The sequence below is a fragment of the Amborella trichopoda genome, chromosome 6 (genome assembly GCF_054954075.1).
Source record: "Amborella trichopoda isolate Santa Cruz 75 chromosome 6, AtrichopodaSantaCruz75HAP2 v2.0, whole genome shotgun sequence".
NCBI lineage: Eukaryota > Viridiplantae > Streptophyta > Magnoliopsida > Amborellales > Amborellaceae > Amborella > Amborella trichopoda.
The window spans coordinates 40,870,853-41,015,031 of NC_142341.1; the positions used below are offsets into that span (position 1 = coordinate 40,870,853).

Genomic DNA, 144,179 nt, shown 5'->3' on the forward strand with positions numbered 1-144,179 from the left:
AGTGCATCTTGCAACACATTATCTAGACCGTCCATTTTCAAGATTTTCATATGTTTATAGATCTACTTGATTTTAACCATTTTTGGAGTTTAAACTTTTCTAATTAGATATAAAAATAGCTTTTAAGATAATTCTAGAAAACTTTCACAACAAAATTACATGTTATGATAAAATTTGGAGGTACGCCTTAATTGGATTGTTTAAGGTTACAACCTTATAAAAACCGCACCCTTTCTTAAATATTGATAACCTCAAACCACAATAGGATAAATCTATCAAATAGAGATACAAAGACCCAAACGGGCCCTTAGATCCCAAACAAAAGTTATTTCATGGAACTCAAATGGGAAACCCAACACTTCCTATCATAGATTTCCCAAACTATGCCATTGCGGTATTCTTAAACACCAAATCACACCTCATTCCTGGGCTTTTAAATCCAAACCTAGGCGAGACTATGATAGACAACCACAACCTTTATTATTCGAAAAGCATGTGTAATATAGATCATTCGGTGTAATAGAAACGTGTCTCCAAAGTGATATACTTCATTGCATAGACCAATTTTACTATAATATTATAGTCCACACTCCACAGGAAATGAAAAAATTAAAAGAACATACAAATGAAAGTTACCCTATATTCAATACATTAATCCCCATGGGCAATATCTATCATATGGTAATGAGGGCCGCTTGACCTTGATGTTCTAGTTAGTATCCATCCAGAAGCTGGCCTGGAGTTTATCAACCAATTTTTTATCAATTTGGAAGGCCTTTGCAAGAACAACATCAGAGATTGGTGGGTCGGCTCCAAACACAGCGGTAGCTATGGTTATCACCCCTAGATTCTGGCTGCTCAAACCTGCAATCGCAACAGAATTGCCATAGCCCACATTTTGCTGGAAATGAATGAGGCCCTGAGGAAACACAAACACATCTCCCTTGTTCAGTGTCTTGCTAATCAAACGGTTTTCGGGATTGCTAGTCACAAAGTCGACATAGAGGGTCCCTTTCTACTAATGGGCCTTTGATTGTAACTTGTAACTCTTTTTAATGCAATGAAAGAAACGAACTTCTTTTGAACTGGCTCGATGTTCTTCTTTTCTTTTTCCTTATTTTCTTGCTATACATACCGCCTTTTAGGGATACATCAAGGATAATACTTCTTTAGGTATTGACCATTGATAGGGGGCATTGCCTCTCCTCCATCCGAGTTTGCCAGTACATAGGCCCCGTTTGGTGTGACCTTTTTGACTATGAACGGACCTTCCCATTTGGGCTTGAATGTTCCTTTGTTAGTGAGATGAAAAAGAATATCTGACTCCTTGCTTTGCCTTGGGACAACTTGCTGTGGCTTCAAACCGTGAGGATCTCGGTGCCAAGTGGGTGTGTGTGGGGAGGGTTTTTGCCACCAGGAACGAAGTCTATACCTAGAGTGTTGAGCCTATGCATTTGCATTACATTATCTAGGGTGACCACTGAACCTAAAGGATTGCTTGTGTTGTAGTATTTGATGAGAAGAGTACCTTTGCTGTAGTCGTCGGCGACACGGAAATCCTGCAGGGGACTAGGATCGGATGCTAACCCGAGTGAGGTTATCATAGAAAGAGCAACGAAAACAATTATGAGCTTCATTTTTCTATAAATCAGATTAAGCTAATTAAATAGAATAAGACCACCTCCTCACTCTTGCTGTATGGAGCTGCAAGGACAGCAGGCATTATAGAGAACCATTGGAGATGGCTGCCTAAGTCAGGTGGAAACTTGTTGAATAAGTCATTGCATTGGGTAGTTAAAAATTTCTCATGGACTTTATATCACAAACCAATTCAATTCTAACCTAATCCTTGTACAAAGATGTATATGATGCACGCTTGGCCGGGAAATAGTCCGGGCGCCCCAGCCCTCTTTTTTTTTTCTTTTTTTCTTTTTTTTTTCTTTTTTTTTTACTTTTTTATTTGTTTTAGGCCCATCCAGGCCCGGCCTTGCCCAACCCTAATAGAGCATGGGTCAGGATTGGATCGGCCTTTTGGGGACAACGGCCAGACTAGAACTGGCGGGGCCCATTGCCACCCTTATCGAAGACAAGTTCAAAATCTTGAAAAGCTTCCATCATATATTAAAGGAGGGCATGTGCTTCATGGGTCATGTGCATGGTGCTGGAGAAACTTGGCAAGAGGAAGGGACGGTTGATTTGTTGGGCATAGGCCATTTTTCAATGCACGTGGTGTGGCCTACCATGCAATTCTTCTTCAATATGTGATTTTGTAATGGTGAGTTCAGAATTCAAAGCCTAGCCAAGACTTAGAGCCCCACAACCCTCATGGCAAATGGAAATTATGTTTCTTAGGCTGGTGGTTGCGCTTGTTACGTCCAGAACTTTATGCTTACCCACCACCAATTGAAATTTGAGTTTTTTTTGCACTTTGGTCTCACCTTTTACAAATTGGACGGTCTCTATTTGATCTCATGATATTAACTTTCTCAAGGGCATAAAGGGTACAATTAGCAAACACAAAAAAAAAAACAAAAAAAATTAAGTGAACCCATGCTTGAAGATGTTACATCCCCAAAAATTTGGGTCCTAAAATCAATTTTAAGTAGAATTTTATTCAAGGGAGTAATTGAACATCTGGGAGTAGAATAGCTTTTGCCATTATGAGATGTCTTAAAAGAACCTTGAGTTTTCCATGAAATTGAAATAGTACTGTTGTAGAGTTACGTTTGGAAAAAAAAAAAGTCAGTTTTTTATTATTTGGCTATTTATTTACTTTTTATTATCTTTCTTTCACCCTAAACGACAATTCCATGGTTGTTTTTGTCAAATGTAACCAATCAGACATCTTCTAGCAACACGATATTAGCTGAACATATATATTGTAAATTGGAATTCTACTGAAATTCCACTGTTTATTTGACTTGATGCCTTTTGTGCTCTAATATTTCCATTTTTTTCTTTTTTTTTACTAAATAGTGAATTAATAATGACTTTTTGATTTGTCCAATGTACCCGTGCTTATTAAATTATTAAGCACGAGTTAAGGGGTTGACATGTATCACAAGAATAAGAAGCAGCCCCATTTTTTGAGAGAATGTAGGGCATATAATTTTTAAATAAATTAAGGCAATGTTAAGAGGTGGACGCGTATGACAAGAATAAGAAGAGATCCTATTATTAGATATAGAGAGAGCCCCTATTGTTGGTAAGAATTGAGTTTAGGACATAGCAATGTAAATCATTAGACGCTAACTAATTAAACACGAGCTCTTTTCCTATATCTTCTATCCTGACTTCCCAATTTTAAGAAAGCTTAGGATTTTATTTTGTAGGCTCTGCAGTAATGAAGGGTCCACGTAGCAATTTATCAACATTTATGGTATAGAATTATTTATTAAGTAATATTATATATCATGTAATATACAACATTCATATATTCCGTATGCACTATTTGTGTTACTATTATGTACGAGAGATTGTATACAATGAGACCATTTATCTTTGATAGATGAAGATCACAATTACTTATAACCATCTGATGTGAAATCTGATAGCATAGATGTGCCACAAAGTTCAAAAAAAAAAATTTTGAAATATGAACTTAGTCAATGAAAAGGTTTGTGTAAAGTAGCCTACTTCAAAAATTTACTTGAAAAGGTGATTTGATGTTAAAAAAAAATTGAACTTAGTCAATGAAAAGGTTTGTGTAAAGTAGCCTACTTCAAAAATTTACTTGAAAAGGTGATTTGATGTTAAAAAAAATTTGAACGTAGTCAATGAAAAGGTTTGAGTAAATTAGCCTACTTCAAAAATTTACTTGAAAAGGTTATTTCATGTTAAAAAATCTTTGAATTGACCATTTCAATCTCAAGATAAGAGAAAAAAATATTTGAAGTCCTAAAATAATGTATTATCAAGAGCTCTCTTTTTAAAACTTTTTTTTTTTGGTGTTTATGGAGGTCCTCTTTAACCATTTTAAAATTTGAAATTTCATAGACGTGAAAATAGATTCTTAGGCCTACATACGCCTTTTGGCACCACTATGATTTGAGGACCCTTCTGATCCTTGTGTTTGCCCGTTTTTCAGTCTTGCATTGAACGTTTGCTCTATGCGTCTTCCATGTACGTTATTGTCTTTCCCACGTGACATCTGGACTTATTTATGAAGTGACATGCGTAGGACTTTTAGGTTGGATAGCGCAACGACACTAAAAATAAAAATAAAAATTTGAAATTTTAAGGCAAATTTTTTTGTTATTTAAATTTGGAAATTATTAGCTGTGCAATTTTGAAAATTAGAGTTCAAATAATGAGTTATAAAATGCATTCTTTTTATATTTTTTCGTAATCATAAATCAAGGTTCAGATGATCTTCCAGAATCAAAACAATATTTGTCTATAATTTTTAAGGTGTGCAACTTCCATAATATAAGGTTGACCCCTATCATAAACATTTTTCTTTATATTTATGCAAATGTCTTTGAGAGCTGGATTGCATTTTAATGTTAGTTTTTTTATATAATGGATTAAGCTCAAACTTTAAGCATTTATACTTTCCGCTACCATATACTTGCAAAAAGCCAAAATGAAAAACAAAAAAATAAATCACAAACACAAAACAACCACAATATCCCAATAAGTTGCAGTTATCTTTTAGTTATTTTATTTCTCTCAAATTACTTTATTTACATTTTTCATAATTGGATGATGGGTTAGAGGTATGGATAACCCAATTTGATCTTAAAATGAACCATATATGCATTTTAAAAAGTGGGATCCGAGTGGAAAACAAAAATTTAGGGAATTTCTATCACTTTTTGATAATAACGGGAGATTTTCTCCATAAATTTTCGAAAAGACACAAGTTGGGTTCTCCAACCGGATAGAGATTTGAGGCTTATGAATTAACAAATGGAAAAAAAAAAATTATAAGGGTGAAGCCCTAAACAATCAAATTAAGGCATACCTCAAATATTGATAGAAAAGGTTGTTTCAAACTAAAAAATCCTCAAATCGATCATCTCGACCATACCATGTATGGACATGAGAAAAACTGGATTTCAAGTTTTGGAAATAGTGCATCTTGTAATGCAATTTTCAGACCATCAATATTCAAAATTTTCAAGTGTTCATAGATTTGCTCGACCTACTCTATTTTTGAAGGCTTAAATTTTATAATTAGAGACGAAAATGAATTTTCTGACCATCTCAAAAGTTTTTAGTATTGAAACATTATCTTTCAATACTATTTGAAGGTGCGCCTTACTTTGACTGTTTAGAGCCTCAACCTTATACAAACCACACCCTTAACAAATTACATGCCATAAAAATCCAGTTTGGTATATCAGAAAATTGGAAAAAATAAATATGTTTCCAAGTTACAACATTTACCTTAGTTAGGGAATGAGGAAAAACATGGAAATACAAAGTCCTGAACTTCTTTGGGTGTCCACACTTTTTCTTAATTTTTGGGAAAATTGCAGCCGACCCCAAGGGAGGGCTGCCGAGTTCTCTGGAAAAAGAGGGGAATGCAATACGCCCCTCGTCCCCCTTTTCTTTGTCTAATCTTAAGATATCTCTCCTTTCATAATTTCTCTTTTCCCAAACTCTAGCCTAAGCTTTTTTCTCTTGTTTTCAATATGGGTTGTAAACTAGGGTTCTCAGCTTTCCGCTATGAATCTACCTATTTCTTAACTTCCAGTTTTTCGGAGATTCTTTAGGAAAACAATTTTCTCAGTTATCAAATAGGGCCTAAACAATTTAATTTGTCTTTGTTTTGTCATGATAAATTCTACTGCCAATAATAAATCCGATAATATCGTTGTAAAAATAACTTTTCAATTGGTCCTTCCTTTTTGTTATGATGATAAGTACATTCCCGGTAACAAAGTGTATGTTATCAGAAAGAGAAATTAACCATATGAATTTGAAAAGAAAATGCCAAAAACTTAAAAAATGGTGAGCAATTTGCAAGAAATTGACGACGGAAATGTAAGTTCAACCTAGAAGATGGTTAGGGAGTTTTGATATTTTGATTTTGGTTCACATTAGTAATAATTTGCAACTTAATCATTCATAAAAAATTTATTTATTTATTTTTCGAGTGGTGTATAATTTGAAATCATATTTACCAGTCCAAATAAATTTTTAGTAATTAAAACAGACAATCGCAGTAATATCTTGATAAAACTCCGATAATGATTGTGACTAACCTCATGAGCTTTTCCTTACTTATAGTGTGAGGTTTGTATAAGGTTCTCACGTTATACAAGTAAGTCACACTTCTACATTTTGACAAAAGATGTAGTTCAGGTATCAAAAACCTTATTATAGCTTGTCCATGTTCAACCGTAATTATAAATTTAAAATTCCCGTAACCCTTGCAGATTGAGCATATCTTTAAGCATTTCAAATGTAGAAAATAAGCAGTCCAGATAACTTATTACAAGATGAACTATTTTAAAGACTTGAAATTCTTAATTTTCTTTACACTATACATCTCGAGGTTGAGATGATTAGTTAGAAGGTATTCCAACTTTGGGAAACATTTATTCATATAAGTTCATATGGAGTCATTGAAATTCAAGTTACTGATATGGGAGAAGATCAGGAATTTCAAGGCTCTACTTTAAAATTAATTTCCTTGTGGGTAATTAATATATAAAAACAAGAGAAATGCTTGTATAAGGTTGTAACTTTAAGGATTGTATATTATGAGACAATTTATTTTTAGTACAAAGAGGTCACAACCATTTTTAGCAATTGGATGTGAAATCTGGTAGATTGAAGTGTGTTACAACATTCGAGAAAATTTATTTTCTACTATGTGTCCAGTCAATGACACATCATCAACCACTTAATTGAACATCCACAATCAATAACAATTGTGATATCCTTGTATCAAAAGTAAATGGTCTCACTGTATATATTTTTGCAACTCTATAAGTAAGATACAACTCAAAAGTCTATTAGAAATAAATGTTTTCCGGCGTTGGAAAACCTTCCAAGTAATAATCCCAACCACATTATGTATGGTATAAAGAAAAATACGAATTTCAAATTCCAAAGACCCAAAAGAATTTTGTTCCTACATATGGAGTATTTCTTCAAAGTACTCACATTTATTGGAAACTCAGTAACCTTGTTATGTAATACAAAACCATTTCAATATTTTTGACCTTTGTAACTGTAGCATGAGACATTGGATATCATACTGGTTGGATTGTCGATGTATGTTTAAGAGCTTATGGGTTTGATTCCCCCACGAGCGCCCACCCCCCCCCCCCCCCCCCCCCCCCGAGGGGAATCAAACCCATGTCTCTGTAAGGAGAACATGCATATGCTATCCAATAGGCCATTCAATACACCATTCACACATTCATAACATACAAGTGATAGATATATATATATATACCTCAATTTTTTAAGATTTTGCCATCTTGAATAGCCGGACCGCCAACCCATTGGGCCTGACCGACTAAATAATCGGGCAATCGACCTATTAAAATACCGATGATTAACGATAAAATCTGTTGGACCTTTAGAGGGAGTGCATTGACGGAAATCAATGTAGAAGATGAAGGATTTGTTTAGTTTGAGTATCATCTTCCAAACTTTTCTTTCTTCCACACGTTGAACATCGGACAACGTCTTGCAACCTTATCCCCTTAAACCCATTGACTAGCACTCCACATTAATGCTATGCTCCCTCGGGAGTATATTATATATTAACTCCTTCAAGCAAAACATTTTGGGAATTTTTTTTTTATTTGAAATTTTGGGATCCATCTAATTATATAACTCAATGATTATCTAATTACAATTGGATGATTGTTTTTAGCAAAACAATTGGATATTGGGTTTTTGAACATTTAGATCATTCCCTCTAATAATTGGATTTTTATGGTGCATTCTTGGATACCATTTTTTTAGAGAGTGGGGGAGTATCCAAGTGATACCATTAAAATGAGAGAGAGATATAGAGAGAGAGAGCCCATGTACTATCCATGTCTGAAAACATGAGAGACAAACAATGTGCAACACAAGTTTTCAAATAAGATAGAGCGTTATGACATAGGTAGGACTAACAATGGGCCAGGCAGCCTGGCCCTGTCCTCATCGACCCGTCCCTTGAAAACTAGGGTTTGTACTTCGTAATGTGGTTGAGATCCAGGCTCCCCAGCTATTTTTCTTTTCTTTTGCTTTTTTTTTTTTTTTTTTTCATTTGAATAAATTATTCTTGGCCGGTCCAGATAAAACCGTGCTCATGGTGGCCCCATAGCCACCCGGGGGAGGTCCGGTCCGGGTATCAACAGCACCAGGCCGGGGCAGCCTTGGCCCCGGTTCGACCCTTGTCCCCATAAAGCCGGCTTAGGTCAGGCCTTAGCTCTAGCTTTATTAGGTCTAGTCTTCAGTTTGAGGATGTCAGATACATCTTTATACAAGGATTAGGTTAGAATTTAATTGGTTTGTTAGGTAAAGTCCATGAGCAATTTTTAACTACCCAATGCAAGGACTTGTTCAACAAGTTTCCACCTGACTTCGGCAACCATCTCTAATGCCTCTATATAATGCCTGCTATCCTTGCAGCTCCATAGACCAAGAGTGAGGAGGTGGTCTGATTCTATTTAATTAGCTTGATCAGATTTATAGAAAAAATGAAGCTCATAATTGTTTTCGTTGCCCTTTCTATGATAGCCTCACTCGGGTTAGCATCCGATCCTAGTCCCTTGCAGGATTTCTGTGTCGCAGACAACTACAGCAAAGGTACTCCTCTCATCAAATACTACAACAGCCATAATCTCTTATATTTTACTTTATTTTTACATTGAAGAAGAATCGAAACCTTAAGAGTACAGCTACGGATTGAAGCCTACACTTTTTTTATTACAACATGTTAATCACATTTCTCTCTGTGGTCTCCCATGCAGTGTTTGTGAATGGAAAAGTTTGCAAAGACCCGATGTTGGTGACAGCAAAGGACTTCTTCTATGACGGACTCCTTTGGGTTCATAGGTCACCCAAGTAAATGTAATGCAAATTCTTGGGCTCAACACTTTGGGTATCTCCTTGGTGCGTATAGACTTTGCTCCTGGTGGCCAAAACCCTCCCCACACACACCCACGTGCCACGGAGATCCTCACCGTCTTAGAAGGCACCCTCTATGTTGGCTTCGTAACGAGCAATCCCGAAAACCGTTTGATTAGCAAGACACTTAACAAGGGCGATGTGTTTGTGTTTCCTCAAGGCCTCATTCACTTCCAGCAAAATGTGGGGTATGGCAATTCTGTGGCCATTGCAGGTTTGAGCAGCCAAAATCCAGGGGTCATAACCATAGCTAAAGCTGTGTTTGGAGCCAACCCACCTATCTCTGATGTTGTTCTTGCAAAGGCTTTCCAAATTGATAAACAACTGGTTGATAAACTCCAGGCCAGCTTCTGGATGGATAATAACTAAAACATCAAGGTCAAGGAGCCCTCATTACACGTATAGATATTGCCCATGGGGACGATTGTAACGATCATTGGGTAGCTTTCATCTGTATCTTTTTCTTAATATTTTGATTTGTTGTGGAGCGTAGACTATAATATTATAATAAAATTGGTCTATGGAATAAAGTATATCACTGTGAGACATGTTTTGTTTCACCAAATAATCTGTACCACATATGCGTTTGGAATAATAAAAGTCATAGTAGTCTTATCATTGTCTTGCCCAGGTAGGGAGTTTTCGATTGGGTTTCCCATTTAAGTTCCATGGAAACGACTTTTGTTTGGGATCAAAGAGCCCATTTGGGTCCATGTATATCTATTTGATAGATTTATGCTATCGCCTTTTTAAGTTATCAATATTTAAGAAATTCCTTAGATTGTTAGATTTTACATTCATACCAATTTTTCAAAAGGAAAATATAGAGTAAGACCATTTACATTTTATACATAGTGGTCACATTAATATTGACCATTGGATGTAAAATTGGGTGGCTGCAATCATTCTATTAACTAAGCTCAAACTTCAAAAGAAATTTGTTTGAACTTTGTGATACATTCAAGCTTTCAAATTTCACATCAAATGGTTGTAAGAAATTGTGACCATCCTGTATAAAAGGTATATGGTCTCATTGTATATAATCCCTTTCTCAATGTGTTTTACTTTCCTCAAATTGCCCCTGCTTTAGACCTTGAAGGTTTAAAGTTTTATTTTTTTCATCTCTCATAAACTTACTTTGGAGATTGAAAATATGACTCTCAAATCAATATCAAACCTTCAATCATATAGGATATCATTTGAGTTCTATTAGAGATCTGAACAATATAAACCCCTTTGAATGTGGCACATATGAATTGATTCCAGAAATTCCAATATTAGGTAGTTTCTTAATATTCATTTCTCATAAATTCATGGAGTTGGTTGAGACGCAATAATTTGAAACCTCTATATTTTGAAAATCACCATCTTATCTGAGATTTCAATGGATCTTCATCTTGGTTTTCATAAAAACTCTGAGGGTCGGAGGCTATAAGTGTGGGGTCATCAGTCATGGAGTTTACTGGAGGATTAAATATCTCAACCAGCACTTGCAGGCACATTTCAAATAGGGTTGTTTTCTTACACACCAGACGATGATTCTCCCGATTCCATAGGAGAACAAGGGGATGTACATTTATGAAGTACGGGGGAATCGAGCATGGGATAGCTTCACAGTGACATGCTGTTGCAATAAAATATTGAGCAGAGAATAAAGGAGGAGAATAAGATACATGTTTGAATTGCGGAGAGGAATGCAGAAAGTTGGTACCGGAAGACCAAGCTTCAATGAAAGGGACAAGATTAATTGCTTATCTCCCTAATTCTTCTTCTTTCCACGTGTAAGTAGGGCTGCGAACCGGTCGTATCCGGCCCCGGCATGAGTCCCGATACTGTTCAGGCCCGACCTGTTAAGACTTTTGCTTTAAGAAGCCTCTTTTTATTTTTACCTCACTTTTCGAACTTTTCATGGTCGTAATCAAAGAAAAAACGTATGCTAAAATATTTTTTCGATGGAAGGAGATAACGGTTTTTTAGAGAGAGATTTGGTTTTTATAGAAAGAAAGAGAGATTAGGTTTTTAGGGAGAGAAAATTTAGTTACTCATATTGAAATAACAAGGCAGAAATTTAATTACTCTATACGTAAGGTAGAAATTTAATAATAAAGGATCTCAAATTCAAATAACAAGGTCTTAGGTTTCTGAATTTGATTGCATAACGTGTTTTAAGTACTCATATTGAAATAACAAGTCCTTGATAATCCATCGCAAAAAAGGTCACCCCTTGGTTTGAATATTTTTTTTTTTTGTCAAATTTTGGGGGATACTCGAGAAAATAATATATGAACCAATTCAAAAATAAAAACCACTTTGTAGAGGTTTTTTCTTTTTCTTTTTTTTTTGATGTTTTTATAGGGGACATTCACTAGGGGCCAAGTGGACGTGTGTGCAAAAATGTCCCAAGCAAAAAACATCTAAAATCAAAAGTTGCGGAGACGAAACTTGTACAGCATTAGCCTAAAGGCGAACCCAACCAACCCAAACCCCACAACCAGAAAAAAAAATAAATAAATAAAAAACAAAAACAAAAATAAAAAACCAAAATAAAAAAAATACCACCAATGAAAAAAAAAAAAAAAGACACCACACACACACAAGGGACATTTATATATTGAATAATGATCCTATGAGACCCTCCCACACCTATGTGTGTAGGACCCCAAAGGATCACCATTAAATTTGGCACAGATCTCTATAAAAATTATCATTTAAGTGTGGGACTTGACTTTTCTAGAGATCTGTGCTAAATTTAATGGTGATCCTTTGGAGTCATACACACATAGGTGTAGGAGGGTCTCACAAGGTCATTTCCCTTATATATTATCCTATTATGTTTTCTATATAGAAAACTTTTATATAGGGCATCAACCATGTACTATAGAAGTATAATGGACCTCAAAAACCCCTAGAACAAGTTGTTCCAATGTTAGAAAACTCTCCAATTAGTCATTTTGACTTCAAGATTTATGGATATGAAAATAAAGGATTTATTTGAAATCTTTAAAATATTACATCTTGTTATATATTATGGACTATCTATTTTCAAGTATTTATAAATATGCTTAGTTTCTATCTTTTTTGGAGATTTAAATTTCATAATCGGGGTCAATAGTTTTCATACTATTATAAGAATTTTACACATCGAGGTTACATATTTTGACAAGGTTTGGAAGTGTGCTTTATTTCGATTTTTTAAAGTATATAAAACGCAACCGTTTATATATTTGTTATTATATAATTTACTTTTGATTTGGATCAATTCTAACCAGGTGGGTCGAGTCTGGGTCAACCTTGAACTCCTTGCGCTCGTTGCCAACCAATGGTGTCTCGCAAATCTGATTAGATAATTTGTCTTCGGCATTCCTCAGTTTATATTACATGAAAGACTTGGTTAATGGGGCAGGTAAAGTAAGGAAAGAGTTGTTCCACTGACCTTGTCGTTAATTTAAGGACATTTTTATATTATTTCTAAAGAAGATTAGGTAGAATTATTGTGGCTTGGTCAAATTAGTAGATGCTAATTCAACAAGTATACTCCTTCAATTTCAAAATATTGGCCCATGACTGATTCAGATCACTTCCTCTTTAGCCTTATAAATCCACACAAGTTTTACCTCTCCAGGCATAAGCAGAGAGTTTAGATAGTGCTCGTCTCCATCAACATTTGGCAAAAATGAAGCTCTTATTTCTCGCTGTCTTTCTATACTTGACGGCATCTCATGTCTCTGCATCCGATCCGAGTCCCTTGCAAGACTTCTGCGTAGCAGACAATTACAGCAAAGGTACTCCTCTCATTGAAAACAAGAACAACAACTACAATTTCTTATTGGCAATGCATCCATTTTTACATAAAAAAAAAAAAAGACAAAGAAGAATTAAAAGCTTAGTGTATAGCGGAATATTCAATTCTGCAGTATTTGGATGCCCAACATGCTAACCACATTTTTCTCTTTGGTTTCCCATGCAGTGTTTGTGAATGGAAAAGTTTGCAAAGACCCGAAGTTGGCGACAGCAAATGACTTCTTCTTTGCTGGGCTTGACAAGCCGGGCAACACCAGCAATCCTGTGGGTTCGAAGGTCACCCCGGTGAATGTAATGCAAATTGCTGGGCTCAACACTCTGGGCATCTCCTTAGCACGCATAGACTTTGCTCCTGGTGGCCAAAACCCTCCCCACACACACCCACGTGCCACCGAGATCCTCACAGTCTTAGAAGGGACCCTTTATGTCGGCTTCGTGACCAGCAATCCCGAAAACCGTTTGATTAGCAAGATACTGAACAAAGGAGATGTGTTTGTATTTCCTGTGGGCCTCATTCACTTCCAGCAAAATGTGGGTTATAGCAATGCAGTGGCCATTGCAGCTTTGAGCAGCCAGAATCCAGGGGTCATAACCATCGCTAATGCTGTGTTTGGAGCCAACCCACCTATCTCTGATGTTGTTCTTGCAAAGGCCTTCCAAATTGATAAACAACTGGTTGATAAACTTCAGGCAAGCTTCTGGATGGATAATAACTAAAATAAAGGTCATGGGGGCCTCATTACTACTTGATAGAGATTGCCCATGTAGATTTCATTTGTTTCATCTTTTTAATATTTTGATTTCTTGTGGTGTGTCGACCGCTATATAATAAAATTGGTCATTGGAATAAATTATATCACTTTGGAGATACATTTTTAATACATCAACAGATCTACTGCATTTGCTTTTCGAATAATAGGTGGTGTTCATATAAATTTGCCCACCGTATACTCTACAAGCACGGCATGCTTTGAAATTTTTTCCCAAAGATGTAGTTCTGGTATCGGAAACTTTACAATGGCTTGAAAATCTATATTCAACCTTAATTGTGAAATTTACATTTTCAGAAAATATGTAAATTGAGCAGATCTATAAACCCTCAAAAATCTTGAAAATAGACTATCCAAATAACTTGTTGCATGATGCACTTTTTCTAGGCATCAAAATTTTTTTTTTCTTAATTTCCATCTTCGCGAGGTCGAGATAGTCAATTGAAAAAAGGATTTTCAACTTCCAACACTCTTGTCTACTGGATTTTTAAAAGTACTTCTTACTTCTGTGGAATAAGGTTGCAACTTTACTTCTATGGATATCAATTTTTTTCATAGTAAATATTAGGAAAAATTTCGCATAGAACCCTAATTCCTCATATTATTTCATGGTAGACCCTCCATCTATTTTTCTTTCAACCGCATCTCTTATCTCCCTCTTTTAACCCTCTTTTTCGCTTTCCACCCATTAAAAAAGTTTTTAGGTTGAAATAGTATAAAAAGATTTGTTGGGGCTTATTTTTATGATTAAAAGTCAATAAAATAGGGAGATAAGAGATGAGGGGATACGGTGAAATCTTTAGGAGTTTTTTTATGTCGCTTGAAAGAAAAACAGAAGGAGGGTCTACCCTAAAATAATATGAGGACTTATGGTTCTATATGAAATTTTTCATAAAAATTATGACTATCTATCATAGTATTGTGAAGGCCTAGATTTAAGAGCCTAGGGATGAGGTGTGATTTGGGGGTTAAGAGTATGGAAATTGCGTAGTTTGGGAAATCTATGGAAGGGAGGTTTGGCCTGGGTTTTATATTTAAGTTCCCTAGGAATGACATTTGTTTGGGAACTAAGGGGCCGTTTGCGTCCTTGTACATCTATTTCACGAAGTTATCTTAATGTCTTTTTAAATATTTAAGAAATTCTCCAAAAAATTAGATTTTAAATTCATATCAATTTTCTCAAACTGTTTTACTTTTCTCAAATTGCATCTACTTTAGACCATGAAGGTCTAAAGTGTATCCCCCTCTTTTTTTATTAGTTGCTCTTAAACTTATTTTGAAGCTTCATGATCTGAAGTTGTTTCAAAGACCAAAATGCCTGAAGTTGGTTTCAATTCTCACAAATGTCTATCAAAGCAACATCAAACCTTCAAGGTCTAATGTTGATTTATTTGAACAAAACCCAATTTTGGGCCTTGAAGGTCAAAATTTGATCTTTGGAACAACTTCATAACTTTAATGTTCAAAGTAATTTATAAGAAAAAGAGTGTTTAAACTTCGGACTTTTGAGGTCCAATATGAAGGTCCGAAGCAGAAGCGATTGGAGTAAAAATAAAGGAATTTGAAAATATATGGGTTTGAAAGTAAAAATCAAACTTTTTGAAGAGATTTCTTGAATAATAGAAAATTAGATGGACATTAACTTTAATTTCTCCATTTATTTCTAGAACCTTTTGTAATATTATTTTGTGAAAATATAGCCTGCTGTTTGGCTCATGATTTAGAAGAAAAGCACCAACTCACTTCTCACTTGAAACCCCACCTCTATAGAAAAACTCGCTTCTCTCCCTCCATTATTTGCAACCCCACTCACTCCTTTGAGACTCTTCTCTATGCTAGATCCTCTCGCTCAACTCTCTCTATATCTTTCTCTCTCTCTCTCTCCATTTGCTCATTCTTCTCTCGTAGCTCTCATTAAATCCCAATATGCCCACTCCTCTTTCTCTCCCTCCTTCACCTGGGCACCCAATAATCCTTGAAGACTCTCAATCTCTACAACTCCCAAAAATCCTGCTCTTTTTGCCTTCAGCCCTCAAAGATCCTCAATCTCTACGACTCCCTAAAAATCTGTTCTTTTTGCCCTAAATCATTGATGGCCTTCAATCTTTCGAATTCTAAATAAACCCAAACTTTGATGAAACTACTGGTTTTTTCCACATGACTTGTTTACTTTATGGTTTAAGTCTAGATTTGTTTTCATTGCGAAGTAGGCTCCCTAGATGTTTGTTTTCATTAATTTGAAATTTTTCCTCCACTTTTCTTTGTAAATAGCATTGTTCATTAGGACTGCTTGCTTCCTGCTTGGGCATCGAACTCAGCCCATGCCCAAACCAAGTTACTCGGCCATGTCCCAGTGGATTTAACAAAGGACAAGTCCTAACGGATTCAACAAAGTAGTGTAACCTTTGGGAAAACAAAAATAATAATAAAGATGTTGATTCCCACCTTTTGAAAAAGAGAGAATAAACAAAAAAACGTATGAGGGAAGCAAAAGTATCGTGCTCGAAGCCCGAAACTTGTATCTCTCCTCCACCAAAAGAGAAGCCCCATCTTTTCTTGCTCCCTTGATCTTCTACTTTCATGCCTTCTTCCTCTTTTTTCCTCTTTTTTTCTTTTTATGATCAAGCTCTAGAGAAAGGGGCACAATGCAAATCTTCCCCTATTTAGAGTGAGATAAAGAGAAAGAGGCACAATGCAGATCGTCCCCCATTTACAATGAGATAAACAGGGGGCAGGAACTGCTTTCCAATAGAGAAAGAGAGTCAGATGTTGATTTGTCTTGTATTCCAAGATAAGTCTTAGTTAGGTTTTCATAATTTGTTGGGATGTGAAACATAAATTTCAAGAAAGAAATAATTTTTTGGATATCTCTAAATTGACAAGAGAGGCATGACGTGACCTCTATTTGGGTTTCCTAATTTTTGAATAGTTCCTATTATTTAGGATAATTATCTTTTTGGATTAGTTCTAGTTATGTTGGGATAAACATGAGAAATCATACTAGATAAAGATAAACTTATGTACCCAAAATTTATGATAAAAAGATAGAGCCCCACGTACCTCTTTTCGGGTGGTTGCTTTTTTTATATATTAGGTTATTTAGAAAGAGAAAAAAAATCTAAAAAAATAGAAGGAAATTTTTTGGAGTTTTGTAGAGAGAGATAATTTTAGAAAAGAAGGCTTTATGGGAGATTGAGTCTCCGGTTCTCAAGTAAGTTGCCTTGTAATTTTTTTTCTTTGATTTAGTGAAAAACATCGATCGTCTTCGCCCATGGATGTAATCACATCTGTGACGAACCACATAAATCCTGGTGTTCTTTTTTTCTTTTTTTTTTTTCTACTTTATTTTTGTTGCTTGTTGTTTGTTTTTTGTAGATTCCTTTTCTCATACTTTATTTGTCAAAAATTAACCCATCGAGTTTAGAGCTTATGCGCACAACAAGTGGTATTAGAGCACGGTTTGGGGTTGTCGGTATGGTAGAAAAAGTTTTGAATGCAAAATTCAAGGTAGAGAAATTTGATGGCAAAAATAATTTTGGAATTTGAAAATTTAATATTCGGGATTTGCTAGTGCAACAAGGTTTACATAGAGCTCTGAAATGAAAGTCGAAGAAACCATAATCCATGTCTGATGAGGACTGGGAAGACTTAGATATGAAGGCCATGTGCACTATTTGATTGTGCTTATCGAGTGAAGTGTTATTTAATATCGTCAATGAGGATTTGGCATCAAATCTTTAATCGAAGCTTGAGAGTATGTATATGATGAAGTCCCTCACAAATCTAACGTTATTTAAGCAAAAATTGTACACCTTATGGATGAATGAAGGTACAGATATTCATGAACACTTGAATTATTTTAATAAAATTATTTGTAAATTATTGAATATTGGTGTTAAAATGGATGATAAGGATAAGGCTATAATTTTGTTATCCTCACTCCCTCATTCATATGAGCATCTAGTCACAACATTGCTTTATGGAAAAGATATCATAAAGATGGAGGATGTGACTTCGACTCTTCTCTCTAACAATTTGAGAAAGAGACAGGATAATGCTCAGCCATGCAGATGGTTTAGTGGCTACAGGGAGATTTGTTGGTACCTTAGACTCCAATGGCTACAAATTTGTTGGAGAAGGTGGAGTTCTGAAGATTCTTAAAGGTGCTCTGATTGTGATGAAAGGCAAGAAGATTAGACCGAATTTATATGTGCTGCATGGGAATACTATCATAGATAGAGCAGCAATTTATGTATCTGATGATAATGATACTAACTTGACTCAGTTGTGGCGTATGTGATTGGGCCACATGGGTAAGAAAGGTTTGGCGGGACTTAGCAAACTCAAATTGATCAATGGCATGAAGAAGTGTAAGTTGGACTTATGTGAGCACTGTGTTTATGGTAAATAGTGTAGGGTACAGTTTCAAACGTCAGAACATACCACAAAAAGATATTCTTGGCTATATTCATTCAAATGTTTGGGGCCCTGTATCGGTTGTCTTAAAAGGTGGATCTCTATACTTGGTTTCCTTCTTTTCTTTAAGAAGGCGTGGATTTACACATTGAAGAAAAAGCAAATGTATTTAACACATTCAAGCAATGGAAAGCAATGGTCGAAAGACAGACTGGAAAGACGGTCAAGTGCTTAAGGAATGATAATAGTGAAGAGTACACTTCAGTGGAGTTTGTGAATTTTTGCAAGAGCAACGAAATTGTTCGTCACTTCACCACTCCAAAGACACTGCAACATAATGGAGTTGTTGAGCGCATGATCAGGACAGTTCTAAAGAAGTCCCGTAGTATGTTGAGTAATGCTGGTTTGTCAAAAGACTTCTAGGCTGAGGCGGCCAATACAGCGTGTTACCTCGTCAACGGGTCACCATCTACAACAATAGATTACAAAACACCAGAAGATGTATGGTCCGGTAAACTTGCCACTTATTCTCATTTAAGAATTTTTTGTTGTCATGCTTATGTTCATGTGAAGGATGATAAGTTGAGTCAAAGGTCAAAGAAGTATATTTTCCTTAGTTATGCGTATGGAGTTGAGGGCCATAGAATGTGGTACCCAGCTCCTAAGTTGTCTAAGTTTATTGCCAGTTGTGATATTAAATTTGATGAGTCTGCCATGTTTAAACACATTCAAAAGGGTGCAGAAAAAAAAAATTGCAAGAGTAGTGATGCAGTTGAAGTTGAATTGACAACTCCAAAAAATACTTCAAATTATGTGCTAGAAATTCCCTGTGAAAGAGTGGAGGAAGATGTTGACCATGAAGAGGTCATTGAATCTACTCCACTTGAGGAAGTTCCTCAGTTTGGAAAGGGAAAGAGAATAAAAAAGCCAGTTGTGAGGTACGGTTTTGAGGATATGCTGGCTTATGCATTGGCTGCCACAAGCCAAGAGCCCTCCACTTTTAAGGAAGCTACACAGGATAGTGACAGTAGCAGCTGGAGTGAAGCCATGGATGAAGTAATGGAATCTCTTCAAAAGAATCATAATTGGGATCTCGTGAAGTTGCCTAAAGGAAAGAGAGTCATTGGTTGTAGATGGGCTTATAAGAAGAAAGATGGATCATCTAAGACTGATGGTGATCGGTTTAAAGCACGTTTGGTTGCAAAAAGCTATGCGCAGAAAGAAGTTGTTGACTATAACGAGATTTCTCTCTTGTTGTGAAGCACACATCTATTCGGGTTTTACTAGGCATGGTTGCATTATTTGATTTGGAGGTAGAGCAACTTGATGTTAAGACTGCACTCCTTCATGGAGAGTTAAAAGAACATATTTATATGACTCCACCATAAATGTTTGTTATTAAAAGAAATTAGGATCATGTCTGCAAGTTGAAGAAGTCGGTGTACGGCCTAAAGTAATCTCGTAAGCAGTAGTACAAACGTTTTGATAAATTCTTGATTGGACACAGGAATGTCAAAAGTAAGAATCATAACTGTGTGTATTTTAAGAGATTTATTGATGGTTCGTTCATCTATTTGTTGCTTTATGTGGATGATATGTTTATTGCTGCAAATAATTCTTTAGAAATTAGTAAATTGATAATTCAGCTTGCTAGAGAATTTGAAATAAAAGATTTAGGTTCAGCAAACAAAATTTTGGGTATGGAGATTTGTAGAGATTGAAAGTTGGGTAAGTTGTGGCTATCTTAGGAGTACATTGAGAAGGTCCTCACTAGATTCGGGATGAAAAATTTAAAGCCCGTGGGTACTCTACGACTGAAGCAGAATACATGGTTGTTACTGAGCCAGTAAAAGAAGTCATTTGGTTTAGAGGGCTTGTAAGTGATTTGGGCTTACGACTGGATAGGACTGTTGTTTATTGTAACAGTCAGAGTACAATACACTTGGCGAAGAACCAGATATATCATGCAAGGACGAAGCATATTGATGTCAGATACTATTTTATTCGTGAGATCATAGCTGAAAGTGATATCTTCTTACTGAAGATTGATGCTAAGAATAATGATGTAGACATGTTGACAAAGCCGGTTCCATTACAGAAGTCCAAGCTATGCATGGACTTGACTAATATGTTACCTAAGTGAGTGCCTATGGAGGCACGTGTGGAGAAGATGGTCGATGGGAACATCTTTTGGAATTCAAGCCAAGGCATAGATTTGTTGATTTGTCTTGTTTTACAAGATAAATCTCAGTTAGGTTTCCATATTTTGTTGGGATGTGAATCCTAAATTTTAGGAAAGAAATAATTTTTTGGAGATAAAGGCATTACGTGACCTCTATTTGAGTTTCTAATTTTTTTTTTGTAGTTCTTATTATTTAGGATAATTATCGTTTTGGGTTAGTTCTAGTTATGTTAGGATAGACATGAGAGACCATACTAGATAATGATAAACTTATGTACCCAAAAGTTATGGGAAAAAGATAGAGCCCCATGTACCTCTTTTTTAGTGGTTCTATCTATTAGGTCATTTAGAGAGAGAAAAAAAGATCTAGAAAGATAGAAAAAAAACTTTTGGGGGTTTTACATAGAGAGAAAATTATAGAGAATAAGGCTTTGTGGGAGATTGAGTCTTCGGTTCTCAAGTAAGTTACCTTGTAATTTTCTTTCTTTGATTTAGTAAAAGACATCGATCGTCTTCACCTGTGAATGTAGTCACATCTGTGACAAACCACGTAAATCCTTGTGTTTTTTTTCTGTTATTTATTTCTTGCTTTATTTTTGTTGCTTGTTTTTTGTCGATTCTTTTTTGCCTACTTTATTTACCGGCGGGTTTAAAGTTTTCGTGCACAACATCTGATGCAAATCAAGATCTGGTTGCTACAAATTTTAATTTAAATTTTCATCAAGTTCTCCTATATCATAATCCTTCAGAGAAACAGGGAGCGATGAAAAAGGGGGCTTGCCCCTATACCCATATGTATATGCAAGTACTTGCCTCGTCCATTGGCCAAGGCCGAGTAACTTTGCCAAGTTCAAGTGGACTCAATCTAGTTGTTAAATATTGGTAAATAGTAAAAGGGTGCGGTTTGTATACAACTGAGGCTCTAAACAATTAAAGTAAAGTGCACCTCGATAGGCACTTTTTCTCTGGAATAGTCTAGGCGAGGACAAAGAGAGCGAGACGAAGAGAGCAATGTGTGAGGACGAAAATAGCAGTGTGCAAAATCGGCCTTGCGTGCACACGAAGAGAATGTAGCATTAGGATGCTTTCAACTTTGATGGCTGACCCCCCAAGCTTCAGATATGATAAATACCAACCCTAGTGACCTATCCCTGATATCTAAAGAAGCCCAGTTTCCATCCAAATTACAGAATTTTCTAGCCCAGAAAGAGAGCATGTGGAGGCAAAAATCACGTGAGACTTGGTTAAAAAAGGGGGAGTCCAATATGAAATTCTTCCATATGTCCACCATAATTAGAAGGCGAAATGACAGAATCCTTCATCTAAAGGATTCGACAGGTAATCCAGTTTTAGACCCCAAGGCTATTGAAAGTCATATGTTTCGTTTTTTGAGGATCTCTTAACGTCAGAGCCAAAAGCCAAGTCCTTAGTCGGGCCAACAGTTGAGGAATTCCTACCGGAAGAGTGGCTTACACCGAACCAGCAAGCCGAAATGGCAAAAAACATCTTTTTAGAAGAAATTAAGAAATGTATGTGGGATATGATGTTAGAGATTGCTACAGGTCATAATGGTTTTGGGGAGCAATTCTATAAGTTTAATTGGGATGTCGTCGAAGGGGATCTCTTCAATGCTATCCAGGACTTCTTTGGGAAATGCAAGTTCTTGAAGGCAGTAAACTTAACTTTCATATGCCTGATTCCTAAAGTGCACTACCATACCACCAGGATTTTAGACCCATCAGCCTATGCAATGTCTTTTACAAGATTATTAGCAAGATAGTAGCCGATAAACTAAAGATGGTTCTTGATGGGCTAATTCATCCATGCCAAGCAGCACTTCTGAGGGGAACGCTAATTATCGATAATAATCTCATGGCCAATGAGCTAATTTCTTTATGCCATAAGAACTCAGCTAGGCCAAAAATGTGCCTTCAATTGGACCTTAGTAGTACATATGATAAGATCTCGTGAAAATTCATATTAAACAGACTATATGCTATGGGCTTTCCATATATGTTTATAACATGGGTCTAGCATTGCATCTCTACCCCCTCATTCTCTATCCTGCACAACGGATCTCCGGTGGGCTTTTTTAAAGGAAAAAGGGGCCTTAGACAAGGTGACCCTCTAACCTCATACATCTTCCTCTTTGTCATGGACTACCTCAGTAGGATGCTTGATGCAGTTATTGCAAATAAGCACCTCCTTCTTGCTTTCCCGTCGAGAAGTAACTACGGGGTCAATCATCTTTTCTATGCAGACGATGCCCTTATTTTCTATGAGGTTTTTATTAAGGTGGCCTCGACTATCAGATGCATGATTGATATCTTTTGTATGGTGATGGGGTAACAATTTGTTTACAGTGCAAATCGGAGAGATCTTCAGAGGAAGATCCTTCAAATCCATACCACAAACTGACTTTAAATAAGTGATAGAGAGAGGGAAAAATCAAATTATGATATGAGGCCAAATCTATTGAAAAATGAATAGATCCGCTCTCATATTAATGGCAGAGCCAACATCGTTCCAAAAAGCATGAAATATTGAATCAAATAAAAATAAAATCTTAGATCTAACAAAATAACTAAAAAATGAAGAAAAAAATGATGAGAAAAATACCTAGCCAGGCCAGTTGGCCTAGCAAACTTGAGGTTTCGAGGCCTTGCCCGTATCAAGATCACAACGGCTATGTTCATACCGGGGATCCTATTTGTCTCCCTTCAATGTTGACCAAACCTTGGCTTGGTTGAATGGTTATCTTGGACATGTTCTAAGCTTAGAGTTGCAGGTCTAATGGCTGGGCTTTGGCTTGAACTTGTCTAGATCTAGTATATCCCACGGTTTTCTCTCTGGTCTCTCCAAGGCTCAGGTTTCTTGGTGTATGGGTTAACAAAGTCCTACCCTACATGGGTCACAAAATGTGTTTATATAAAGGCTCAAATCATACTATAATGGATATATACCAATTTCAAGCATATTTGTCAGCCAAATTTCCATTTTTGGGGTCAAAGAGAGCCCAAATCTGACCAAAAGTAGCAGTTATGTTTTTGTGATATTGCCTACCAAATAATCAAATAAAAATAAGTTGCTTTGCTATTTTTATTTGATTCATTACTAAAACAAATGGTCTTGCAGGATTCTGGATCGCAGGATAGGGATCACGGACTATGATAGTCTATAGTTTGGGGGTTTACTAGAATAGTGTGGTCTTAAGGATTCACGAGTATCACAAATTTTTCAGTTTTAAAAATGGGGTGTCTACACAACCAAATTGCAACAAGTGCAAAGCTATGTTTTTGGGGTCGGCACAACCTTTCTTCTAAATATCTTGAGCTCCCTCTTTTTCATGAACCCCTGAGGCACTCACACTGTCATAGCTTAATTGGAAAGACCATACCTCAGATTAGTTATTGGCAAGCTCTTTCTTTATCTTTTGCAGGGCGGCTACAACTTTTAAAATCGATCATCAATGGTTCTGCAATATATTGGATGCTTTCATTCTCTCTCCCAAGCCGCACATGCAATATTCTCGGACGACTCCAATGGAATTTTCTTTGGCTAGGGAGTTCAGATAACAAGGGACTACACCTAGTAAATTGGGGTATTGTAGGCTGGAAGGCTGAAAGAGGTATTGGAATTCTTGATATTCAAGACTTCAACATGGGTGGAATGATGAAGCTAGCATGGAGAATTACCTCAAAACCCTCCTCCCTGTTGTTCAAGTTTTTCAAGCATTCTTCAGTTTCGACATTCTTCAGTTTGGTTCGCCCATCAAAAATTTGCTCTCGTGCATTGAGAGGGGTAACCTTGGGGTTAAATAGATTGCAAAATAATGTGACATGGATAGTTAGTGAGGGAAAATTGATCGACTTTTGGGCTGATCCGTGATTCTCATAACATTCTTATGGGAGAAATATGGTGTAGAAGTACATAGCACCCTGGGAAATTTTGCAAACCCCAATGTCTCTTATTACATCGAGGTTTCAACGTAGAAATGAGCTCTTTCGTCTCTCCCTTCTGGTCCATTAAGCCTTGCCTGGGAGTAGGTACAGTCGCATGTGTTACCTATACACCCCCTACATGATCACTTGGTCTGGATCCATTCTGTTGATGGTGTCTTCTCAATGGGCAGTGCTTGGGATCACATCAGGCATAATGCTCCTGTTCAGCCAGTTTTCAAGGCCCTCTGGAAAACCCCTTCTCAACCTAGAGGAAAATGGTTCACATGGTTTGCCCTACATTCACGATTGCCTACCATAGGTCAGCTCCAATCTAGGGGCTTACCTTTGGTGTCTAGAGGAGGAGACAACGAACCATATTATTATGCAGTGTGTTTTCTCATAGGTCCTCTAGAGATCTCTACTTTGGAGATTTGGCAAACTCATACCGCTCAAGCAATCAATTATGATGATGATGCCTAGGTGGATCAAATTTTGTTTCAAATCCATGAGTATAAAAAATTTCTGGCTCTCTTCCTTTTCCATCACCATCTGGTGTCTGTGGTTTTAACGCTGACCCTAGTTTTAACGCGTAGTTGCAATGTTGTATTTGTTAAATAATCGGACAAACAAACTGATTGATTCAAGTTTTTTAAAAAGGAAAAGTATTTGATAAGTTGGCCACTCACCTTTATTCTTGTGTGGTCTCCCTCAAGTGTAACTCAAAATTTTTAGGGTTTGATAATCTCAACCATGAGGCCTCACGTGATTTAGCCTGCAATTGTGGGCTTGGAGGAATCTCATTATCCATAATTAACTCCAACGTTCATATGGATGCGTTGGATCAATATCCCTGAGATCAAGGAAGACCTTTTCTCAGAGACCCGTTGGAGAAATATATAACCGTTCGTCTTTCTCTCCATATAAAAATAGGAAGTCAGTGACATGAAGACACAGCAAGAAAAAGGTGTACAGTTCTCCTCTCTCTCTTTAAAAGTGAAGGGATCTAAAATCTGAGCTTTGCGATTACCAGCCTTACAACACCCCTTCTCTGATCTCGGGTTTGGTCTCATCCACGCTCTCCATCAATTTTCAATAACACCGGTATCAGAGCGCGGTTGCAATAATGATTTTGGTGCTGTTGTAATTTTCTCAATCTCAATTTTGTGCCTTCTTGTTGCCCCTTGTGCTTTAGCCGTGAGTTCTTTCTTTAATTTTTTTATTTATTTATCTGTTATCATCCTTTTGGAAGGTTAACGACGTAAGGGCCATCATTGAATTTTGCTTTCTCATTGTGTCTATATGCGATCTTCTATTTTAGGAAAGTGCAAACGTTTTCAAAACTGTAAACCTTTATTGGCATTATTGCAGTGAATTTCAGTGCATACCACTAAATGTCATTGTTGTTTTTTTTGTTGATTTTATACTCATCATAGAATATCATGCATTCTGATAAGCACATAAAGTCACTCACTAATCTCATTATTACATAGCTAGAAACAAATGCACTAAGGTAGGGGTCGAACCTACAACTTTTTGCTTAGGAAACAGACGCTCTATCCACTGAGATGAATATCAAGAACATCCAATTAGATATTACATCCATATGTAATAGACAACCAAAACTTCCATCCATATCTAGTTGGTAACAAAATATTGGATCCATATATATTTTTGTTGTCACTCAATAATAGCATATATATATATATATATATATATATATATATATATATATATATATATAAGAGATTGTTTATAATTACATAAAGATATAAAACGAAGGGCAGCAGCCATATTTTTTTTAATCTAAGAAAGTAGCTAATTTTTGGTGGGCCAAGCTTTGCGTATTAGTTGTGTGCAAGTCATTGCAACCCCACCATAAAATCACTCATATATTGCATCTCTGTTACATATTTTATAGTGGACTTTCTGTTATAGAGATACAATCTCTCTGAACATCTCTGAATACATGTTTTGCTATTTTATTGCCTTATATAATTCTAATGTTTCTATTTAAAAAAAAATGGGGGAGAACAAAAAGAGAAAGGAGGGGTTTGAATACATATTTTGCTACCTTATATATTACTGCTATTTCTATTAAAAAAAAAGAAAAAAAGGAGGAGGAAGACAAAATTATTACAGACTTAATTTGCTCATTTTTTTTATTGTTGATATTTGAATGCAATTAATTCACTTACTGCCTTGGTGTGATATAGAAATTAATTTGTCTTCTAATGAATCACATCTTGCTCTTTGCTCTTTTATTATAAGGGCTATTGCTTATGCACCCCAAATAAATAATATAAAGGGGAAATTTTCTATTATCTTTGATAATTGTAGTGTTTACTTGTAGATAGGAGATTGCCTATTTCATATGTTTTTAAGGCACCACTTTATAATTGATATTGTTTATGAAATAATAGCAGGTCTCTCTATACATGTATTGACCACATAATAAATATTTTTTGGTAGTTTGTTTAGCTTCTTTAGAATTTAGAAAATATTAGGTTGTTTACATAAAACTTAACAAATGGCTAGTAGAATTGTAATGGCTGAACATTCTAAAGTTGAAAAATTGAATGGAAACAATTTTGGGATATGGAAGAGGAAGATAAAATATCTCCTCATCCAAAATATAATATTATACGTACTAAGAGATGATCCACTAGTAGTTGGTGATAAACCAACTAAAGAAGAAAGGAAAAAGTTTGAAAAAAATTTAGAAAATGATCTCATAGCAAAAACATCTATGCTAACCTTTAAACAAGATGACCTTATTAAGCTTTTCGAGCATCATGAAACATCTAAGAAAATGCTAAGGGCAATAAAAACAAACTACGACTCAATCTCTGAAATACACCTCCAATTGCTATTAGTGCAATATAACTCATTTAAGATGGATGAAGGTAATAATATAGTGGAACATGTAAACACAATGCTTGTTATGGCTAAGGATTTAGCCATTGCTGAGAATGAAGTCCCCGAGCTCATTCAAGTTTCCACAATCTTAAATACCCTTCCACCTTCATGGAAGATGGTAACAATTGCACTTAGGTTGAATCTCATACATTAAGGGAGCTACCTATGCAACTAACCTTAGAACAAGAATATATGAACAAAGATAAAAGGAGTGAGCTCATGCTTGCTCAATGACATTCCAAAACTAGCTAACCCAAGCCTAAATTTCAAGGGAAGTTTAATAAGATGAACAATATGTTCAAAAAAAGAGGAAATAAGTCCTACAATCAAGAATCTAAACTAAGACGGCCAAAATGCTTTTTATCTGGTCAGCCTAGTCACTTCAAGAACCGTTGCCCATATAATGGAAACCCGTAAAATCCAAAGAATAGCGAAAATTGAAGCAAGAGGTATGAAGTTATTTGTGTGGCTTTTGAGTGCCTGATGGCAGACCATGACATCAATGGATGGTGAGTAGGCTTAGGTGCTAATCGGCATATTGCAACATCAAAATGCCTCTTCGAGGACTTCAAAGAAATAAAAGCTGGGGAAAAACACATCTAAATGGAAAACATACATATTCTAATGTATTGGGTGTAAGAACTTGTAGGTTATATGTAGGGACAATCGACCTTATATTAACTGATGTATATTTTGTTCTTTGTATGAGACAAAATATTGTATCAGTCCCCTTGCTCATTAAAATGAACTTTGAAGTCCGCTTCCAATCATTGAAAGTATCAATTGGGAAGCGTGGACAAATTTATGATTGGGGACACTTGGTTGATGATCACAACTTGTTCATTCTTCATGTAAATGAGAAAGTTGATAATAAAATTTTAACTTATTCTGGTTATATTGATTATGTAATGGTTATTGATATATATACTTGGCATCTTTGGCTTGGCCACATAGGAAAAGGAAAAATAAATATGTTAATAAAGAAATGTCTTATTCCAAATCTAAATAATGTGGAATTTCCAACCTGTCAGTACTGCTTGTCATGAAAAATGACTAGGAAATCATTCAATAAATGGGAGAGAGCTAATGAGTTATTGACTGTGGTCCACTCAGACATTCGTGGGCCCTTCAATGTTAAAACTCATAGAGGGATGTCATACTTCATCACTTTTATTGATGATTTCTTTAGATTTGGATATGTTTATCTAATCCACTATAAGTAAGAAGCTTTAAAAAATTTTAAAATATATAAAAAAGAAGTAGAAAACCAATTGGGTAGGAACATCAAAGTTCTTAGAATTGAAAGGGGAGATGAATACAAATCTGAAGCTTTCAATATTTATTGTCAAGAATACGGTATTAAAGACATACCACTATGACTTATACACCACAACAAAATAGAATTGCTTTAAGGCATAATAGAACACTCTTAGAAATGACTAGATCTATGATGGCTCATTCTAATCTACCCAAGAACTTTTGGGGAGAAACAATAAGCATATCCATGTATATTCTTAATATGGTTCAAACTAAGACAATAGATTCTACCCCTTATGAACTGTTGACAGGTAAAAAACCTAATCTATCCACCTTAAAGAAGTAAGGATCAACTACTCATGTCAGAATTCCATATCAGCATAGAAATAAGTTAAAAAACAAAACTCCAATTTGTAATTTTATAGGATACCTCGAAAGATCAAAGGGATATCGATTTTATCATAAAGATAAGTGAATTATTGAAAGCAGAGATGCTGAGTTCCTAGAAGATTTTATTGAAAAAAACTTATATATAGTGGATAATGATAATCCACTTAATATCATATATGATTTAGAACCACTACCTACAATAGACATGGATAGCCCTGATCAACATGATGATGTTGAAGTACTTACACACCCAATGTTAAGTGATCAAAAGAGGTCTAAAGCTCTTCCATCAAAACTTGATGATTTTTATGTCTATATGAATGAGGAGATAGATAACTTTATTGACTTAGATGAAATCCATGACCCTTTTGACTTCAATGATGCTATGAAGTTACAAGAATCTCAATAATGACATAATATCATGAGAGAATAATTGGATTCTATTGAAAAAAATAAGGTTTGGGATCTATATGATTTGCCATCAGATAAGGAACCTATAGGTTCTAAATGGGTACTTAAAAAGAAGTTAAAATATGATGGATCAATTGATAAATTTAAAGCAAGGTTAGTAGGAAAAGGTTTTACCAAAAGAGAGGGAGTCGACTATGTTGACACTTATTCTCCAGTTTCAACATTTATTGTCATTAGAATAATTTTAGCAATCGTTGCATATTATGATCTAAAACTTTACCAAATGGATGTAAAGACTACATTCTTGAATGAGGAACTAAAGGAAACCATCTACATGAAATAACTTGAGGGCTTCATAATTAAAGGCCAAGAAAGTAAAGTATATAAATTAAATAAGGCTTTGTATGGTTTCAAACAATCCTCAAGATAATGGTACATAACATTTCATGACACCATCCAACAGATGGGATATGAAGTAACTAGATTTGACCAATGTGTATATGTCTTGAAGAGTGTGGGTAATATCACAATACTCTCATTATATGTAGATGATATCCTAATAGCTGAAAATGACTTAGAAATGAGTGATAAGACTAAGTCATGGTTTTCTTCTCGGTTTGAGATGAAAGATATGGGAGAAGCATATTGTATCCTAGGTATAAAAATAACTAGAAACAGAAAATACAAAATGTTGTGCTTGAGCCAAGAGAGATATCTTGACTCTGTTTTCAAAAGATTTCAAACAGAAAATTGTAAACCATTGTCTACACCTGTTGAAAAGGATTAAAGTTGTCTAAAAAAGATTTTCCAGTAGAAGGACAAGAAAAGTTTAACATTCCCTATGTATAAGTTATTGGTAGCATGGTACATGGAGTAAGATGTACAAGACTAGATTTGAGTTATGCCATAGGACTTGTCAATAGATATAAAAGTAATCCAAGTATAACTCATTGGAAAGCAGTAAAAATGATTCTAAGGTACATTAAATATAAGCTTGAAGTTATAGGATATTCAGATGTAGATTTTGCTGGGGATATGGATGATAGTAAGTCCACCTCAGAGCATGTTTTCCTCTTTGGAGAGGCATCTATTTCTTGGTCTAGCAAGAAACAAACATATGTAGCTAGGTACACACAGGAAATAGAATACATTGCATGTAGCACTACTTGTACTTTCGTTGTCTGGATAAACCATTTCATAGACGACTTAAAGCTGTAAATAATTGACGGACCAATCCAAATGTTTTGTAATAATCAAACGACAATTAAATTAATTCAAAGTGGAGCTAATAGCTCAAAAGGAAGATATATAGATGTCCAATATACATTTCAAGGTGTAGTTGAGAAAGGCGAAGTAACTGTTAATTACTTGCCCTCATCAGATATGATCGTTGATCCATTAACAAAGGGTCTAAGTGTTGAACTACTGTCTAAACACACTAGCTTAATGGGACTTAAAAATGTTTAAGTCAATCAGTTTTTATGAGTGTCAAGTCCGCATTAGCGTGAAAATCCTCATGGCGGACATTTGTTATGAGATACATATTCGCGAAAGTGTGAGAAAAACCTCACGACAAGTTATTTTTTAAAAGGTCATACTCAAAAATGAGTGTATGCATGTGACTTACTTTGTTCGGCCGTCATAGCCAAGTGGGAGATGTTGACATGTATGGTTATGAGGCCTCACGTGATTTAGCCTATAATTGTGGGCTTGAAGGAATCTCATTATCCATAATTATCTCCAACGTTCATATGGCCCAACATTCATGTGGATAAATTGGATCAATATCCCTGAGATCAGGGAAGACCTTTTCTCAGATACCTATTGGAGAATATATAATTATTAGCCCTTCTTCTTCCTATAAAAATGGGAAGCCAGAGAAAGGAAGACATAGCAAGAAAACGGTATATAGCTCTCCTCTCTCTCTCTCTCTAAAAGTGAAGGGATCTAAAATCTGGGCTTTACGATCACCAGCCTCACAGCACCCCTTCTCTGATCTCAGGTTCGGTCACATCCATGCTCTCCATCAATTTTTAATAACAGTCCAGCTGTACAAAATGGATTAAAAAAAAGAAAAGAAAAATTAACCATATGGAAAAATCTAAAAAAATTGAGGTATGGAATTCCCAGCAAAGTGACCATTATGTTGACTTATTTTAAGACATTATCGAAAATATGTGAATATTAAGAGGGTGATTGCTGTCTACGTGATCTCTGAGTGAAATTCACATGGGCCTTTGAACACTGGTCCAACATGCAAGACTTGTTAGGCATGTGTTATTGTTAGGCCAACGCCGCTTTTAAAGCGTAGTTACAATGTTGTATGTGTTAGATAATCGGACAAACAAACCGGCTGATTCAGGTTTTTAGAAAAGAAAAGTATTTGGTAAGTTGGCCCACTCACTTTTATTCTTGTGTGGTCTCCCTCTAGTGTAACTCAAAATTTTTAGGGTTTCATAATCTCAACCATAACAATGATCTAAGTTCGAAATTTTCTTTTTTGAAAATAAAAATATTATTTTTTGATTTCCTTTTTCTGCCGTTCATTTTAATTTTCAATGGATGTAATATTTTTTGACGTCCATCTTAGATTTCAATATTTGATAGACAAGGGACCGCATAGTGTAATGTAAGTTCGCAGACTCCCTAAAACTGTATTGTTTTAATAATGGGTGTGGTTTGTATAAGGTCAAGGCCCCAAACAATAAAAGTAAGGTGCACCTTCAAACATTGACGAAAGATGTTATTTTAGTACTATAAATCTTTGTGATGTCATTAAAATTAATTTTCATCTTTAATTATAAAATTTAAAATCTTTGAAAATGGTGCAAATCATGCATATCTATGAATGCTTGAAAATGTTGAAATTGACGGTCCAAAAAATACATTATTAGATGCACTATTTCCAATATTTGAAATCCATTTTTTCTCATATCCATATATCTTAAGGTCCAGATGATCGATTAGGGCATTGAAACAACCTCTTCTAATGAAACTTTAAAGTGCGCCTTAATTTAATTGTTTAGGGTCTCAACCTTATATAAGCTTTTTCCTATAAGAATTGGTTTAAAATGAAATAAATTTACTCATTTTCTCTTACTAAAAAGAGGTCATTAAAATATAGGGTAATTATTGCAAATATATCTATATTTTAGCTTAATTGGAAAAAAAACTTCCAACTTTCAAAAACCTCGTCTACATCCTTTTTCTTCATTTTCGGGTTTTTTTTAATGAAAATGACCTTCACGGTAGTCATTTTATCGTATTTAGTATTAAGTTTTACGGTAATTAAAATACCCTATTAACTTAAAGTAGTATTACGGTACTTAATATACCGTAATAGAAACTAATTTTCTTTACGGCACTCTTTCTACCGTAATGTTTAACTCATTTTATACGGCACTTTTAATCCACATACCCCTCTTTCTCTCAACTTTCTCTCTATCTCTCTCAATCCCCTAACAAACCATCTCTATCTTTTTCAACTCTCCCGCCTATCCTTTTCTCTATTTCATCTCCATTCACCCCTAAAATTTCTATATTTCATCTCCATCCACCCCTAAACTTTCTCTCTCTCTCTCCACACCACTTTTCTCTCCTCATTCCACTTTTCTCTCCTTCTTTCACTCTCAAATCTCTCTCACTCACACACATAAAACCCCTCTCTCTCCCAAGTTTTATCTCTCTGTCCTCTCCCTCATTGGTCGAGAACGAAGTCATACAGGGTGACTAATTACGGTAGAAAGAGTGCTGTAAAAAAATGTTATTTATTACGGTACTTAAAGTACCGTAATACTACTTCAAGTTATTACGATAGTTTAATTATCGTAATAGTACTTCAAGTTATTACATGACTTTAATTACTGCAAAACTTGATATAAATTATGGTAAAACGACTACCGTGAGTGTCATTTCCGTCAAGAAAAACCCGCAAATGAAGAAAAATGGTGTAGACGAGTTTTTGAAAGTTGGGGTTTTTTTTTCCAATTAAGCTAAAATATAGGTATATCTGCGGTAATTACCCTAAAATATAATTCATATTTCCACCAAAAAAAAAAAGGCCAACACCCTTCTTTGTACCAAAATCCTAAATAGATCTAGCAAGAAATATACAAGATATATCATCATTTTAAATAATTCAAGGGTTTTTTGAAACAAAAAAGCAAAGAAATTTGAATTATCAAAAAAAAGTGTTTCAAATAGTCCAACAAAAAAAATGTCTCACACTCTCAATGCAAAAATCCCAAATAGGTGTAGCGTAATATATACGAGATATATTATTATTTTAGAAAAACAAAAGATAAAAATTGAACCAAATTTTTGGATAATATGCCATAAAAAACAAAAAGAGAAAAAAACTGGTTGAAATAGATCTACTTAAAAATTCTCTACCACGCTCTATGCCAAAAATCCCCAAAAATCTACTATATTATATAGAAAATAAAGAATTCTTTTTAAAAATAAATCCCAAGGTCTTTCCAAAAAAAACAAAAACCAGAGCAAAAAAATTAAAAATGTGCCAAAAAAAAAAAAAATTTGTTTGAAATTCATCCACTAAAAAATTCCTAGCCCTTTTTATACAAGAAATTACAAATCAATCAATCTATAAAGGTTATTGAAGGTGAAGCCTCAAAAATCCAATAGCAAATAGTGTTTCGAAGTTGGTTAACCTTTTAATTGATCATCTCAACCTCGAGATCTATGGATATAAGGGAAAATAAAAAAATGAATTTCAAGTCCTAAAAATATTTCATCTTGAAACAAATTATTTGGACCTTCTATTATCATGATTTTCATATGTTTATAGAACCACTGCATGCGCACCATTTTAGAATTTTAGATTTCATAATTAGGGTTGAACATAAATTTTCAACTGGTCGTAAGATTTTTTACACATAAAGTACTTCTTTAGGCAAAATTTAGAGGTGTGCCTAACTTGTACAGTATAAGGTGGGCATCTTATACAAACCTCACCCTATATAATCTAGAATTGTTTAAAAACTTCAAAGGGTTTTTATTTTATAATTTTCTAAAAAAAAAAGAGAAAAAAGACCATAGATATTTGAAATATGCAAAAATCAAAAAAACAAAAGTATTTGAAATAGAGAAATTTTTTTCATGGATTGAAGCTAAGATCTTCTTGAGACATCCTCAAACAAATTATGGATTAAAATAGAGAAATATATAAAGGGTGTGGTTTCTTTAAGTTTGCAATCTTCAACAATCCAATTAAGGCGCACCTCCAAGCTGTATTATAACATGTAATTTTGGTATAAAAAATTCTTAAGATATCTAGAAATATATTTTCATTTCCAATTATAAAATTTTAAACTCCAACAATGCTTAAAATCAAGTAAGATCTATAAGCATATGAAAATCTTGAAAATAGACGGTCTAGATAATGTTACAAGATACAATACTTTTAGGAAAAAAAAATCTTTTTGTCTGTTTATATTCATACATCTCAATGTTGAGATGAAAACAACATTTTCCGACATAAACTCCTACATTACAAGCGTCTTTTAATAGTTATTCTATACTAAAGCCTCTCTAGATAAGGTTCTAAGCCCATTGAATTCTCCCTACATAGGGTCCTAGTCTAGTAGATCGCATCATTTGTCTGACCTTATCTTTAATTCAATTTCGTGCTTGTACAATTCTCATGCTTTTCACAAATTTCAATCTATAATTTCATGTATTTCAAATGACTTTGTTTGTTAAATTTGTATATAAACTTTTATCCTATTTTTTAATTTGGTCATGAAATGTGCTCAAAACCAAAACATATTTCTTGTTGTATAGGTTACATGCTCTCAATGGGTGATGTCACTCCTCACGTGGATCATGTTATAGCCCTCCTAATGACAAAAAATATTCTTATTAAAAAATTGTTCTATGTACAAAACAAAAGTATATAAGTATTCAAAATTTGTTAAGTATAATAATAGAATGCTCGATAGTATATATAAATGAGATCCCCTTTTATTATATTGGCACATGTCTTTTATCGTTCCATTTTTACCCCTGTTATTTCTCTCATCTTTATCCCTTTCCAACTTTCTCTCACTCACAAGTTTCCATATTTATCTTATTTGCATTCTCTCTCTCTGCCCTACATGCATGCCCCCCTCCACTATAATTTACACATTCTACACGAGGTCTCCTCCACCGATGGTACACGGGATCCAGGTCTTTCTTGAATCTCAAAAAATGAGAAGTTAATCCAAACCCTTGGGAGCATGCACACACTAGATGGGACGTGCCCCATTTTTTCTCTTTATAAAACTATGCGAGGAAGAGAAGAGTAGAGAGAGAGGGTGGTGTGTGACCTAGAGAGAGAAAGCGCAAGCCTTAGGTGATATGAGATGAGCCCAGTATAACCCTATCTTCAGTTTCCTCAACCCAATATCAAATAGTGTTTCGAAGTAGGTTAACCTTTTAATTGATCATCTCGATCTCGAGATCTATGGATATAAAGCAAAAAAAAAAAAATTTCAAGTTCTAAAAATATTGCATTTTGAAACAAATTATTTGGACCTTCTATTATCATGATTTTCATATATTTATAAAACTACCTGATGCGCGCTATTTTAGATTTCATAATTATGGTTGAACAGAAATTTTCAATTGATCGTAAGATTTTTTACCCAGAAAGTACTTCTTAAGGAAAAATTTAGAGGTGTGCCTAACTTGTACAGTATAAGGTAGGCTTCTTATACAAACTTCACCCTATATGACATAGAATTGTTTAAAAACTTCATAGGGTTTTTATTTTATAATTTCTATTAAAAAAAAAAAGAGAAAAAAGACCATAGAAATTTGAAATATGCAAAACCCAAAAAACAAAAAACTTCATAGGGTTTTTATTTTATAATTTTTTTAAAAAAAAAAAAGAGAAAAAAGACCATAGAAATTTGAAATATGCAAAACCCAAAAAACAAAAGTATTTGAAATAGAGAAATTTTTTTCATGGATTGAAGCTAAGATCTTCTTGAGACAAAACCTCAAACAAATTATGGATTAAAATAGAGAAAGCTATAAAGGGTGTGGTTTCTATAAGTTTGCACTCTTAAACAATCCATAGAAGTTTGCACTCTTAAACAATCCAATTAACGTGCACCTCCAAATTGTATTATAACATGTAATTTTGGTATAAAATATGCTTAGGATATCTTGAAATATATTTTCATATCTAATTATAAAATTTTAAACTCCAAAAATGCTTAAAATCAACTAGATCCATAGCATATGAAAATCGTGAAAATAGACGGTCTAGATAATGAGTTACAAGTTGCACTACTTTTAGGACTCAAAATCTTTTTGTCTGTTCATATTCATACATCTCAATGTTGACATGATCAATTAGAGTGTTTTTCAACATTAAAAAACCATTTTCCGAAAACATTTTGAGGCCCATCTTTAATTCTATGTCTATAAATCCTAGCACCCCGTGCCCCGCCCACAACATAAACTCTTGCATTGCAGGCATCTCTTGGTAGTTATTCTATACTAAAGCCTCTCTAGACAAGGTTCTAAGCCCGTTGAATTCTCTCTACATAAGGTCCTAGTCTAGTCGACCTCATCATTTGTCTGTCCTAATCTTTAATTAAATTTCGTGCTTGTACAATTCTCATGCTTTTCACAAATTGCGATCTATAATTTCATGTATTTCAGATGACTTTGTTTGTTAAATTTATATAAAAACTTTTATCCTATTTTTGAATTTGGTCTTGAAATGAGTTCAAAACAAATATATATTTCTTGTTGTATAGGTTACATGCTCTCAATAGGAGATGTCATACCTCATGTGGATCATGTCATACCCCTCTTAATGAAAAAAAATACCCTTATTAAAAAAATGTTCTATGTATAAAATAAAGGTATATAAGTATCCAAAAGTTGTTAAATATAATAATAGAATGCTCGATAGTGTAAGCACCCTAACATAGGCCTTATATATAGACGAGATTCCCTTTTATTATATTGGCACATGTCCTTTATAGTTCCATTTTTTCCCCTATTATTTCTCTCATCTTTATGTCTTCTAAATTTCTCTCTCTCACAAGTTTCCATATTTATCTTATCTGCATTCTCTCTCTCTTCCCTACATGCATGCTCCCCTCTACTATACTTTGCACACCCCACACAGGGTCTCCTCCACCAATAGTACACGAGATCCAGGTCTTTCTTGAATCTCAACAAATGAGAAGTTAATTCAAGCCCTTGAGACCATGCATACACTAAATGGGACGTGCCCCTTTTTTTCTCTTTATAAAACTGTGAGGAGAGAGAGGGTGGTGTGTGACCTATGAGAGAGAGTGCTCAAGCCTTAGGTGATGTGAGATGAGCCTAGTAAATCTTTATCTTCAGTTTCCTCAACCCAATTCCCTTTTCAAAAATCATTAAAATAAATTTAATTATTTCAAATTAATTTGATAGGAACCTGATCCAAGTTTGTTAAGGAAAATGAGAAAACATTGACGCACTATATCTCTACTAGTGATTATGTCCCACATTTAGTTTCTCAAACTGACCTAGTTCTCATGACCCACAATCTATCACAGGTGTTCATGAATGGACTTCCAAAGTCAGCAATAGGTGATGAGTATGTAATTCTAGTATGTAGACTTCCAGTTCCATCTAGGGGTAAGCTTAGGTTATACAACAGACATGTGCACATTCATCACAAATTATGCATGAGGGCTATCTCTCACACATGTATATGCAACACCCTCAATGGTTTCTACTGCATCACTCTCTCTCTTGATGATGAGCAAATCCCGCCCACTCTTCATTTGTCTCTAAAAAGGGGGAATATCCACACCCTTCTTTGTAGGGGGTAGAGATTTAGAGATTGGGGGATCTTCGAAGGCTCTTAGAAGTAACAATAGGTTTCAAAAAGAAATTCTCTAGAAATAAATGGAGAAATTTGACTTAAAGTCCATTTGAATTTTTATTATTTAAGAAATTTCCTCAAAAAGTTTGATTTTATTTTCATACCCATTTGTTTCAATTTCCTTTTTATTTATTTTTCAAATTACCCCTACTTTGGACCGTCATACCTCAAACTTTGAAGGTTCGAAGTTTAAACTTTTTTTGCTCATAAATGTAGTTTGGAAATTAAAATTTTGAAGTTGTTCCAAAGAAAAAATTTGGACCTTCATGCTCTAAAGTTGGTTTTTGCTCACATAAATCAATATCAAACCTTGAAGATCCAATGTTGATTAGAGAGGGATTTACGTGAACAAAAACCAACTTTGGACTTTTGATCTTTGAAACAATTTTACACTTTAAAACTCCGAAGAAAGTTTACAAGCAAAAAAAAAAAAAGAACGATGAAATAAACTTTAGACGTTCAAGATAGAAATTAAGAGTAATAGTAAAATGATTTGAGCAAATCGGTATAAATGTAAAATCTAACTTTTCAAACAATTTCTTAAATATAGATTATTTAAAAAGAAATTAACATAAAATTCTCAAATACATATACAAGGACCCAATAGATCCCAATTCCAAAGCAAACGTCATTCCTGGGGAACTAGGGAAACCCAGGCGAAAACTCCCTCCCAAAGATTTCCCAAACTACGACACTATTAAACCCTAAATCGAACGTCATCCCTGCCCTCTTTAATACAATCCTTGCCACGACCATGATAGACAACTACATATATATAGTATAGATTAATTGGTGTGATATACTTTATTCCATAGTCCAATATTATTGTACTGTAGTCCACACCCCACAGGAAATCATAACAAAAATATTACCAAGATACAAATGAAATCTCCATAACATGGTAATGAGGGCCGGCCCCTTGACCTTGATACTAGTTATTATCCATGAGAAGCTGGCCTGTAGTTTATCAACCAATTGTTTATCAATTTGGAAGGCCTTTGCAAGAACCGCATCAGAGAAAGGTGGGTTGGCTCCAAACACAATGTTAGCTATGGTTATCACCCCTGGATTTGGCTGCTCAAACCCGCAATGGCCACAGAATTGCCATACCCCACATTTTGCTGGAAGTGAATGAGGCCCTCAAGAAACACAAACACATCTTTTTTGTTCAGTATCTTGCTAATCAAACGGTTTTTGGGAGTCCTGGTGATCTCGGTGCCACGTGGGTGTGGGTGGGGAGGGTGATCTGAATCAGTCATGAGCCAGTATTTTGAAATTGATGGAGTGATACTTGTTGAATTAGCTTCTACTAATTTGACCAAGCTAACATAATTTTACTATAAAGAAGGATTTTTCTAACCTAATCTTCTTTAGAAATATAAAATGTCCTCAAATTAATGACAATATCAATGTAATAAGTCGTGCCTCATTTTACCTGCCGCATGAACCAAGTCTCCATATAATAAATACTAAGGAATGTACAAAATAAATTATCTAACTGATTCGGGAGCATGCTGAGGTCGGTCCAAGGTTGACCGATACTCAACCGACCTGGTTAGAATGGCTCCAAATCCAAAAAAATTAGATACTAAATGATATAATTACGTAAAAATTGACAAGGTACACATCCAAACCTTGTCACAAGAGGTAATCTTGACTCGTATAATAGCCTAAAAATCTACTTTGATCCCGGATTATAAAATTTAAATATTCAAATTGTATTTTTATTAGGTTTGCCTATTTTTCAATAGTAGATGCTCAAAATTAGAAGTGAATATGATTTGAAAAAAATTAAAATTAAAATACAAAATACAAACATGACTATTGGATCGACTCATATTCAATCTGGGCTATTGGACGTTTATTGTATCTATCAGCAAGCGGGCTGACGTCATACTCTCCCATATATAAATATATGTTGTCACTCTTGTGTTTATTCGTGGGCTGTTTTTCTTTTTTGGTGGGGGTTTAAGGGGGTGGTGTTTTTTTCGTTATTTTTTTTGTGAATGTCTGTAGGAAAAAAATAAAAATAAAAGGAAACAAGCTTTACAACATGGTTTTCAAAGAAAAAGAAAATGGGGTAGTGTTAGATCAATTGCTAGATGTGCCCAAAGCAAATTTTTAGTTTTATATACGTTCATATATTTTTTTGAGAAAATTACGTAAAAATCCATTATACTTTGCGTTATTATAAATATACCAAATCGTTTCTGTTATTACAGATCTGTCCGTTTTTTAAATTTTATAGCTCCATTTTTTAAAAAATGCCACTTTATCCTTTTCGGATATTGAACATCCGAATTTGTGCATTTTTCGGATGTTCAACATCCGAAAATAGTCGCAACTGAAAACGTGCAATTTTCTATTTTCAAATGTTCAAAATCCGAATTTATTTGATTTTCAAATGTTGAACATCTGAAAATAGCCCGATAGCTAAAACTTTCATATTTTCATATGTTGAATTTGGTTGTTCAACAACCGAAAACTTTTGCGCTAAGTTTTTCCGCTTCATGGCGGAAAGTTTTTTTTTTTTCTTTTTATAAAATTGGGGAAACGGTATCTTTGGTGCATCATACCTCCTTTATTGTCCCCTAATACAATAACCCATAAAGTTGTAGAGATTGATTCACTATTTGGACGTGATTAGTACCGTTCTTACTCTTGCCTAATATTGTTGATTAATTTATGTTTATTTTCAGTTATTTTATACAATATTATATCTTGTTATTAATATTTGTTGTGTATTGCTGATTAATAAATAAAATTTTTTTAATATTGATGAAGTTGTTTGTTTTATATATTTATTTATTATTTGTATTATGTTGATACATTGTATTCCTTGTTTTGGCTAAATATTGTTCAAGTTGTTTATTTGTATTCAAATTTGTTGTTTATTTTATGTTTATTTGAGTATTTGTCGTTTTCTTTTGTTTATTGTTTACTAGTCACATTTTTAGTAGTACACTATTTCAATCTATTATGTAATAGTCATATTTTATGAACCCTAAAGTAGTTAGAAATATCCCAATTTTTAGTATTCCTTATTGTATTGATTTTTTGTAGCACAAATTTTTCTATTTATTTAATACAGTAGCACTGATGATGGCTACCGAGGGAGTGAAACTGGTATTCTGATATGGGGGGCATTTGAGGCGAATGTTGATGACAGACGTGTTATTTATAAAGGGGAAAAAATTAAAGGTCACCAAGTATAATGGCAATAGTCCCTTAGAGGAACTAAAAAGTCATTTTGGTAATTTAACCAAGTGCGATCTAAAAAAATTAGCTATATATGTACCACAACACAAGTCTATCTAGTGGACTTGATTTAATTGATGTAAGTGATGATATAGATGTATCTTTATGTTGGAGACCACAAAATTCCAAGTTCTCAAACCCCCAAATTTTAATGGGAGCCACAAATTAATTCAATCTATAACTAATTCACAAGAAATAACTAGTATGCTTGAGTATAAACCCTAACCAAAAATCAGGTGGCAATCTAAATATCAAAAATTGACCCACATACCTTCACTCTGTGAAATGGCTTCAAAATCCAAGAAACGTTGTCTGTCAAAGACGTACACCGTTGAAAATCAAAATCTATGAACTATCTACTATTCTTTACCATTGAGAGATCAAATAGGCGCACAAAAGCACTCACACAGCAAGCACACTGTACTAATGACCAAAAACGCAGAAAATAGAGAAGACGAAGTTTAAAAAAACGCAGAAAACAGAGAAGACGAAGTTTAAATTTACTGCCGCGCTATTTTCGGATGTTCAACATCCGAAAATCTCATAAATTCAGATGTTAAACATCCGAAAATAGGAAAATGCACATTTTCAGTTGCGGCTATTTTCGGATGTTGAACATCTGAAAAAGGGTAAAGTGGACTGTTTTAAAAAATAGCGTCATAAAAATTAAAAAACGGGCACATCTGTAATAACATAAACTATTTGGTATATCCATAATAACGCAAAGTATAGCGGACTTTTACATAATTTTCTCTAATTTTTATTATTCGAAAAGCATATGTAGCACAGAGTATTTGGTGTAATAGAAACGTGTCTCCAAAGTGATATACTTTATTCCATAGACCAATTTTATTAAAATATTGTGGTCCACACTGGACAGGAACTCAAAATGTTAAAAGAAGATACAAATCAAAGGTACCCAATATTCATTACATTCATCCCCATGGGCAATATCTATCATATAGTAATAAGGGCCCCTAGACCTTAATATTTAGTTATTATCCATCCAGAAGCTGGCCTGGAGTTTATCAACCTGTTGTTTACAATTTGGAAGGTCTTTGCAAGAACATCATCGGAGATAGGTGGATTGGCTCCAAACACAGCGTTAGCTATGGTTATCACCCCTGGATTTTGGCTGCTCAAACCTGCAATGGCCACAGAATTTCCATAGCCCACATTTTGCTGGAAGTGAATGAGGCCCTCAGGAAACACAAACACATCTCCCTTTTTCAGTGTCTTGCAAATCAAATGGTTTTCAGGATTGCTGGTCACGAAGCCGACATATAAGGTCCCTTCTACGACCGTGAGGATCTCGGTACCACGTGGGTGTGTGTGGGGACGGTTTTGGCCACCAGGAGCGAAGTCTATATGCGCCAAGGAGATACCCAAAGTGTTGAGCCCAAGAATTTGCATTACATAAACTTGGGTGCCCTTCGAACCCAAAGGATTGCTCGTGTTGCCGGGCTTGTCGAGTCCGTCATAGAAGAAGTCATTTGCTGTCACCAACATCGGGTCTTTGCAAACTTTTCCATTCACAAACACTGCATGGGAGACCATAGAGAGAAATGTGATTAGCATGTTTCAATGGAAAAAGTCTAGGCTTCAAGCCTTAGCTGAACACGAATCTTTTCTCCTTCTATGTAAAAATAAAGTAGAATATAAGAGATTGTGGTTGTTGTTGTGGTATTTGTATTTGATGAGAGGAGTACCTTTGCTGAAGTTGTCTGCGACACGGAAATCCTGCAAGGGACTAGGATCAGACGCATACCCATGTGAAACTATCATAGAAAGGATAGTAAAAACAATTATGAGCTTCATTTTCGTATTAATCTAAGAATTAAGCTAATTGAATAGCATGAGGCAACCTCCTAACTCTTAGTTCTTAGTGCATAGAGCTGCAAGGATAGCAGGCATTATATAGAGCCATTTTAGTAGGTTGCATAAGTGAAGTGGGTGATAGTTTTGCATGAATAAGTCAGTGGATACTTAAAAATCTCTCATGGACCCTCTGCCACAAAGCAATTCGACTCTAACCTACTCCTTGTAGAAAGATATATCTGACGTCCTCAGACTGAATTCAGAATTCAAACCCTAACTAGGACTTAGAGTCTAAACACCCGGAGGTTATGTACATTACTTTCTTGGGCTGGTGGATGCTCTTGCTAGGTGTAAGATGAAAGCTTGTGCCTAGTCACACTTTGTACCTATTTCTCCATCACTTTTTACCACTTCATATGCATCATTTATCCTTCACTACGCGTTTGCGTTTGAAGGAACCTTATCTAGGAGTCAGCACAACCACGATCGGACCTCGCCCGGGTGCCTATAGGGCCAGCATGACCACGGTCTTGTCCGGATCGCGCCAAGCATAATTTACTCAAAAAGAAAAGAAGAGAAAAGATAGCTGGGTCCACCCGCCCCTCAAGCCACATTATGTAGTACAAGTCCTAGTTTCGAGGGCCGCGTTGACGGGCCTGGCTGGGCTGCCATGCCATTGTCAGTTCTACCTATCTCATAGCGCTCTCTCTTATATGAAAACTTGTGTTGCACATTGCTTTTCTCTCATATTTGAAGGCTTGGGTTGTACATGGGCTCTCTCTCTCCCATTTTAATGGTGGCTACGTTCCTTACTCTCATGTTTTCTTCGATTTCAAACATATTTCTTTTTACAACTTTGTATGCTTGTTTTATGCATTTGATTTGGTTGCAGTTTTTAACTTTAACTTTAAATAAAAAATAAAAAAAATAAAAAAATAAAAAATCATTATCTGTGTGGCATAGTATCTTATTGTCAAAACTTGCATCAAATTACGTCTTCAAATATACCTTAATGCAGTGTTGATCTAATTAACTAAAAAAGGATGTAAATAATTGTAAATAATTGCAACAAATTACGCCTACAAATATACCTTCACATTATAAGGTTGTAAATAATTGCAACAAATTACGTGACCTTCACAAATATACCTTCACATCTTATTGATTGCAACAAATTACGTCTACAAAAATACCTTCACAACATAAGGTTGGAAATAATTGTGACCTCCTTATACTAAATATAAATGGTCTCATTGTATATAATCCTTTGTATTGTTGATCTTATTAATTTAAACTTATCCCACTTTTAAAGCTTGGAATGCATCACCGATATAAAAAATAAAGATCATCCCCTTATTGACCATATTAATTTATCCAAAATATTCCCTACTCTTATAGGACTATACAATTCCTATACTATCTTAGGCAAAATTTGTATAGGAATATATTTTAGATCTCAAATTTTGGGGACGTGATCTTCAATACCCAGCAACCAACTTCAAAGATAATTAAAAAAAAAAAACTACCCTTTCCTCAGTACCTAAAAGAAACGGTATCTAAAGATTAAACATCATTGAATTATAAATAGATAGTAACCGAATTATAATTGGAGGATCCCGAAATTTCAAACAAAAAAAATTTATTTTCCCAAATGTTTTACTTGGAAGAGTAAATATATAATATGCTCCAGAAGGAGCATAGCATACGCACTCTTGGGGATATATCATCCCTGGACGAAAGAAAAGATTGGAAGATGATACTCAAACTAAACAAATCTATCATCTTCTACATTGATTTAAAGTCTCTCAACAAGGGGCACAAGAGATTTTATCATTGATCATTGAAGTTTTAATTCTTGGCTTGCCCGATTACTGAGACAGTCAGACCCGACAGTTCGTCGGGACAGCTAATACACGAAGGATTAGAAAAAAAACAAAAACAAAAAAAACAAAGCCATGGAAAAATCAAAAATTTTGAGGTACTTGGAATTGCTAGCAAAGTGACCATTATATTAAGTTATTTTTATGATATTATTGAAAATATGTGAATATTAAGAGTGTGATTGTTGTCTAAGTGCTATCTAAGGGTCTTAGTAAAATTCACATGGGCTTATGTGTTGTGCTCTGATACCACTTGTTGTGCACGGAAACTCTAAACCCGATGGGTTAATATTTGGGCAAATAAGGTACGTGAAATAAACAATGATACATTCATATACAAGAACACAAAGATCTACGTCGTTCACCCAAGAGAGCTACATCCACGGGCACGGTAAACAAAAATCCATTATACTAATAAAAGTTACATCAAAGATTTTGGATCAAACCTCGACAAAAATCCCAATTCCAGAAAACCCTTTTAAGTAACTCTCCATTCCTTCTCTTTACTTCTGGCAACCATTACCGACAACACCAGATAAAGATACGAAAGCAACAAGAGGGGATCAACCCAAAATCTCCATAGGAACCGCTTCTCTACAAGAAACCAACAAGTCTCTCAATCTTCGGGAGTCTAAAAGAAGCAACATCACAATGTTTCTATCCAAATGAAGTTTTCTTCTCTCTAAGAGAAAATTGCATCTTATGCACAAGAGGTTCTAGCCCCCTTTCTCTCCAGAGGAACCCTCTCTCTCTCCAAAGGAATTACCATTCCCATATGATGAACCAAATCGGGCACACAAATTCTCTGCACTTTCCTCCCATATATATAAGATGAGCAGTCCATACTACATAGGAAATTTCCTATTGATGTTACATATATCTCAAAAGACTAAGAGTTAAATCAAAGAGTCCTAATCTTATTGGATTTGTATTTCCTTTAGAAAACTTATCAATATAAATTTCAATCCCACAAAATAAGTGAATATCTCAATCCCATAAAATATGGGATTATCTCAATACCATAAAATATGAGATTATCAATATAAATCTCAAACCCATAAGATATGGGAATATCTCAATCCCACATAATACGGATCAATCTTAATCAATCTCACAAAATATGTGATTTTGTTATGTGTGTGATTTTGGATAGCACTAAATCCAACAAACTCCACCTTGATATCAAAATCACCTATGATCATGCTAACATTCATTGGATAGCTATAGATTCTTCATCTTTTGCCAAATAAATTCTTTCATCATTCTTGCTGAAAAATAGTATTTCCATCAAATTTCTCCACCTCGAACTTTGCATTCGAAACCTTTACTGTCATACTGACAACCCATACTCTGATACCACTTGTTATGCGAAGAAGCTCTAAACCCGATGGGCTAATATTTGGGCAAATAAAGTACGATAAATAAACAATGAAACACTTATACACAAGAACACAAAGATTTATGTGGTTCACCCAAGAGGGCTAACATCCACGGGCACGGCAAACAAAAATCTACAATACTAATGAAAGTTACATCAAAGATTTTGACACAAACCTCGACAAAAATCCCAAGTCAAGAAAACCCTTTTAAAAACCTCTTCATTCCTTCACTATACTTCTGGCAACCATTACCTAAAACACCAGATATAGACGTGAGCGAGCAACAAGAAACTGACTTTCTCTCTTACTAAAAGAGGACAACCCAAAATCTCTATGGAAACCGCTTCTCTACAAGAAACCATCAAGTCTCTCAATCTTCGGGGGTCTAAAAGATGCACCATCGCAATGTTTCTGTCCAAATGAAGCTTTCTTCTCTCTAAGAGGAAATTACATCTTATGCACTTGAGGCTCTTGCTCCCTCTCTCTCCATAGGAACCATCATTCCCATATAGTGACCCAAATAGAGCACACAAATTCTCTACACTTTCATCCTATATATATAAGATTAGGAGTCCATACTTAATAGGAAACTTCTTATTGACGTTACATGTATGTCAAAATACTAAGAGATAAATCCAAGAGTCCTAATCTTTTTGGATTTCTATTTCTTTTAGGAAACTTATCAATATAAATTTCAATCCCACAAAATATGAGAATATCTCTGTCCCATAAAATATGGGACTATCAATATAAATCTCAATCCCTGAACATCTCAGTCCCACAAAACATGGGAATATCTCAATCCCACATAATATGGATCAATCTTAATCGATCCCACAAAATATGGGATTTCCTTATGTGGGTGATTTTGGATAGCATTAAATCCAACACTACGAACACCGGTCTAAAATTCAAGATGCATTGGGCATGTGTTAGTGTTAGACACTCAAAAAGAGAGAACGGCTGACCCGAGTTTTAAAGCGCAGTTACAATGCTATATGTGTTAAAAAGTCGAACGAAGCAATCAGGTGATTCGGGTTTTTAACACGGAAAAGTATTTGGTAATTTGACCTACTCACCTATTATTGTGTGGTCTCCCTCCAAAATAAGTACTAGAGATTATTCTCCATTGAAATTTTAGTGTTTGATAATCTCAACTATGTCAATGATCTAAATTTGGAATTTTCTTTTTTGAAAAATATGAATATTATTTCTATCAATATATATATATATATATATATAACTTTCAGTGGTTGTAACATTTTATTTCTTCCATCTTAGATATGGGCGTTTGCGTTGAAATTGTGACTGTTCGTGGTGCATGTATCCACTCCTACAGTAAATAGATAGTCTCTAGAAGCTCTATAAAAGGGGTCCTTTTCATATACGAGTTACACTCAGGCATCACTCTTCTAATACATCTTCTTACACCATTCTCTATGAAATTCTAGAGAGCGTAACAAGGAGCTCAACTCTCTCTATCTCTATACTCATTTTACTCTGTTTCTCTCTTTGAATGTAACAAGACTTTGGAGTCTGTTATGGGCTTCAAGCATTGGTAAATAGAGCTTTGGTGTAACAAAAGAGACATTCAAAGAGGTTTTTGTTGTTCAGATCTCCAATAGAACTCAAATGATGTCCCATATGAACGATGTTGATTTGAGATTCAAATTTTCAAACTCCGAAGTAAGTTTATGAGAAAACAAATAAAAAACTTGGGTCCATCAAGGACTTAAACAGGGGCAATTTGAGAAAAATGAAATACTTTTGAGAAAATTGGTATGAACATAAAATTTAACTATTTAAGGAATTTCTTAAAGGGAAAAGTTTATATAAGGTTGCAACCTAAATGTAGAATCACGTATGCACCTCAAAAATCTATCAGAAAGACTGTTTTAATGTTGAAAAGCCCTCTAATTGATCATCTAGACATCGAGATCTATGAATATTAAAAAAAAAAAAAAAATTGAGTCTCAAAAATAGTGCATCTTGCAACACATTATCTAGACCGTCCATTTTCAAGATTTTCATATGTTTATAGATCTACTTGATTTTAACCATTTTTGAAGTTTAAAATTTTCTAATTAGATATGAAAATAGCTTTTAAGATAATTCTAGAAAACTTTTATAACAAAATTACATGTTATGATAAAATTTGGAGGTACGCCTTAATTGGATTGTTTAAGGTTACAACCTTATAAAAACCGCAACCTTTCTTAAATATTGATAACCTCAAACCACAATAGGATAAATCTATCAAATAGAGATACAAAGACCCAAACGGGCCCTTAGATCCCAAACAAAAGTTATTTTCATGGAACTCAAATGGGAAACCCAAGCGAACACTTCCTATCATAGATTTCCCAAACTATGCCATTGCGGTATTCTTAAACACCAAATCACACCTCATTCCTGGGCTCTTAAATCCAAACCTAGGCGAGACTATGATAGACAACCACAACCTTTATTATTCGAAAAGCATGTGTAATATAGATCATTCGGTGTAATAGAAACGTGTCTCCAAAGTGATATACTTCATTGCCTAGACCAATTTTATTATAATATTATAGTCCACACTCCACAGGAAATGAAAAAATTAAAAGAACGTACAAATGAAAGTTACCCTATATTCAATACATTCATCCCCATGGGTAATATCTATCATATGGTAATGAGGGCCGCTTGACCTTGATGTTCTAGTTAGTATCCATCCAGAAGCTGGCCTGGAGTTTATCAACCAATTTTTTATCAATTTGGAAGGCCTTTGCAAGAACAACATCAGAGATTGGCGGGTCGGCTCCAAACACAGCGGTAGCTATGGTTATCACCCCTAGATTCTGGCTGCTCAAACCTACAATCGCAACAGAATTGCCATAGCCCACATTTTGCTGGAAATGAATGAGGCCCTGAGGAAACACAAACACATCTCCCTTGTTCAGTGTCTTGCTAATCAAAAGGTTTTCGGGATTGCTGGTCACAAAGTCGACATAGAGGGTCCCTTCCTACTAATGGGCCTTTGATTGTAACTTGTAACTCTTTTTAATGCAATGAAAGAAACGAACTTCTTTTGAACTGGCTCGATGTTCTTCTTTTCTTTTTCCTTATTTTCTTGCTATACATACCGCCTTTTAGGGATACATCAAGGATAATACTTTTTTAGGTATTGACCATTGATAGGGGGCATTGCCTCTCCTCCATCCGAGTTTGCCAATACATAGGCCCCGTTTGGTGTGACCTTTTTGACTATGAACGGACCTTCCCATTTGCTCTTGAATGTTCCTTTGTTAGTGAGATGAAAAAGAATATCCGACTCCTTGCTTTGCCTTGTGACAACTTGCTGTGGCTTCAAACCGTGAGGATCTCGGTGCCAAGTGGGTGTGTGTGGGGAGGGTTTTTGCCACCAGGAACGAAGTCTATACCTAGAGTGTTGAGCCTAGGCATTTGCATTACATTAACTGAGGTGACCACTGAACCTAAAGGAGTGCTTGTGTTGTCAGGCTTGTCGAGTCCGTCATAGAAGAAGTCATTTGCTGTCGCCAACATCGGGTCTTTGCAAACTTTGCCATTCACAAACACTGCATGGGAGACCAAAGAGAAAAATGTGATTAGCATGTTGTAATCGAAAAAGTGTAGGCTTCAAGCCCTAGCCGTGCACTAAGCTTTCGATTCTTCTTCAATGTAAAAATAAAGTAAAATATAAGAGATTGTGGATGTTGTAGTATTTGATGAGAAGAGTACCTTTGCTGTAGTCGTCCGCGACACAGAAATCCTGCAGGGGACTAGGATCGGATGCTAACCCGAGTGAGGCTATCATAGAAAGAGCAACGAAAACAATTATGAGCTTCATTTTTCTATAAATCAGATTAAGCTAATTAAATAGAATAAGACCACCTCCTCACTCTTGCTGTATGGAGCTGCAAGGACAGCAGGCATTATAGAGAACCATTGGAGATGGTTGCCTAAGTCAGGTGGAAACTTGTTGAATAAGTCATTGCATTGGGTAGTTAAAAATTTCTCATGGACTTTATATCACAAACCAATTCAATTCTAACCTAATCCTTGTACAAAGATGTATATGATGCACGCTTGGGCGGGAAATAGTCCGGGCGCCCCAGCCCTCTTTTTTTTTTCTTTTTTTCTTTTTTTTTTCTTTTTTTCTTTACTTTTTTTTTTGTTTTAGGCCCATCCAGGCCCGGCCTTGCCCAACCCTAATAGAGCATGGGTCAGGATTGGATCGGCCTTTTGGGGACAACGGCCAGACTAGAACTGGCCGGGCCCATTGCCACCCTTATCGAAGACAAGTTCAAAATCTTGAAAAGCTTCCATCATATATTAAAGGAGGGCATGTGCTTCATGGGTCATGTGCATGGTGCTGGCGAAACTTGGCAAGAGGAAGGGACGGTTGATTTGTTGGGCATAGGCCATTTTTCAATGCACGTGGTGTGGCCTACCATGCAATTCTTCTTCAATATGTGATTTTGTAATGGTGAGTTCAGAATTCAAAGCCTAGCCAAGACTTAGAGCCCAACAACCCTCATGGCAAATGGAAATTATGTTTCTTAGGCTGGTGGTTGCGCTTGTTACGTCTAAGAAACTTTATGCTTACCCACCACCAATTGAAATTTGAGTTTTTTTTACACTTTGGTCTCACCTTTTAAAAATTGGACGGTCTATATTTGATCTCATGATATTAACTTTCTCAAGGGCATAAAGGGTACAATTAGCAAACACAAAAAAAAAAACAAAAAAAATTAAGTGAACCCATAGCAAACACAAAAAAAAAAACAAAAAAAATTAAGTGAACCCATGCTTGAAGATGTTACATTCCCAAAAATTTGGGTCCTAAAATCAATTTTAAGTAGAATTTTACTCAAGGGAGTAATTGAACATCTGGGAGTAGAATAGCTTTTGCCATTATGAGATGTCTTAAAAGAACCTTGAGTTTTCCATGAAATTGAAATAGTACTGTTGTAGAGTTACGTTTGGAAAAAAAAAAAAGTCAGTTTTTTATTATTTGGCTATTTATTTACTTTTTATTATATTTCTTTCACCCTAAACGACATTCCATGGTTGTTTTTGTCAAATGTAACCAATCAGACGTCTTCTAGCAACACGATATTAGCTGAACATATATATTGTAAATTGGAATTCTACTGAAATTCCACTGTTTATTTGACTTGATGCCTTTTGTGCCCTAATATTTCCATTTTTTTCTTTTTTTTTACTAAATAGTGAATTAATAATGACTTTTTGATTTGTCCAATGTACCCGTGCTTATTAAATTATTAAGCACGAGTTAAGGGGTTGGCATGGATCACAAGAATAAGAAGCAGCCCCATTTTTTGAGAGAATGTAGGGCATATAATTTTTAAATAAATTAAGGCAATGTTAAGAGGTGGACGCGTATGACAAGAATAAGAAGAGATCCTATTATTAGATATAGAGAGAGCCCCTATTGTGGGTAAGAATTGAGTTTAGGACATAGCAATGTAAATCGTTAGACGCTAACTAATTAAACACGAGCTCTTTTCCTATAACTTCTATCCTGACTTCCCAATTTTAAGAAAGTTTAGGATTTTATTTTGTAGGCTCTGCAGTAATGAAGGGTCCACGTAGCAATTTATCAACATTTATGGTATAGAATTATTTATTAAGTAATATTTTATATCATGTAATATACAATATTCATATGTTCCGTATGCACTATTTGTGTTACTATTATGTACGAGAGATTGTATACAATGAGACCATTTATCTTTGATAGATGAAGATCACAATTACTTATAACCATTTGATGTGAAATCTGATAGCATAGATGTGCCACAAAGTTCAAAAAAAAAAAATTTGAAATATGAACTTAGTCAATGAAAAGGTTTGTGTAAAGTAGCCTACTTCAAAAATTTACTTGAAAAGGTGATTTGATGTTAAAAAAAATTTGAACTTAGTCAATGAAAAGGTTTGTGTAAAGTAGCCTACTTCAAAAATTTACTTGAAAAGGTGATTTGATGTTAAAAAAAATTTGAACTTAGTCAATGAAAAGGTTTGAGTAAAGTAGCCTACTTCAAAAATTTACTTGAAAAGGTTATTTCATGTTAAAAAATCTTTGAATTGATCATTTCAATCTCAAGATAAGAGAAAAAAATATTTGAAGTCCTAAAATAATGTATTATCAAGAGCTCTCTTTTTAAAACTTTTTTTTTTTGGTGTTTATGGAGGTCCTCTTTAACCATTTTAAAATTTGAAATTTCATAGATGTGAAAATAGATTCTTAGGCCTACGTACGCCTTTTGGCACCACTATGATTTCAGGACCCTTCTGATCCTTGTGTTTGGCCGTTTTTCAGTCTTGCATTGAACGTTTGCTCTATGCGTCTTCCATGTACGTTATTGTCTTTCCCACGTGACATTTGGACTTATTTATGAAGTGACATGCGTAGGACTTTTAGGTTGGATAGCGCAACGACACTAAAAATAAAAATAAAAATTTGAAATTTTAAGGCAAATTTTTTTGTTATTTAAATTTAGAAATTATTAGCTGTGTAATTTTGAAAATTAGAGTTCAAATAATGAGTTATAAAATGCATTCTTTTTATATTTTTTCGTAATCATAAATCAAGGTTCAGATGATCTTCCAGAATCAAAACAATATTTGTCAATAATTTTTAAGGTGTGCAACTTCCATAATATAAGGTTGACCCCTATCATAAACATTTTTCTTTATATTTATGCAAATGTCTTTGAGAGCTGGATTGCATTTTAATGTTAGTTTTTTTATATAATGGATTAAGCTCAAACTTTAAGCATTTATACTTTCCGCTACCATATATTTGCAAAAAGCCAAAATGAAAAACAAAAAAATAAATCACTAACACAAACAACCACAATATCCCTATAAGTTGCAGTTATCTTTTAGTTATTTTATTTCTCTCAAATTACTTTATTTACATTTTTCATAATTAGATGATGGGTTAGAGGTATGGATAACCCAATTTGATCTTAAAATGAACCATATATGCATTTTAAAAAGTGGGATCTGAGTGGAAAACATAAATTTAGGGAATTTCTATCACTTTTTTATAATAACGGGAGATTTTCTCCATAAATTTTCGAAAAAACACAAGTTGGGTTCTCCAACCGGACAGAGATTTGAGGCTTATGAATTAACAAATGGAAAAAAAAAAATTATAAAGGTGAAGCCCTAAACAATCAAATTAAGGCATACCTCAAATATTGATAGAAAAGGTTGTTTTCAAACTAAAAAATCTTCAAATCGATCATCTCGACCATACCATGTATGGACATGAGAAAAACTGGATTTCAAGTTTTGGAAATAGTGCATTTTGTAATGCAATTTTAAGACCATCAATATTCAAAATTTTCAAGTGTTCATAGATTTTCTCGACCTACTCTATTTTTGAAAGCTTAAATTTTATAATTAGAGACGAAAATGAATTTTCTGACCATCTCAAAAGTTTTTAGTATTGAAACATTATCTTTCAATACTATTTGAAGGTGCGCCTTACTTTGACTGTTTAGAGCCTCAACCTTATACAAACCACACCCTTAACAAATTACATGCCATAAAAATCCAGTTTGGTATATCAGAAAATTGGAAAAAATAAATATGTTTCCAAGTTACAACATTTACCTTAGTTAGGGAATGAGGAAAAACATAGAAATACAAAGTCCTGAACTTCTCTGGGTGTCCACACTTTTTCTTAATTTTTGGGAAAATTGCAGCCGACCCCAAGGGAGGGCTGCCGAGTTCTCTGGAAAAAGAGGGGAATGCAATACGCCCCTCGTCCCCCTTTTCTTTGTCTAATCTTAAGATCTCTCTCCTTTCATAATTTCTCTTTTCCCAAACTCTAGCCTAAGCTTTTCTCTTGTTTTCAATATGGGTTGTAAACTAGGGTTCTCAGCTTTCCGCTATGAATCTACCTATTTCTTAACTTCCAGTTTTTCGGAGATTCTTTAGGAAAACAATTTTCTCAGTTATCAAATAGGGCCTAAACAATTTAATTTGTCTTTGTTTTGTCATGATAAATTCTACTGCCAATAATAAATCCGATAATATCGTTGTAAAAATAACTTTTCAATTGGTCCTTCCTTTTTGTTATGATGATAAGTACATTCCCGGTAACAAAGTGTATGTTATCAGAAAGAGAAATTAACCATATGAATTTGAAAAGAAAATGCCAAAAACTTAAAAAATGGTGAGCAATTTGCAAGAAATTGACGACGGAAATGTAAGTTCAACCTAGAAGATGGTTAGGGAGTTTTGATATTTTGATTTTGGTCCATATTAGTAATAATTTGCAACTTAATCATTTATAAAAAAATTATTTATTTATTTTTCGAGTGGTGTATAATTTGAAATCATATTTACCAGTCCAAATAAATTTTTAGTAATTAAAACAGACAATCGCAGTAATATCCTGATAAAACTCTGATAATGATTGTGACTAACCTCATGAGCTTTTCCTTACTTATAGTGTGAGGTTTGTATAAGGTTCCCACCATATACTATACAAGTAAGTCACACTTCTACATTTTGACAAAAGATGTAGTTCAGGTATCAAAAACCTTATTATAGCTTGTCCATTTTCAACCGTAATTATAAAATTTAAAATTCCCATAACCCTTGCAAATTGAGCATATCTTTAAGCATTTTAAATGTAGAAAATAGGCAGTCCAGATAACTTATTACAAGATGAACTATTTTAAAGACTTGAAATTCTTATTTTTTTTTACACTATACATCTCGAGGTCGAGATGATTAGTTAGAAGGTATTCCAACTTTGGGAAACATTTATTCATATAAGTTCATATGGAGTCATTGAAATTCAAGTTACTGATAAGGGAGAAGATCAGGAATTTCAAGGCTCTACTTTAAAATTAATTTCCTTGTGGGTAATTAATATATAAAAACAAGAGAAATGCTTGTATAAGGTTGCAACTTTAAGGATTGTATATTATGAGACAATTTATTTTTAGTACAAAGAGGTCACAACCATTTTTAGCAATTGGATGTGAAATCAGGTAGATTGAAATGTGTTACAACATTCGAGAAAATCAAACCCATGTCTCTGTAAGGAGAACATGCATATGCTATCCAATACACCATTCACACATTCATAACATACAAGTGATAGATATATATATATATATACCTCAATTTTTTAAGATTTTTCCATCTTGAATAGCCGGACCGCCAACCCGTTGGGCCTGACCGGCTAAATAATCGGGCAATCGACCTATTAAAATACCGATGATTAACGATAAAATCTGTTGGACCTTTAGAGGGAGTGCATTGACGGAAATCAATGTAGAAGATGAAGGATTTGTTTAGTTTGAGTATCATCTTCCGAACTTTTCTTTCTTCCACACGTTGAACATCGGACAACGTCTTGCAACCTTATCCCCTTAAAGCCATTGACTAGCACTCCACATTAATGCTATGCTCCCTCGGGAGTATATTATATATTAACTCCTTCAAGCAAAACATTTTGGGAATTTTTTTTTTATTTAAAATTTTGGGATCCATCTAATTATATAACTCAATGATTATCTAATTACAATTGGATGATTGTTTTTAGCAAAACAATTGGATATTGGGTTTTTGAACATTTAGATCATTCCCTCTAATAATTGGATTTTTATGGTGCATTCCTGGATACCATTTTTTTAGAGAGTGGGGGAGTATCCAAGTGATACCATTAAAATGAGAGAGAGATATAGAGAGAGAGAGCCCATGTACTATCCATGTCTGCAAACATGAGAGACAAACAATGTGCAGCACAAGTTTTCAAATAAGATAGAGCGTTATGACATAGGTAGGACTAACAATGGGCCAGGCAGCCTGGCTCTGTCCTCATCGACCCGTCCCTTGAAAACTAGGGTTTGTACTTCGTAATGTGGTTGAGATCCAGGCTCCCCAGCTATTTTGTTTTTCTTTTGCTTTTTTTTTTTTTTTTTTTTCATTTGAATAAATTATTCTTGGCCCGGTCCAGATAAAACCGTGCTCATGGTGGCCCCATAGCCACCCGGGGGAGGTCCGGTCCGGGTATCAACAGCACCAGGCCGGGGCAGCCTTGGCCTCGGTTCGACCCTTGTCCCCATAAAGCCGGCTTAGGTCAGGCCTTAGCTCTAGCTTTATTAGGTCTAGGCCAGGTTGGGGCTAATAAAAAAAAATAAAAAAAAAAAAGAGAAGAAGAAAGAAAGAAAGAAGGAGGCCCGGGCTGCCTTCCCAGGTCTTCAGTTTGGCAATGCATCCATTTTTACAAGAACAACAACTACAATTTCTTATTGGCAATGCATCCATTTTTACATAAAAAAAAAAAAAGACAGAAGAATTAAAAGCTTAGTGTATAGCGGAATATTCAATTCTGCAGTATTTGGATGCCCAACATGCTAACCACATTTTTCTCTTTGGTTTCCCATGCAGTGTTTGTGAATGGAAAAGTTTGCAAAGACCCGATGTTGGTGACAGCAAAGGACTTCTTCTATGACGGACTCGACAAGCCCGGCAACACGAGCAATCCTTTGGGTTCAATGGTCACCCAAGTAAATGTAATGCAAATTCTTGGGCTCAACACTTTGGGTATCTCCTTGGTGCGTATAGACTTTGCTCCTGGTGGCCAAAACCCTCCCCACACACACCCACGTGCCACGGAGATCCTCACCGTCTTAGAAGGCACCCTCTATGTTGGCTTCGTAACGAGCAATCCCGAAAACCGTTTGATTAGCAAGACACTTAACAAGGGCGATGTGTTTGTGTTTCCTCAAGGCCTCATTCACTTCCAGCAAAATGTGGGGTATGGCAATTCTGTGGCCATTGCAGGTTTGAGCAGCCAAAATCCAGGGGTCATAACCATAGCTAAAGCTGTGTTTGGAGCCAACCCACCTATCTCTGATGTTGTTCTTGCAAAGGCTTTCCAAATTGATAAACAACTGGTTGATAAACTCCAGGCCAGCTTCTGGATGGATAATAACTAAAACATCAAGGTCAAGGAGCCCTCATTACACATATAGATATTGCCCATGGGGATGATTGTAACGATCATTGGGTAGCTTTCATCTGTATCTTTTTCTTAATATTTTGATTTGTTGTGGAGCGTAGACTATAATATTATAATAAAATTGGTCTATGGAATAAAGTATATCACTGTGAGACATGTTTTGTTTCACCAAATAATCTGTACCACATATGCGTTTGGAATAATAAAAGTCATAGTAGTCTTATCATTGTCTTGCCCAGGTAGGGAGTTTTCGATTGGGTTTCCCATTTAAGTTCCATGGAAACGACTTTTGTTTGGGATCAAAGAGCCCATTTGGGTCCATGTATATCTATTTGATAGATTTATGCTATCGCCTTTTTAAGTTATCAATATTTAAGAAATTCCTTAGATTGTTAGATTTTACATTCATACCAATTTTTCAAAAGGAAAATATAGAGTAAGACCATTTACATTTTATACATAGTGGTCACATTAATATTGACCATTGGATGTAAAATTGGGTGGCTGCAATCATTCTATTAACTAAGCTCAAACTTCAAAAGAAATTTGTTTGGACTTTGTGATACATCCAAGCTTTCAAATTTCACATCAAATGGTTGTAAGAAATTGTGACCATCCTGTATAAAAGGTATATGGTCTCATTGTATATAATCCCTTTCTCAATGTGTTTTACTTTCCTCAAATTGCCCCTGCTTTAGACCTTGAAGGTTTAAAGTTTTATTTTTTTCATCTCTCATAAACTTACTTTGGAGATTGAAAATAAGACTCTCAAATCAATATCAAACCTTCAATCATATAGGATATCATTTGAGTTCTATTAGAGATCTGAACAATATAAACCCCTTTGAATGTGGCACATATGAATTGATTCCAGAAATTCCAATATTAGGTAGTTTCTTAATATTCATTTCTCATAAATTCATGGAGTTGGTTGAGACGCAATAATTTGAAACCTCTATATTTTGAAAATCACCATCTTATCTGAGATTTCAATGGATCTTCATCTTGGTTTTCATAAAAACTCTGAGGGTCGGAGGCTATAAGTGTGGGGTCATCAGTCATGGAGTTTACTGGAGGATTAAATATCTCAACCAGCACTTGCAGGCACATTTCAAATAGGGTTGTTTTCTTACACACCAGACGATGATTCTCCCGATTCCATAGGAGAACAAGGGGATGTACATTTATGAAGTACGGGGGAATCGAGCATGGGATAGCTTCACAGTGACATGCTGTTGCAATAAAATATTGAGCAGAGAATAAAGGAGGAGAATAAGATACATGTTTGAATTGCGGAGAGGAATGCAGAAAGTTGGTACCGGAAGACCAAGCTTCAATGAAAGGGACAAGATTAATTGCTTATCTCCCTAATTCTTCTTCTTTCCACGTGTAAGTAGGGCTGCGAACCGGTCGTATCTGGCCCCGGCATGAGTCCCGATACTGTTCAGGCCCGACCTGTTAAGACTTTTGCTTTAAGAAGCCTCTTTTTATTTTTACCTCACTTTTCGAACTTTTCATGGTCGTAATCAAAGAAAAAACGTATGCTAAAATATTTTTTCGATGGAAGGAGATAACGGTTTTTTAGAGAGAGATTTGGTTTTTATAGAAAGAAAGAGAGATTAGGTTTTTAGGGAGAAAAAATTTAATTACTCATATTGAAATAACAAGGCAGAAATTTAATTACTCTATACGTAAGGTAGAAATTTAATAATAAAGGATCTCAAATTCAAATAACAAGGTCTTAGGTTTCTGAATTTGATTGCATAACGTGTTTTAAGTACTCATATTGAAATAACAAGTCCTTGATAATCCATCGCGAAAAAGGTCATCCCTTGGTTTGAATATTTTTTTTTTTTGTCAAATTTTGGGGGATACTCAGAGAAAATAATATATGAACCAATTCAAAAATAAAAACCACTTTGTAAAGGCTATTTCTTTTTCTTTTTTTTTTGGTGTTTTTATAGGGGACATTCACTAGGGGCCAAGTGGACGTGTGTGCAAAAATGTCCCTAGCAAAAAACATCTAAAATCAAAAGTTGCGGCGACGAAACTTGTACAGCATTAGCCTAAAGGCGAACCCAACCAACCCAAACCCCACAACCCGAAAAAAAAATAAACAAATAAAAAACAAAAACAAAAATAAAAAGCCAAAATAAAAAAAATACCACCAATGAAAAAAAAAAAAAAAGACACCACACACACAAGGGACATTTATATATTGAATAATGATCCTATGAGACCCTCCCACACCTAAGGATCACCATTAAATTTGGCACAGATCTCTATAAACATTATCATTTAAGTGTGGGACTTGACTTTTCTAGAGATCTGTGCTAAATTTAATGGTGATCCTTTGGAGTCATACACACATAGGTATAGGAGGGTCTCACAAGGTCATTTCCCTTATATATTATCCTATTATGTTTTCTATATAGAAAACTTTTATATAGGGCATCAACCATGTACTATAGAAGTATAACGGACCTCAAAAACCCCTAGAACAAGTTGTTCCAATGTTAGAAAACTCTCCAATTAGTCATTTTGACTTCAAGATTTATGGATATGAAAATAAAGGATTTATTTGAAATCTTTAAAATATTACATCTTGTTATATATTATGGACTATCCATTTTCAAGTATTTATAAATATGCTTAGTTTCTATCTTTTTTGGAGATTTAAATTTCATAATCGGGGTCAATAGTTTTCATACTATTATAAGAATTTTACACATCGAGGTTACATATTTTGACAAGGTTTGGATGTGTGCTTTATTTCGATTTTTTAAAGTATATAAAACGCAACCGTTTATATATTTGTTATTATATAATTTACTTTTGATTTGGATCAATTCTAACCAGGTGGGTCGAGTCTGGGTCAACCTTGAACTCCTTGCGCTCGTTGCCAACCAATGGTGTCTCGCAAATCTGATTAGATAATTTGTCTTCGGCATTCCTCAGTTTATATTACATGAAAGACTTGGTTAATGGGGCAGGTAAAGTAAGGAAAGAGTTGTTCCACTGACCTTGTCGTTAATTTAAGGACATTTTTATATTATTTCTAAAGAAGATTAGGTAGAATTATTGTGGCTTGGTCAAATTAGTAGATGCTAATTCAACAAGTATACTCCTTCAATTTCAAAATATTGGCCCATGACTGATTCAGATCACTTCCTCTTTAGCCTTATAAATCCACACAAGTTTTACCTCTCCAGGCATAAGCAGAGAGTTTAGATAGTGCTCGTCTCCATCAACATTTGGCAAAAATGAAGCTCTTATTTCTCGCTGTCTTTCTATACTTGACGGCATCTCATGTCTCTGCATCCGATCCGAGTCCCTTGCAAGACTTCTGCGTAGCAGACAATTACAGCAAAGGTACTCCTCTCATTGAAAACAAGAACAACAACTACAATTTCTTATTGGCAATGCATCCATTTTTACATAAAAAAAAAAAAAGACAAAGAAGAATTAAAAGCTTAGTGTACAGCGGAATATTCAATTCTGCAGTATTTGGATGCCCAACATGCTAACCACATTTTTCTCTTTGGTTTCCCATGCAGTGTTTGTGAATGGAAAAGTTTGCAAAGACCCGAAGTTGGCGACAGCAAATGACTTCTTCTTTGCTGGGCTTGACAAGCCGGGCAACACCAGCAATCCTGTGGGTTCGAAGGTCACCCCGGTGAATGTAATGCAAATTGCTGGGCTCAACACTCTGGGCATCTCCTTAGCACGCATAGACTTTGCTCCTGGTGGCCAAAACCCTCCCCACACACACCCACGTGCCACCGAGATCCTCACAGTCTTAGAAGGGACCCTTTATGTCGGCTTCGTGACCAGCAATCCCGAAAACCGTTTGATTAGCAAGATACTGAACAAAGGAGATGTGTTTGTATTTCCTGTGGGCCTCATTCACTTCCAGCAAAATGTGGGTTATAGCAATGCAGTGGCCATTGCAGCTTTGAGCAGCCAGAATCCAGGGGTCATAACCATCGCTAATGCTGTGTTTGGAGCCAACCCACCTATCTCTGATGTTGTTCTTGCAAAGGCCTTCCAAATTGATAAACAACTGGTTGATAAACTTCAGGCAAGCTTCTGGATGGATAATAACTAAAATAAAGGTCATGGGGGCCTCATTACTACTTGATAGAGATTTCCCATGTAAATTTCATTTGTATCATCTTTTTAATATTTTGATTTCTTGTGGTGTGTCGACCGCTATATAATAAAATTGGTCATTGGAATAAATTATATCACTTTGGAGATACATTTTTAATACATCAACAGATCTACTGCATATGCTTTTCGAATAATAGGTGGTGTTCGTATAAGATTTGCCCACCGTATACTCTACAAGCACGGCATGCTTTGAAATTTTGCCCAAAGATGTAGTTCTGGTATCGGAAACTTTACAATGGTTTGAAAATCTATATTCAACCTTAATTGTGAAATTTACATTTTCAGAAAACATGTAAATTGAGCAGATCTATAAACCCTCAAAAATCTTGAAAATAGACTATCCAAATAACTTGTTGCATGATGCACTTTTTCTAGGCATCAAAAATTTTTTTTTTTTAATTTCCATCTTCGCGAGGTCGAGATAGTCAATTGAAAAAAGGATTTTCAACTTCCAAACACTCTTGTCTACTGGATTTTTAAAAGTACTTCTTACTTCTGTGGAATAAGGTTGCAACTTTACTTCTATGGATATCAATTTTTTTCATAGTAAATATTAGGAAAAATTTCGTATAGAACCCCAATTCCTCGTATTATTTCATGGTAGACCCTCCATCTATTTTTCTTTCAAGCAGCATAAGAAAACCCCTAAGGATTTCACCGTACCCCCGCATCTCTTATCTCCCTCTTTTAACCCTCTTTTTCCCTTTCCACCTATTAAAAAAGTTTTTAGGTTGAAATAGTATAAAAAGATTTGTTGGGGCTTATTTTTATGATTAAAAGTCAATAAAATAGGGTGATAAGAGATGAGGGGATACGGTGAAATCTTTAGGAGTTTTTTTATGTCGCTTGAAAGAAAAACAGAAGGACGGTCTACCCTGAAATAATATGAGGACTTAGGGTTCTATACGAAATCTTTCATAAAAATTATGACTGTCTATCATAGTATTGTGAAGGCCTAGATTTAAGAGCCTAGGGATGAGGTGTGATTTGGGGGTTAAGAGTATGGAAATTGCGTAGTTTGGGAAATCTATGGAAGGGAGGTTTGGCCTGGGTTTTATATTTAAGTTCCCTAAGAATGACATTTGTTTGGGAACTAAGGGGCCGTTTGCGTCCTTGTACATCTATTTCACGAAGTTATCTTAATGTCTTTTTAAATATTTAAGAAATTCTCCAAAAAATTAGATTTTAAATTCATATCAATTTTCTCAAACTGTTTTACTTTTCTCAAATTGCATCTACTTTGGACCATGAAGGTCTAAAGTTTATCCCCCTCTTTTTTTATTAGTTGCTCTTAAACTTATTTTGAAGCTTCAAGATCTGAAGTTGTTTCAAAGACCAAAATGCCTGAAGTTGGTTTCAATTCTCACAAACGTCTATCAAAGCAACATCAAACCTTCAAGGTCTAATATTGATTTATTTGAACAAAACCCAATTTTGGGCCTTGAAGGTCCAAATTTGATCTTTGGAACAACTTCATAACTTTAATGTTCAAAGTAATTTATAAGAAAAAGAGTGTTTAAACTTCGGACTTTTGAGGTCCAATATGAAGGTCCGAAGCAAAAGTGATTTGAGTAAAAATGAAGGAATTTGAAAATATATGGGTTTGAAAGTAAAAATCAAACTTTTTGAAGAGATTTCTTGAATAATAGAAAATTAGATGGACATTAACTTTAATTTCTCCATTTATTTCTAGAACCTTTTGTAATATTATTTTGTGAAAATATAGCCTGCTGTTTGGCTCATGATTTAGAAGAAAAGCACCAACTCACTTCTCACTTGAAACCCCACCTCTATAGAAAAACTCGCTTCTCTCCCTCCATTATTTGCAACCCCACTCACTCCTTTGAGACTCTTCTCTATGCTAGATCCTCTCGCTCAACTCTCTCTATATCTTTCTCTCTCTCTCTCTCTCTCCATTTGCTCATTCTTCTCTCGTAGCTCTCATTAAATCCCAATATGCCCACTCCGCTTTCTCTCCCTGCTTCACCTGGGCACCCAATAATCCTTGAAGACTCTCAATCTCTACAACTCCCAAAAATCCTGCTCTTTTTGCCCTCAGCCCTCAAAGATCCTCAATCTCTACAACTCCCTAAAAATCTGTTCTTTTGCCCTAAATCATTGATGGCCTTCAATCTTTCGAGTTCTAAAAGAACCCAAACTTTGATGAAACTACTGGTTTTTTCCACATGACTTGTTTACTTTATGGTTTAAGTCTAGATTTGTTTTCATTGCGAAGTAGGCTCCCTAGATTTTTGTTTCATTAATTTGAAATTTTTCCTCCACTTTTCTTTGTAAATAGCATTGTTCATTAGGACTGCTTGCTTCTTGCTTGGGCATCGAACTCAGCCCATGCCCAAACCAAGTTACTCGGCCATGTCCCCGTGGATTTAACAAAGGACAAGTCCCAGTGGATTCAACAAAGTAGTGTAACCTTTGGGAAAACAAAAATAATAATAAAGATGTTGATTCCCACCTTTTGAAAAAGAGAGAATAAACAAAAAAAAGTACGAGGGAAGCAAAAGTATCGTGCTCGAAGCCCGAAACTTGTATCTCTCCTCCACCAAAAGAGAAGCCCTATCTTTTCTTGCTCCCTTGATCTTCTACTTTCATGCCTTCTTCCTCTTTTTTCCTCTTTTTTTCTTTTTATGATCAAGCTCTAGAGAAAGGGGCACAATGCAAATCTTCCCCTATTTAGAGTGAGATAAAGAGAAAGAGGCACAATGCAGATCGTCCCCCATTTACAATGAGATAAACAGGGGGCAGGAACTGCTTTCCAATAGAGAAAGAGAGTCAGATGTTGATTTGTCTTGTATTCCAAGATAAGTCTTAGTTAGGTTTTCATATTTTGTTGGCATGTGAAACTTAAATTTCAAGAAAAAAATAATTTTTTGGATATCTCTAAATTGGCAAGAGAGGCATGACGTGACCTCTATTTGGGTTTCCGAATTTTTGAATAGTTCCTATTATTTAGGATAATTATCTTTTTGGGTTAGTTCTAGTTATGTTGGGATAAACATGAGAAATCATACTAGACAAAGATAAACTTATGTACCCAAAATTTATGGGAAAAAGATAGAGCCCCACGTACCTCTTTTCGAGTGGTTGCTTTTTTATATATTAGGTTATTTAGAAAGAGAAAAAAAATCTAAAAAAATAGAAGGAAATTTTTTGGAGTTTTGTAGAGAGAGAAAATTTTAGAAAAGAAGGCTTTATGGGAGATTGAGTCTCCGGTTCTCAAGTAAGTTGCCTTGTAATTTTTTTTCTTTGATTTAGTAAAAAACATCCATCGTCTTCACCCATGGATGTAATCACATCTGTGACGAACCACATAAATCCTGGTATTCTTTTTTTTTTTTTTTTTTCTGCTTTATTTTTGTTGCTTGTTGTTTGTTTTTGTAGATTCCTTTTCTCGTACTTTATTTGTCAAAAATTAACCCATTGAGTTTAGAGCTTATGCGCACAACAAGTGGTATTAGAGCACGGTTTGGGGTTGTCGGTATGGTAGAAAAAGTTTTGAATGCAAAATTCAAGGTAGAGAAATTTGATGGCAAAAATAATTTTGGAATTTGAAAATTTAATATTCAGGATTTGCTAGTGCAACAAGGTTTACATAGAGCTCTGAAATGAAAGTCGGAGAAACCATAATCCATGTCTGATGAGGACTGGGAAGACTTAGATATGAAGGCCATGTGCACTATTTGATTGTGCTTATCGAGTGAAGTGTTATTTAATATCGTCAATGAGGATTTGGCATCAAATCTTTGGTCGAAGCTTGAGAGTATGTATATGATGAAGTCCCTCACAAATCTAACGTTATTTAAGCAAAAATTGTACACCTTATGGATGAATGAAGGTACAGATATTCATGAACACTTAAATTATTTTAATAAAATTATTTGTAAATTATTGAATATTGGTGTTAAAATGGATGATAAGGATAAGGCTATATTTTTGTTATCCTCACTGCGTCATTCATATGAGCATCTAGTCACAACATTGCTTTATGGAAAAGATATCATAAAGATGGAGGATGTGACTTCGACTCTTCTCTCTAATAATTTGAGAAAGAGACAGGATAATGCTCAGCCATGCAGATGGTTTAGTGGCTATAGGGAGATTTGTTGGTACCTTAGACTCCAATGGCTACAAATTTGTTGGAGAAGGTGGAGTTCTGAAGATTCTTAAAGGTGCTCTGATTGTGATGAAAGGCAAAAAGATTAGACCGAATTTATATGTGCTGCATGGGAATACTATCACAGATAGAGCAGCAATTTATGTATCTGATGATAATGATACTAACTTGACTCAGTTGTGGCATATGTGATTGGGCCACATAGGTAAGAAAGGTTTGGCGGGACTTAGCAAACTCAAATTGATCAATGGCATGAAGAAGTGTAAGTTGGACTTATGTGAGCACTGTGTTTATGGTAAACAGTGTAAGATACAGTTTCAAACGTCAAACATACCACAAAAAGATATTCTTGGCTATATTCATTCAGATGTTTGGGCCCTGTATCGGTTGTCTTAAAAGGTGGATCTCTATACTTGGTTTCCTTCTTTTCTCTAAGAAGGTGTGAATTTACACATTGAAGAAAAAGCAAATGTATTTAACACATTCAAGCAGTGGAAAGCAATGGTCGAAAGACAGACTGGAAAGACGGTCAAGTGCTTAAGGAATGATAATAGTGAAGAGTACACTTCAGTGGAGTTTGTGAATTTTTGCAAGAGCAACGAAATTGTTCGTTACTTCGCCACTCCAAAGACACTGCAACATAATGGAGTTGTTGAGCGCATGATCATGACAGTTCTAAAGAAGTCCCGTAGCATGTTGAGTAATGCTGGTTTGTCAAAAGACTTCTAGGCTGAGGCGGCCAATACAGTGTGTTACCTCGTCAACGGGTCACCATCTACAACAATAGATTACAAAACACCAGAAGATGTATGGTCCGGTAAACTTGCTGCTTATTCTCATTTAAGAATTTTTTGTTGTAATGCTTATGTTCATGTGAAGGATGATAAGTTGAGTCCAAGGTCAAAGAAGTATATTTTCCTTAGTTATGCGTATGGGGTTGAGGGCTATAGAATGTGGTACCCAGATCCTAAGTAGCCTAAGTTTATTGCCAGTTGTGATATTAAATTTGATGAGTCTGCCATGTTTAAACACATTCAAAAGGGTGCAGAAAAAAAAAATTGCAATAGTGATGCAGTTGAAGTTGAATTGACAACTCCAGAAAATACTTCAAATTATGTGCTAAAAATTCCCTGTGAGAGAGTGGAGGAAGATGTTGACCACGAAGAGGTCATTGAATCTACTCCACTTGAGGAAGTTCCTCAGTTTGGAAAGGGAAAGAGAATAAAAAAGCAGGTACGGTTTTGAGGATATGGTGGCTTATGCATTGGCTGCCACAAGCCAAGAGCCCTCCACTTTTAAGGAAGCTACACAGGATAGTGACAGTAGCAGGTGGAGTGAAGCCATGGATGAAGAAATGGAATCTCTTCAGAAGAATCGTAATTGGGATCTCGTGAAGTTGCCTAAAGGAAAGAGAGTCATTGGTTGTAGATGGGCTTATAAGAAGAAAGATGGATCACCTGAGACTGATGGTGATCGGTTTAAAGCACGTTTGGTTGCAAAAAGCTATGCGCAGAAAGAAGGTGTTGACTATAACGAGATTTCTCTCTTGTTGTGAAGCACACATCTATTCGGGTTTTACTAGGCATGGTTGCATTGTTTGATTTGGAGGTAGAGCAACTTGATGTTAAGACTGCACTCCTTCATGGAGAGTTAAAATAACATATTTATATGACTCCACCATAAATGTTTGTTATTAAAAGAAATGAGGATCATGTCTGCAAGTTGAATAAGTCGTTGTACGGCCTAAAGTAATCTCGTAAGCAGTAGTACAAACGTTTTGATACATTCTTGATTGGACACAGGAATATCAGAAGTAAGTATCATAACTGTGTCTATTTTAAGAGATTTATTGATGGTTCGTTCATCTATTTGTTGCTTTATGTGGATGATATGTTTATTGCTGCAAATAATTCTTTAAAACTTAGTAAATTGAAGATTCAGCTTGCTAGAGAATTTAAAATAAAAGATTTAGGTTCAGCAAAAAAAATTTTGGGTATGGAGATTTGTAGAGATTGAAAGTTGGGTAAATTGTGGCTATCTCAAGAGTACATTGAGAAGGTTCTCACTAGATTCGGGATGAAAAATTTAAAGCCCATGGGTACTCCTTTTGCTGCACATTTTAGATTGTTGGCAGCATTATCTCCAAGTTCAGATGCTGAAAAGTAATACATGTCACGTGTTCCCTATACGAGTGTTGTTGGAAGTCTTATGTATGCAACGGTTTGCTATCGTCCAGATATTTCTCATGTCGTTATGTGTTGTTAGCAAGTATATGGCTAATCCAGGAAAGGAGTATTAGCATGCAGTAAAATGGATTTTGAGTTACCTAAAGGTTACATCAGATGTGGGTCTGATGTTTGATAGATATAGCAAATTTGGCGACAAGGTTGTTGATTATATTGATGCTGACTTTGCAGGTGATTTAGATTGTAAGAGATCTACAACAGGTTATGTATTTACACTTGCAAGAGCTCCAATCAGTTGGAGGTCGATGCTACAAACCGTTGTTGCCTTGTCTACGACTGAAGCAGAATACATGGTTGTTACTGAGCCAGTAAAAGAAGTCATTTGGTTTAGAGGGCTTGTAAGCGATTTGGGCTTACGACTGGATAGGACTGTTATTTATTGTAACAGTCAGAGTACAATACACTTGGCGAAGAACCAGATATATCATGCAAGGACGAAGCATATTGATGTCAGATACTATTTTATTCGTGAGATCATAGCTGAAAGTGATATTTTCTTACTGAAGATTGATGCTAAGAATAATGATGTAGACATGTTGACAAAGCCGGTTCCATTACAGAAGTCCAAGCTATGCATGGACTTGACTAATATGTTACCTAAGTGAGTGCCTATGGAGGCACGTGTGGAGAAGATGGTCGATGAGAATATCTTTTGGAATTCAAGCCAAGGCAGAGATTTGTTGATTTGTCTTGTTTTCCAAGATAAATCTCAGTTAGGTTTCCATATTTTGTTGGGATGTGAATCCTAAATTTTAAGAAAGAAATAAGTTTTTGGAGATAAAGGCATTACGTGACCTCTATTTGAGTTTCTAATTTTTCTTTGTAGTTCTTATTATTTAGGATAATTATCTTTTTGGGTTAGTTCTAGTTATGTTAGGATAGACATGAGAGACCATACTAGATAAAGATAAACTTATGCACCCAAAAGTTATGGGAAAAAGATAGAGCCCCATGTACCTCTTTTTTAGTGGTTCTATATATTAGGTTATTTAGAGAGAGAGAAAAAGATCTAGAACAATAGAAAAAAAACTTTTGGGGGTTTTACAGAGAGAGAAAATTATAGAGAAGAAGGCTTTGTGGGAGATTGAGTCTTAGGTTCTCAAGTAAGTTACCTTGTAATTTTCTTTCTTTGATTTAGTAAAAGACATCGATCGTCTTCACCTGTGAATGTAGTCACATCTGTGACAAACTACGTAAATCCTGGTGTTCTTTTTCTGTTATTTATTTCTTGCTTTATTTTTGTTGCTTGTTTTTTGTCGATTCTTTTTCGCCTACTTTATTTACCGTCGGGTTTAGAGCTTTCGTGCACAACATCTGATGCAAATCAAGATCTGGTTGCTACAAATTTTAATTAAAATTTTCATCAAGTTCTCCTATATCATAGTCCTTCAGAGAAACAGGGAGCGATGAAAAAGGGGGCTTGCCCCTATACCCATATGTATATGCAAGTACTTGCCTCGTCCATTGGCCAAGGCCGAGTAACTTTGCCAAGTTCAAGTGGACTCAATCTAGTTGTTAAATATTAGTAAATAGTAAAAGGGTGCGGTTTGTATACAACTGAGGCTCTAAACAATTAAAGTAAAGTGCACCTCGATAGGCACTTTTTCTCTGGAATAGTCTAGGCGAGGACAAAGAGAGCGAGACGAAGAGAGCAATGTGTGAGGACGAAAATAGCAGTGCGCGAAATCAGCCTTGCGTGCACACGAAGAGAATGTAGCATTAGGATGCTTCCAACTCTGATGGCTGACCCCAAGCTTCAGATATGATAAATACCAACCCTAGTGACCTATCCCTGATATCTAAAGAAGCCCAGCTTACATCCAAATTACAAAATTTTCTAGCCCAGGAAGAGAGCATGTGGAGGCAAAAATCACGTGAGACTTGGTTAAAAAAGGGGGAGTCTAATATGAAATTCTTCCATATGTCCACCATAATTAGAAGGCGAAATGACAGAATCCTTCATCGAAAGGATTCGACAGGTAATCCAATTTCAGACCCCAAGGCTATTGAAAGTCATATGATTTCCTTTTTTGAGGATCTCTTAACGTCAGAGCCAAAAGCCAAGTCCTTAGTGGGAAGAGTGGCTTACGCTGAACCAGCAAGCCGAAATGACAAAAAACATCTTTTTAGAAGAAATCAAGAAATGTATGTGGGATATGATGTCAGAGATTGCTACGGGTCATAATGGTTTTGGGGAGCAATTCTATAAGTTTAATTGGGATGTCGTCGAAGGGGATCTCTTCAATGCTATCCAAGACTTCTTTGGGAAATGCAAGTTCTTGAAGACGGTAAACTTAACTTTCATATGCCTGATTCCTAAAGTGCACTACCATACCACCAGGATTTTAGACCCATCAGCCTATGCAATGTCTTTTACAAGATTATTGGCAAGATAGTAGCCAATAAACTAAGGATGGTTCTTGATGGGCTAATTCATCCATGCCAAGCAGCACTTCTGAGGGGAACGCTAATTATCGATAATATTCTCATGGCCAATGAGCTAATTTCTTTATGCCATAAGAACTCAACTAGGCCAAAAATGTGCCTACAATTGGACCTTAGTAGTACATATGATAGGATCTCGTGAAAATTCATATTAAACAGACTATATGCTATGGGCTTTCCATATATGTTTATAACATGGGTCTAGCATTGCATCTCTCCCCCCTCATTCTCTATCCTGCACAACGGATCTCCGGTGGGCTTTTTTAAAGGAAAAAGGGGCCTTAGACAAGGTGACCCTCTAACCTCATACATCTTCCTCTTTGTCATGGACTACCTCAGTAGGATGCTTGATGCAGTTATTGCAAATAAGCACCTCCCTCTTGCTTTCCCGTCGAGAAGTAACTACAGGGTCAATCATCTTTTCTATGCGGACGATGCCCTTATTTTCTATGAGGTTTTTATTAAGGTGGCCTCGACTATCAGATGCATGATTGATATCTTTTGTATGGTGATGGGGTAACAATTTGTTTACAGTGCAAATCGGAGAGATCTTCAGAGGAAGATCCTTCAAATCCATACCACAAACTGACTTTAAATAAGTGATAGAGAGTGGGAAAAATCAAATTATGATATGAGGCCAAATGTATTGAAAAATGAATAGATTCGCTCTCATATTAATGGTAGAGCCAACTTCGTTCCAAAAAGCATGAAATATTGAATCAAATAAAAATAAAATCCTAGATCTAACAAAATAACTAAAAAATGAAGAAAAAAATGATGAGAAAAATACCTAGCCAGGCCAGTTGGCCCAGCAAACTTGAGGTTTCGAGGCCTCGCCCGTATCAAGATCACAACGGCTATGTTCATACCGGGGATCCTATTTGTCTCCCTTCAATGTTGACCAAACCTTGGCTTGGTTGAATGGTTATCTTGGACATGTTCTAAGCTTAGAGTTGCAGGTCTAATAGCTGGGGTTTGGCTCGAACTTGTCTAGATCTAGTATATCCCACGGTTTTCTCTCTGGTCTCTCCAAGGCTCAGGTTTCTTGGTGTATGGGTTAACAAAGTCCTACCCTAAATGGGTCACAAAATGTGTTTATATAAAGGCTCAAATCATACTATAATGGATATATACCAATTTCAAGCATATTTGTCAGCCAAATTTCCATTTGGGGGGTCAAAGAGAGCCCAAATCTGACCAAAATTAGCAGTTATGTTTTTGTGATATTGCCTACCAAATAATCAAATAAAAATAAGTTGCTTTGCTATTTTTATTTGATTTATTACTAAAACAAATGGTCTTGCAGGATTCTGGATCGCAGGATAGGGATCACGGACTATGATAGTCTATAGTTTGGGGGTTTACTAGGATAGTGTGGTCCTAAGGATTCACGAGTATCACAAAATTTGTCAGTTTTAAAAATGGGGTGTCTACACAACCAAATTGCAACAAGAGCAAAGCTATGTTTTTTGGGTCGGCACAACCTTTCTTCTAAATATCTTGAGCTCCCTCTTTTTCATGAACCCCTGAGGCACTCACACTGTCATAGCCAAACTGGAAAGACCATATCTCAGATTAGTTCTTGGCAAGCTCTTTCTTTATCTTTTGCAGGGCGGCTACAACTTTTAAAATCGATCATCAATGATTATGCAATATAATGGATGCTTTCATTCTCTCTCCCAAGCCGCACATGCAATATTCTCGGACGACTCCAATGGAATTTTCTTTGGCCAGGGAGTTCAGATAACAAGGGACTACACCTAGTAAATTGGGGTATTGTAGGCTGGAAGGCTGAAAGAGGTATTGGAATTCTTCATATTCACGACTTCAACATGGGTGGAATGATGAAGCTAGCATGGAGAATTACCTCAAAACGCTCCTCCCTGTTGTTCAAGTTTTTCAAGCATATATACTTTCGACATTCTTCAGTTTGGTTCGCCCATCAAAAATTTGCTCTCATGCATTGAGAGGGGTAACCTTGGGGTTAAATAGATTGCAAAATAATGTGACATGGATATTTAGTGAGGGAAAATTGATCGACTTTTCGACTGATCCGTGGTTCTCATAACATTCTTTATGGGAGAAATATGGTGTAGAAGTACATAGCACCTTGGGAAATTTTGCAAACCCCAATGTCTCTTATTACATCGAGGTTTCAAAGTAGAAATGAGCTCTTTCGTCCCTCCCTTCTGGTCCATTAAGCCTTGCCTGGGAGTAGGTACAGTCGCATGTGTTACCTATACACCCCCTACATGATCACTTGGTCTGGATCCATTCTGTTGATGGTGCCTTCTCAATGGGCAGTGCTTGGGATCACATCACGCATAATGCTCCTGTTCAGCCAGTTTTCAAGGCCCTCTGGAAAACCCCTTCTCAACCTAGAGGAAAATGGTTCACAATGTTTGCCCTACATTCACGATTGCCTACCATAGGTCAGCTCCAATCTAGGGGCTTACCTTTGGTGTCTAGAGGAGGAGACAACGAACCATATTATTATACAGTGTGTTTTCTCATAGGTCCTCTAGAGATCTCTACTTTGGAGAATTGGCAAACTCATACCGCTCAAGCAATCAATTTTGATGATGATGCCTAGGTGGATCAAATTTTGTTTCAAATCCATCAGTATGAAAAATTTCTGGCTCTCTTCCTTTTCCATCACCATCTGGTGTCTGTGGGCTGAGTGCAATGCACTCATCCATGAAGGGAGGAAGACTTCCAGAGAACATCGTCTTCAGCGCATTACCCACCTAGTCAACAAGCTTGCAGAAGGGAAGGGTTGGACTTCCATCCATCTAAAAGCAACATCACCACCAACCTCAATCTGAATTGGTATGTAGAACGCCTCCTTACCCCAATCCAAGTTGTATGGTCTTTTCCTCCCACTGATCACTTCAAGCTCAACATAGATAGATCTTCTTTTTGAAATCCTATTGCAGCAGACTGTGGAGGAATAGTTAGAAATGACATGGGTGGTTTTGTTGTAGCCTTTGCAGTCCCCTTGGGTACCACCTCTTTGTGATAGCCTTTGTTGTAGACTGGAAATCTTTGTGATAGCCTTAAAATATATCTTTATCTTTAATTACAAAATTTAAAGCTTCAAAAATAGTGTAGATCGAGCAGATCTATGAAAACTTGAAAATTGACAGTCCAAAAATGCTTTACAAGGTGCACTATTTCCATAACTTGAAATCTATTTTTTTCTCATGTCCATACATCTTGTTGTTGAGATGATCAATTTGACGATATTTGGGCATCAAAACAACCTCTTCTAATAAAATTTTTGATATAGGCTCTAATTTTATTGTTTCAAGCCTCAGTTCTTTATAAGCTTTTCCCAGAGTAAAATGTCCTTCTTTGTAAGTTGAGCGAGTTTGGAACTTTGCCTTTGTCTAGCAACTTAGGTACTGTTCCAGAGGAATCAATGTATCGGGAATGAGAAATTGAAGAGATTGATTGAATTCAGAAATTCAATGCTTATGTAAATGGCTACATTACTTTTGCGTGCTCTTGCAATTTTGTGAAATTTTGATTCTAGTGGGTGCTATCTATTTCAGGGATTCTGATCGACAAAAGTTAAGATATACGACCGTCCTATTTCAACTTTTCATATTATTCAGTTTATTTAACCTAACACTTTATCCATTTTTGTAGCAATAGCACGACAATTTTAACCGAAATCAAATTAATAATTTGAGAAAACAACATTTCGTTGATGATTCTTGAGCCAAAATTTGCTGCATTTTTTGGATTGGTTTAAAAAATTATCAATATGGTTTTTTTTTCATTTTTGTGATTTTTTTTGCTTGTATTTTGGGGATCATTTGATTGCAAAATACATTTAAAATTTTAATTGATCAAATGGCAATTCGGTTAATTGTCATTTGATCTCCGTGTTTAAATGTTAAAATTTTAATTTTAAATTATTATAATGTGTTGTGATAGTGGTGGTCGTGGTAGTGTTTGTGTGATGATGGTGATGATTGTAATTGATTAGGTAGAGTCCTAATAGTGGTCGTGGTTTTTGGTAGACAGTAGAGGGGTGGTTGTGAAGTGGTGATGGTGGTGGTGGTGGAGGATAGGTGGTCGTGGTGTATGATGGTCATAGTGAGGGTGGCAGTAATTGCATCTAGGCGGTGGTGGAGTGGTGGTGGTGGTCTCTTGTGGTGGTGGTGGTGGCCTCCTGTGGTGGTGGTAGTGGCAAATGGTAGGTCGGTGGGGATGGCAGCTAATTAGTAGTGGAGGGTGGTGGTGGTGGTTGCAAAACATAGTGCAATGGCAGTGATAGTGACGGCTACGCAGCGGTGGTGATGTGTTGGTGTTGGTGGAGTTGGTGGTGGAATATTGGTGGCTAGGCGATGGTGGTGTTGACAGTGCGTTAGTGGCAATGTTGATGGTGGTTGTCAGGAGAAAGGAGGAGAGAGGGTCAAATTGAATTTTTAGAAAACAACTCGGAGTACTTTGCCAAACAATTCAATTTAGGGGCTCAATAGCAGTTGAAAATAAATTCCAATCTGCAAATCAAAAATTATTCGAGGTCAAGTTGCTGAGAAATTTTCAACTTGCCAAAATTTTAATTTGGCTAGGAAATCAAATGGTGCCTAGTTTTTCATAAAGATTCTCGCATTTCCCTCTTTGAAATAATTTCCCAAATGGTATCATCTCTTCTTCTTGATCTTCTTTTCTTTTCTTTTTCTTTTTCTTTTCTTTCTTTCCTTTTCTTTTCTTTTTGCTTTTTTCTTCTTCTTTTTTTCTTTTCTTTTTTCTTTTTTTTTTTTTTCATTTCCTTTTTTTTTTTTTTTTTTATAGCTTTTCGCAAGTATATGATAGTGAAATGTATAAATGCCTAAATTTAAACTTAATCAAATGTATAGAAAAAACTAATATTAAAATACAGTATATGCTCTCAAAGAGTGAACATTTGCATAAATATAAAGAAAAAAGTTATCTACTCCATTCTCATCAAATGGTAGAGGCCCAAATCCACACTGACTTACCACTTTTGAGAATGGCATAGTGCTTAGTGGTAGTATTGTCGAACCTCATGAGAAGGTCTCTAATTCCATTCTCACCAAAAAGTAAGGGCTCAATTCCCCACTAACTTACCACATTTTTTTAAGAATGGGACTAAAGTCGTGACGGTAGCATCCTACACCCAGTTACCACGTCGTAATATCCACTCCTACAACTAACACCCTCCAATTAACAACTTCAAAATGTAAAAATGTAACTCCCCAATCTATTGAAAAAACAGGAAGAGGCCTTTCTCCTCTAATGAACCCAAAAAAAACATACATTTTTTTTTTTAACTTTAACCATGACTTTTCATTAAAGAATAAAAGAATACAAGGACTTATGTACCACCTCCTACTCTGATCAATTTGAGAAACTTTCGGCATCAAAACAACCTCTTTTAGTGAATTTTTGAGATACACCTTAACTTGATTGTCTAGAGCCTCGCTCTTACATAAACTTTTTCAATTAAAAAATACTAAAATTCCTACTTTCCATGTAGCTGATGCCAATTAGAGAACAATATAAGGGGTAGAATACATAAGGGCGCTACAGATAAAAAGGCATCTCCTGATCATCACATTAAATTACCAATACTTCCCCATTTATCTTTTGAAAAAATTTATATAAAGTTGTAAATTAAAGATGCACCTCAAAAATCCATTGAAAAAAAGTTGTTTTAATGTTGAAAAACCCTCTAATTGACATTGAGATATATGAATATAAAAAAAAAAAAAAATTGAGTCTTAAAAATAATACATCTTGCAACATATTTATCTATACCTTCCATTTTCAAGTTTTCATATATTTATACATCTAATTGATTTTAACCATTTTAAAAGTTCAAAATTTTATAATTAAATAAAAAAATAGATTTTCGGATAATGCTAAGAATTTTTACGCCAATGATAAAATTTGGAGGTACGCTTTAATTGTATTGTTTAAACATGCAACCTTATAAAAACCACACCCTATATCTTTTCCCACGTTCTTTATTTTATCACAACTAATTTTTCAAACGGAAACAAAATAATAAAAATAAAATATACTTCAAGCATGTGAGGCTAAAACCATCTTTACTACCAAGCCTACTTCCCTAATTTCTTTTAGGAACACGAGACCACCTTTGGTAGTTACAAAAAGAGCCCGAAAGGGTCTCCCAACACTGACAGACCTCTACCAATACACAAATTCTAAAAAGAAAACATCCACAATCTCCATACATCAGCCACCCAGGCATACCGATCCCGAATCTTCAACACCCTTGCTTTCTCCCACAGTCAAGCTCGATTTCAACTCACCAACATTTTCCGGCGACAACCCTCGCCGAAAAATCTCCTTCCTTCTACTCCTACCTCGGCTCCGTCTCTTTGACTCATCAAATACCTCCCCTATAACCCCACTGGAAAATTTTTCACTTGGTGGTAACGGCTCTGAAAGGTCACCAGAAACCTGATGTCCCCCGGGTCTCAATTCCTCTGTTGGGCCCCGAGTCAGGCGCATCGGTCCCCCCATAACCACCCTCTTGCAACAACACATAGTGATTATTAGAAGCAATGTGTAGGTATATAAGGAGGCCCATACATAGCACGTCCACTTCCAATTATGTACAACTTGTTTGGACAATGGGAGCCGAGAGTTCACACGAATCTCAGCTGAGTAAAGCTCGGGTACGTTTGTAGTCCCTGTCCTTGGCTGTAGAGTTACCCTGATGGCCCTTGTAGCAGGGCCTGACTCTTCGTTGTATTCTAGAACAGGGATAACAAGCTTTTGGGTCTCACCGAGTAGGCCCACAAGGAGGGGCAGGCCCATCAGGAAGGTGTGCATAAGGCGGATTGGGGCACTGCGGTATCGGAGCATGCATGGCTGGCTTGACCGGGCTAGCATCTGCCCATTTACTGAGAGGATCTCTGCAGTTAACTGATGAAAGCCTCTCATGACCACATTAAAGAATGTAGTGAAAAACTTTTGACAACTCTTTTGCTTGAGATAACTCTAGAAAAATAAATCACAATAAAAACCAAGATGCGATATGCCGATAGCGAAGATGAAATGAAGAGGGGAAAACCAGAGTCACAAGCACAAAAGAATATTAGGCCTTCATAGAACCTAGTAAATCATAAAATAGAACTCAGCTGAGCTGGTACTGTAAATCTTGACAATCACTTATACTTACTCTGGTGGTCCAGTTTGAAGTATGAAAAGACAAATTGTAAATGAATGACCAACTCATATGTTTCATTATATAAACAAATACTAAAAATCCCTCTAGTTCATTTCTATATGCATTCCCGATATATATTGTTCAATTATAAAATAGTATTTGATAATATATGACAATTTACAAACCCTTATCATCGATCATTATCATCATCATCCGAGCCTTATCCCAACTATTAGGGATCAACTACAAGAATATTGTTCCCTCTATCAAAAGCCATACCTTTAGTCTATAATATAGGTTCATGATTCATGAAATAGATATGGCAAAAGTTTCAAGCAGGCTGCCAACCTAAAACAACCCTCATCCTTTCTCCTGTTTAGAACAGGCATGACCGACGCGGGACCAGCCATGGCAGAGTTCCTCGTCAGATATATAAGAAAATAAAATCTCTACTTCAGAAGATGATCATCAGATTAGGAAAGAAAAAGAAAACTGTTACAAAATTAACAAGTGTAGACCTTGCAAGTTATTCAAAGATACATGAATTTCTATCACCCACTCTATTTTCTAGAGTTAAGTTGTGAAGTAAAAGAAAATGACACAGGAAGATTGGGAAAGTAATAGCATGCTTGATGCTAGACATCTTGTTTCCTACTTGTTTATAATATTGTCTTGCACCTTGTTAGATGATAGACATCTTGTTTCCTACTTGTTTATAATATAGTCTTGCTTAATGATAGACTTCTTGTTCCTACTTGTCCTCTTGATCGCTTTACAAGAACATGAATCAAGGATAAGGGACGAGCACCACAAAAAAAATTATAATGAAGTGGGAATCTATCTAGTTATCTAGAGGCACCTCATTGGCGTTCTTCCCGATTAGAACCAAGCAATTCCAAGTGTAGGAATGAATATCAACCAGCCCATAGGCAAACCCCTTAAGCCACCAAGCAAAACAAGAAATCCAAAAGCAAACATAAACCGAGAATAAACATTAAGTAGAAATAAACTTTAAAATTTCTTTACAATGAAAGACTTGTTATCTTTTGAAAATATACAAGATCAGTGTTCAAAATTTGTAATACTCAACAAAAGTTCCAAGATTTCAAACAAACAAAAAAAGTTCCCCAATTTCAGATTCATGTTCTGCAGAGACTACAATGCCCTCCCAAACATCACCTTAGTGAAATAGGATAGAAGCGAGAATTCAGAAGAACAGAAAGCATGTTGTATTCTAGTAGTCCATAGCAGACCTACCAAGACGCTAGGAATAGGACATAAAAAGTTCCTAAGTCCAAGTAATCCACAATCTAATTTATCCCACTTATTAGTATTTATCGCAGATGTGTAATGCATGTAATAGTCTTTTAAGACTGAACAAAAGAGCAACTCATTTATAACCACAAAATAGTAATAAATGGTACCTTTAGGGGTCTTCCAAATATTTCATAATTCTGCACCGACTGCTTAGACACAACAGAGGCATCTACTAGTAACTTTGTTAAAACAACAAAAGAACAAAGAAAAACACCATGATACATAAGAAACAAAAGTATTGTATTTATGCATCTTAAATCTTCACCATGTTAATTTGAAGATTAACCAAACTCAAATCTGTCGTTCAAGAGGCTATCATAAAACGGCCACCAAGTTCAACACTGTTAATTCCTTTTGGGAGACATGATAAAATTACATGACATCTTTGCACAACTATCCATTTTCTAATGTTTTCCTCACTTTTTAATATTTACAGCACTCATATCATCATAACACAAACCTCATAGCCCATGTAGGGCCCCAGGATTTCCCAAAGAAGAAACCCCCCATTGCCATGCAAAGGCAAGAAAGAAGAATAAGAGCCCAAGATGGGGTTCAAAAATTGCTCAACACACTGAAGGTGAAATCGACAAAGAGAAAGCAACGGAGGGAGCTGATAAACACTTACTTGAGATCAACAGGAGAAGCATCATGCTGATGGCACTCTCTCATGACTCACAATTTCATCTTAATGGAGACCACGGGGCTCAGTGATGAAGGCAGTAACAAAGAGGATTGACCAAACTATAACATGATTAAAGAAGTTCAAATTACAAGTACTGAATGTTTAGGTACTACTGATCTGGTTATAGCTCCATATATGATTTTTAAGATCATATTAAATTGGATTTCTGAGCCATGGCCAATTTTGTTTCCATCTTACTCAAGGGAGGCATGTGACTCACAAGTGAAGCTGTACCACCATGATCTCAACTCAAAAGGTTTTCAAGGACAAAGGCTATCAGCTCTCCACGTAGTGCTATATCTTGAAAAGGTCAAAAGAATGGTAGCAACCAATGTTACCAAAGGCAACTGCTTTGGCTGTCTAGGTGCCACCCTGTATCAGGCAAGGGGAGTTTTGCCCCCATAGGTCGACATGACACTACTTAGCTCGCTTTATAGCAGGTGCTTGCCTGTATATTCCTACACTTTTATAAGATTTCACCACCTAAAACTCCTAGCATTTATCTGGGCACCCAAGAGGGATTCATGGCATAGGGCAATCTAATATATCAAAAGGATGTAGCAATAGAAACCAAAAGGCAGATTCTGAAGAATCCAAGTACACGCTTCGTTGGATATTCACCCTTCATAGATAAACAATCCCTGGCAGTCCAAAGAACTGCAGCTTTATCACTCATTTCAAAATGGAACATGAGCTCATTGCTTCAGCTGTTGCCAATAAAGAGTTTTGAATAGAAAAATGATGTGATGGTAATCACTATCAAAAACTAAAACTGGCAATACCCATATATTGTAATTGCAAAGTCAAAATCTGTAAATCTGAAAAAAAAAAAGAATTAAAAAGCACACGAGCTACAATTATGAAGTAACTGACAATCGGAACCACAGTAATGTGAAAGAATTACGAAGTGGAGGAGAAATGAATAAGGACCATGTCAAGTTGGGCATGAATATATTAGTCATACAACTAAATGGTTCCACAACACAACTAACATAAGAAAAAGATACAACAGGGGCTAAAACCTGTAAAGGACCAATCAAAAAGGGAAAAAAGAAAAACGGAAAACCATAACGTCCCAGGTTCAATAAGAACAAATGATTTCTAGAAGTTTAATTTCCTACTCTACAATGATGCTACAAAGGCAATGCTTGCCATCGGGATCACTCCTTCGGCATTGCGACATAGAGCTGATCCAACCATATATGCCTTAGGGATGAAAAGTCACTTAGGCAATCCTTCCAATAGCCTTCTATTTCTCAGGTAACAGCATAAAATCTTCCAAGCCTGCTAAGCCTCCACAATTTCAAATAAGTCACCATCTTTTTTATCAATGATTTCAAGGCTTCATACAAATATATCTACCCACATGAACACTATGCTTGCTTTTTTGTTCAATGATTCCCTTCAGCATGTACATGTGGAAGCTACAGCTCTAACAAAGTCGAACTCTCCATTTCTAGCGCAATCGCTTTAAACAGCATCCTAAATCTTGTGTTTCCAATCCTAGAATGACCATTCCAAAATATCTTTATGAGCAGGTTTACCTTCAGGTTCCTAGTTAGTTTCTATCAAAGGTTGAAAACTCGTCCTGGTTGACTTGAACTTGGGTAAGCTACTTGGGCACAAGGGACTACCGAGCCCAGAACAGGGTACAGGTATGTACCCTGTACAATACCCACGCGTGTACTATAGCGACTCACCTGAGTACTGTAAAACCCGGGCTTCTAAAAGGGGAGGAAATCCACCCCCCTTTTTCATTTTTCAAGATCGAAGGACCTACAGTGTGCCATTGGAGCCAAATTTGTGTTTTTAGAAAGAGTTTTGCCAGATTTATATATTGGAAGTACTAGAATTGAGAAAAAGACATTTTAAACTCATTTTAGAAAGATTTTTACTAAATCAATCATAATTGATTTATAACTCATTTTAAATATACTTGTGTTTTTATGATTTTTCATTTATTATATTATTTCTCATTTTTCCCATTTTCATATATTAATTATTTTTTCCAAGCCAATAACATTAGTGAATTTTCCTATTCCATGATTTATACCCTTTTTTATTTCATATGCTTTTTTGCATCTCTAAATATTGTTTAAATTTTTTATGGATTGTATACTAACAGACAATTTATCTTTTGTACAATGAGATCACAATTAATCCTAGCCATTAGATATCCAATTGGATTGCTTGGGGTGTGTCACGAAGTTTGAGAAATTTTTTGTTGGGCTTTGAGTTTAATCACAAGTACACTTATAACCATTTGATTTGAAATTTGACGCACAAGAATGGTTGTGACCTCCTTGTACTAAAAGGAAATGGTCTCTTTGTATACTTTTCCATATTTTATTTTTCATATTTATTTGCTAATTTTTTAGTTTTTGGCACCTTTCCTCAAATCGGGCAATTCGGAAAAGTTGTCTCGAACTCCCCCAAGTTACTCTTCTTGGCAAGGGGCCGAGTTTCTTGCTTGAGCCCTGGAATCCAACATTGGTCTTTATCATATTTTTTGTTCCTTGTGCATTTATTCTTTAGTACAATATGGGTCTTTCTGTTATTTGTCCACCATCATCATGTGTAGTTTTAGAGAAAAATGTTTTTAGGACTTTATAACATTATCAACTACAAGACCCTAAGAATCGCTAAATGAAGTTGTCAATTTTACAATCTTTAGTATGCATCTCTTAGAAAAGTCTTAATGAACATTTGGTGCTGAGTAAACAACAGTTCCATGCCCAAGATGAACCACCTAGGAGTCTATGACCCAGATCCTTCACATGGAATTGTACTACAACCTACCATTTCTAATGGGCAATACCATCCAACGTGAACAAATGATTAATTGAACCCATGATGTAAAAACAAAATCCATACAGACTACCAAACAACAATCATAGCATCTACTGATCAGATAAACATATGAGTTACGCCAATCACCATTTCAGAGACCACTCTTGCCAACTATGTATATAGCCTACTTTGTCCTTCAATCCTTGGAACCATGTTCCACAAGCCTGGTGAAAACAGTGTAACGACTTGCAAAGATGATACAGAAAGGACTTATTTCTTGTAACCATCTATGGATGTGGGCACCACATAAAACTTGTTTAAGTCCCAATGAAGAAAGGCATATTGATGTCCATATAAGAGAAGGCGGTGCAAATCAAAGAAGAAAGCCATTCCTAGTGATCATATGGAAGAGGGTATACAATTTGACTTCAGATATTGCAATTAGGAACATGGTCGTCATGGCCACAAGAGAGAGATGTCCTTGTAGCCAATTCCATGATCTCAAATTTATTATAGAAAATTAGAAACACCATCTCATTATCTCCTTAGTATCACAAGGTAGGAAAGTTCCACAGAGTATGATAACAGGGACTCTTCCCAACTGAGACAGAAAATAAAGAATGAAGTTTAGAATCAGACCAAGACTACAGACTCTTTTTTTTTTTAATGTGTTAACTGTTCTATTCAAGACTGCAGACTTAAAAAGGCAGAAAAAAACTTTGCTGCAATTCTATCTCATCACTTTGACCAATGTTTTTAAATTATTTTTGGGCACAAAATTCAAAAGCAGGGAGGTACTCACCGTTCAACTTCTTCAACAGAATCATTGAAAAATTAATGGGGATAATCATAGTTATTTATCTCTACTCATAAGAAGATGCTATTTCATTAATGTTTGCTAAAAATTACCATTCATTGCTGCTCTACAGCAACTTTAGACAATGATCAACAAAGAACAGTAGTTACTCAAAAACTGCAACTCTAACAGACCCTTAAACACTAGCGATCCCTCATGAAAACGTCTCAGTATTTATCTCCCTCAATAATTTGCAACTCCAGCACTGAATAGTTAAACCAATAACTGCATTATTCTATTTCCAAAAATAAATGATGTGCATTTCCCTAAAGACCAAATGTAAGCTATTCTCAAAGGCAGTAACCATAATGAACGTAAAAACAAACAAAACCAACTTAAAATTTAAAAAAAAGATATGAATGAGCCAATTTTCAGAGCAACCATCACCAAAGCATCCAAAATGATCAAGCACATCCCATAATAGAAGCAAAAATAACACTTAACAAGAAATCGGATACAGAATAGAAAAATAAAATATTCGCAACCCGCAAAAGCAAGATCAAAATTAAATAAGAAAATCAGAAGCCAATGAATACAAAAGAAAATCGAAGACCCAGTACCTGAAAAACGCCCAAATTCCTATTCAAATCAGACTCCGGCAATACAAGAACCACAGAGACAAAGAAGGTGTGACCAGCAGGTATAGCTCTCTTCCCACGAACCAAACTCTTGAAATTCCCCAAATCATCAACAGAGACAACAGCAACAGGGTGAGGCTGAGTATAATCAAAATAGAGGTTCTTCTTAACCACCACAGGCTCTTCAACCCAAAGATTAACAAACCCAACTCCCAAAAGCACAGAAAAAACCAGGAGCAAAACGAGAATTGAGCACACATAAGTGGCCCCCAAGCAGCCAAAAACCAGCTTCTTTGCAAATAGACCCCCACCTTCAGCCACGGCCAAGGGAGCTCTCGAAACGGCTTCAAGTTCCTGGTGAGCGGTCTCTTCAGCCTTGTGTTTGGCCTCACCAATCGAGTGAAAGAACTCGAGAACCATGGATAAGAAGGCATAGAATGTGGATGAAATTGCAGAGAAGAAATGGGAAATGAAGTTGAGGTGTATAGAGAGAAGGTCGATGAGCCAATCCACTGGTTTAAGCAAGAGGGGGTCGCTCTCTTGTGGGGGAGGCGAAAGACAGATGGGGCTTGTCATGGTCTGAGAATCCATGGAGAGAGAGAGAAGAGAGAGGAATTAGAAATATTGGGGAGGGATTGTTTGGGAGAAGAGTGACACCTGCTTCATGGCTTGACACATGGAAGCGTCATATGGTTGCACATATAAATCTACTCTGTCTTTCTTCTGTTTACATGGCCATGGTGACCTAGCCTCAGTTCTTCTGCGAAATCAAACAATTTATGTCATGTTTCCTTCACTGTGTTTCTCTCTCCTCTCGTGTTAGAGACGCAGATGAGATGATGGTAGAGTACAGCGAGCGCCTGAAAAAAGTTTACACCTCTCTCTCTCTACCGCGCGGGCAAGGGACTAGCACTCGACCCGGTTCCGGCATGGGTCCAAAAATTGGATCTTGCTGAATAGTATTAGGGTCCATGGGTCTGGGTTCGGGTTCGGGTCCGGGTCCGGGTCCGGGTCTATAGAGGCCCAATTAAAATACTATTAATATTTAATATATATTATTTAAATAAATATAATTATATATTTTTAGTCAAAATATTTAAAGAGTATGGTTTGTATAAGTTGAAATTTCAAACAATCCAATTAAGTTGCACCTCTAAATTTTATCATAACATGTAATTTTGGCGTAAAAATTCTTAAGATTATCTTAAAATATATTTTCATTTTTACTTATAAGATTTTAAACTAAAAAAATGGTTAAAATCAAGTAGATCGATAAACATATAAAAATCTTGAAAATGGATTGTCTAAATAATGTGTTGCAAGTTGCACTATTTCTAATTTTCTACAACTAAAAATTTCTTTTTTTTTTTTATATTTATATATCTCATTGCCAAGGGTTTTTTTCAACATTAAAACAACTTTAAAACATTAAAACAACCTTATGATGATTTTTGAGTTGCATCTTTAATTCTACTTTTTAAAGTTGCAATTTTACATGAACTTTTTTATATTTAAATAATACATGTGTATATTTAATAAATTTATAAAATATTTTTAGGTACATAGTTATATTTTTAGAGTCCAAATCCAATAAATTAGAGTCCAGTCAAATCTGAATCCGGGTCCAAGTCTGACCCGGACCCGAACCATGGTCCAGGAAAAAGTACTTTCGCAGTCTCTCTCTTCTCCACTCTCAACATAGGGAACAACCACGAGAGCAGGGATTCGTCTCATGGAACAGTTTTCCGTTATTTTTAACAATATTTATTCCCTTGGACGAACCACCACTGCCGTTTAACTAAGGTGTAAATGAACAATCAAACTAGGACGCGGTTAGCATGCGGCCAAGCCCGCATATGTACAAATGCGGGCTTGGCAATAAATATTGTTGTAAAGTTGGTCTTAATTTTTACAGGATACATAACCTTTTTAACATAGAGATTATGAATATAAAAACAAAAATAAATTTTGAAAATTAAAAATAATAATCCAATTAAAAAACATTTGGACCGTTAGTTACAACTGCTTTTTGCTTTTTGATGGACGACATGTTTCCATCCATTTTGCTTTAAACCTCTGGACCACATATTGTATAAATGCGCCCGCATGAAATAATTGTTCATCAAAAGCAAGGTGTATTTCCAAATGTTAACAATATCTATACCTTCCAAAAATAGCATGGACCAAGCATAACACTTCAAAATACTTCAAAATCTTAAAAATGAATGGTCTGTATAATATGTTAAAAGATGTATTAGTTTTAGGACTTAACCTAAATACCTCTTTTTTAATATATTTAAAAACTATCCCTGAAATTTTATGTTCTACGAGGAAAGGATGTATTAGTTTTAGGAATTAACCTAAATACCTCATTTTAATATATTTCAAAAAACTCCCTCAAATTTTCTATTCCACAAGCATTTTTTTATTGTTATTATGCTTTCTTATTTTTTGTAAAATGCCCTTTATGCAACATTTTGAATCAATGGGGATGACGAGCTCCTACTTTTTTTTTTGTTATTATTAGTATTCTAAAAAAGGATTACATTAAAGAAAAATAAAAATACAAACATTACGTGACCCTTTCTAAGGAGATGCAACCAGAGTACCTCAAAATGCCAAAGTCTAAGTGCCAAACCTTGTTTTGGGCATATGCTCAAAACAAAGTTCGTACTTAGATTGTCGCCTAATGTTGCACAAAACAAAGTTTCGTACTCCAAGTGCCGAACTCAATTTTCAACTTACCCAAAACAAACTATTGGCACGAGTGTTGAACAAAAGGGCAATTTCAAGAAAAAAATTAAAAAGTGGGGAAGAAAAGGGACATCATAGAAAAATAGAAGAATTTGGGAGCAATTTTCAAATGAGATTGTCTACAAAAAGACCATTTATTATTTGTACATGGAGGTCACAATCATTCTCACTCATTAGATGTTACATTGAATATCTTAGGATGAGTCACACATTCCAAGAATATTTTTTATTGGAACTTGTATCTATGCAATGACACTCTTGCAACTACCTATTTTGAAATTTAAAAGACAAGAATGATTCTGATCTCCATGTACAATGATAGATGGTCTCTTGGTAGACAATGTCTATGGAAAAAAAATGGTATTTACATTAATTTCTCTTATTTTTAGGACTTGAACTCTTTCTTCATGTTCATACATCTCGAGGTCAACGTGATCAATTGAACTACTATGTCTTTCTTCATCTCTATACATCTCAAAATTGAGATGCTCAATTGTATGGTTTCTAGTGTCAAAAAACCTTCTCTGATAGATTTTGAGGTGTGCATTACTTTTATAATACAAGGTTGATGCCTTGAATAAACTTTTTATTCCTAAAATTGTCAAATTACACAACAAAACCTTAACATAAACTATCATTTAAATGGACAAAATTGCATTTGCATTTTTCAAAATTTATAAAACCATCGCATCTGATATTAAAATAATTACTCTTTTAAACTTGATTTCGCTCACACAACTCATCTAAAAAATATGTTAAATTATAGTGCATTGCTCCTATTCGAGAATCTTGAACAAACAAGGAAATTATAGTAATTTAGCCTAACACCACTTATTTTTCAAGGTTTGTAACACAAACTTATGAAACTATAATAATAACCCTGGTTGTTCAAGACAACACTAACTTTTTTCATGGTAAATGCTTTTACCATTCACCATGAACAACCTGGTAATCTTATTTGGCTTGGACTAACTAGGTAATCATTATTTGGCTTAGTTGGGCTCTATTACCGAAGTACATGTTTAGGGTCCCTAATCTTGAACAAGGGCATTTGATTATTTTTTTTTTATCATGTTTTCTAAAGAGGCTTGCTCAAGGTTCCTAATCTTGAACGAAGACACTTCGATTATTTTCATCATTTTTCCAAATATGTATCTAAATTAAATAGAAAAAGTAAGCATCTCAATATTAAATGGGATGAATTATCCGCCTTGAACAAGGGCAATTTGATCCTTTTCCATTTTTTTATGCGTATTGAAGAGGTTTATTTCAAGGTTCCTAATCTTGAATAAGGATACTTTGATTATTCTTGTCATGTTTTTTAAATAGGTACCTAAGTTAGATAAAAAAAAAAAAAGTAAACATCTTATTGTTAAATAGGATGATTCGATCACCACAATCATTTCATGAAGTGGCAGGTATTGTTTGTATTTACCTAAAATTTTAGAGTACTCTTTATTGTTATTTTATTTTTTTGTTGTTCAATGGTACGCAGCGAAATTGAGATGCTAATGTTTCGGTGTGTTTTGGAACATTAATAGTCCAAACATTCTCTAGACGTTTGCTTTAGTATCATTAGCATGAGAAAACATACAATTTTTAGATTCAGTATGCACCAAGGTAGGCATGATATTAGTCCCAAATATTATTATCTTGAAATCACATGAAAAGTTGCTAGAAGTTTAATCTAAGGAATAATAATCTTATTTCCATAGTTTTAGATCATTTGGAGATGATTTCATCCTTTTTCAGTACTCAGAGGTGCCACTACGTTCACCAACTGTCAAGCACCTCTTCACTTGACGAGATAACTCATGAATAGAAAAATCAAGATTTCTCCTAATCGATTTGGAGTTTTCTCATGAAATTTGGAGGGAACATATTCTTCACTAACATCCATGGGAGAGCCATTGCTCATGGATTTAGATTTTGAGAGAGATCTAATATGTCATCAACACATTTCCAATACATAACATACATGCAGACGTTTACTGCTTTCAAATTGAGGCTTCTAACAATTTATGTGGAGTTTTTTTGTTCTTCGATCATATCAATGAGATGCCATAGCAAATAATAATCTGATTTGAAAGATATATGGCTCATAATAGGTAGGTTTGTTGTAGAAAATCAGAAACTGTAATAAGATAAATTAGAATGGCTATATCGTCCTCATCTTTGATCCATTTGTCTGGAAATTAATGTCCTTAGATTCCTCTCAAAGTCCTTTATTAACATATGAAAATTCAGATTAAAAGAACTTGCTTTGTGAAAATTACATTGTCCACTTTGAATGTTCTTATAAACACGAAAGGCTTTGCCGCTGGTGTGAGCAAATAAGGATCTTTCTCATAGAAAATCCCATCCTCTAAGGTTTGTTTCACATCATACTCAAATGATATCTATGCTATGAGGACCTATTAGAGATGACCGCCATGATTTTGGGTGAATGACTTCGATTCATGATTATCATCTCGAGTAGCCTATATAATGCACATTGATTATTGCTAAGGCCTAAACGATTGGAGGGGAGAGACTGATACGTCAGATACCCAAAAAGTTCATAGATCTAGGTGGGGCCAAGAATGTTGACGACACTCTAAAACTCCAGGAATGTGACGATGTCCCTAAAGAACGAATGCTCAGGATCTACATTTGGCTTATAATCCTAATTAAGGAGAACAAATTTATTCAATGTGTGCTTGTATTATATTTATATATAAAGACATGTAGATGTCTCTTGGTGTCTTTGTTTGTTGTATTTTGTTTCTTTAATATTTTTTGTTTCTTTAATATTTGTACTATGTTCTATGACCCAAATCAATGGTATTGATTTAATGTAAATGAAAAAAGAACCCCAAAGCTCTTGGAACTCCTTCAATCCCCATTGATCGTACAAAAGCCTTTATCCATTTAGAGGGTTTAACGGTAAATTTCTTCTCCATGTTTGTGTTCTCTAATTATTTTCATTATAGGAGTCATAATATCTTGATACTGACACTTCGGGCAACCAAATTTCTAACGACTTCACTAGGGAGGAGTTTGTCCTTCAATTTGGGTAGCATCTAGATTTTGAGTGTGACTCTTTCTTTCTCTGTTGCGTTTGCAAAAAGGTCATCTCGTCAGCCTAATTGTTAGCTCCCTTGTATTGAGGTTCATCGCGCGCGCGCCATTGTTTCATCAACAACCTTTTTCATGGTCGAAACTATCTTGGTCCCCTAGAGGCCGATAGAGACATATGTGGGGGCATCGACTATCAAAGGGCCCATTGTTTCAGCAAGCGCAACTTCTCTAGCCGCCTTAGGGTCTCAATCTCGGTTTCATTCAAAGGAGTGAAGGCACCCAAAAGTCCTGAGCAACAGCAGACTGGTGATATTAAGCTCGCCATGTGCTACAACACTATCAAAGTTGTTTTCACTTATCTCTAGGCAAGGTAGGACATCTATAAATTCCTCAGCTTGTAGGCAGAGGTGCCCTTAATAGAAGGGCCGGCCTGGCGTATAGGACTCTCCCTTAAGCCCAAGCAACCCCTCATATGATAGGATATCATGTCCAGCCAAAGAATTTCATTCTCACCAAGGTGCCTCACATCCTAGGAAAGCTTTTCCACCCTACACTCTAAAACAAAGCTTCGGTTCCTTTCATAATACATCGAATACGTCAAAGTCATCCCTTATTGCAAATTGATCCAAGGGATAGTAGTCAACAAGTACTACTAGTTTGTCATGCTAAACATGGTCTAGCTCAGGTTGCCAACGTAGTCTCTAAGATGTCTAGAGTCTCAAGGGTGGCTGAGCAAGCATATTCCATTTTTTTTCATTGGACTCTTTGTGGGCGAGAATCCTTAAGGATGGTATCTTTATTTCAACAAGTAAGACACTCCATGCCGAAGACCATGGAGTTCACAGTCATATCCGTAATGGTTTTATTGTTTATTATGTAGGATAGGAGTGCGTCTTGTAATTTCTTGTGTCAATCCTTTCCACTTTATGTTATTCTATTGATCATCATAAGAAGTCTTTTGTTTGTGGCTGATGATCTTAATAAGTGTTTTGTTTGTGACCTCGCTTTAGCCATTTCCCTATGAATAGTATAGTGTAGAGAATTTATAGGTTATGCGAAGTTTCTTGTACATCCTCGTTACTCTTTTCATTTTTGAAATTGGGCCTAATATCTATAACTATCATTTTTGGGACTTCAAATTTATATATTATATTGTTTTTTATGTAGCGGACCACATGTTATCCCTCGATCTTGACAAATGAGGTAGCTTCAACCCACTTACTGAGATATTCTATGGCTATCAAGATGAACATGTGTCCAATGAAAGCCTTAGGGGAAATCATGCCAATTACATCTAGTGCCCATGAGTGATTGGTCACACAAGTGGAGTGGAATTTGAAGGCATGGATGGTGCATGGATGAGATCCCCATAGACTTGATACTTGGGGCACCTTTTGACGTGCTTCCAATAGTCTTTTATCATGGTAGTATAGTAATATCCCCAACATCTAATTTTTTGCACGAAAGTTGATTCCCCAATGTGTCATATTTCATTGTGAATTTTTTTAAGAATTCTATCTGTTTCATAAACGCATCTTAGGATAATTCCATCAAATGATTTTCTATAAAGATGATTGCCGATTAGAATGAAGTTTGCTGAAAGCCTATCTTACTTTGTTTGTGGCAACTTCTAGATACTTCCCTTCTCTTAGAATGACTTGAATGTCATAGAACCTTGGCTTCATTTCCACAAGCTGATTGTTTACTTCAAATACTTCTTCCTCTTCATTTTATTTTTCTTCTTCTTCATTGATTCTTTTAGTTTTAGGAGATGAGGGCTTGTGTCTATGTCGGATTTAGGATGGATGCATATTCATTTGTATTAGAGTTTGAACCTTGAGGCGAGTCTGGCAAGGGTATAGCGAACCAGTTATTTTTGCTAGTCACATGTTGGAAGTCTATTTTGTTGAAGCACTTGAGTATGCTTTCCACCTTTACTTGATAGAGATGTAGTTTTTCATTATTAACCCTCCATTTTCCTTATAATTAGTTCATGATGATTAAAGAGTCACTAATAACTCTTAATCATTCAATTCGTAGTTGAAAAACACCCTTAAGTATGACTGTTAATACTTAGTATTCAGCAATGTTGTTAATACACATGAAATTTAGCCTTATGGCAGTTAGTAGAAGACTTTTTCTTGTAATCAAAGTATAATTCTTATACATGCATCATATTCATTTTTGGCTCCGTTGAAGTAAACCTCCCAAGTTGGGTGTTCTATGAGTGAAGAGCTCTTCATCAGGAGTGTCAGTATTAACTAGTGTTTCGTCCAGTAGTGCATGCTCGGCCAGGTGGTTTGTGATGGCTTGTTCCTTTATAGATTCTTGCACGACATATTCATTGCCAAATTCACTGAGTATCCTCCACTTCGCCAAGTGTCTATTAAGGATTAGTTTTACAAGTAGGTTTGTGAGTGGATTCATTGGAGATCAACTTGATGGAGTGTACTTGTGTCATGACATAGTATCTCAACTTTTGTATGGCCCATATGAGCGTTACACAGTGTTTCTCCACATTAGAGTACCGAGTTTCGTAATCAACTATTGCTACGTGACTGTAGTGGTTTTCAGGCCAATGGAATGACTCTGTAATAATTGGTTCCCCATTAGGTGGTGAAAGATGTCTTCTTTTGATCTTCTACCTCCATTAGGTGTTGATTGTGACAGGAGAATTCATCCATGAAGGATAGCATTTCATGACTGACAATGTTATCAACGAGGGGATCTATAATAGGCAATCGTGTTTTGGACATATCTTATTTAGATACATGTAGTGCACACATACTTTTATTCTCATGTCTTTCTATAACACAACCACTATGTTGGCTAGCCGTTTCAGGTAATCGACGGGTAAAATGAAGTGGGATTTTAAAAACTTGTCTACTTCCTCTTTGATCTTGAGTTCTAGTTGGAGCTTCTATTGGAGCAATTTCTGCCTTACAGGTTGTGGACCTTCATGTAATACAAGGCGATGTTCAACCAGGCTTAGTCAAGTCCTGGTAGGTCATCGTAAAACCAAGCAAAGACGTCTCTATAATTCTTAAGGACTACGATCATCTTCTTCTGTTCCTCAAGGTACAATGAGGTACCAATGTTGGTTATCTTAGGATCCTCCATCCTAGGTTGACATCTTGTGTACCTTTGACAATAGTTGTTAGACTATTGTCGAACCTCTGTTTGAATTGTTCTACATGGGACTCAAGTTCTTCACAGTAGAAATAATCTTTAGCCTCTTCTTACTCTGAACCTTTGTCTGGGTTGCTAGACCCATTGTTCATCTCAGTGTCTTGAGTCATTAACAGAGGTGGGGAATTTACTTCTTCTTTTGATGTTGTTTATCTTGATTGATTATTTCAGCTTTCTGATGATTGTTATTCGACTGTTCAAGATTCCTAGATGTATCTGTCAATGGACTGAATACAGTTTGGGATTGGGAGGGTAAAGGGCACGCTGGGACACGCTACTGTAGACACCCCGGTCTTGATCGAGGAAACTATGGAAGACCAACGTATATTGAGAATATTATCCTAATATTTGAACCACTCACACTCATCTTGACCCATCCGTAAACTGGCCCCCATGAGCCTCAAATCGCCCAGTAGAGTCCAAAGCACTGAAGAAAATCAAGGCAGGACAAATCAGAACCTAGAACTACCAACTTAAAGAAAAAGGTTCTGGTGCTACTGCCAGTGGAGCTAACGCCATTCTCAAACACGAGAATGATTGATACACCAATCAGACATGGCGACACGAGAGGAGATAAAATAAGCATGGCTCCATTGCCCTTGAGAATATCGTCAGGCCTCTAACAGTCAAAATTGAAGACAATCTGGATGTACATGGTTACATCACATGTCAGTACGGATTGACACGTGTCAATGAGTATTGACATGTCAGATGTCAGTACGAAAGGGCGTGTCACCCTCGGATTCGTCGAGGAAACACCAAATCAATCATACGATAGAGCTCAAACGGTCGACTGACACCGTCGCAACTCGGAATGACGCCAAAGGAAGCTAGAAATGCAACTAATTATGATTATTTCATCTACTATACAAAGGAACACCCAAAAGACGACTCGTGGCAAAATTTGTCAAAAAGCGGCTCCGATTAGCCCGAGCGCCACTTCCAATAGCATTGGGCCTCTGACACTCCACCCACAAGGTTATACCCCAGCCGGATCACATGGTTTCACAGCATTTAAATTTGTTGACTGCAATTAATGCTAATTAATGCGGATCTGGCGCCACTGCCAGTGGGACAGAATTTGAATGGCTCAGATTGTACAAAAAAAGATCCAATGATGATCTTAAGACTTCTTTGCATATAAATAAGGCACTTGACCTTGATTCCAAGGTCCAAAAAGTTTAAATATTCATGCAAAAGCTCTATCGGACCAAACCTAGATGGAGCCTGAACCTTATCCAACCCTTAAACTAGAAATTTTGAACCCTCAAAATCACACTCTAATCTGAAGACAATTGGGATAATCAAACATTTTCGACCCTCTCCCGCCTATATTCATTTGCCCGTTAAAACCTAAAGGACCGAGATTGACCGTGTAACCATCTATTCTAAACAGGCAGGCGCCGGGGCCTAGGGGCTCAGCTTCAAGTATCACTTTCTCCCTTCCTTTTACTTTCATTAATGATAGTTTTGAGTTCAATTTAATCTCATTTTGTGTATTTATTAACTTTTATTAGTTTCATTTATTGCTTTCTTTGATCTTGCTCTCTTTGCTAAAGTTTTCATTAAATCCCCTCCTCTCTTCATTAAATATTTCAAAACCTCTCTTGAACTCAAAGACTAAAGTGTGCAGGAAGTCGACTTTGCCGGTGGTCCGAGCAGGAGAAGGTTTTTAGCCTGATCCTCGTCTGTAACGTAATTTGATGGGGTCCTTTCTCTATCAACTCTTTTGATATGTTTGTACCTGAAACCAAGGTGGGGAACATAATTTATTGCCCGCATTTTTTAGAATAAACACATGCACCTACCTTTTTTTTATGGTGGGATTCGCAAATGCCGCTAGTATCTTGCCAACTATTCAATAGCCATGGGGACGATTGACCAGTTCTCCCTTGAATTATGATTTCATATTGGGAATATTTACTATCTGACGGACTCGTCTTGACCGTGTGCATCATCTTATTCACCTAGGAGGACTGGTCTTCTTCCCTGACGTGGATATCATGTGTGCTAGAGCTCAAACATATAGAATTCGAAGATTCTCCATAAAGGACGTTAACTTTGCATTGGGCAAAGAAGATAAGACCTCTTTAGGTTCAAGCAGAGGGCTGATGACCAATGGGTCAAGGCTTTGAATGCTTCCAAATACAAAGCCATATTGGCGTAAAGGCTGGGTCGGACATTGAAGGAGCGTGAGTGAACACCCTCAGCCTCTATGACTGCCCTTTTCTATCTCTGCCTTGGGTGGTTCAGAAATAGCCTCGATCATGCCATATGCTTTCGCACCCAAGCCTTTTCCTGGGTGGGAGCCTAGAAAAGGTGATCATTGACATCTTCCCTCATTTGAGCCAATGAACAAGGTGGTATCTTTTAGTCCTACCTTCATCTGGCCAACAAGTCTTCCTGGTTAGTCTGATTTTCCTCTCTTAGAAAAGGTTGATGGATGCAACTGGACTGCATTTTCAGTGCTCATTCTAAAAAATAGTGAAGATCGAAATGTAATCTTTTGAAGGTCCATAAAACCAACACCTAATAATAATTTCCTTAGAGTATTGAACAAGGTATATATGGTGTTTAATAGAAGGAAAAAGTTTATACAAGGTTGCAAACTTAAAAAGTAGAATTACATATGCACCTCAAAAATCCATCGCAAAAGATTGTTTTAATATTGAAAAACCCTCTAATCGATGATCTCGACATCGAAATGCATGAATATGGAAAAAAAATAAAATTTGAGTCCCAAAAATAGTGCATATTGCAGCACATTATCTAAAACATTCATCTTCAAGATTTTCATATGTTGATAGATCTATTTGATTTTAACCATTTTTAAAGTTTCAAATTTTATAATTAGAGATGAAAATAGATTTCAAGATAATCCGAAGATTGTTTTACACCAAAATTACATGTTATGATAAAATTTGGAGGTGCACCTTAATTGGATCATTTAAGGTTGTAACCTTATAGAAACCACACCCTTAATAAAATGATGGTACTTTCTGCCACGTTAGGGCATAATTAATAAAAGAAGATTTTGAACATTCAAAATTTTCAAAATTTATATCAACGTTTTTGCTCGGTTCCCATATTTTGAAATTGCATAGTATTCTAGTATGTTTTTCCTCATGTCTGTTTACCTGCATTGCACAATTTTTATACACTTGGTAGTCGTTTGCATACCTGAAAATATATTGTTTGTGAAATATATTATTGGCGTAATACATAACCTGTAAATGGATTGTTACTATTTGGGTGGTATTTAGATGCAACCTGGGAAATAAATTGTTATTGTTTGGCTATGTCTGAAGAAATATAGGAAATGCATTATCAACCTTTTACCAGCACGTGCCTATAAACTATCATTTCTTTCTTTTTTGTCACAAAATTCCACTAAAATACAGAATTATAATTTCCTTCTTTTTTGTCACAAAATTCTACTAAAATATTGAATTAAAATCATCATCACACCATTCTAAAATGATTTCTAATAAAAATATTATCACCATTCCAAAAAGATTTTCTAATGATAACTTGTACCATTTAACAGTCATGGCACTATTTTCTACTTATTTTAAGTGCCTTTGGCACTTATATACAATCACATGTTTTCTAACATGATATTTGTTTCAACATAATAAGTCATCGGAACAATATGATTAGAATAACATGATTTTATTATAATAATCGTTATTTTTATTTATTTTTTATAGAAGTCTTTCAAATATCTCTCTATATAATATCAAATAAACAATAAATTTATGATACTAAATTCAAAATTTGTAGGGTACGAGTTAAAAAATGGGAAGAATTTGATTAGTAAACTAGAAGGTGTGGTAATTGCAGTACAAAATTTTGAGGTATTGGAGGAAACTAAAGAGGTATGTTATTTTAATTGAGATTTTAGTAATCTCTTATGAGGATTATGTTGTGTAAAAATTTTTATTATGATTGTGTTGTGTAATTTATCATTGATTATTGGTTTTTATTTTTATTATTTTTGTTTTTATATGACACTGATGCCTTCAGATGAGGTAACGAAGGATTTTTATTTTTATTATTTTTGTTTTTATATGACACGGATGCATGGACAAGCTTGGGAGCGATTACATTATGTTGTGTGAAATTTTTTATTATGATTGTGTTGTGTAAATTATCATTGATTACTGATTTTTATTTTTATTATTTTTTGTTTTTATTATTTTTTATTTTTATTATTTTTGTTTTTATATGACAGCTGATGGCTTCAGATAAGGGGACGAGATTAAAAAGGAGAAATCACCTAGTTATTATGGAGAGAGAGGGCTTAGAAGATTTTTTTAATAAAGGATAGGGTAGACAAAAACATACGCGAAATATTTCTCAAAATTACCTGTCACTCTCATAATAGATTTTTCACCTATCAGAGTGCGTAATATTTTTTTATTTTCACCTATAAGAGTGCGTAATATTTTGTGATTTTTGGGGAAATCTCACCATAGCTTTTTCACCTATCAGTGTGTAATGGATTTCTGGGGAAATCTCACAATAGATTTTTTACCTATTAGAGTAATGGTTTTCCAAAAAATCTTTATTTTTTGGAAAATCTCACGTGATCTCTTTCAATCATATTTCCTTGTAATATATTGTCACCTAATAGTGTACCCAAAAGGTGGAAATACCATATTTCCATCTCACGTGATCTCTTTCAATTTTGATCTCTTTCAACTTTCTTTATGTAATCTATTGTCACGTAAAAGTATACCCAAACAGTGGAAATGTCATATTTCCTTCTCACGCAATCTCTTTCAATTTTTTTTTATGAATATCATATTTCCTTGTAATCTATTGTCACATAATAGTAATAGTGTATCCAAACAGTGAAAATGTCATATTTCCTTGTAATCTATTGCCACGTAATAGACTTTCAGGTACCGTTTAATCTATTATCAGGTACCGTTTAATCTATTGTCACGTAATAGATTCTCAAGTACCCAAACGGCCCCTTGATGTATTTGATTGTTTTGCAGATTCGGAATAACAATAGATTTTCAGGTACCCAAACGATCCCTTGATGTATTTGATTGATAACAATAGATTTTCAAGTACCCAAATAGCCCCTTGATGTATTTGGTTGTCTTGCTGACAGATTCGGAATAACAGTTTGTGACTCCTAACTTTAAAGCCAAATGACAATGTCTGCTAACTTTAAGCCCAAATGACAATGTCTGTTGGCCTTGAAAGGCCATCGATTAGTATCTTATTATGTTATAATATAGGGAATAACCCCAATTTTTAACGAGCTATCATGTAGCAATTTATGGGCGTCTTTTCCAAGCATTGTTCAAACTAGAAAAAATTAACTTTGTAAGTCATGATGTTTGGAGAAACACCAGATTACCATGTCCTTGAGGAACGGTGAGATTTGAGAGATATCTCCAAATCGAGCAGAGAGAATAAGCCCAATCCGGCTAGCAAAAAAATGAAAAGCTATAACAACAATTTTTGGAATCCCTAAAAACTCAAGTTGGAATGCTCCAAAATTTAGGGCTCGTGATTTGGACTTTAAAGTTGGGGCTCCCGATTTGGGCTCTAAAGTTGGCTTAGGATGTTTTAGGATCTGGATTTTCCTTTTATTGCATCATCATGAAAATCTTAAGACTCTCTGCATGATCACCTTCTTCCTCCAAGTTACCATTAAGTAGCACCAATTCCTTGGAGACGCCAAATCAAGCATATTGATAGACCGGAGTCACTTGCAAGCATTCCTGTGTGCGTGAGAGAGTGAGTGAGAGAGAGAGAGAGAGAGAGAGAGAGAGAGAGAGAGGGGGGGGGGAGGAGGGGGGGCGGAAGGGATTCCCTCTTGGTCATAAAACAACACCTTTATAACCAAGGAAACAATTCATGAGGGATTCCCTCTTGCCCATAAAACAACACCTCTATAACCAAGGAAACAATCCATTACAACATATGATTTAAGTACAGATTGCTTCTTTCGCTGCAGCCGATATAAAACATTGTGTATAAGATAATGTTACACAGTGGCCAGAAAGCTCCAAATTCCTAAAGCCGCTGACCATATTTACAAAGGAAACCTCCCCACAGTCTGATTGTGATTTTGATGATTATGGTACACAGAAGGTGACCCATTTGCCCCATGGCCAACAGGCAAGCGCCCCTCAAACATGGGCTCTCCTCTCGGCTCTTCCTTCGGTCTCAAGAACCTTGACTCGGTCTCTTTAGGCTGCATCCCATAAGATTGAACAGAACCCATGGTCATAGGCATGGGCATGGGCATGGGCATGGGCACATGCATTGGCTTTGCACCATTAAACCCGTGACCAACACTCTGAGGTCTACGCATGTTGATAGGAAACGGCCCCACAAAGTTTGGTGTGGGGCCAATGTTGGGCAATGTGGGTCCAAAGTGATGCACATTGCCATGGGCCATGCCCATCCCGAAAGTGCTTAAAGGCATAGTTTGCAAAGGAGGAAGTTTCATGTCATAACTGGTTGAAACCCCAAGCTTTATATCACCATTAAGGCTAGGGAGAGTATGTGATTCCATGAAATTAGAGCTCAATTCAGGTGCTCTCCCAAAACGAGGGACTAGGTCTTGGGGTTGGGGCTCAGGCTTCGGGACTATGGGAGGTGCAAGTGGTTGAACTTGGGGGGGTGAAGAGGAGGTGGCGGTGCCCGTGTTAGAAGGGGCAGAAGAGCTGGCGTGTGCTCCACTATTCCTAGCAGCGGGTACGTCATGGTTGTGCTTGCCCTCGTACGTGGTGATAACAGACTTGACATCATGGGAGGCCCTTTCAACGTGTTTTCTGACTGAGCATCCAGCATTGGTACATTTGTAGTAGCTCCTGTAGAAGGTGCATAGTGAGAAATAGTCGATTGACACAAAAGTGATAGACAAGATCGATAGAAAATATCATGACTAATCATAGACTCAGAAAAATCAGCATTTTTTTTTTTTTTAATGTCAACTTGGGATCTGGTAGAAATGGAACCAAAGACACCACATGAACCCAAGATGCCACGCCATGGCACCCTACTATCCTGACTACCTAGGCCATGAGCCCATTCCTAAGCCAGCAAACTTGATGCACTCATACCAAATTTCATGGAAATGGAATTATGCAACACACAAAATAGCAGTCTTGGTTCTCAAACAGCACCTCCTGGCTGTATGATATAGTAATATAGCAGATGAGCCAAAATAACAGTTCATGTGTATCAACCCATCCCCAAATACCAATTTCTACAACAGATCTAAGTGAACCTACCATTATTACCTATCAGCATGTCAGAAAGCCCAACAATGATGAAATAAACTGAAAATTCATTTTCTGATGGACAGAATCCAAAAACTAAGACTACAGAGGGCAGTGAGAAAAATTTTCAACCACCAAAACACCACGGAGGGATGCTAGATGTTCAGCCAACTACCTTGGAGGAGATTGATGACACATCTTGATTGCTTTTGAAGATCTCCGTTTCATAAATGTTTAATGGCATGGCCCCTCATTGTAGCAGGTGATTAAAATCCATAGCCAGAAACCATCATTTGTAGAAAGTGCATCAATGTACATTTCTAATCGTAGCATACAAATAGTAGTGCACGTATGTAACATACATAAACTTATATTAATACCCGGTAATTGTGAGTTAAACAGCTCCACCATCCAGGACCTCTGCTAATGCCTTCCAATGACCACTTTCTCTAAGTCCTGCCTTGTAGACTCCACTTCTATCAACCAAAACTCAGTTCTATAATCCTACCAGATTGACAATTTTCTCAAACAAGGATGTTTTTCTTGACAGGTACATTCCCAAAAAACCCCTTCTGTGCACACCACTAACTTCCCCTAGATCAAATGCAAGTTTTCAGCAGAACCAAAATATGACCTCCTCCACCCTAAACAAAGATCCCCACTAGCCCATCGAACTACTAGAGCTTGAGGCAACAAAAAAATCCTCTAAAGAGATGAATATAATGATAAGAATCTTACAAGAGAAAAAATTGTGTAAGAACTTCAGCAAGGCCCCACAAGCCAAAAGACACACACAGAAAAGGGTATAAATAGAGCAATAATGGAAAACTACTACATGTATTGTATACTCTGTGTTATCAAATGGGGGATGCAGGACCAATGCGCTATGTGGCTACAATGTGATCCCGATGTGGGCACATTAGGTCCAATGTGGTCAATAAACTTAAAAAATATAAAATATAAAATATAAAAATACTTAAAAGAAACAGAATCAAATCAGATACAGGATAGGGATGGAGTCCGAGGTATTGTGACATATAGGAAGCTTATTATGGTAGGTATTGCAGTCCGTGCACCCTAAACTATAGGGATCTTGATCCCAATATGTGGAGGACCTCTGTCCAAATTTAATCCAGATGGAATGATAAATTATATAGGATTGAGCTCCATTTGGTTAAAATGGAGCTCAATCCTATATAATATATTTATACTCCCATATGATACCACACTGTTATTCAAAAATATACTGCTATAATTATATGCTATAGTATATTCTACTATACTATACTATACTATATGCTATTGTACACAACTATATTACATATACTATACTAGATAGTATGGGGTGTGGTTTGTATAAGGCATCAACCTTAAACAATCCAAGTAAAGTGCACCTCTAAACTATGCTATAAGATGTAGTTTCGGTGCTGGAAAACTTTGTGATGGTCTGAAAAATTGTTTTAGTTCCTAATTGTGAAATTTAAAGCCCTAAAAACGGTGTACATCGAGTAGATCTATAAACACTTGAAAATATTGAAAATGGACGGTCCAAATAATGAGCTACACGATGCACTATCTTCCGGACTTGATATCAATTTTTTTTTATATCCATATGTGTTGAGGTCAAGATGAACTCCAATGTCAAAACAAAGTCTTTTGGTGGGTTTTTGATGCGAACCTTACTTCTAGCAATATAAGGTCAACACCCTATATAAATTTTTTCCTATAATATATACGCCTATATTACATGGCCATATTACATTATACTGTTGTATTATACCACTATACCATACCACATTGCTATAAACAATACACTGCTATACCCTATGACTCAAGATCTAGATCCCTAATGGGAAGGGTCGATAATCCAAAGTTTAAAAATCATGGAGGAGCGAGATTCCCTTCCCTGCAGCACAGAAATAAGATTTCAGAGAAAAATTAACCTGCAGTGGATGATGCTATAATTATGCCTATAAAAAAATAAGAATGCATAGAAAAACATAAATGTATGAGTTATGTAATAGTAGGCATTTTTATTGTCCCCATTCTTCTCTAAAAGGCTAATAGAATTAACATGTAAAAAAAGCAATCCATTCCATCCCATTCATTAAATTAAACAAATCAAAATCAAAATTCCAAAGAGTCATGGGTCATGACACATGACATATAATCCAATGACCAAAATTACTTCATGATCACCATTCACGGGTATATATTAACATCCAAATTCCGAAGTCAAATCTCCAAATACCAAAATTCAATGAGATATAGAATACATAAGATAATAAATACACTAGGTCTCAGCTCTCCACCACATGAGTTACACCTGGTTAATCCTCGTCCAGAAATCTTCAAAACATAACCCAAAACACTCAAATGATCACCCAAAGAAGCCCTAAATTCTTTTCACAAAACGTTGGAGTCAAGAAGAGAAATGGATTTCAATCTTGATGTTTAAATCCCCTAAAACCATGACAAAATGGTTCTAAAGGTTCTGCTGGGGTAAACACCCCCACCCCCAACAAAGACAAAGAGAGAATGAGAGAGAGATAGAGAGACAGACAGAAAAAAGGAAAGAAAAAGAAAACCTTTCCACCCCCATTTTGGGGGCGGGGGACCATATTGCCCCTGCTTGTGGGCATATTTTTGCTCAAGAGCAGTGGGCCCCATAAGCAGGTGAATCGTCTTGAATACGATGCACCCACATAAGTGAGTGATGCACCCCTGGTGAGAGTGGGGTCCCTTGATGCAGTACATGCTGCACAACACTTGATGCAGCTGCATAATGCATTTTGCAGTGCAGATGAATTTGACAACAATATAAGTGAAAACGACATCAAAAAGAAGAAAAAGAAGGGCATAATTTTCATCAGCTGCTCCATAAAATTTCCAATGAGGCAAATCCAATCAAACAGCAGCTGATACTCATTTGTGCCAGTCAAAAACAATCCACGTTTATGTAAATTGTTTTCATTTTAAATGAAGTAAATGAACACCTGGACATGCCAATTAAAACAAAAAAAAAATGAAAACGAAGGGCACATTAAATTCTCGAGAAAGCAAAGAGAATAGGAACCCCTTGTCATATTCAAGCTAAAAGAAAAGGTGTCTGCCTATATAATATAGATACGATATGAAGATAGTGTATGATAGCCTGCATGTGTGCAAGCTCAAGTAACTGCATACATATACATGACCATTGTGCACAAGCAAGAAATAGCAAGCTATTAAAGAGTAGAATCATGCATAACAAAAGTTAGGCTGAGGGTACAAGCAAGATAGAGTAAATTTTTTCTAATCAAAATTTGAGACTAGGCAATAACGTGTCAAGAATTTTTGACAGAGGGATATAGGTGCATTAGTTGTGATACATAAAATCACAGAAATTAACTGCTTTCATTAGTGATTAAGCCACAACATAATGTAAGGAGAGGATTAAAATATATGTTGCAAGTTTAGATCCTAATCAGTGTTACCCATCAATAATGCACGCCCCACCAGGGAATGGACCAGTGAGTCAATGCCCATGTTCCCTCATGCCCCACCAGGTATGGGCCAGTAAGTCAATGCCCATGTTTTCTCCATTCATTTTTTGACAACTGAACTAATCCCATGTTCATGTAGGGGATGAATCTGCCATTAGATCTGGGAACTATACAGAACTACTTAATATTCCATTGAGATCAGATTCCTTAGGATCTGTTGTAGCAGGCCCTTTTAGTAATGCGTCTAGCCAATAAAGTCAATAAGTCCCTTAGATTTTTGCAATAAAGAAAAAAAATAGGTCTCCATGAGGGTCCTTGAGAGAATAAATTTATCCCCTCCATAGTGACCAAGCCACCCATTAAGAAACAAAAATTTAGCAGCGGGACAAGTAGTTCTGCTCATTTCTTCCTTATGTTCATCAACAATCAGGAACATGCATAGAATAATTTACAAAACATAAGTTCTGCGTTCTGCCCAGGTGAACTCCTGATAAACCACGCTAGATCCTAATAGAAGCATCATCATTTATAGACTCATCTCAATATCTAAACATGAAATGCCTTTCTACATATTTCCATTAGTGTGGATAAACTTCCTAAAATGTAGATATCATGCAAAATTAAATGAATTTCAAATAACGCTCATGCTCACACAGGATCTGAGAAAAGAAAATAATCTTGCCAGAGGTATTTTTAAATGAAAATCTCACCATGTTTATGTACAAAGGATGCCATTTATATTCACTTACCTTGGATTTGGATTTCCTTTAACAACTTTCTGCCCGTATTTGCGCCAGCGATATCCATCATCAAGAATATCAACTTCACTAGTCGTTTGCACAACTACTCTTGGTTCACGTACAGCCCTGGAGCCCAAGTTGGTTTCAATCAGAAGACTGTCCTTCTTCCTGTAATCGGCATAAATGCAGGGCAATGTTATGTTTTCCAGTCCATGCATATCAGTAAAAGATTCTCTCTTCCATGTAAATGTATCCAGAACATTAAGGGCATGAGCTTATGAAAGGTCAAGCTGATACGATAGGTATCGTGATGCGAAGGTCTTTACTTGGAGAAATAGAAGGAACATGTATCACATGTGCAAAATCTGAGAGGGTACCACATGAATATTCTACAATAGTAAGTATTGAGGTATCAGTACATAAAATTTTAATGAATTTGAAAGAAATTATATTTAGAAGAGATCTGTACGGAACTCATGATGCATTTATCTGTGTTAGGGGTCCTAAATATGTAACTGCTCAAGATAAATCTCACCACCTTCTGTGAAAATAGTGGATACTACACAGCATATATAGTATCACAGAACCAATTAATTTTTGTATTGGATTAGAAATCGAGAGAAATCGCGGATATCGTACAAGAACCACCAATCAAGATGCAAGTTATCCTATAGATGTTGTATCCATGCCTGTTCGAAATGCGAATTATAGTATTCAATGTTATGGAAATGAGAATGAAAAACAAGAGATATTTTTTCTAGAGATATGGAAAAATGGAAATTTAACTCCTAAAGAGGCACTTTACGAAGCTTCCCGTAATTTGATTGATTCAAAGTTGGAACAGACGGTTCCCTATAAGGAGGTGTAAATAAAATACCTGACTAGGTGTGTAATAATTCTTGTTTGGGGTTTACATATACACAGAGTCGTTGTTATAATTATGATTAATTTCATTTGAATATGAATTGATTATTGAATCAATGTAATTTGAATTGAAAAGAATTGATACTAATTAGTTGTGTATCAATTTGATTCCGCTCCACCAATTGATTTATGAATTCAAAATTCATAGGGCATTCGAGCAGAGTGACAAGGACAACCACGTCTGCCTACTCGCGACCAAAACTCTCATGATCGGGGCTCCAGGCGGCTTCTTTCACGGTCTTTTAGTTGGTCGCGGACCACTGGATAGACTCTCAAAGAAGCAGGGAATCAGAGGATCCGTAGTATCTACCTACCTCGTCGAGGGATCTTGGCTTCCGGCAAGGGAAAAAGAATCTCCTTGCGCGGATTTGACTCTAACGAGACCGTTCCATTAAGTTCACAAGCTTCGCTATTCCATGGTTGCACAACTGCTATGATCCCCGTTTCTCATTCAACATAGTCATGTACAAAAAGCCCCCTCCCATCCACCAATTCTCGTACGAAAGGCAATCCACATCTGTGATATCGTAACCATCTCCATTGAATCCACTTATTCCATACAGCTCGCATGAACCGCTTGCAATCCTGATTCGGTGAGGGAACAAAAGGATGAGAACTCTACCAGCCGGGTAGAGGGCGGCCGTCGATCAATGAATTGAGAAAGATAGGAGTAAAAAGTGTTATGAAGGCTCCACTTGACTAACTACTGATGAAGATTGAAAGGGCCAACTACTTGGAGGTTGCGAAACTAAGGAACTTTCAAGAAGAGGCTAACTTAGATTATTTCAAAGCCAAGAAGTTTTTGATAACTGGAAGCCGCAGCTTCAATTAGCAGTGGCTTCCAGCTACTGTAGCACTCTGTGTTTATTAATGGAAAGTGCTATGCTGTTTTGGAAGCTGTGGCTTCCCACAGCTTCCAATACAGCGTTGAAATGGAGAAGCCACAGCATCCATACCACCCCATAAGCCACGGCTTCCAAAGCTTGTGGAAAAGGCAGCTGCTTCTTCCACCAAACACACTCACCCTAGTTAGACTTTGTCCTTCAATAAGAGGATAGGACTATCCCAAAAATGAATTTTACCTTCGCTTAGACTCAGAGTCCTCTTCATCAGCATCGTCTCCATGAGATACACTTCCTTGGGTAGCCCTGTCTTCATCATCGCTGGGTAACGTTGATGAAAGCTCAGGAGTATCCGTAGAATCAAGGTTACAAAACTGTTTCGCTTGAGCAGTCGAAGATGGGTCTGAAATATCAGTTACAACAGAGGCAGAAGAAGTCCTCTCAAGGCCATCTCCCCTCCACTCTGTGCCCCCCTTGTCTTTAACAGACCCCAGAAAGCTCCTCCATACTGAGCCCCCTTCAACTTTGACAAGAGAACCTTGGGCTTGTTCAGGTCTATCTGAAAACTCACTACCTGGAAACCCTAATCCAACAGCTGAGCGACGATTTGGCTGAGGTTTTGGGTGATTATGGGATCCCTTGTAAATGATTTCAGTGATCTGACCATCATGGGAACGTTCCACCTTTTTCTTTACCTGACAATTGGGGTGAGTACATTTGTAATAGCTTCGAGGATACTCGCTACCTTTAACCTGTTTCTGTCCATATTTTCTCCAATTGTATCCATCTTCTGATGGCCTTCCTGCCATGGTGGCAGGAAATGCTGCTTTCGAATCTCCTTCAAAAATTTGCTGCCCCCCAAAATCCTCTACAATTTGTTGATGATGGTGCTCAGGAACTTGTTCAACAGGCACACCAGGAGGAGGCCCACCTTGAAGGGAAATGCAGTTGGTTTCTTCAACCCTAATGTTGGGAGCTTCAGGATGAGGCACAGGGTCACTTGTGCTATTGCTCAGCAGTGTTGATTTTACAAAAGCTGCCTGATATTCATTTTCCGCTTGTGGTTGTCCATGAGATTGACTCTGACAATGGGTTTCAGACCCTGCCACAGGTTGAGCCTGATTTGAGTCGACAGAGGCCTGGATGACAAGGAGGCAATATCAATGATACTTATACTCAGTGCAATACAATAAAGAACTAAGCAGGTTACCATTACTAGCCTACATATCAACAGTAGTAATGATGGGAACATTAGAAGGAAAAGCCCCTTTGAACATCACAAAGCCAGAGAATGAACACGTCATCAGTATGTTGTTTGTGTCACTCGTACATCGATATAATCATACATTAAGCAATCAAGATAAGAGGAAAATAATGATAATAGAAAAATCTATCATGCACATGAGATAGAACCTCAAAATATCAGCGTAATGCTTATGACAATCCAATGGGACCTTCTAAATGAAGGTAACCCTGAGGAACCCCGAGGGAGATGATCAACCAGTAATCTATTCATTAAGGTGTTCTGTAGACAACTTTGAGGGATGACCTTACAAGTACACCTCACAATATTATAAATTACTGTACAGGAAACATAGAGACCCACCATACAGATCATTTTTTCCCTTTTAGATAGACAACAACCGCAAAGCCACATAAAAAAAAAAAAGTAAAAAGAAAAAAAAAAAAAAGGCGAGAATGAAAAAATGTAACACAACATCCCTAAAACTCTCCCCACAGCTGATGCAATCTTTTATGCTACATAATTTGCCTCATAAGTAAGCATGTTGTAAATCACTTGTTTCATCTAGCTCGACAACGATTGGAAAACCTTCATAAATGAAGAACATATTTTTCCAAATAAAATCTCTGTCAGATCTTTTTATCTCCTTGCTTACCACGACGCATGAGTTTAAAGATAAATAAAGATCACAACAGCTGAAAGTACATAAAGTGATGTTTGGTCATTGCTTTCAACTCCATCAATCTTTAAACAGATATTTCATCCAAGGTGCAAAACTTATGATCAGAATTTCTTGTACAGCAGCTATACATGATTGCTGAGAGAGATCCTATGTGATAATATAGACCAGTCTTTCATTAAGAAGGCCATTCAGGCATTTGATGTTTCTTTCAGCTGCGTCAATAAACATGATCTTTGATTATTGTACTTCTAGGCATAATATTGTAACAAGTGTTAACTCAATCCTAATATTTTATGGGCATGCATGAAAATATTTGGCAGTCCCAAACAGTTGGGATAAGGCTTAGATGATGATGATGAATGATAACAAGAACCAAGCTTTTTTTAATAAGATAAGAACTCGATTGCTCTCCACCCCATATCTTATAAATTTGGCATCTGCATATTTGCAGTTGGTTAAAGTTCACCCCTCAAAGAGTTCTAATAATTTTATAGTCCCAATAAGCAATTATTGACTCATGTCCCAGAATCTAAAGTGCTCTTTGTGGATACCCTTAAACTTATGCACCTCTGAGATATGGGTCGCATATTCCCCTGAATTGGATTAAAAAGTTCATATAGTTTACCGAGCAACTTGATAAACTTAATTTTCATTTTTCATGAACCATAGTAGATATCAAATTACAAAACATGCTCTAATTGGTTCAACGTATTTTGGTGCACTCGGCAAATCCTCATTCTTGGTCAATATTTTAACAGTTAAGTTACAGAATTATTAAACTTATGATGGACAACATCGGTTTTAAGCTAGATTCTACTTCTCTATTCTTTCCACCAAAGGCATCAAATTTTATAAAAAATAACCATTTGAAGAAATTCATGTTCTTGAACATTCTTTAAGTAACATTGCACCCCGTAGCATCAGCACGTTATCAGGAAACTTAGAGAACCAATTAGTAGGCTGCTCACCGAAGCCCCATAAGCCTCAAGAAATTCCTTTATGATATATGTTTCTTCCCAACAATGCCTCACCCAAAAATCCTTTTTCTGCGATATTGTAGTCATTTGATAGTCAATATGTCTAAAGTTCAGGATGATACGCTATCTTTAAAGCAGTTTTCGAAAACTTGAACTTAGTCATAATCAAAACCAAGTTCATTCACCTCAGTTTTTCAATTTTAGAAAAGAGTTTTGTGCCAACTGCAGGATTCAAAATTGAGACCAAGACTAAATGGGCCAATACATACCACAAGACCCACAGTATATTTTGGTAATAACATTTAAAAACTGAAATCTCACTTAAACCTGCTCATAATAAAACATGGGGACCCTGTGAGTCCCGTCGACTTTGATGAGCCAGAAAATCTCAAAACAAGGTCTTGAGCACTGTTTTAAAGGTTATTATTTGAAAATATACTCCATAAAGCTGAGGTCATGCAAATACAGGCTAAAACTAGGTCAAATCACGTGAAGCATCAGGTCAAACGAAAAGCATATCCAACCAAACACCTTCAACTTGTTCAACTTTGTTAACCAAATCCCAAAAGCACATCCATCAAGACAACGCCAGAGCGCATCCATCTAGACAATGCCCGATTCTTGTGAAAATTACAATCATATGTACCTCCAAAACATTAAACAACCAGATACTACTCGTAAAATAAATTAGCAAGCATTGAACATGCCCAGTTTCTCCCTCGAATCTCTAAAATAGATGCAATGCAATGAGATTCCAATGAATTATATTGGTTAAAATAGTATCCTACAAAATTATCAGCAAAGATAAAAACTTAATGCCAGACCAACAGGCTGCCACTCATTTAAAACAATTGGGACAGTGTAAAAAGATGGTTGCATAATCATAACCCCAGAGAAAATTATGCAGTTATTAATTGTAAGCCAGGAATTACATGGAGTTTTAGGAATACCACGTGTATGTAACCATTCTCAGCTGCAAGCAAACTGCCAGCCAATAATTACCTGGTTGATTGCATCTTGCAAGAAAGACACCGAGACTGAATCTACATGAGGCTTGAAAACAAATGAGGAAGGATCAAAGTCATCAATATCTTCGTCCCTATTTGCATCAGACGCAGCTGCAACTGATTCTGAACTATTTTGACTGAGAGGTGGAAATGGAAAAGTTCCAGTTGTTGGGGAAGGTTGAGCCTGAAATCATGATTCATCATCAAATGGGAAAAACAAACGTGAACACAGGCATGAACACAAATGCGAGATCACATGCAGGCACACACAACACACACACACACACATAGAGAGAGAGCAAGATCAGTTTCATCAAAAATATGTGGTCGAGGTGCATTGCCATATTTCATACACAGAAGGTATCTGGGTATTTATGGCATAAAACAATTAAGAATACCATTAACACTTATTGAAGAGGTAGACAGGGAATCAGTGCATATGGTCATAAATTTGATATTATAAAGAAGTGCATATGGCCATAAATCTGAGAAAACAAAATTCCTTAAACTGCAATTCTAAAGCAGAAAGCTAGTTTCCAGAATTTTAGCCAATTAGCATCCTTAAGAATATAGTACAATAAAAAGGCAGCAGGTTATTTCGTATTTATGTGAAAAGCTGCTTTCATAAAACTTACAACAGAACATCTCAACTAATCCATATGCAGAAACAATTTCATATCACATTTCATCAAACAAAAATCATAATAAAGTTGCGCATACTTTCCTAGTACCAAAATTAACTAATTTGATAAAGGACCGGACAACCACATACTGTGAAACATTACCAGATAAAAATAGTAAGTTTGAGCAAAGAGAAGCGTTAGCATGTAATAAAAGATTTTAAAACTAAATGTAACGAAAGAGAAAGCCGAAACAATCTTAGTATGTAGAGTTATTTATGGCAAATGACTTAAGCAATGTTTTAAGATGAAGTAGATGATGAATAGCATCACCATTTAATTCATTAATATAACAAGAGTGACAAGCATATCCCATATGGATTCCTGAGCATGTTATAATCCTTCACAATTATAGCTTGTGTTAAAGATAGGGTTTTAGCTGAACTAACCACATTGTGCACAAAAGAATCTCATTTCCAACAAAAAAAAATGATATAAGCACTGAAAAATAGATGGGATGCAACTAAGAGCAATCAGTGCAGTTCAGATAAACACCCTTCCAAATTGCAAGCTAAAATTAGTCTCTATGCTCTACACATAAACACGGACAACGATTCTTAAATGTAAGCCAAAATAAGTCTCATGTTATACATTGAACTTCATCTAAAATCAAATATGAGATATCATGGAATGCCCAGGAATCTAGGAGGGAAAAACCATGAGTAATTTAAAACTCTATAATCCAATGACCGATCTCAGTCCATCCCAAGTACATTGGGATACCATAAGAATTAAGACAAAACAAACAAATGCATCATACTAACTAAATCCATCCTAACATGCATTCTGTCTAATCAGATAAGCACCACAATCTCAGAACACCAAACACCAAGCAAGCTAATTATATGAACCCGGTCTGCACTCTGCACAAACAGATAGAAGACACATAGACATCATCGTCAGCAAAGCCTTATCCTAACTATTTAGGGTCAGTACCGAAAACAAATATACATGCATACATGCTCTACAGAGATAGGTGGGCACACACACACACAGTGAGAGCTAGTAACGTGAAAAATATTTGTAAATCAGCGGAGACACAACTAGATAATAGATAAATACACAGGGGATGGAGGAGCAGGAGAGCAGGAGAGAGCTACATGAGCAATATCAGTAACGCCGTACCAGTAAATACATTACTATTCAACATGGAAGAAAGAAGAGAGAGAGGAGAGAGCTGCATGAAAAATATCAGTAATGCTGTACTAATCAACATTGCAAGCTAGAGAGAGATAAACAATAAATCTATAATTCTCCACAAAGAGATAATCTATAATTCTCTACAAAGAGAAACAGAGATACAAGCATGCATAGATAGATAGATATCTATATGTATCTACAGAGAGAGAGAGCTGCATGAGTAATATCGCACGCAGAGAGATAAATATATGCATAAAGAGAGACAGGTACATTAACAATATCAGGTACATTAACAATATCAATAATTGTGCACCAATAAATAGAACGAGCCAGCAAGTGAATAGAATGGATAATCTTTTCCCTCCAAACAGGAGTTAATAGAGAGAGTGGTCCCTACCTTTGAATTCGAGAGAAGTACCGGAGAATCAAGCAAGGTGGTGGGGCTAAGACCCGGAGGAATTGTAAGGTAAGGAGACTGAACAGCAGGAGAAGACAGAGGGCTAAGCGATCTGAACCTCGCCACATTAATTCTTGGGACCCCTCCATTCCCTCTCCTCTCAATGAGACTCCCTCCCTTTTCCCTATCGTTCCCTTTTCCATCAACTCCGCCCGAAAAACTAGACTCTTTCCGGAACCCCATGCCAGAGAAACCAGATCTCTGCCAGAATCCACCATCAAAGCTCTCTCTCTCGCCCTTTTCCCTCTCTAGACCGAGCAGGAAAGGCTTCCCAGATGAGGAATCGTCTCCTCCAAAAAATGTAGAGATAAAAGACCTCGGACTCGGAGCTGGTGCGCTCCAGTCTGCATTAGACGAAGCCGAAGCGCCATTTTCACCAACACCCGCCATTAATAGAGCTTCAAAATTGATGTCAATTTGAAAAAACAGTGTGAATTAAGAGGAGATAATGTAACAAAACAACAGAACCCTAAACTCTTCCATCACCACTACCATGAAAATATGATAGCAGCAACGAAAAGAGCACAACGTTAAGCTTTCGGCTCTTTTTTTGCAGAGAAATGAACAGAATTTTTCCGTTAAGATTTCGGCTCTTTTTTTTGCAGAGAAATGAACAGAATTTTGCGTTTTTTAGAGAGAGATAGAGAGTGGAGGAAAGAGAAAGTCGTGTTTTTTTGTGTTTTTTTTGTAAAGTTGGGGTGTGGGTTTTGGGAAAAAAGGAGATGAGAAGATGTTTGACGAAGAGGAGCATCGTTTGACCGCGGGGCTTTTAATGGCAAAAGGACCAAAAGAGAATTGCAGAGAGAGAATGAGTTTTTGTAGAGAGCGAAAAAGAAAATTAGAGAGAGAAAATTACAGTATTGTAGAGAGAGAAAGGGACAATTCCAGATGAGAGAGAGTGTTGCATTATCTAAAAATAACGCCTGAGATGGCCCACCCACCACCAGAACGTTACACAAGTTTAACTGCTTTTGTTGTAATGACTAAAATACCCTCCACTGGGTTTCAGCTAATGAAATAACGTCTTGCCCACGAAAAAACAGGATGCCGTTTTATATATGAGGCGTATGTAGCGTTGGCAATTGATCCTCGGGTAACAATACAATTTCGGCGGATCAAAAAATATCGATAATAAATCGATTTTATTTTTAAAATTTGGACAAAAAATCAGCTAAAAAATACAGATGTCCAAAAAAATAAGGTACATTATAGAAATACGAATATTTCAGATTTGGTTCAAAAAATATAATAAAAAAAATTAAATATGTAGTGATGACACAATATATGATTATAATTTGCAGCTATTGTACAAATATATTAAAGCTGTTAAATACTAATTTTATAGCCTTACTAGTGATATTAGAGTAATACTTGATATATTTTTGTTGAAACTTTCAATAACTCCAATAACAATGCTTACTCTGTTGTCACAATGTAAAACATATCGTAAATTTATTAGGACCATAAAAAGAAATAACAACAACAATACTAAACACAAGAACTAATAAGCAAATAACAAGAACTGTGAACCAAGATATAGGATTATTTTTCAAAGAAAAATAAATAAACACATTCGATAAGGGATTACAATTAATTAAAAGAAAACTCAAAGACCAAATATGTAAAATAGTGGTCCATCCAAAATGCTATGTTGTATACAGTAATGAGATAGAAGATAAAATATAAAATTAGTTAAACTTGTCTATGCATAAAAAAACAAAACAAAATGCTTAAACAAATTCAAATCTTGTATTGAATTTCTAGCTAACTAAATCTTTTGTATCCTTGAATCTCTCTCTTGCTCTTTATAAGGACACTATAGGTTAAAAATAAGAAAAAATAAAAAAAAATTTGGGTTACTTTTCTTCTAATTGTACCTATTATTTGAGATGAGTAATGATCCTATGAGACCCTCCCATACCCATATGTGTAGGACCTCAAAGGATCACCATTAAATTTGACACAGATCTCTAGAAGAGTCAAGTCTCATACTCATGTGATAACTTTTCTAAATATCTGTGCCAACTTTAATAGTGATCATTTGGGGTCCTACACACATGGGTGTAGGAGAGTCTCATAAGATCATTACTCTCTTGAGATATACGATTGTTTTCATTACTTTTTTTGGAGAATATATTGTTTGTATATTTTCGTACATTTTTTTAAGGGAACTCAATGGTGAAATTTTTATTGCTCTCATTGTTAATATTATCTTTAAACTAAAATTCAATAATATTATGTTAATGAAGAAATAAAGTTATAAGGAACAAGTATTTTTGAAAAGCTCTTTTATAAAAAGATCAAATACGGATTTATATCGGTTCGATTAAAAAAACATGATTTTTTGCAGATTCTTTGAAAAACTAGGAGTTTTTAACTGATTTGTTTGAAAACAATCATGTTTTAAACGAAGATTTGCTAACTATGACCCGAACCCGACGTAGGACTCACCGGTGATACCCGACAGGAGTCCAAGTATGGGTCCAACATTTGGACCTGACAGGTCGAGTCCGGGTCCAAAACCTGGACCTGAACACTATTCTGGTCTGGGTCCAGGTCCACTTAGACCCAGCCCGTACCCGTAAACTATTGGAGATAAACTACTTCAAGGCCTATTTGTTTGGGTGTATAAAGGATCGGATGCAATAAGAATTTGTAGTCATCTTTAGCTATTAAATAACAAATCAGACGACTTGAAATTTAATGGCAGGTGATTGTGACTTTGTTGCCAATAATATATTTATATAATAGTAAAAAATAGCAAAAATAATGAAGCTCATAGTGACGGTGGCAATGGACCCAACCAGACCCGACGGGAATAGGTATGGGTTCAACTTTTAGACATAATGGGTTGGGTCCGGGTCCAAAATCTAAACCCGAATACTATTCGGGTCTAGTTCCAGGTCCAACCGAACCTGACCCATTGCCTCCCCTAGTCGTATGCTTTATGAAGAGAAAATAAAATCGCACTTCGACCATGCTCAAAGATGCAATTCTTGGTTGACTTGGTTTTGAAAACCATCATTATAATCCAAAATTTTATATCGGGGAGGTTTCTCAAAATGCATTAAGATATTTAATATTTAATATTTACTTGTATATTTTTATTTATTTTGAAAATGCCTATCAAAATACACGTGAATTTGAGTAGGAACAATTGAAAAGAGTAAAGTGTTAAATAGTCAAGAAGCGATTTTTATTTCGATAAAACTCGCTTTATATTGCCCCATCACTTATGAAATGTGAAGCCCTAAAACTTTTAGAAATCTTACAAATATGTAAGCACTTAAAACTTGATGGTTTAAATATTGAGCTCCGATATACATGACTTTTAGAGGCTTAGATCCTTTTTGTTCTTCAATTTTTCAGATTAAGATATCAAGATATGAGCAGTGCAAAGACCAGTAATATTTGAGGTTCCACTCTACTTTTGTTCGCAACGCAAGGCCTAGACTTGCAATTAGAATGTCGGTGGCATTTCCGTAAAATATGGATATAACGATGGTGATATGGCTAAAAAAAGAAAAATTGTATGCAAACGTGGACTGTGGTCAATTAAGTAGTCTTTAGTGGTGTGTAGTTAGCTACAAAATAGGAATGTGGTAATAAATGTAACCATAAGCTTTTAGCGGGGTATTGTTAACTACAAAATAGGAATGTTGGTAGCTAGTTGCCGAGAAGCATGTTGAGTCATGTGGAGTCTTGTAAATATGGAAATTGAATCATTGGAGGATCATCTTGAAGTTTTTTCTTGAATTTTCTAACGATACAATTTCCCTTCTGAGATTATCTCTTCTTATCTTGAGTCATCTTTGAACAGTGTTCTAGCAACATAGCTCAAGGAAGCAAGAAAAACAAGTTTAAATTTCAATCTTCAAAATCTGAACACAGCATAGTGGTATCAGAGCATGATCCAACCATGGTGGATGGGCCTCCCAACACGCTTGCTGCTCAGATGGAGGAAAGAATAAGAGAAGCCCAAGTCTCCCAGGAGGAACATGTTGTGCTTTGATACTACTTGTTGTGCACAGAAGCTTTAAACCCGGTAGGTTGATTTTTGGCAAATAAAGTATGAGAAATAAAATATGAAACACATACAACAATAACACAAATATTTATATGGTTTACCCTAAAAGGGATACATCTACGGGCATGACAAACTGAAATTCACCATACCAATGAAAGTTAAATAAAAAATTTTGGACCAAACCTCGACAAAAATACAAGTTGAGCAAATCCTTTTAAACTTGCTTTCCCAAACGGCACCATTGTTGATCTCTCATCTCTCTTCCATAACTAGACCATTGTCAAGGAAGAAATATTTGAGAGCAAACGAGACTTTATCTTACTAAAAGGGAAACCACCCAAAATATCAATGGGAACCACTTCTCTACAAGAAACAAGTCTATCAATTTTTTAGAGTCCAAAAGAGGCATCATCACAATGTTTTTGTCCAAATGAAGCTTTCTTCTCTCTAAGAGAAAATTGCATCTTATACACAGGAGGCTCTAGTTCCCTCTCTCTCTAGAGGATCTACCATTCCCATATAGCGACCCAAATAAGGAACACCAATTCTCTGCACTTTCATCCCATATATATAAGATTAGGATTCCATATTAAATATGAAACTTCCTATAGATCTTACATATATCTCAAAACTACGATATAGATCCAAGAGTCCTAATCATTTTGGATTTTTATTTCTTTTAGGAAAAACTCTCAATCCCACAAAATATGGGAATATCTCAATCCCACAAATATGAGAATATCTCAATCAATTCCACAAAATATGATAATATCTCAATCCATATAATTTGGGAATATCTTAATCCCACAAGGATTTCCTGATGTGAGTGATTTTAGATTGCACCAGATCCAACATAACTCAAAGAAGTTTCGAACCAGTTGAGGGAAACTACAACTAGACAAGGGTAAAGGTTGGACAGGATTCTTAGGAGGTTGGATAAGATGAGGCCCCACAACAGAGACCCAGAAGGATAAAACGAATGTACCCATGCTTCTGCAATATGAGGTGGCAATTCAGGTGAAGTAGGTACCACACAGACATACAGTTATATTGGGGGCATTCAAACTAGGACAATGAAGCTCGACTTTTTAAGATTTGATGGGAAGAATCCTACAAGGTGGCTCTTCAAAGCAAAAATAGTACTTCTCCTACCAACTAGTACCACATGAACAATGGCTCACCATCACCTCCTTAAATGTAGAGGGGGAAGCCTTAAGAGTAGTAAGTAGCAGCTTGGACAAATTCATGGAGGCATTGGATGTGAGGATTGCGCCAAGTAGAAGTGAAGTCTTTTCAGGCAAGATTTCTAAACTCATTCAATCCACCACTATACTTGAATATCAGAAGGAATTTCATAGCCTCTCCGATCGAGTTAGGGGGTTGTCTGAAGGTTATTTGATCAATCTTTATTTTAGTCTATTAAAGGAGGAAATTCAGCTCGATGTCCAAAAACTTCAGTCAACTACATTGCCTGAAGTATTTAGTCTTGCCAAAATTCATGAAGAAGAGATGAATGTGAAGAAGAAGGTGGAGTTTAGAAAGCCACACCAAGGGTGTGGTAGTAGGCACTCTTCCAAGCCCATTCCAACCATAAGGAAGCTGACTCCTGCAGAGGCATGAGAAATGAGAGACAAGGGCATATGTTATCACTGTGATGAGAAGTTCACTCACAACCACAAGTGTAAAATCCAAAAATTATTTTGGGTTGAGGGGTTGTTGGAGGAAGAAGTGGTGGATTCAGCCACTATAGAAGTGCACAAGGCTGGGTCAGGTGAGGCACAAGAGGATGATGTGGTGCCAGAGATATCTTTGCATGCTATTGCAAGAGCCTGAGCACCTCAGACAATGAGAATTATTGGGACATTGAGATATTGCCAACTCACTAGTTGATAGATAGTGGGTCCACTCATAATTTCATTGATCATTTCCTTATTAAGAAGACTAATCTTCCAAGTCAATCGGATGCAATGTTAGAAGTGATGGTGACTAATGGGAAGAGATTAAAGGGGAATAGGCGTTGCAGAGGATTGTTTATCTAGTCAGAGGGAGTTCTAATAAAAGCGGATTTTTACTTGTTATCTCTTGGTGGATGTGATGCAATTCTTAGGACCCAGTGGTTACACACGCTTGGACCTATTTGTTGGGATTTTGCATCCATATCTATGAAGTAAAAAGAAGGGGGGAAAGAGTATACGTTGAAGGGAATTCCATCCAGCGAATCAAAAGTTGTGGGACCTAAAATGGTGGCAAAACATATGAGAATTTCTGGCCATGCCTATCTTCTCCAATTGTGCAACGTGGTCGTGGCTATAGGGAACCCATACATTATTCCACATGTCCAGCAGCTGTTGGATCAATTTGCAGCTGTTTTTGAATAACCAAAAGGCCTCGCTCCAACTAGATCTCATGACCACCGAATACCCCTTGTGGATGGAGCTGCACTAATTTCAGCTCGGCCCTACAGGTGCCCTTATTTTCAAAAGTCTGAAATTGAGAAAATGGTGTTATAAGGACAAGTACTAGTCCCTTTTCATTAGCAATACTATTAGTGAGGAAATAAGATGGGTCCTAACGCATGTGTGTGGATTATCGGGCCCTTAACCATGGTACCATTAAAGATCAATTCTAGTAATTGATGAAGTATAGGATAAGATAAATTGTTCCTAATTTTTTATAATTTGCGTTCTGAATACCACCAAATCCAAGTTAGAGATGAAGATGTGCACTAGATAGCATTTAGGACTCATAAAGGTCATTATGAGTTCCTAATGATGCCTTTCGGGCTTACAAATGGCCCTTCCACTTTTCAAAGTTTGATAAATGAAGTGTTTATGCCCGATTTACGCAAATTTGTGTTGGTATTGTTTTATGACATCCTTGTGTACATCCGCTCTTTTAATGATCATTTGAAGCACTTAAAAGTGGTGTTAGAAGTCTTACGTGAAAACAAGTTGTATGCTAAGGCGTCTAAATGCTCCTTTGGGTGTTTTGAAGTTAATTACTCAAACCGTGTAATTTCTAAGGAGGGTGTGGCAGTCGACCAAGACAAGGTGAGGTGTATGCTTAGTTGGCCTAGACCGAATTCCCTAAAATCTCTAAGGGGATTCCTTGGGTTGACTGGCTACTACAGGAAATTTGTTCAAGGATATGACAAGATTCCAGCACCATTGACTTCCTTGCTCAAGAAGGGGTCTTGGGGGGTGGAATGGCATGGCAGATAAGGGTTTTGAATAGCTTAAATTGGCAATGACATGTGCACCAGTCCTTTCATTACCCAATTTCTCTAAGCCATTTGAAATTGAGTTTGATGCAAGTGGAGCCGGCCTAGGGGTTGTGTTGATGCAATTTGGTCATCCAATAGCGTATCTTAGTCATGCTTTAAGTGGAAGGAATTTTTCTGTAGTTGCTTATGAGAAAAAGTTGCTGGCAATTGTCATTACAATCGAGAAGTTGAGACCTTATTTGTTGGCAGAAAATTTTCCATCCCTACAAATCATAAGAGTTTAAGGTTTTTGCTCAATCAGAGGGTTACCACTTCATCACAACGACGCTGATTGTCCAAGCTCATGGGCTATGACTATGAGATCCATTATAAGAAGGGACAAGAACATAGGACCGCAGATGCACTCTCTCGGGTGCAAAGAGGAAATCTTGGTGAAGTTTTTGCAGTCTCTTCCTTGCTGGTCACTTGGCTAGATATGGTATGGGGAGATTCCAAGAGTGATCCGTATGTGTTGCAATTGAAAACAAGATGGCAAAAGGACTCTTGGCTATGGCTAAGTATAAGGAGATTGAGGGAATTTTATGGAGGAAGAAAAAGATTGCAGTGGGGCCCACTTCAATATTTAGGAAGGATATTTTGGAGGAGCTGCACTCTTTTCCAACAGCTGGACATTCAGATATCAAGAACTCTATTAGATGTGTGAAACAGTATTTTCATTGGCTAGGACTCACAAAAGATATCTAGCAGTGGGTTCAAGAATGTGATGTATGCCAATGTGTGAAGGGAGAAAATGTGGTAGTCCCTGGGTTGTCGTAGCCCTTATCAATTTTAGAGAAGGTATGGACGGATATATCTCCTGATTTTATTGATTGGTTGACTATTTTGAGTGGGAAATCTATTATTCTTGTTGTAATTGATAGGTTGTCCACGGACTCATCCTCCCACTTTGTCATCCTTATACAACAATATTGTTTACGATGAAAATCTGACAGATCTTTCGATGGAGATCTCTCGAATTTTAACGCCTTAAACTAATTAAAAAGATGTAAATAAAGTGGTAGAGAAAGAAGGAGGCCGGATTTTCCCGAAAACGAGCAGATCTATTATCAGATCTATGGCAGAGCCAGCATGATCCAGAGTATGAAAATACGATTTTTAAGACAAGTTAACAGATAACAAATAAATAAAAGAAGCAAAACAGTAAAAAGAAAAAGTAAGAGAGAGGAAAAAATACTACCAAATTGGGCCCGATGGCTCTGGATTCCCGAGCCTTCGAGGGCTTGCCCGTATCACAACCGATCCTCTTGACCTCTATGATTCGGATGTTGACAAGCAGATCTCGGGTGTAAAGGGTTATATCTAGAGTTGTTTTGCCCTAATTCTAGTTTTGATTTAGAGTTTTTGTGCCTTAGGTCTAGGTTTTCTCAGTCTTGAGGGTTAGGACCTCAAGAGCCTAGGGTTTCCATCTTCTCTATGGTTTTCAATCAAAAGATTTTTCTAAAGATGTCGATCTTTCTCGGGGTCTGGAGGAAATTTTCCTTAGTTTTATAAGGGTTTTGTGATCTCTAGAGATTGAATATGAATTTGAAGATTTTCTCTATTTTTTTTGGATTTTTGGGGATTTTTCCTAAATTTTTAGGAATTTTCTAAGGATTTTTTCTATTTTTGGGTAATTTTTTTTAATTTCGAGAATTTTTAAAGTGTTTTTGGTCTCTTTTTCTCTCTCCTTTTGGGTTAAGAAGATGGGGTATTTATAATATTCAATTGGTGATGAGGTTGAATATGAATTCTGAGATTTTCTCTAATTTTTGGGAATTGTTTTAAATTTTTAGGAATTTTCTAAGGGTTTTTTCTATTTTTAGGTATTTTTTGGTAATTTTCCTAATTTCATGAATTTTTAAGGTTTTTTTTATCTCTTTTTCTCTCTCCTTTTGGGTTAGGGAGAGGGTGTATTTATAAGATTCAATTGGTGATTTTTTCTAAATTTTTTGGAGTTTTTTCGAAATGTTTTGGATTTATCTTGAAGTTTTAGCCTTATCTAATTCAAAAAAGCATTTATTGCATCATCAGATGCATTGATTGCATCATCAATCCTCGTTTAGGCTTGTCGGGCCGTTACAACTTGGCCTGCGGCCCGACAGTTGGGTCTCACAAGGACTAAATTGTCATGTTTTATATTTTTTTATCCGAAGGTCCGATTCAATCGATTCTTGGACCGTTGGAAAGCTCTTAGGCTCTACTTCAAATTGGGATAGGATTTGAGTAGTTTTGGGGTAATTAAATTGGGTCTACTAGGATAATGTAGTCTTAAGGGTTCAAAAAGCCATAGAATTTGCCAGCTTTAAAATGGGATGTCTACAGTTTCCCTTCCTTGGCACTCCTTGTCATTGGAGGGACAGGTGAGTGGTAAAAAAGTAAACACTTTGTCTTTTCTTATCCTTCGAGGGGTAGGTGAACATCAAAGATAAAGCAGACTAACTAAATTTCTTCTTAAGATCACGTGGTCAAGGGGCACCACAACTATCTCTCCAAGTCATTGCGCTCACCGAGCTCACCCACCTAGGGCATTTTTCCTCCTAGGATTTTTGGTGTGAGATGTTGGTGAGTTACACAAGCTTGAAACTCAAGTTGGATTTTCTAGCCATGCCACTTAACTTCAAGGGTTTTTGTACTTTAAATTTTTAACCCTGTCATTTTTTTTGATCTCCTTAGAGTTTCTTAAGACTGTTTATAGGAAAAAGCTTTCTATAAGAAGAGACTTGTCTGGCCGAAATCCGAAGTAAGAGACCAGGCAGCAACGTGGCAATGCGGTAATCATCTTATATGGGTGTCCAAGCTCCTTCATTTTTTTAAGACTTTTTTTTTTTGAATTTTTGAAAGTAGGGGGAGATTTGAAATAGAATTCAGAGAAAGGACATGTTACGATTTTAACAATGAAATTAAAGTTTTTTTTAACATACAAGACATATAGTGAAAATTTTGAAACGAGAAAGATATTTCAAAAAACAAGGTTGGTTAATAGTTTTAACTCATGCAACCATAGAGGCCTATAAGCAGTTTAGCGTCATGCAGCAATGGACCATACACCCAACCCTTTTACATCAATACGGGGATAGACGGAATCCATCGAACAGGGTGGTAGTGCCCTGGATACACTCGACATTTTTGCATCATACGAAGCTAGACGGTACCTGCCTCTGCTCTTTTATGTGGTATGAGTTTGACGTTTTTCTATCGAACAGGGTGGTTGTGCCTTGGATACACCCGACCTTTCACTTCATACGGGGATAGATGGTACTTGCCTCTCTTTTACGTCGCACGAGTTTGATGTTTTTCCATTGAAATAGGGTGGTTGTGCTCTGGATACACCTGACTTTTCACGTGATACAGGGTTGGATAGTCCCTGCCTTGGCTCTTTTACGTAGTACAAGTTTGACGTTTTTCTAATGAACAGAGTGGTTGTGCCCTGGATACACCTGACCTTTCACGTCATATGGTGTTGAACGGTCCTTGTCTCGGCTTTTGTAGGTCACACGAGTTGACGTTTTTCCTATCTCGAGTTTGATATTTTTCCTATCTTGGCTTTTTAACGTCACACAAGTTTGACTCTTATCCTGTCTCGACTCTTGTATGTCGCACTAGTTTGACATTTATCCTATCTCAGCTCTTTAACGTCGCACGAGTTTGACGCTTATCCTGTCTCGGCTCTTTTACATCGCACGAGTTTGATGTTTATCCTGTATCGGCTCTTTTACGTCGCATGAGTTTGACATTTTTCGAATTGGACTTTGGGACATCGTGCACATACACGGGGATAAGCTTGCCTCATTTTGCCTCAGGGGATCCAATCAAGAGAAAAAATGCTCCCAGACTAGCCAATATCATCATTGGCGAGGTTCACTCATCTCTGATATTTGGTAGTTATACTCATACACAACCATGGAGTGCCTAGCTAGTTTCAAGCCTTCATAACAAGCGTAGGAAGTTGGCTTCGAGAACGAGGCCAGATCGACTAACATTGTAACCTCTTGTAGTAATGAAGGAAGTCATTTCTAAAAAGGTTTTGGAAATAGAAGATTTTAACAATCAGATTGAAAAAACGCTTTTAAAACGGACGGGCCTTACAGTTTTGCCACCCGTGGCCCATTTGATGGTCATTTTCTTTATTTTATTTTACCCAAAGATGATGAAAGGATTTCCTTGTGGGTTCGTGAGGGCTCAAAATTCTCGAAGTTATATTTTTACCTTTCGAGCTTTCATCTTGTGCTTCGTGTGTCCATGAAGAGTTCTCTGTATTCTAATTGAGCTTCCATCTTTGATAGGTCTCGATGTTCTTCCAAGATTCGTCGAAGTCACTTCGATTTTCCATTCATATCACACTCCCGCATCTTTCTGAGTTGGTTATGTTGGGAACCTATAAGGTTTAGGAGGAGTCTTCGTCCTCAGGGTCTGTTTGTGCCGTATTGTTGGAACTTGCAAGTACTTTTTTATACTCGAGTGTTTTTTAATCAAAAGCTCCTTCTTGGAGATTTTTTTTTATTTTTTTTATTTTTTTACCCGTAATGCCCTTTCTGGTTTTCACCACGTCCTTTTTTTCTTTTTTTGTGATGCCTTTTTAGGTTTTCACCACTCTTTTGAGCCCGTTACGTGTAGTATTTTCTGAGATACATCATATTGATGGGGTCGTTGAGCTCACACCCCTCTAAATTCTTGATCTTGTAAGAATTGCCTGCGTGCACTCAGGTGACCACGAATGGCCCGTCCCAATTAGGTTTGAACTTGCCTAATGGGTAGGGGTTTGCAGGAGTGTGGAACATTTTCTTGAGTACCATAACCCCTTGAACTGTCGAGGAACAACTTTGCTTTTGTATGCCCTCTCGGTTCTACGCTGGTAGGCAACAATATTTTGTGTTGCTCGTAGTCGTCTTTCATCCAAATTAACAAGGGCAGTGATTCGTGCTTCGCTCTTTTGTTTTTCATCTGAATCTTTATGAATAAGCACTCGGAGAGACGGTATCTCAACTTCAATGAGTAACACTGCTTCCATACTATACACCAATGAGTATGGGGTCATGCCAATAAGAGTCTTCTCAGTTGTCTGGTAGGCCCATAACGCGTCATTTAGCTTTTCGTGTCAATATTTGCCACCTTTTATTATTATGTTTGTAATTTTGAGAAGTCCTTTTTTCGTAGCCTCTGCTTGTCAATTTCCTTGAGGGTAGTAAGGTGTGGAGAATTTATGCGTTATCCCAAAAATTTTGCACACCTTAGAGGCCTTTTCATTTTTGAGATTGGATCCATTGTCAGTATTGATTGACTCAGGAACACTAAACCTGAATACAATATTGTTCTTTATGAAACGAAAAACTTGTTGTCCCTCAATTTTGACAAATGATGCGACCTCTACCCATTTGGTGAAGTACTCTGAGCCGTTAATATAAAATGGTGGCTGTTTGAGGCTTTCGGTGAGATCATTCCAATGCTATTAAGACCCCACATGGCAAAGGGCCATACAGGCAGTGTTGAGTTGAGTGGTACGGACGGTGCATGGATGAGGTCTTCATAAAGCTGACATTTGGGACACCTCTTTACGAACTTCCAACAATTTTTAGCCATGGTTGTCCAATAATAGCGCTTGATTTTTTGAGCTAAAGCGGTTGCGCCAGAATGACCTCCTTCATTGTGTAGCTCTGTCAGTACTTGATCGATTTATGGCTGATCAATACACCGTAGAATGATGTCATCAAAGGACTTTTTGAACAGGAGATTACCTCTTACTAAGAATCCCATAAAAAACCTTCAAATGACTTCTTTATCCTTTTTGGTAGCTCCTTAATGGTATAACCCATCTTTCAACAAGGAAAGAACATCGTGGAACCATGTTTTTGCCTTAACTAGCGCATCTGAAGCCACGAGAGACACTTCCCCATCGTTCTCATTTTCTTGCTGTATTTCTTCTTCGATCCTTAGTGGGGAAGGATCATGTTTGTTCCTGATATAGAATGGGAGTGTGGTGATTTATGGAGGAATATCAACCATTGAAGAAAGGGTCGCAAGGGCATCGACGAATGGATTATTTTCCCTAGTTACATGCTGAAATATGATTTTCTTGAAATATGGGATCATCTTTTCCACTTTTTCTTGATAGGGCTTGAGATTTTCTTCTTTCACCTTCCAAATCCCTTGAACTTAGTTTATGACGAGTAAGAAGTCACCAATCACTCGCATTTGTTGGATTTTCATTCTCATGGCGTTCTCGAGCCCAGCTATCAAGGCTTCATATTCAGCAATGTTATTGATACATGAGAAATTCAATCTGATGGTTGTTGGCATTAAAATCTTCTCGGGTGAGCATAATATGACTCCTATACCTGGCCCGTATTCATTCCTTAGCTCCAAAATTGATTCCTCAATTGTGAAGAAGTTCTCATCAGGGAGATTTGTGTTGACGGGAGTGTTATCTGACAGTGTGTGTTCAGCTAAGTGGTCAGCAATGGCTTGTCCTTTGATCGATTTTTGAGTAACATACTCGATCTCGAACTCACTCAATAGCATTCTCCACTTCGTCAAACGTCCGTTTAGGACTGATCTCTCCAATAGGTACTTGAGTGAGTCTAGTTTGGAGATGAGCTTGACTAAATGAGATAAGACATAGTGTCTTAACTTTTGCATGGCCCACACAAGCGTCAAGCAATGCTTCTCCATATATGTGTATCTTGTCTCATAGTCCACCATAGCCTTGCTGATGTAGGATATCATTTGTTCGTTTCCATGGTTAACATTGCCCCCATGGTCTTGTCTCTCACTAACATGTATAGGAACCAGGGTTTGTCTAGACTAGGAGGACTACGGATGGGAGGTTTGATGAGGCACTCTTTGATTTGATCAAACTCTTCTTGACACTCATTATCCCATATGAATGGGGTATCTTTCTTGAGTAGTCTATTAAACGACGCGTACTTGTCAGCTAATTGTGAGATGAAACACCTTATGGCTTGTATGCGACCTTGCAGCCCACGAATTTCTCTAATGTTTCGGGGAGAGGGCATTTCAGTGATGCCTCATATTTTGGACGGGTCCACCTCAATGCCTCTTTGGCTTGCTATAAAGCATAGTAATTTGTCGGGTTCAACCTCAAAGGCACATTTTTGCGAATTGAGTTTGAGTTGATGTTTCTGGAGCTTTTAAAAAATGGTTCTCAGGTTGGTGAGATGAACAGGTCTGGTCTTCGACTCGACCAGAATGTCGTCGACATAGTCTTCCATGATGGTGTGCATTAAGTTGTGGAAGATGCTAGTCATTGCCAGCTGATAAGCTGTCCTTGCATTTTTTAGGCCGAAGGGCATGACTTTGTAGCAGTAAGTTCCCCATTGCGTTATGAACGAAGTCTTGGTCCGGTCTTCTTCTGCTATGAAGATTTGGTTCTAGCTTGAGAAGCCGTCCATAAATGACAACATCTCGTGCCTCGCAGTGTTGTCGACCAAGGAATCTATGTTTGGTAATGGAAAATTGTCCTTTGGGCATGCCTTATTGATGTCTTTATGGTCAACATGCACTCGGATCCTCTCGTCTTTCTTGGGTACGACCACTATGTTGGCCAACCATTCTGAGTAATCAATGGGGGTAATGAACTTCACTTTGAGTAGCTTGTCGATTTCTTCTTTAATTTTGAGCTCAAGGTGAGTCTTCTAACATCGGAGTTTCTGCCTTACAAGCTTGGCCCCTTCATTGAATATTAGGTGATGTTGCACTAATGTGGGATCAAGCTCTGGCATATCATCTTATGACCAGACAAAGACATCGCGATATTCCTTGAAAAAGGAAATCATATTTTCCCGCTCCTCAGGAGATAGGGAGGTTTCAATCTTGGTTAACCTTGGGTCCTTCTCAATTCCTAGGTTTATGTCAATCGGTTCGTCGATGATAGTCGTTGGGTCACCATCAAACCTCTTCTTGAATTGCTCAACGTGGGAAGTGAGTTTCTCAGGTTGAGGGATTTCTTCAGACTCTTAACTCTCTTGATCTTTGTCTTGATCATCTAATTCGTTATCTTGGGTATTGTGCACCGTTATCGGGCTATATTGAGTGTTCGTCGTTTTTGAAAATTCTTTCGCATTATTATCAGTTTTATCATGTTTTGATTTTTCAATGGTTTTTGAAATAACATAAGAGGTGTCCCTTATGGGACTCACGAGAGAAATGTTAAGGACTGGACGTGCAGAGTGGTTAGATGGCCACCCTACCCCTATCTGTTTTTTGGCACCGGGACTTGAAGGTACCGCTGGTATGCTTTCAGCGATTCTCGTGATATGGGAGTGATCGACCAATTCCGTTCCTGGGTTTGAATCGGTGGATGAGCACGCTTAGCTGTGTTAGAGCCGATTGTGCATACCTTCAAATCCAGGTTAGCAAAAAGCTCTTCAATTCCCAGTTCTTGTGTGTAATGAGATGTGGAAGAAGAGTTATTCCTCGTTGGGCATTCAAGGATCACCTTAAGCCGTTTTGAAGGACGGGCATCAAGAGGATCGAGGCTTTGAATTCCTCCAGATACAAAGCCCGAATAGCTTGAAGGCTTCATCCGGCTTTGCAATAAAGTGAGAGAACACTCGAGACCTCTTCGATCTCCGTTTTCCGTTTTGGCTTCGAATGATTCAGAAATTGCCTTCGTTACGCCTTGCCATTAACTACTCAAGCCTCGGCCTGGTTGGAAGCCTTGGGAGAAGAGCATGTGCCTAGATTCAAGGGACCTGAAACTATATCGATGTTGACATTCGATAATGTCATCCATCGATACAAAAGTTTGCAAAATTTGAGGAACAAGGTCGCCAAGCTCTAGGTGTAAGGTCTCACAATCGGCTTGCTTGAAGGAAGCAAGAGGGATTTCTCCGAGCTCTACTCCTACGGCTACCTTCTCATTATGTATACTAGGATTGAGAAAAGCAGGGGGTTCAGCACATACCTTTGCGACGCCGTTTTTAGTTGAAAATTGGAGGCATTAATGGAGTGTAGAGGCGATCATGAGGTTTTCATGCAGCCATGGTCTTCCTAACAGCATGTTGAAAGAAGATTTTATGTCCATGACATAAAACTTTATCACTTAGACGGTAGGGCCGATCATGAGTGTGAGAGGTAGTATGCTTTCAGCTTGTCTATTGGTTCTGTCATATGCAGCGATAGTTAGTTGACATGGCTTGAAGTCATCCGGGCTTTTGCCTATCTGCTTCATTATTTTCATAGGGCATATGTTTTAAGGATGCCCCATTATCAACAAGTACTCTTTGTATCTCATATCCTTGCATGAAGATGGTGATGTGCAGAGGTTGGACGTGAAATCGGTTGAAGCTGGCTGGGATGTTATCGTCTATGAACACAATTGGTGTTGGTGCCATCAACTGGTTGATCATTTCGCACACCTCATCCGGCTGCGTGTTGCTCGAGATGTGTGTCTTGGCAAGGACCTTCTCTATCTGGGCTCTATGTGCTAGTGAATTGGCGAGTAGCTCCAAGATGGAGATTTGAGAACCTAGATCTTCCCGAGATGAGCTAGTAGATCATAGGTGGTTGCACATCCTTGAATTTCCTTGTTTGGCTATTGATATACGACCTCCACTAGTTGTTTGGTTTTTTAGGTATTTCTCATTCTTTCATCGAGAGTATCGGTCATCAATTGAATGGGTTTGAACACTCGACCTCTTCGGTTTAAGGAGTCGACCTCGTTAGTCTAAAGCTCGATAGGGTCAGCCCTAGCAAGAGTAATGGGAGACTTTGAGGTGTTGGCCCCTGGTTTAGAAGATTACGTCTTTTCATTGGTCCTGACCATATCAATCTCTAGTGTGTTATTCAGATGGTGGCGGGAGATAAACCATATTCTTAACCAAGAGTAATTCCAACACTTTTTCTAATAGGTCTTTGAGGGAGGTAAAATTATCCTCTCGCCTTTGGTTATTATTTTGAGCCTTGGCTCTAGGATGACCCTTTTGGTTTTGACTCTGATTGTTGTGTTGAGCAGCTGAACCTTGGGCCGATCCATTAACGACGACCTCATTAACCTGATCGGAAGCATTCCCCTAGTTTTTGTTTTTATTTTGGGGAGTTGTTATCGGCTTGGTGCTGAGGGGTGCCCCTCTAGCCCTTTCATGTCACGCCACCCACTCGATCTTATAGTCAAAAGAGTAGGGGATAAGACCTTTGGCTGAAGAAGGTATTGTACTGGATAACAGCATTCTCTAAGACTATGGAGATCTTGGCTGGGTCTGTAAGTGGACATTCTATGACCTGCATTGCCGCCTCGCAGAATCGACCGATGAAATCCTCAAAGGATTCTTCTAGGTTTTGTTTTGTTGCACTGAGTTCGTCCATGGAGAGAGGTCTAGGTGCCAACCCGCGGTAGTGAGAGACTAATAGGTTGACCATTTCATCTAGAGTGATGTGTGATCGAGCGGACATTGTTCTCTGACAAATCTGGAGACTAATAGGTTGAACATTTCCCATTGAACTTGTTTCTAAATTCTGGGACGACAAATCCCAGGGGAAGCTCTTCCATGCCTCCAAGGGTCTCATGAACATAAGCCTTTGGGGGTAGAATTTCATGCATGCCCATTCTTACAAGCATATCCTATATTGCTTTTAAGGTGCCTTCTTATTGAGTATTTGGCATGGCAGTAGGCCCACTGGTTGGTGGGTTCCCAAGTGTAGATTGATAAGTTGAAACTTGGGGTATATGTTGTCCTGCATGGGCCTAAGATTAATGAGTCGCAGTCACCAGGGCGATTTGATACATTAGTGCTTGAGGGGCATACTGACCCATAGGTGTCGCCACCGGTTGCAGAAATTACACGATTTGTTGGACCGGATAAACCAGAGGGACCGATTGAAGAATCGGCTGACTCGATTGTGCTAAGGGTTGACCTATACCACTAACTTGGTTTGGGATCAACCCGTAAGCTGGGGCATGAACAGTTTATCCTATGTCAACTAGAATTTTGAGGGCAGCTTGGACACCTATCTCGCCTAAAGGTCGGTTTGAGTCGACACCTCTGCTTTGTACAGTGCTCAGGACGTCATGAGCTGTACTATGGTGGCTTAAGGTTAGGTTGGATCCCCTAGACCTAGGTGAGTCTTGGTTTTGAGATCGTTGTACCTTAGAGTTATCTTGGTTCGAGTTATGGGAATTGGCTTTAGATGTTACATAAATTTCTTCCCTCACTTGACTTCTACTTTGGTTGCCTAATCCCCTATAGGACGACGCTTGGTCGAACTCCTTGACTATTGAAGGTTTTTTAGGTGGAGCAAGCGTTTCGAGCCACACAGATCTCAGGATTAGGAGTGGATGGTTGGGACTCTGCCTCTAATTGAAGACTTAGGAGTTAGATAATGGATTGTCCTGAGGTCTGTCGATAACTCTAATGGATTGCAGCATACTAGTCCCTAAGTTTGGGCAGGTTAGGCTTAAAGTCGGCCGTGGAGCAGTCATCATGGTTGCCTTGAGTGACTGACATGGTGATTGCTTTTGGCTGGGTTCTAAAATCTAGACTTAGGCAAGATCTAAACTCGACGACTTAGAGCAAACCTAGGCTGATACTATGTAATAATTATAAAAAAAAAGGGAAACTTTTAATAAGTGATGGTTCGTATGAGCATGATGGTCCTTAAGGATCATCACTATTTTCAAAAGCTTTTGGTTTAAATCTTTTGCTGCCTTGCTCTTGCCACGTCCACTAAAGGTCGTGGGCTTTAAGCGTTTAAAGTGTAATTTAATGGTTACAACTCATGTGTGAGGTGTAACTTAATAAAAAAATATAATACAGTATCCTAATAATTTAAATACGAGAGGCGAGGACTCCCACCCTATAAAATTTTGAGATCTCTCTCTCTAGCCTAATTTTTATCGGAAGCTCCCTCTCAAATATTTTAGGTAAATGACTTCATTATCTTGAAAAATAATCCGTTCTTTTTAAAAATGAAATGAAATATTTATTTCTTATTATCATGAATTTTAGGCTCGATAAATTTTATGGGCAAGTGACCTCATTATTTTGAAAAATAATATTTTTAATAAAATTATAATATTAGAAATTTTAAATGCTATAAATTCTTAGAAATAAATTTATTTATTTATTTTCTTGTCTATTGTTAAAAAATTTTAGAAATAAAATTATTAGAAATAAATGTGATATTTCTGCTGTTAGTAAAATTGTGAGATTTCTTTCTACTATTTTTGAATATTTAGACATTGTAAATTTCATGTGCAATGACTGCCTTATTATTTAAAAACTAATATTTTTACAATTGAATATAGCATTGTTCTGAAATGTTTAATTGTGAACTGACATCTCATAAATTGTGATAATTCCGTATTCTTGAATTTCTATAAGAGTTTTTCTATACATATTAAACTGCCAATTATGGTAGAATGGCTTTACGAACTGCTACCTTTCTAAATTTGAGCTAAAAATATTTGATTGGTTATTTTTGAAATGTTATTGAAAGTGACTGTTATTAATGGTTTCAGTGAAATTCATATTAATGATTTCAGTGATATGTTGAGTATATGATATTGCTGCTTTCGAATATTTAAAGAGATTTAGAAATACTTTAAGTATGCAAGTGGACTCATCCGGTTCGCCGGTGAGGTTTAAGTGGACCTATCCGGAATGCCGGTAGGGATTAAATGGACTCATCCGGTACGCCGGTGAGGTATAAGTGGACCTGCAGCGATTGAGTGGACCTATCTGGGACGCTGATAGGGATTAAGTGGACCCATCAGGACGCTGATGGGGTATATAGGTGACCTACTTGGGATGCCAGTAGGGTAATTTTTTGGAATCTTTTGAATCATGCACTGCCGTTAAAATGTTATATGCATTTCAATCATTTGGATTATATTTAATTGTGCATTTCTGAAAGTGAAATTGTTATCTATAAATGCTTATGCTTGCATTGTACCTCCATTTTGAAAGTTTGTTTATATCTTTCATCAATGATTATTTTTAGGATTATGATGATCACTTACTGAGTAGCCAAACTCATCAAATTCTGGTAAACATTTTTCAGGATAACTGCGGTTTCATTTTGAGTGCTCGTCAGGATCAAATTTGGAGGATATTGTAGTTGTGCCTGAGCTTTCTTTTGTTACTTTGTAAGAATTCGCCACTGTAAATTTGTCTTATCAAGAGATGTATATATGTTTTGACCAATGGTTTAAAAAACGGATCGGTGACCCTGATCGGGCTTCCAAAAAACCGATCCGGATCGGCGATCCTGATAGGGAATCGGGTGAATCGGTCAGAATAAAGCTTAAAAAAAATCCGAAAAAATTATTAAATTTCATTATAAATATTGTTTTTTAGGAATTTAATAAGAAATGAGGGTACTCCATTAAGAATTTTCATGTTTTTGAATGAATATGCGAATATTGATATGTTCTTTCTCTGCATGAACCGCCATTCAGCATTTAATTTACATCGCACAAAAGGATAAACATATAATTATCATGGAATAAGTATATCAACATACATGGACTACAATAAAGCATAAAATTAGTAACATATGATCTAAAAATAAAATGATAGACGACGTTATTGTTCTTCTTGGTCACGCTGGTGCCATTGATTGAATTCGTTTAACAATTCATTGATTGGATCTTAAAACGAATCATCGATATTAGCAGGCGTCTGACTATTCCCAAATCCCTGAATGTTAGTGTTTTGTTGTGTTCCCAATCTAAAATCTCCGAAGATTGTCCATCCTTCATGCTCACCTGCACTGTCGTGCTCATCCCTACACTGGTGCTGTTGGGACTCGATATGTGAATAATATGGCTGAGATAGGGTGGCCTCAGAATCATCATCTCTCTCATTTTCTCTTTGAATAATATGGATTAAAAAAAAAAAAAAACAAATTTTCAAAAAAATCGATCATGGATTTAAAAAAACAATCACAAATTTTCAAAAAATTCTATCATGGATTGCAAAAAAAAATTCGATCATGGATTAAAAAAAAAAAATCGCAAATTTTCCAAAAATTCTATCATGGATTACAAAAAAAAATTCGATCATGGATTAAAAAAAAAAAATCACAAATTTTCAAAAAATTCAATCATGGATTACAAAAAATTTGATCATGGATTACATACAATTCGATCATGAATTACATAAAATTGGGTCATGGATTACATAAAATTCGATCATGGATTACAAAAAAAAACAAAAAAACAAAAACAAAAAATTCAATCGTGTATTACAAAAAAAGAAAAAAACAATGCGATCATGGATTACAAAAAATTCAATCATGGATTACAAAAAACTCTATCATGGGTTACAAAAAAAGCAAAAAACAAAAAATTCAATCATGGATTACAAAAAAAAAAACAAACATTTCGATCATGGATTACAAAAAAAAAACAAACATTTCGATCATGTATTACAAAACATTCGATCATGGATTACAAAAAATTCTATCATGGGTTACAAAAAAAAAGAAAAAAACAAAAAATTCGATCATGGATTACAAGAAAAAAAAACAAACATTTCGATCATGGATTACAAAAAATTCAATGATGGATTACAAAAAATTCTATCATTGGTTACAAAAAAACAAAAAATTCGATCATGGATTACAAAAAAACAAAAACAATTCGATCATGGATTACAAAAAAATTGATCAAGTATTACAAAAAAATCTATCATGGATTACAAAAAAAAAAAAAAAAAAAAAATTCCGTACGTGACTCGCCTATTCACTGTTCGAACTCGCCGATTCCGTACAGTGAATCGGCGAGTCACTGTACAGAATCGTCCGGTTCTCTCTAGAACCGGATGATTTTCGATTTTTTAGCCGATACGATCCACTTTTTACGATTTCCGAGTCGAACCGGGTGAGTCCGGTTCGACTCGGCTTTTTTTAAAACACTGGTTTTGACTATCACATCTCAAGAATAATATTATTGTAAATTCTTAGGGTGTGACAATTATGGTATCAGAGCAATAGGTTTAAGATTCTTAGGAAATTTAAAAAGAGTGTACTTAAAATAATATTTATTGCTTGTACAGACCGGGACGAAGTCAAGATCCAGAATAGCATAAGCTATTATGGAAGGAATTCACAAAGCCTTGGAAAATATGGTTGCTCTAATGCAACATTAGATGGAAAACAACAATCCACCCAGGCAGTCAGTTACGGGGAACTGGTGGGAGTGATATCAAACAATTTAAGAAATTGAACCCACCTTCTTTTAAGGGTGTTGTAAACCTACTGGAAGGCAAGGGATGGATTATGGAGAAAATATTCGAGGTAATGGAATGTCCTGATGATAAGAAGGTGGCCGTGGCAGTTTTTATGTTAGAAGGAGAAGCACAACATTGGTGGCGAATGGCAAAAGGAGTATTGGCCAAAGAAATAAAAGGAGTATTGGCCAAAGAAATAAACCCTTGACTTGGGAAGTATTTATAGAAGCATTTAATGAAAAGTATTTCCGAGATTTTATTCAAGACCAAAAAGAAATAGAATTTCTAGAATTAATCCAAGAAAACCAGACAGTAGCACAATACGAGGCCAAGTTCACTGAATTGGCCAGGCTTGCACCACATATGATTAACAATGAGGCAAGAAAGGTGAAGAAATTTGAAAGGGGTCTAAGACCAGCTATTAGAAGCAGAATATCAGTCTTAAAATTGAGAACTTATGCTGAAATAGTGGATCGAACCCTAATTGTGGAAAAAGATTTCGAAGAGTACTAAAAGACAAAAAATCAGAAAAAACATGTTAGACCCACACCATCTAATCGACAACAGTTTGAAAGGGCAAACAAGAAGCCAAGGCCCTTGCCACTTCAAAGCCCAATAGAACCATGTAAAAAATGTGGGAAAAACCATGGATCCAACTCTTGTTATTGGAATACCGGAGCCTGTTTTAAATGTGGAAAATTGGGGCACCAGATTAGACAATGTCCTAGCTTACAGATGCAATAGCTTCCAAAGCAGGGAGAGAAGCTCAAAAGCCTCAGATGAAGGGAAGAGTATTTGCGATCACCCAGCAAGACGCTCAGGCCTCAAAATCAGTGATTCAAGGTACTCTTATTATCTTCCAAAAAGTAGCTCATGTTTTGATTGATCTTGGATCTACTCATTCATTTGTGTCACCACATTTTGCATGCCACTTAAAGGTAGAACTAGAACAATTAGAATACATTCTAGAAGTAGCCACACCGATGGGAAATTCAATTGACACCAATATAGTGTACAAATCATGTGTAATAAAGATAGAAGAAAAGGAATGATTGGTTGATTTAATACTACTAAAAATTCAAGATTTTGATGTAATCTTAGGAACTGAAACAACAATTAGAAGAATTACTAGATAAAGGTTTTATCATGCCCAGTGTGTCACCTAGGGGTGCTCTGGTATTGTTTGTTTAAAAAAAAGATGGGATTATGAGATTGTGTATCGATTATAGATAGTTGAACCAAGTGACAGTGAAAAATTATAGATAGTTGAACCAAGTGACAGTGAAAAATGAGTATCCATTACCTAGAATTGATGATTGATTTGATCAATTACAAGGATCACAAGTGTTTTCAAAAATTGATCTTAGATCTGGATACCATCAGCTTAAGATTAAAAGTGAAGATGTTCCCAAGACAACTTTCAGAACAAGGTATGGCCATTATGAATTTTTAGTCATGCTTTTTGGATTAACCAATGCACCGGCTGCATTTATGGATTTGATGAATAGGATCTTTAAGCCCTTTTTGGATAAATTTATTGTGGTATTCATCGATGATATTTTAATTTATTCCAAGAATCAGAAGGAACATGAGCAGCATGTAAGAATGGTAATAAGAGAAAACAAATTGTATGCCAAACTTAATAAATGTGAATTTTAGCTTGAACAAGTGACATTTTTAGGACATATCATATCAAAGGAAGGTCTATCAGTTGATCCGTCAAAGGTTGAAGCGATTACTAATTGGAAGAAACCAAGTAATGTGACTGAAGTTCGAAGCTTTTTAGGATTGACAGGATATTACAGAAAATTTGTAGAAGGATTTTCTCGAATCGCAACCCCATTGACTCGATTGACACAAAAAAATGTCAAATTTGAGTGGACAAGTGAATGTGAGGAGAGTTTTCAAGAACTAAAAGTTCGATTAACTTCAGCACCTATTTTAAATATTCCCGAAGGGAGTGGGGGATTTGTGATTTATAGTGGTGCTTCACATAAAGGCTTGGGTTGTGTATTAATGCAATATGAGAAAGTAGTAGCATATGCATCCAGACAGTTGAAAGAATATGAGAAAAAATATTCAATTCATAACTTAGAACTGGATGCAATAGTATTCTCTTTGAAAATGTGGAGGCAATATCTATATGGTGAGAAATTCGAAATATACACAGATCATAAGAGCTTGAAATACCTCTTCTCTCAGAAGGATTTAAATATGAGGCAGATAAGATGGATGGACTTCTTAAAATATTATGATTGTACAATCCATTATCATTCAGGAAAAGCTAACGTTGTGGTCGATGCTAAGTAGAAAATCTACGGGAATCTTAGCTCATCTAATGAACCAAGAAATGAGATTGTTAGAGGAAATAGTGGATTGGTATCCGGCTCCGTCCATTAATGGTGTGGTAAGTATGATTGCCAACATTAAGGCAGAACCCAAATTAATCCAACAGATTCAATCGGCATAAAAGAAAAACCGTCAGCTTATACCAATTGTAGAAGAGGTGAAGCAAGGAAAGAAAGACGAATTCTCTATATGTAGTGAGGATTTGCTAAGATTCAAAGGTCGGATTTGTGTCCCAAATGATGAGAGTGTGAAGAAAACTATATTGGAAGAAGCACATCACTGTCGTTATACGATACATCCCGGAAGTATTAAAATGTATCAGAACCTGGAGAAAACCTTTTGGTGGAATAATATCAAAAAAGAGGTAGTGTTATTTGTGTCTAAGTGCCTAACATGCCAGCAAGTAAAAGCTAAGCATAATAGGCTCGCTGGGTTGTTGCAGCCTTTACCCGTGCTAGAGTGGAAGTGGGAGCACACCTCTATGGATTTTGTCTCTGGCTTGCCTAGAACAAATTCAGGACATGATAGCATTTGGGTCATTGTAGACCTGCTGACCAAAGCTGCCCATTTTCTGCCAATTCGTACAACGTACACTTTGGATCGACTGGCCCAGTTGTACATTAAAGAAATAGTGCGGTTGCATGGAGTTCCACTCAGTATTGTATCCGACAGGGATACTCGATTTACTTCTAAATTTTGGGCTAGGCTACAATCAGCCATGAGGACGAGACTCACCTTTAGCACTGCCTTTCATCCCCAAACTGATGGACAATCAGAGAGGACCATCCAAACTTTGGAAGATATACTGAGGGCCTGTGTCATTGACTTTACAGGAAGCTAGATGACCATTTACCCCTGATTGAGTTTGCTTATAATAATAGCTTCCAAGCCAGTATCCAGATAGCACCATATAAAGCCCTGTATGGAAGGACACGCAGGTCACCCATCTGTTGGGACGAGGTTGGTGAAAGGAAGCTTTTGGAGCCAGAAATTATCCAGAAAACCACAGATAAGATAGCATTAATTAGAGAAAGGCTCAAGACAGCTCAGAGTCGGCAAAAGAGTTATGCCGATAACTGAAGGAGAGATCTTGAATTTGAGGATGGTGATAGAGTTTTCCTAAAGATCTCACCAATAAAAGGCATTATGAGATTCGGCAAGAAAGGAAAGCTCAGCCCACGTTACATCAGACCATTTGAAATCCTGAAAAGAATCGGAGGTGTGGCTTATAGACTTGCTTTACCACCCGAATTGGCAAACGTCCATAATGTCTTTCATGTATCGTCACTGCGAAAATATCAGCCTGACCCATCCCATATCTTGAAATATGAACCTTTACCGATCAAGAAGGACTTATCCTTCATTGAGAAACCAATTTTGATACTGGATAGAAGGGTACAAGTGTTACGCAACAAGGAGATTCCTTTGGTCCATATATTATGGCAGTACCATTCAAGAGAACAGGCGACTTGGGAATGAGAAGACGATATCAGAGAAAAATATCCATATCTTTTTCAATAATCAGGTACACAAACTTAGAGGACTAAATTTCTTTAAGGAGGGAAGAATGTAATAATTCTAAAATTCCAAAAAAAAAAAAAAAAAAAATGTAAAGGGAAACTTTTAATAAGTGATGGTTCGTATGAGCTTGATGGTCCTTAGGGACCATCATTATTTTCAAAAGCTTTTGGTTTAAAGCTTTTGCTGCCTTGCCACGTCCACTAAAGGACGTGGGCTTTAAGCTTTTAAAGTGTAATTTAACGTTACACCTCATGTGTGAGGTGTAACTTAATAAAAAAATATAATATAGTATCCTAAGAATTTAAATACGAGAGGCGAGGAATCCCACCCTAGAAAATTTTGATATCTCTCTCTCTAGCCGAATTTTTATCGGAAGCTCCCTCTCAAATATTTTAGGTGAGTGACTTTATTATCTTGAAAAATAATCCGTTCTTTTTAAAAATAAAATGAAATAATTATTTCTGCTTATTATCATGAATTTTAGGCGCGATAAATTTTATGCGCAAGTGACCTCATTATTTTGAAAAATAATCTTTTTAATAAAATTATAATATTAGAAATTTTAAATACTGTAAATTCTTAGAAATAAATTTATTTATTTATTTTCTTGTCTATTGTTATAAAATTTTAGAAATAAAATTATTAGAAATAAATGTGATATTTCTGCTGTTAGTAAAATTGTGAGATTTCTTTCTACTGTTTTTGAATATTTAGACATTGTAAATTTCATGTGCAATGACTGCCTTATTATTTAAAAACTAATACTTTTGCAATTGATTATAGCATTGTTCTGAAATGTTTAATTGTGAACTGACATCTCATAAATTGTGATAATTCTGTATTCTTGAATTTCTATAAGAGTTTTTCTATACATATTAAACTGCCAATTATGGTAGAATGTCTTTACGAACTGCTACCTTTCTAAATTTGAGCTCAAAATATTTGATTGGTTATTTTTGAAATGTTATTGAAAATGACTGTTATTAATGGTTTCAGTGAAATTCATTAATGATTTCAGTGATATGTTTAGTACATGATATTGTTGCTTTCGAATATTTAAAGAGATTTAGAAATACTTTAAGTATGCAAGTGGACTCATCCGGTTCGCCGGTGAGGTTTAAGTGGACCTATCAGGAATGCCAGTAGGGATTACATAGACTTATCCGGTACGCCGGTTAGGTATAAGTGGACCTGCAACGATTGAGTGGATCTATCTGGGACGTCGATAGGGATTAAGTGGGCCCATCAGGATACTGATGGGGTATATAGGTGACCTACTTGGGATGCCAATAGGGTAATTTTTTGGAATCTTTTGAATCGTGCACTGTAAGATTTGGAAGATATTGTAGTTTTGAGTGCTCGTCAGGATCAAATATGGAAGATATTGTAGTTGTGCCTGAGCTTTCTTTTGTTACTTTGTAAGAATTCGCCACTGTAAATTTGTCCTATCAAGAGATGTATATATGTTTTGACTGTCACATCTCCGAAATAACAGTATTGTAAATTCTTGGGGTGTGACAATTAGGGACAAAAACCTTAGCTAAGACCTAGGCTAAGACTAGACTGGAACCTAGACTTACTAGACTATATAGATTTTGGTAAAGACCTTGAACTAAGATAAGCCTAGTCTAGCTCTAAAGGAAACTCTTAATCTTACATCTATGCTAGAACCTAGACAAAGATCTAGACTAGATGGTGCATGGCTCTTGGCTCGGACCAAGAGTGGGCCTAGGTTTGGAGGGGTAAGCAAACCTAATAATTTTTTTAAAAAAAAATTTTATCTTTTGAAGTTTTATGAAACACAATTAAACTAAACATGGTGAAAGCAAGGAAAATATGATTTCAATCAAAATTAACAAACTAAAATAAAATCAAAAGAGCAGAAATAAAAAAGATCTATCTGAAGCAAAATATTTTTTTTAGATTTTTAGAAATTTTATTTTAGGTCCAAATTGGTCAACGTGGAGCGAAACATTTATGGAATGGTCTTGTGGGGTCCTAGAAATTTTCTAGGACACTTGCAGTTGGGCGACATGGGTGGTGTCGCCCAAGCGGCAGTAGTGGTGTTGCCCTTGCAGGGTGGGCGACACAACTAGTGTCGCCCAAAAAATTAACTCTTTTATATTTTTTTATATTTTTATCTTATTAATAGTGATGAAATAAGACTACTTTATACTTGAAGAAGCATGAAATAAAACTATTTATGATGAAATAAACTAAAATAAAGTAAAATAGAGAATCCTAGATTGAACTGAAAAATATTTGTTTTGTATTTTTAAAATTTTATTTTAATCTGAATTTTTTTGTGAAATCACAAAAGAGCCCTAAAATAGATCCACAAATTTCCATAGGTTTCTGAGACGTTTGAATTTGGGCAACACTTGAACCTTTGAATTTCCAAATTTCCACCGAGACCTTTGAATTTTTTTTGTGCAATCACAAAAGAATCTCTAGAACAGATCCACAAATTTCCAAAGGTTTATGAGACCTTTGAATTTTGGCGACACAAATTTCGGAGCGTCGAAACCCTGGATTCTAGTCACAACTGTCTTTTGGGACCTTTTGTGACTGAAAATAGTGAAAAAACAGTAAATAAAACTGGTATATTTAAGCTTGGATTAAGCTCAAAATATCCCCACGGTGGGCGCCAAACTGTTTACGATGAAAATTTGACAAATCTTCCGATGAAGATCTCTTGAATTTTAATAACTTAAACTAATTAAAAATATGTGAATAAAGTGGTAGAGAAAGTGGGACAGATTGAATTCAAATATGAGGCCAGATTTGCCAGAAAACGAGTAGATCTACTCTCAGATCTGTGGCAGAGCCAGCATGACCCAGAGCATTAAAATACGATTTTTAAGACAAGTTAACATATCGAAAATAAATAAAAGAAACAAAACAATAAAAAGAAGAAGAAAGAGAGAGGGAGAAATAATACCAACCGAGCCATAGGGCCCGGGATTCCCTAGCCTTCGAGGGTTCGCCCATATCAGAACCAGTCCTCTTTACCTCTCTGATTCAGATGTAGACCAGCACATCTCTACTGTAAATGGTTAGATTTACTGTTGTTATGCCCTAATTCTAGGTTTGATATAGGGTTTTTGTACCCCAAGTCTAGGTTTTCTCAGTCTTGGGGGTTGGGACTTCAGGAGGCTGCATCTTCTCTAGGGTTTTCAATCTAGAGATTTTTCTAAAGATGCCGGTTTTTCTCAGGGTCTGGAAGAATTTCCTTGGCTTTCTTATGGTTTTGTGATCTTCATAAGTTGAATATGAATAATGACATTTTCTCTAATTTTTTGGGATTTTTGTGGATTTTTTCCAAGTTTTTAGGGTTTTTTCTATTTTTGGTATATTTGGGTAATTTTCCTAATTTTTGGAATTTCTAAGTTTTTTTGGTCTCTTTTTCTCTCTCCTTTTGGGTTAGGGAGAGGGGTATTTACAAGAGTCAATTGGTGATGTGGTTGAATATGAATTCTGAGATTTTCTCTAACTGTTTTTTATTTTTTGGGATTTTTTCTAAATTTTTAAGAATTTTCTAAGGGTTTTTTATTATTATTTTTGGTAGTTTTGGATAATTTTCCTAATTTCGAGAATTTCTAAAGTTTTTTTGGTCTCTTTTTCTCTCTCCTTTTAGGTTAGGGAAAGGGGGTATTTATAAAATTCAATTGATGATTTTTCCTTAATTTTTTAGAGTTTTTTAGGAATTTTTTGGATTTATGTTAAAGTTTTAGCCTTATCTAAATAAAGAAAAAACGTTTATTGCATCATCAGATGCATTGATTGAGTCATCAGCCCGTGTCTAGGCCTGTCGAGCCCGTTACAGCCCGGCCTGTCGCCCGACAGTTGGGTCCCATAGGGACTAAATTGTCATTTATTATATCTTTTTATCTATAGGTCCGATTCAGGAAAATTTTGGACCGTTAGAAAGCTCTTGGGCCCTACTTCAAATTAAGATAGGATTTGAGTAGTTTTGAGGTAATTAAATTTGGTATACTAGGATAATGTGGTCCTAAAGGTTCAAAAAATCATAGAATTTGGCAGATTTAAAATGGATTGTCTACAAATATCAATTGCCAAGTTGTTTTTTGAAAATATTTTTGAGTTACATGGGATGCCATCCAACATTGTATCTGATAGGGACTCAGTCTTGACTATCACTTTTTTGTCAGAGTTGTGCAAGCTCCAGGGAATTAAACTTTAGATGTAAACAACTTACCATCCCTATCAGATTGGTAGATTGAAGTTCTCAACATATGTCTGAAAAATTATTTGAGGTGTTTTGTGGAGGATAAACCCAAGAGTTGGATTCGGTGGATTCCGTTGGCTGAATGGTGGTATAACACCACATATCATATAGCCATTAAAATACTCTATTTGATGCCTTATGTGGTTTACCACCACCCACCTTATTATCTTACATCTCAAGCTAGGCCATGAAGTGGATGAAGACCTATGCTGATGAACACGGATTTAAAAGGTCCTTTGAAGTTGGTGATTGGGTATTCCTCAAATTACAAACATATAGACAAGCTTCTGTTTCTGCAAGGAGATCTTTGAATTTCTCGGTTAGATACTTTGAGCCATTCAAGATTTTGCAGAGGCTGGGTCTAGTTGCTGACAAGTGTTGGGTTATTTTTAATAACATACGAGGCTAAATACATTCTTATAAACGCCTGAGAGGGATTGAGGTGATTATAAGACAAAGGTGCTAATGCACGTTAGATAAAAGCCTTAATGATTGATGCTTGAAGATATGCCTTAGTTTGAGTATGCTTCTAATGAGGTTAAGTGTGTTCTAACCGATGCTTGACAAAGATATCGATATGAAAGGAACAAGTCTTTTACCAACACTTGATAGAGGAATTAATATAAGCATGAGTTTCATAATGAACGCTGGACAAGGGTGAGATTTATAACAACTCTAGATGCGTTGTCTTAACGGACGTTGAATGGAAGATAGACAAGCTTAACAAGCTTGCCCTTTGAAGATATATCTTGGATGATAGACATGTTTCCTAGCCCTCATATGATGCTAAGTGTGCTCTAACGAATGCTAGATAGACTAAAGATGTCAAATATATAGTGAAGTAGGTAACACACACATGATAACTATCTTAACAGATGGTCAATAAGATATGAGTATGGTTCTTGATAACATCTGCTCAGATATGCCTCATGATATGAAAGATATGATATGCCCGAGATTCATCATACGAAAGCCCCAATATTCCTTTAGAGTATTGACTCATCAGTTAGGCCCTATATGCTCTAACTTATGACCGATAAAGATATGATATCAATAGATCGTCAGTTGAACATGTTCAACTTATGATCGATGATAGAGGATATGACAGTCATCTCATTGTGAGATAGGTTCTAGGATACATATACTCCTCAGGCCCCGATATGCTTATCCATGTGATATATGGAGGAGCCTGATGCAGTTTGATATACATATTTTCTTGAATCGATTGTCAGATACATATGCACATCGTAACTTACGGTCTATGATAAGAGATCATAAAAATATTTCAATTTGAGATGAAACTCTAAGATACGTATACTTCCATGGCATATGCATGCC

At 36.2% G+C, this 144,179-nt stretch overlaps 5 protein-coding genes, 1 long non-coding RNA gene and 2 pseudogenes across 11 annotated transcripts; 3 read left to right on the top strand and 5 right to left on the bottom strand.

Annotated features, from left to right (window-relative positions):
- Nucleotides 1-709: 709 nt before the first annotated feature.
- On the bottom strand, nucleotides 710-1,637 carry LOC148781766 (germin-like protein 8-2 pseudogene; annotated as a pseudogene).
- A 6,944-nt stretch (nucleotides 1,638-8,581) lies between these two features.
- LOC110006337 (putative germin-like protein 2-1) lies at nucleotides 8,582-57,640 on the top strand. Its single transcript, XM_020664724.2, has 2 exons — nucleotides 8,582-8,766; nucleotides 56,846-57,640. Exons 1-2 carry the CDS (start codon nucleotides 8,658-8,660, stop codon nucleotides 57,394-57,396), a joined length of 660 nt encoding a protein of 219 aa, XP_020520383.1. The 5' UTR covers nucleotides 8,582-8,657; the 3' UTR covers nucleotides 57,397-57,640.
- Nucleotides 12,057-13,739, top strand: LOC148781767 (putative germin-like protein 2-1). The gene is made up of 2 exons (XM_088870815.1): nucleotides 12,057-12,869; nucleotides 13,055-13,739. Exons 1-2 carry the CDS (start codon nucleotides 12,761-12,763, stop codon nucleotides 13,603-13,605), a joined length of 660 nt encoding a protein of 219 aa, XP_088726941.1. The 5' UTR covers nucleotides 12,057-12,760; the 3' UTR covers nucleotides 13,606-13,739.
- LOC148781768 (putative germin-like protein 2-1) lies at nucleotides 42,199-43,194 on the bottom strand (annotated as a pseudogene).
- On the bottom strand, nucleotides 48,920-50,786 carry LOC18444523 (uncharacterized). 2 transcript variants are annotated; one of them, XR_016058507.1, is made up of 3 exons: nucleotides 50,294-50,786; nucleotides 50,141-50,209; nucleotides 48,920-49,977 (listed from the first exon to the last, which is right to left on the bottom strand). It is a non-coding gene; the product is annotated as an uncharacterized LOC18444523 (long non-coding RNA). The 2 variants fall into 2 exon arrangements; XR_016058506.1 differs by having other exon boundaries at nucleotides 50,141-50,786.
- A 2,338-nt stretch (nucleotides 57,641-59,978) lies between the features above and the next one.
- LOC148781769 (putative germin-like protein 2-1) lies at nucleotides 59,979-61,661 on the top strand. Its single transcript, XM_088870816.1, has 2 exons — nucleotides 59,979-60,791; nucleotides 60,977-61,661. The coding sequence occupies exons 1-2, from the start codon at nucleotides 60,683-60,685 to the stop codon at nucleotides 61,525-61,527; spliced, it is 660 nt and encodes a 219-aa protein (XP_088726942.1). The 5' UTR covers nucleotides 59,979-60,682; the 3' UTR covers nucleotides 61,528-61,661.
- A 14,742-nt stretch (nucleotides 61,662-76,403) lies between these two features.
- On the bottom strand, nucleotides 76,404-84,562 carry LOC18429967 (seipin-1). 3 transcript variants are annotated; one of them, XM_088870817.1, is made up of 2 exons: nucleotides 83,798-84,562; nucleotides 76,404-77,335 (listed from the first exon to the last, which is right to left on the bottom strand). In XM_088870817.1, the coding sequence occupies exons 1-2, from the start codon at nucleotides 84,404-84,406 to the stop codon at nucleotides 77,321-77,323; spliced, it is 624 nt and encodes a 207-aa protein (XP_088726943.1). In that variant the 5' UTR covers nucleotides 84,407-84,562; the 3' UTR covers nucleotides 76,404-77,320. The 3 variants fall into 3 exon arrangements, with proteins under 3 accessions (XP_088726943.1, XP_006840194.2, XP_020520375.1); XM_006840131.4 differs by having other exon boundaries at nucleotides 76,404-77,345; XM_020664716.2 differs by having other exon boundaries at nucleotides 76,404-77,420.
- A 14,174-nt stretch (nucleotides 84,563-98,736) lies between these two features.
- LOC18429966 (WRKY transcription factor SUSIBA2) lies at nucleotides 98,737-113,134 on the bottom strand. Of its 3 annotated transcripts, XR_016058508.1 has the most exons (6): nucleotides 112,189-112,990; nucleotides 109,967-110,155; nucleotides 106,303-107,201; nucleotides 105,535-105,805; nucleotides 104,306-104,464; nucleotides 98,737-99,660 (listed from the first exon to the last, which is right to left on the bottom strand). XR_016058508.1 is itself a non-coding variant. In XM_011623520.3 (5 exons), exons 1-5 carry the CDS (start codon nucleotides 112,636-112,638, stop codon nucleotides 98,877-98,879), a joined length of 2,481 nt encoding a protein of 826 aa, XP_011621822.2. In that variant the 5' UTR covers nucleotides 112,639-113,134; the 3' UTR covers nucleotides 98,737-98,876. The 3 variants fall into 3 exon arrangements, 2 of the variants coding, with proteins under 2 accessions (XP_011621822.2, XP_088726944.1); XM_011623520.3 differs by lacking the exon at nucleotides 105,535-105,805 and having other exon boundaries at nucleotides 112,189-113,134; XM_088870818.1 differs by lacking the exon at nucleotides 105,535-105,805 and having other exon boundaries at nucleotides 104,267-104,464; nucleotides 112,189-113,134.
- Between the last annotated feature and the right edge of the window lie 31,045 nt (nucleotides 113,135-144,179).

Excerpts from the sequence above, each read along its gene's own strand:
- LOC110006337 (XM_020664724.2), top strand. The coding sequence starts at position 8,658 with ATGAAGCTCATAATTGTTTTCGTTGCCCTTTCTATGATAGCCTCACTC. Across the intron at positions 8,767-56,845 it reads CGCAGACAACTACAGCAAAG|TGTTTGTGAATGGAAAAGTT; the intron begins GTACTCCTCTCA and ends TTTCCCATGCAG.
- LOC148781767 (XM_088870815.1), top strand. The coding sequence starts at position 12,761 with ATGAAGCTCTTATTTCTCGCTGTCTTTCTATACTTGACGGCATCTCAT. Across the intron at positions 12,870-13,054 it reads AGCAGACAATTACAGCAAAG|TGTTTGTGAATGGAAAAGTT; the intron begins GTACTCCTCTCA and ends TTTCCCATGCAG.
- LOC148781769 (XM_088870816.1), top strand. The coding sequence starts at position 60,683 with ATGAAGCTCTTATTTCTCGCTGTCTTTCTATACTTGACGGCATCTCAT. Across the intron at positions 60,792-60,976 it reads AGCAGACAATTACAGCAAAG|TGTTTGTGAATGGAAAAGTT; the intron begins GTACTCCTCTCA and ends TTTCCCATGCAG.
- LOC18429967 (XM_020664716.2), bottom strand. The coding sequence starts at position 84,406 with ATGGATTCTCAGACCATGACAAGCCCCATCTGTCTTTCGCCTCCCCCA. Across the intron at positions 77,421-83,797 it reads GGAATTTGGGCGTTTTTCAG|AGTTATCTCAAGCAAAAGAG; the intron begins GTACTGGGTCTT and ends TTATTTTTCTAG.
- LOC18429966 (XM_011623520.3), bottom strand. The coding sequence starts at position 112,638 with ATGGCGGGTGTTGGTGAAAATGGCGCTTCGGCTTCGTCTAATGCAGAC. Across the intron at positions 107,202-109,966 it reads TGCAAGATGCAATCAACCAG|GCCTCTGTCGACTCAAATCA; the intron begins GTAATTATTGGC and ends CTTGTCATCCAG. Across the intron at positions 99,661-104,305 it reads AAAGGAAATCCAAATCCAAG|GAGCTACTACAAATGTACCA; the intron begins GTAAGTGAATAT and ends CACCTTCTACAG.